At 38.9% G+C, this 144,179-nt stretch overlaps 3 protein-coding genes and 1 pseudogene across 3 annotated transcripts in view; 3 read left to right on the plus strand and 1 right to left on the minus strand.

Annotated features, from left to right (window-relative positions):
- Positions 1–46,408: 46,408 nt before the first annotated feature.
- Positions 46,409–97,192, plus strand: LOC140240297 (proton channel OtopLc-like). The gene is made up of 9 exons (XM_072320080.1): positions 46,409–46,535; positions 84,607–84,775; positions 87,340–87,602; positions 90,556–90,760; positions 91,840–92,141; positions 93,897–94,128; positions 95,290–95,491; positions 96,009–96,191; positions 96,893–97,192. The coding sequence occupies exons 1-9, from the start codon at positions 46,409–46,411 to the stop codon at positions 97,190–97,192; spliced, it is 1,983 nt and encodes a 660-aa protein (XP_072176181.1).
- An 11,016-nt stretch (positions 97,193–108,208) lies between these two features.
- On the plus strand, positions 108,209–112,137 carry LOC140239814 (uncharacterized). The gene is made up of 4 exons (XM_072319636.1): positions 108,209–108,382; positions 110,212–110,436; positions 110,971–111,417; positions 112,051–112,137. The coding sequence occupies exons 1-4, from the start codon at positions 108,209–108,211 to the stop codon at positions 112,135–112,137; spliced, it is 933 nt and encodes a 310-aa protein (XP_072175737.1).
- Positions 112,138–132,770: 20,633 nt separating this feature from the next.
- Positions 132,771–133,879, plus strand: LOC140239815 (uncharacterized; annotated as a pseudogene).
- Positions 133,880–137,322: 3,443 nt separating this feature from the next.
- LOC140240002 (tubulin epsilon chain-like) overlaps positions 137,323–144,179 on the minus strand; it is a 22,532-nt gene continuing 15,675 nt past the window's right edge. Inside the window, exons 8-13 of the mRNA XM_072319810.1 lie at positions 143,883–144,003; positions 142,398–142,600; positions 141,337–141,477; positions 139,812–139,952; positions 138,935–139,109; positions 137,323–137,617 (exon numbers count right to left, since the gene is read on the minus strand). Coding sequence (XP_072175911.1) covers positions 137,468–137,617; positions 138,935–139,109; positions 139,812–139,952; positions 141,337–141,477; positions 142,398–142,600; positions 143,883–144,003 — 931 coding nt within the window. The 3' untranslated portion in view covers positions 137,323–137,467. The remainder of the gene's footprint in view (positions 137,618–138,934; positions 139,110–139,811; positions 139,953–141,336; positions 141,478–142,397; positions 142,601–143,882; positions 144,004–144,179) is intronic.

The raw sequence follows: 144,179 nt of genomic DNA on the forward strand, positions 1-144,179 counted from the left end.
ACTTCTATTTCTGGTGAACAGTTGAATGTCTAGTTAATATCCACCTCGCTATTCAAAATTGATTTTCGGCGGTGGAAACCGAGAATTCTAAGGGGGGTGAGCTCTCTGGTCAGATAATTGTATTGTCTACAAAGTACCTCAATGCTAACAGCGAAATATATAAATGCGCAAGATATTTGGTGTAATCTTTTTTTTTTCCCTTAGTCGCGCACAGGGCTCGGCCTTTTGTGTGACGACTTGCACTTCACCCCTCGGTCGGTAGCGATCACATGAATGATTCATATCGTAATGTACACCATCTCCACACCTACCCGACTGGAAGTCGTCCTTCGCTTGTCTTCATGCCTTAGATCGAGATCCACACTGCTATAGACAGTAGTACACTGAAGCAGCATAGATAATGTATTGAACAAGAACTTACACCTACATTTCTATGAAACTATAAGACTCTAGTAAATTGTAGCGCCTGTTTAAATCACAAGATAATAGAGGATGCAATATCAATGGCAAGTGGTATAGACAATGATAAAGTCATTGGCAGAGCAGCCTTACGTTTTGCTCAAGAAACAGCTGTTACTTTAATAAGAGCTGATTTTACAATGACCGATCGTTTTTCTATTAATTTGTCGGGTTTTTCTTTTTCTTTTAGTATGAGTTGCCCATTTATAGCCATGAAAGGTATGCACGTCGACGTAATCACATGCTGACGTTTGAGCAAAGTCATGACATTTCAATTTGATACGACTTGGCAAAGGGTATGATTTTGATAACCACTTATCTTTATAAAACAAATGTTCCCGCCTGATGATGCTGAATAAATGAACTTACCTACCGCCTATAAGCCTTTGGATTCGAAGCACACTGGTCTTCATCTCAACGCGTTTCACAACTGCCAAGTGGTTCACCAGTGTAATAAATAACAATATTCATCTTGCGTGAATTATTTTTTTAAATAAAAATTTACAAACTATAGCGTCATGATTATTGTCGTTTTCTTGTTACACGTGTATCGAATTCATAGGAATCCATATCCTCATGAAAATGGGTGAGAACGGTAATGTCCCAAATTGCTGTCATTGACAGATGGTTTTGTTACTTAAACAGACAATTCAAAGCTTTCCTACAAACACAAGCACGAAGATATCTCAATGTCATACTACATTTTCATGTATAGACATTTTCATATCATCTTTCTGCATTTTTTTTAGACTAAACTGTAAAATGATAGCTACGCGCGTCGACTGCATGCCCAGAACATTGCCGGCAATTTCACATCTAATTGGTATCATTTTGTAATCATTGGTATCATGTTATTATCAGAACAGAACGTTGTCTGCCCTTTATTAGAACAACGGCTTCAATTACAGAACGTCCAATCATCCCACCATGGCTGGATTTTTTTTTTTTTTTAAGGAAAGAAATATAAACCGTGGAGGAGCTACACCCAAAACGAGAAGTATTAAATGCTTGGCTTTATTTCAGGGAAATTGAATTTAATCGAAACCCGACAAAACGAAACGTGATACGAACATTCCATTGCATGCCAACTCGTCTTAAATTAAATGGATCACATTTTGTCCAAAATATGAAATCTGGCTGTATTTCAAAAATGTGCCAGTGCCGGCGAATTATTATTGAGATCTAGTGCATGAATTTGTGGTCAAATGGGTAAAGCAGTTGAATTATTATTTTTTTTTTTCGAATAGAACGATTTTTCCTATTTTAGAGAGATAGAGAGATAGTTGCATGTGATTTGGGATGCAGATACATTTTTGTATCATAATTGACATTTAAACAATGCAGTGAAGGATGTATGAAGATGTCAGAAGAAAGATACCAGTCATTCTTGAAATCATAACATTAGTACGTCCAATTCTGCAGTCGCGTAATCAGAGAGTGTTCGAAATAACGGTGCCAGGTGAAAATGTCAGAGGTAAAAATGTCAGAGGTAATAATGTCAGAGGTAAAAATGTCAGAGGTAAAAATGTCAAAAGTAAAAGTGTCAGAAGTAATTTATTCAATGTCAGAAGTATGTAGAAGTAATTTACTTCTGACATTTTTACCTCTGACGTTTTTACTTCTGATATTTTCACCTCTGACATTTTAACCTGTGACATTTTTACTTGTGACGTTTTTACCTCTGACATTTTTATTTCTAACATTTTTACCTCTGACATTTTTACCTCTGACATTTTCACCTGGCACCGAAATGATAGTGGCTGTCATGCAACGAAAACATGATACAACTTTTACCGACGATAATGATATAGAAAATGAATGATATCGTTAATTGAACGATCTCATAACAATGTTGTAAAAGCATCAGTGCTAGTGAATGCATACGTTATCTCAGACAATTAATTGCTGTAAGACACACAACATTTCATACAAGATATGCCGTTAATTGTCCCTTGTTGTGTGACTGTCCCTTGTTTATAAATGCCCCCAAAACAAATTATTTTAAGAACTCTTTTCATTACCAAGCTTCAAATATGTGGAATAATTTGCTAAATTTTATTCGAAATGCGCAGTCATTGTCTGTTTTCAAAAAAATTATGCAGGGTACTCAGCACGATTGATAGGTTATGAAAGCATCAATATGGAAAATGTATTAAAATCAACTGAGATTCGTGTGTTTATGTTATTTTGTGTTATATTATTATCACTAAGTTCATTAAGGGTTTTTTTTTGTATGAAGAAATGATAATGAAGTCCGAAATTTGAAGATATTGTATAATAACAATTGTAAGGGGGGGGGGTAGGTGAAGTGGCAATACTTTTCTGATTGCCCTATCAAGCTGTTATTAAGCTGTGATTGTAATAATGTTTGAGTTTGTTTGTACATCATTTATTTTGTTTTGGTGTAGTGGTTGATTTGTAGTATAAGTTATTTCATTGCTTGTACTTTGTTTTGATGTTCATGACATTTTTATCTGTACATAATGTGAGCAGGGCCCCTTGGTAGAATATTAACCAACTGAAAGGGCTACCCTGCTAAAAGAATACTGAAATAAATAAATAAATAAACAAATAAATAAATAAATAAATAAATAAATAAATAAATAAATAAATAAACAAATAAATAAATACTGGCAAGTGATTAAGTGGAAAATATGAACATTTCAGCGCTTACAATGATATGTTACATGCTACTAAGCTGTTATAGTTCTATATCAAAGCGATCTGAGCCATGTACAATATCACATCTACCTGGAATAGACACCAAACTCCTTTGCAGTGCACTAGTAATATTTCAGGCTTTTTTTCATTTTTTTTTCCTATTTGAGATTATGTAAATTATCGAGCTCATATTCCGCTCAAAGCATAATGTTCCACGAACAGGTTCGTCAGGTATTATGGGTGCATGCACAATTTTACGTCCTAACTAATGATGATGGGATTAAAACGATCCGTGTTTCGGTGCGTCTTGGAATATCAGGTTTGCTCTCGAAATAGCATGGCGTGGGCAGTGGGTTAATTCAGCTGTATTGAACAACAATAACAACAGCATTAATAAGAAGAAGAAGAAAGAGAGAGAGAGAGAGAAATGTTTGAAGTCATGCGGGGGTGACTCTGAGGTTTGACTCACGCGAGTGTCCTTTCCAACCCCTTTCTCCCGGAATTTTCCCCCTCCTCTTGACTTCCACTACCCGGGAAAATCAAAATAACCCAAAAGGGGGAAAACAAAACAAGGGTGGTGTATTTTTGGCCAATCCACAAAGGGCATGAAGTCGAGGTGACGATCATTTTCGTAAAACTCATGTCACTGACATTCGTCACTCATTAATGTCGCTCGACGGTTTTTTTTGTGTGTGTGTGTGTGTCAGATTTGAAGTTACCCTGAGGATGTTACCGTTTTAGGAATGGTAGTCCAATGGGTGGGGTGGAGATGGGGGAGAGGGGGCAATAATGCTCCTTCCTACCGTCACATAACGGGGTCAGCCATCCTCGTTGAGGAAGAGAAGGCTCAAGGATGAGTTTCGAGGGATGAGTGATTGATATTGTGTCAAATATTGTGTCAAATATTATGCTGCAAATGAATATACGCTGTGGCATAGTGGATAAGACTCCCGACTCCCGATCGGAGGACCCGAGTTCAAATCCTGCCCAGTGCTTACGTCTTTGGACAAGATGTTTTTACCCACTATGTCCCTCTCGACCCAGGTGTATAAATGGGTACCTGGCAATGCTAGGGTAATAATAATAGCAGGGCCCTCTGGTAGAACAGTGGCAACACTGAAGAGGCTACCCTGGGTAAATAAGACCTTATTATTATTATTATTATTATTATTATTATTATTATTATTATTATTATTATTATTATTATTATTATTATTATTATTATTATTATTATTATTATTATTATTATCATTATTATTATCATTATCATCATTATTATTTTATGATTAGTCATGATTCTGCCCGGCAATATGTTAATGCCATATGACCGCGAAGCAAGTATTTCATGGTTCAGTTGTTGTTGTTATTATTTCTTAATTTTTCGGCAGCTACTTCTAAGAAACCTTGGCTGTCCTGAACAACGGTGATTACCTTTTTTTCTTAATTTTTCTCGAACGCAAAATAACACGATATACAAATTATATGGGTATCGTTGGAAGGAACAGACAACTAGACATACAGACAATTATGACAGGACAACCCCCTTTCCCGGAACTTTATCACCATGATTCTATACAGACATACCTGCGTTTCCGGGTGACTGAAATGAAGTGACACCAGGGAAGATATATATGATATCGAAAATGAAGGCAGATTCTAAAAGATCTAACCAATTTACAAGAAACAATAGTGATTGCATAGAAAGACGCTATCTTGCTTTTTGACTATATCGAGACTAACGGTTAACTATAAATGAACGGTCAGAATGCACTCTGTTAGTCGTTGTTATTGACAAAATTGTTTTGTGATATTCTTCTTTTAAATTTTTTTTGTGTTCTTGTTCTTGTTGTCATGGTTGTAGATTTTATTTTAGTTTCTGTCCTTCTTGTAATTCTTGTTATCACTGTTTTGGGGAAAGTGCTGAGGAACTTGACATATACATGTATTAAGCTATTGGAGTAGACGAGAAGTATTTTAATTAATGAAGGTGAGGTGCCATCATGTATGGAAAGCAATAATATCATTCGGCTTTACAGGGCAAGGAAACATAAAAATGAAACAAATTAATGCTGCCTACTGATTTGCTAAAGATTTTGTGTTGCTGACAAAAAAAAAATGATTAAAGCATGGCACGAGTACGCAGATCAACAGTCACCGATGACAGTTGTGCGAATTGATGGTTACAGTTCGTTATTCCGACGAGTTCGTTAATAAAAAAAAATGAGGCTCGTATTTCCGAACATTCGTTAGAATGCATATTTTTGTTTGTTTGTTTGTTTGTTTGTTTGTTTGTTTGTTTGTTTGTTTGTTTGTTTGTTTGTTTTTTCAGACTAGTGAACCTTCGAAATAACGAACTTTATTTCATTTTCAGATTAACGAACCTTCGGAATGAGGAATCTTATTTCATTTTATTTTTCGAATTAACGAACTTGTGGAATAACAATCATCACTCGTATTGACCAATGATAAAAGGTTAGATAAAAGTTAATGCATGGATATTTAATGACGAGAAAAGTGCCCCTTAGTTTACGAGGCTCAACACAAATTAAGTGATACTCGCTGAAGTTCTCAAAAGGATAAAAACTTTAAAAAAGAATTCCACGAGGAAGAATCTTGGTTAGGCGAGAAGACGAAATATGGAGGAAGAATGCTGTCTTCAGTGAAGTCATTGATAGTTATCATTCTCCGATCATGTCGTGCTCTTGTGGTGAGGGCAGCGACCACTCAAGATGACTCGGAGTGGAAGAGGCGTGGTATTTATAGAGCGAGTTCAGATTATAAGGCCATGGGATTCACTCTTGGAAGGGTCGTATAAGTTCAAGGTAGACATCAGTTGTGTGCACGGGCCGGCACATTCCTTGCACACGATTCGATGACAGCCGAATGCTACTAACGACCGATACCTTTCGTCGTGACTTGATTTTTCATGGGTTTCTTAAAGAGTCCTATTCCTAAATATAGCCTTTTTCAATACGATACATGTAAGAGATAAAGTTCACTGGGTTAGATTGCTTGCTTGCATCTCGGCGAAAGCGAGGAACGACAGAAGCAATCAGCTAATTTCGTTTGACATAATAGTCACATAATGTTTTATGAGAGGTAGCATTCACCCAGGGCTGATTGGGAGCTGATCGCTATGAACGTGCCATCCATGACGCGGTAAATTGCTAAACTTTTTGAGTTTCAATTTAAGCTGTAATAACATTTAATTTCTTTAACACTAAATGACTCATCACATGTGGGTAAAGAGAATAGTCCAGTAATGACGATGGCATAATGATTCATTTTCTTGACACTCTGGCTCTAAATTACCACCACACAAATCTTACTTTGTCGTGATTATTTACAAATACTTTCAAGTAGTGAGCTACAGAGTTTGATGATCATCATCTCAGAGAGTACTTAAAAACTTCGAATGGGGCATCCGATCACCCCTTATTACCATTGTTGGTCTACGGGGGTGCCTTGCAAAAACAAAGAAGTAAGGGTTGGGTGCGGGAATTATTTGGAGACCTTTAACTTCATGAATCATTACAGAAATAACAATTAAAGAGTTTGATCTCAGAATGTGCTTATTGCCAAACTAAAAAAAAAAATGAAGTAAGTCCATCATTATATAGTCCAAAAAATACTTTTCAAGTAATTTACCTCACTTGTAACATAACAGGAAAGTTAAAACTCAATCATGTCAATATGTCAAACTACCGCCCACCACTCCTTTGCCCTATGTTACGTGAGCATCAACAACTGCATGAACCCGTCCACACTATGGCCTATAAACAGGAATTATAAAACTTGTAGCTGTATAGGCCCCTACGTGATAACACTTACAAATATGCCTTTTCCATAATGTGCTTCAACGCAGAAAAAGTTGAACAGAGACATGTGATACTTTTAGGGCAAGCCGTTGGTTGCAACATACAAGTGTGTATTTCCCGACACAGATGATGAGTTAATACACTCTTCCTTGCGAAATAAATTATCATGATGTAAACACACATTATTAATGGCGTAACTCATACGACATCTATATTGGTACACAAATGCTCACTTTAACATTTGTTTTCTGTTTGTTTGTTTGTTTGTTTGTTTATTCTTTTTTTTTCTCTGTCTTAGTAAATGATATTTCTAACCGTTGGGGAGTTTTCGCAGCCTTTCATTTATCGTTGTAGTCGAGTGAGGGCGGTATATATATTATCTCTTCTCGTCTGCATTACGACGCCACGCTCGTTTAGATTTCGTTACCTTGTAATTGTCAATGATAATTTCAGGCTTGGTTCAGTTAAGGAAAAAAAAAAGGAGGGAAAAAACGTTTTAAGTATCTAAACTTAGAGTGAGACAAAATTTCAAGTAATCACAGGCACGTTCTTTTTTCGCTTGCTTTCAACTTACGAAGCTAAGTATGTCATCGAAGTTTTTATTCGTTTTCTATTTATTTTTATTTTTGTTTCAGATTTATTTATTGCAGCAACAACCAAAGGAGATTTTGTGAATGACGCCCTGCGATGTACGCACGCAACAAGTGCCTTGCAGACAAGCAGATTACTTCTTCTGTCGATACCGTATGAGTGATCGACTGGAAACGATCAAATGCGACTCAATCGATCGTCTGACATCCGCGAACAAAGAGAGACGTTTCCGGGATCCACGCGCCGACGCTGGTGCTATCGTCAAACGTCAGTGCATGAGCGCCGAGTTCTTCCCGGTCCTTGCCTTCAACAGCGCTCGTCCGCTTCGAAGCCAATTAGCTAGAAAATAACTTGACTTGCGGATATTATTGGTCTTATATCTTCATGAAAAGAGAAAAAATTTTCGAGGCACGCCCTTCTTATCGCGATTAAGGAGGTCAATTCCTCGGAACAAAAAAGGAAAAAAAGTGCAGTTGACATTTAGTTGCCAAGGAAAGGAGTATCATACGCTGTTTCTGACTGATCCTGCTTTATACCAAGTACCTCCTCGCCGTCAATGGGCAGAGCAGGAGTCAGATGATGTATCGTTGCACTGTTTTGGCGCTCGCATAGCCTTAATTCCAGACTCACATCTACATCCTCTGCTGGACAATAACCATCACGACGTAGACTTGGATCAAGGAAGCAGCGGAAGTAAGACACGCGGGTGTCGTGATTTATTTCAAAATATTGAGTGTCTGTTCTTTTATCATCAAGCTTGTATGCAAGTTAGGGCCGGATGCAGCTTGTACCGGTGAGCCGAGTTAATTACGGGGACGGAGGCGGGAGGCCCTATTACGGAGGTCAGTACCCCAGGTACGGGGCCAACCGGGTCGACCACAACAGGCCACCGAGTTTGAACTTTGGCGCCTGGGCCAACAACATCGAGGGACTTTGGGGAAGGACCAAGAACAAGTTCAGCAAGGGTGAGTGGAAACTCGCTTGTTACGTAATAGTGCTTGTACCTGCTGACAGGATGGACAATAAGGTCATGCACAAAATACAATCTTATTTAGTCCCGTAATTTGAAACAGTGCTACATAGCACGAGTGTTTGACCTGTGCTTTAGTGTGTGCCGTTCAAATATTGTAAAACCCTTGTCTATGTATAATATTGTTGCTTTTAACGTGTTGTCTGTATAAATTACGAAAAGATATGGTGCGTTATATATTAGTGTGTACATGAAAATATTCCGACCTTACCGCATATATCTGTGACTCAATTACAGGAGACCACGTGTACTTATACATTTGTTCAAATAGGAAAAACTTGGTGGCATTCGATGACTCAAATGTTTTCGTGGCCTGTATCTGCTTTCGTATACACTCATACAATAACATGTGCATCCACCATCCCAACAGAATGTGCAACGTATACGATCTTAGAAAGTTTCACCCTAAATAGTTTTGGCCCGAGTTTATGGTTTAAGAGCTCAACAAGAGCCACACACCCCGTTCTTCATTTTGCTGTCTTTTTTTTCCCCTCCCATTTTGGTGTGTGAATTGTCAGCATCTTTAACAGGAAACAATTCTGTATGTGCGGTGACACCGTAATTGTTTCAGGGTGGAGACAGAGTTGTCACGATACACATCTATCTTCTCAGGGTTCTTTGTTTTTTCTGCGTGTTTTTGTTTGTTTCTGACTTCGATTTTCGTCGCGGCTTCGAAGCAGACGACGGAAATTGGCTGTCATAACAACTGCCCCCTATTCGTTAATGAGTCAGAGCATGCGCAGTGTCAGCTGAGCCATGGCTCGGCGTTGAACTCGGCGTCCAAAACACTGATTGAAAAGTTCCTCTCTCCGATCAAAGCTCTGGTTAAAGGTCTGTGGGAAGAAGACGCGTTAAACTGCAACAAATGGGATGTTGCTGGCAGGAAGAGGATTTAAAGCAGAATGCCTAAATTCTGTAGCAGTAGAATAGTGTACTGTGCAGGCCCTATACTGAGCTGAAGTGTGATTGTTGGCGCGATTGTGCTTGCCTAGGTGTATGTGTGTGTGCGTGCGCGCGTGGGTATATGTGTATGTGTGTACACATAATGATGTGATTCCTATAGGCGGAGCATAGGATGGTGTAAGTTAAATAGAATATTTGACACACTAATGAGTTAATATTGACACAGAATTTGCAGATCAGCACATTTCATGAGAAAAACAAAACAAAACAAAACGAAACAAAAACTTTCTCCAAGATCCAGATCAAGACACATAATCAAGGCATTCTTCATTCCTACACCCTTCAAAACGACCCCCCCCCCAAAAAAAAAAGACGAAAGCGCATGATTCCCTCGATTCCAACATAATTCATTAGTGGCAAAATCATAATATCAATCATGATTTGTGGGACAATCACATGATTCAAAGATATAACAAAATAGGAGACCTGATGTTGTATGCTCAATGAGACTCTGAACTTGTGAACATGGGATATCTTGACTTATCGTCCAGTTCGGCGGCGCGTACATACTCGGACAAACTAATTGCCTATCCCCATTATGGAAACCTTGTGGAGGAGACGGGAACAATTATGTCTTCGGAGATTTCCATGATCTTTGTTTTAAGGTAAAAGCTTATCAACAGCAGCAGGAGCAACAACAGCAACAAGAAAACTCAGGTTATAAGTTATAAAGGAATTATTTTAATAAAGTTCTAGATCAACTTATAGGTAGAAAACTTGCAAGGCGCTATTCACTTGAAACTGGTAATGTTATAGTTTTCACCTCAGGTCTTGCCTCATGTTTTGTGAGCAGCTGCAGAAGTTGGCTGATTTCAAAACAGGTGTAAAAAAAAAATGTATTATGTTGCAAACGAGTATTTCCTGTCACTCATCTAACTGTGGCCTAGTTTTCATTGTCTTCTACACCTGAATTTCATTCCGTTTTTCTTACACGGAGGGAAATAGAATCTGCTAAATATAGACGAACTTGTAACTAACAATGACAAAATTTTTGACAAAGAGAACCTTGTGAACGATGGATTCGTCTTTTATTAGTAAAATGGGGCTGCGATAAAAACTATATAAAAAATGATAAGCAACAATCATTAGTAACTGGGTTAATAAGGTGGTGCAGGTGTTTAAACCTCTATAGTATAATTATCTTTGTACATGATTTGGGCTAAATTCAGTTAAGATAAAGATACGCTGAAGATATTGTGATGGTATGGACATAATCATACATGGGCAAATGCAATTCTCTTATGATGCATGTGTACAGGAAGTGTATGTGTGTGTGTGCGTATGTATGTGTGTGTGTATGTGTGTGCGTTGTGTGTGGCAACTGACTATTCCTTGCTCTTTGAAAATTAATTAATATGAATTGACCTTAATTTGCTACTATTCTTGGCATTAAAAAAAAAAAAGATTTAATTTGGATTTTTATAGTTGCAGCAGAGCCCTGCCAGTATAGAGCAGAACTCCCGATTTAGACTTTCTGCAAATATATTCTGTCTGTCCATTTAGTATGTGTGTGTGTGTTTGTTTGTGTGTGTGTGTGTGTGTGTGTGTGTGTGTGTGTTTCATGTTTTACCACAAAAAGTGGTATGCGATGGGTATGAATATTATTATGTTATTGTGCTGTAATCGTATCCATCAAGGGAACAGTTATCCCACTTTACCTGTCCAACACTTTCAAATAGGCACCACAATCCTCATAAGCCATACGAAACTTTGATTCTTCTCCCAATTTACTATTCGAGAGATTTTTTTTTTAATCCGTTTATGTGACACAAACTTTCAAATGTTTTCTTCTGCAGTGATTTTGAAAAACCTGAAATATATATCGAGAGAGCATCTATATATGCAGCGACCATTAACATAATAGTAATGTCGGTGTACGTGACTGTGATATGTTTGTAGAAAATAATGATATACACATCGCACATGAAGAATTAATAATGATGGTGAGAATTAATAGCAGTTACAGATAGATACCAGTAAATAGAGATAGACAGTCATACACACAGACACAGACACAGACACACACAGACACAGACACACACACAGACACACACACACACACACACACACACACACACATATATATATATATATATATATATATACATATGTATATATGCACATTATATATATGTATATGTATTTATGTAGAGAGAGAGAAAAAAAGATATGGAGAAGGAGATGAATAGATATATGGATAGAAACATATAATCATATCAGCACAGATAAAACTACATCCAAAAATATCTCGTAATGGAGACAGAGCAATAGAAAGGAGAGAAAGAAGAAGAGATGGAGAGAGAGAGAGAGAGAGAGAGCGAGAGAGAAGGGATTATTCATGAGATACAAAGGAAAACAGACAGGAGGGGTAATCGAGAATGAGGAGACTCAAGCAAAATGACAACATAAATTTGGAAAGATGGAGAACGATCACGTGAATTCGCTAAGTGCAATGTTCAGAAATAATTGTAGTATTATTCACATGCCGATGCATGCCAGATGCAAGGGAAACGAATAAGAGAAGTGAAGAGGAGTGAATTAACATACAAATGTCCATTAGTCTGTAGAGCGCGACAGGAATGGGGAAAGATGAGAGAAAGATAGAAGAAAAACATAAATGGTCATTGGTTGAGAGAGAGAGAGAGATGAAAGTATGAATGCAACAGATAAAAAGATAAACAGATAAACGCAACCTATAAGAAACATAGGAAGACAGACGTGAAAAGCAGATTGATAGACAGGCGGTCAGACGGACAGACAGACAGACAGACAGATGCAAGAGATACGGGAGGAATTAAAAACCAGACTCGATTGGGATCCGCGAGATATTCATCGACCTGGCCTCGTGATTGAACCCTGGGACGTCCCAAGGGGGGTCCGCACCGCGGGACCGCACCGCTGCCAAAAATATACACGGCTGACAAATCACATCTCTACGGATCATGACCATTGTGACTATCCAGGCAGTACTTAGTAATCGTAGTGATCGATATCTACTCTAGATCGAGTGTTACCTTCCGAGATTCTGATTCTGTTTTACCTAGTCTGGTTTCCAGACCCTTTGTCAAGTGTATTCCCTTTCACAAATTGCGCCCTCCGCTTCGACGGATCGTCTTTGATAAGAATTTATAATCTAAATGCTTACTTTTTGTGAATCATCACTCGTAGAAAATTATTATCGTAGGCCTATGTAAGTGCTGAAGAGATCACGCTTGCAAGTAATCTTGCGATGTCTTTTCTTTATGTCTAGTACCATATTGGTGAGCCCCGTAGTTCACAAACACCTAGACTTGCATTACCGAACGTGATGTCATAGCGGTGTCTTTCGGTACAAATTCATGCTTGGGTGGGACTATGACTGCCTCACTCACGCGTACATCACATGAAAGTGAATGCGGTTTTATCATTCCTCATGCACTGTCTACGCCAGAGTCAGTTACACTGTAATGTGCCAGACAAGCCGAGGGCGGATTAAGATAATTTTGTGGGAGGGGGAAGGGGAACATGTTCAGAGAGGGAGCAGTGTAGAAAATAACGTTCATGGCTGCGAGAAAGGGGTTCCGGAAGTGACGTCATACCGGGCCTCTAATTCGGTGTTGACTACGTGCACAGTTCAGCGACAATCATGGCGGATTTGATAATATTGCGAACGCTTTGGAATCTGTCGCTTACTCTCCCTTTAAGTTCTGATGTCGAGCTATCCATAATCATATGATTAGCATTCATACGTTGTCTACCCAAGTCAACATATTGAACAATGGCTGTCTGTTCTTTTACTGTTATGTTAGTTTTGTCTCATTTTGTCTCGTCTCATAGTCAATTCTCCGTTGTACTGTTACTCCTATTTCAGTCCTGTTTCATGTTTATTTGTGTGTATATCTGCGGGTTTTTGTGTATCTCTCTTTCTAGTGGGCTTCCAGACTTTTTCTTTGCTCTCAACTGATGTTTTTCCTCTGAGGGGCCCACATCCTATCGCGATACAAGCTTTGCCTTTTTAGTAGGTCCCTCCATTTTTTCGAATTTTGCATACTGTTTACTTACTTCTAATCACTTGAGTTTTATGATCATGTATAATTATCGTAAGGTGCTACAATCATTGTACATTCTTTTCATCCTACATAATTTTACGCACCTTATTTTCTGTTACCCAAAAAGTGATGTCTATATGTTCTTGTTGAAAAATGAAATAAACATTGAATTGAATTGAATTGAATTGAATTGAATAGAATTGAATTGAATTGAAATGAATTGAATTGAATTGAATTGAATTGAATTGAATTGAATTGAATAGAATTGAATTGAATTGAATTGAATTGAATTGAATTGAACTGAATTGAATGATAAACTCGGGGAAACCAATGACAAGAAGCAGAAAGACACCCATTACACTGTAAAACATTTTGGTGGCTCAATATCAAAATGCCGAACGTACAATTAGGAAATAACTGCGATTGATTGATTGCAATGATTTCTTTATACAGTAATAACGTCATCACAGCCAAGGGCCGAATTGTGACAGTTTTACATCAAATGAATTTTTAAAAAATGGATTGAAATAGCTCCAAACGAAATTATCAAAATGCACATGTATCAGTCATCATGTATTTGAAATAAAATGTATGAATTGCTCTAAAATACGCATATCATACTGTGAGGGTGAATCCCCAAAAGAATATCTCACGTGGTATGTATTTTACATAAAAAGACTAACAAGGTCATATTGTCTCTCCTCATCCCCCTCCCCCCCCCCCTCTCTTTGAACATATTGGACTCTATGATGATGTCCAAATGGAAGAAGAAAAAACAAGCAAAACCAGGAGAGATGCATGCATTAACAAACACTCAAGCATAATAAAGCTCTGAAAATCATGTTTTTAATATCATAATAAGATAGGCCCTATCTATATGAACAAATACCATCATGCTTTTAACCAGTACCAAAAATGATTAATTCCAGCGTGACTGTCTGTGGAAAAAAAAATGTATGGTAAATCCAGTCACGCACATATACTCAAGTCTTTGCACGCAGTGGTTTCTAACAGTTTCATTCTCCCATAGACATACCGGTGTTGTGTGTTTGAACTCGGATCATTGTTAAGTGTTAACAATAGGGCTAAGACAAAAACAATGGTAGTTTGACTGAAAAAAAAAGAACAAACAAACAACGATTTCAGTCTGCATTAGGGAATTTTTCGCACCTTTTATAGAACATTTTTTATTTATCAAAACTTTTTTTTCCCTCTTCATCCAATTAATGATGACAACTATACCTCCTTTATTTTGACCTCATTATTTAATAACGATGAGTTGTTGCTTTGCATTATTGTGTGTTTATGCCTGTGTGTGTCATTCATGGGGGGGGGGGGGCAACCGTGCAAAGGAATTGAAATTCGTTTGCACAAGAATTAATCATTTGATATGAAATTTCAGTGGTAGACAAAAATTATTGTTTCAAAAGGAGGATTGTGTTATCACAAGTATGGAGCACGTGCTCATTACTATGACGCAGAAATAGAATGAAGACAAAAGAGAAGCAAGGGTTGAGCGCAAACGAGCATTAAATTTATTTCAGCGGGATGAACACACTAATCTCGTTTCCTATAACAAGGTGAAGAAAAAATATTTCAAAATAGCATCATTGAATAGATGTATACAGTGCGAGCAGTCAGAGTGATATCTACAAAACTGACCACCATCGTAAATCGCTACGATTCTTATTGATTGGTTTATCAAGTTTCGCCAAAAGTGAAAAAAAAAAATGCGTTTTTGTTTTTGTTTTACTTCCGGTCACTCATACCCCCAAATCTTTTGAGGACATTGTTGTTCATTTATTTCCAGCGCGATTTCACAGACAAGGCTATCATGGCTATAGTGCTCTCTGAAAATGTAGCATTCTATCAATTCGTATACGTCGTTTAGCAAGCTTTTTCTTTCTCTTCGTTAAAACTTTTTTTTTTTTTTTTGGATTAACCAAATTTTTACTCGAAGAAGGTAAAATTTTCATACCGATTGAACAGACGAAGTTCGTCTACTCACTTGACGAAGAAAAACAAAATAAAAACAAAACAAAAACACTATGTTGGGATATAGAAGATAGTGCGTAGATGTCAAGTTCATAGCGTCGCCTTGGTAAAGTGATATTTATTTTATTATGGACGGAAGCGGGATAGGTTTTGTGGAAATTGGACCATCTCTAAAATAGAAACCTGGGTTGGGTAATTTCGACCAGCCAATTGAACGCGCTGTGGCCAAGCCTATATCTTTGCGCACGGGACGGGAACACCTATATCCAAGTGCGAGAAGTGATATCAGTACCAAGACCCACATTGCGACTTTTGGACGTTAGAGGACGTCCTGCAAAATTGCAAGGGCGACAACTTTAACTGTGTCACACATTAGTCGCACATCACCATTTTCCGATGTGTTATTATTTCTGCGTGCACAGCATACGCATGGTGCTTTGAGGCCGAGAAGTCGTGCTGGTGGATTGGAGTGAAGCAAACATCCTCAAATAGCAATCAAGCAACAACAATAAACAAATACAGATACAAAAATAAAGGGTAAAGGTTGGTTGATTAATTTGCATCTAGGAAAAAAAAATCCACAAAAACTGGTGAAGAATTTAAACAGATTACCTTTGCAATATTGGTAGAATCAGGAAAGTTTGAAAGATAATTAAACAGCATTTTACACTTAATTAAAAGAGTGTCTGCAGGCTCCTATTTATTCATAAATGCGTCAATGCATTAATGGCATTCTTTTGACAATCACTGTTCAATCAACTTTGAATCATGGACGAAAATTCCAAATTGTAGGAGGCTAGTTACCTTAACTGGAAAACACGACTGACATGGTCTAGTCCGCCACCTCTACAATCCTTTATAATATCATATATTCTATTAATCACACGTGGACGATCAGACACAAACACTGACAAAAATGAATCAGCTGCTTTAACCCTAACCAAGCCTGGCTTTTTTTGGCTGTTCTTTGGCGGGATAGGGTTGAATCAACCTCTCCCCCCCCCCCCCCCCGAGATCTCGGCAGGCGACCGCGCAATCGCTATAAAAATTGGCACATACATTACCTGTAGTGTAATCTGCCAAACTATACAAAAGAATTTGGAAGCTTTCATTCTCTATATTTCATATTGATTAATAATGCTAATATATGCGTGAAACTTATCATACATTTCGCTCTACATCAGAAAATAAAGCTCCTAGAATCCTGTTTTTTGTGTAAATATTCTTTGCAGCATTCCTAACAACGTACTTGAAAAAGAAATGTGCTATCAAAATTGATTTCCTGTGTATTCTATTGTTTTGTGAATTTCTTATGTATTTCTTTGTTTTTCGACTTTTTTGTCCTTTTTCCGCAAAATTTATCACAGAACGTATTTCAAGCATGATTATGCTAAATTAATTGATTTCAGTCAATGAAAGTGAAAATAATATATCTTTTTGATTAGTGTGAGAAATTTCCATTTGCATAGAGTGTGTACACAAAATCACGTTTTTGAGCCATTTTTGGTCTGACAAGCATGTATAAATGAGGTCGTGCAGCGTCATAACGGTATGCCCGATTTTCACGAAAATGGTGTCATAGATGTGCGAGACTTGAAAGTAAAAAGACAGTGAGCGGCGCGGTCAAAAAATGTCGCGCGGCGGAATGGTCGTGGAAAATGTCGGGGGGGGGGGGGGATTCAACCCCTCGGCCGTTTAAGGGTTAAACAGCCATCAGAAAGTTGCCGACTGTGCCATGACGTTCTCGTCGGGTACGAATGAACAAGCCTAGCGTAAAAACTACCCATTGTAAGAACTGTAAATCGCGTAAAACAGGTTTCTGTAAAACAAAAACGACCACTAGCATGACTAATGGGTTTTCTGTGTCGTTGTTGTGGTTTTTAAACTAAGTTGTTCCCTTCAGTACATCCTCCTTTATGTTAATTAGTCACATTGGCCCGAATTGATGAAACCATGGTTTAAACCATGGACAAAAACCATGGAGCGCCAAGTGTCGCATGGAATATTTCGTTAAGAAATCAGTCATTTTGTCGATGAAATAATCATTTTGTACCGAAATGACAACATTTTGTAACTAAATGAGCATTTCGTCCACGAAATGATAATTCCGTTAACAAAACGGTCATTTTGTCGACGAAATAACCAATTTTGTAACGAAATATTCCGTGCGACACTTGGCGCTCCATGGTTTTTGTCCATGGTTTAAACCATGGTTTTATTATCTTTGTACAACCTTCGTGAATTCGGGCCATTAAGTTGTTTAAACCTGTATGTATTTGAAAGGTTTAGATGAAAATTTCATTTTCTCTCTATATATCTATATCAGAGCTCGACACTAACTTTTCTTCTTGTTTTTTTCTGGTGGCCCAAAAGAGAAATGTAGTCACCTTAAATAAAAGGAAATATAAAATTAATAGTTAATTTTAGCTGCCCGATCGGGCCACGAAGAAATAGACTTTTTGGAAATTCGGTGGCCCGAATTCAATTTTTAGTGGCTCCGGGCCGCCAGGCCACCGTTAATGTCGACCCCATTATATCGTATCATCTCCGTTTAATTCATTTCAATTCCAATTCAGTTTCTTTTTTTTTCCGTTCAACATAAGGGTGAAAGAAAATACAGAATGTAAATTACACAAATCATATTATTGTATCTATTTGTAAGAGATGCATAATGTAGCATGGATCATAAAGTATCATACTAACATAATGTATTAGCTATTACCCCATTTATTCTTGATCCTTATATATTATCATCCTTTATATTTGTATATGTCTAAAGCGATTCGCCTTCCCGTTTCAAATGATAAAACGTGATAACGACACGATAAACAAGATAAAGAAGGTAAAATTATGATTTTGTGACTAAAGCTTTTTATCCTGCCGGTAGCTGCTTCACCACCACTGCTTCTCTTTAGCAAGATAAAAACAAATAAACAAACATGCGCACTTCCTGATCCTCGTTTCTAAGAAGGAATGACATACGCAGGAGTGCCAGTAATAACGTAACCAAGAAGGACTTGTGTTTTTCTTTTCCTTCCAGTTTTCATGGAAGTAAAATGATGGCAGACAGGCATTTTCTCCATTACTTCGCGTCTTCACTTTAGGCGTATACTTCCATTGAACATGATTCCTATGGTAACATTAGTGTTTATTTATGGGGTTTCCCGAAGTTGGTCAGAAATTTATGAACGCGTCATATATTCATAGACATAATGTAGGTTCGACGACGGCATGATTGCGTAGAGTTATCCACGCAAAATGTTTCAGAAATCAGAAATATCATATCTATATTGATTATGTCGATGATTACTTTATACGAACATAAATCAGTGCTGCAATATGCTATCATAAGTTTGCTATAAGTCATTTCCACAGAACCAATAAATGACAGCCTGACCCTTTGGATGCAATGTTATCTAGTTTCTATTACATACGTTTTGTATTATGTTTATTGTTCTTTCTATTGCAAAAGAGTGTCATAGAATTCCTCGTACGTGAACAATATTGTCTTATACATTGCTAAATCATCTACGAGTGCATGTCGTAAACAAACGTCGAACAATATCTTTTGCTTCCCTGGTGGTCGTAATGTACAAGGCTGGCTGTAGCCATCCTCCGACTCCTCCTAGTATCATGGTCAGATCGATCAGGAATGCGTTTGTCGTGACGTCAGAAAAGAAATAAGGAATCCAACATCCGTAGAATGAGCACGTGATGAGAAGAACAGTAACGATTCCTTTCGAGGGTGGAAATCGATTTCCGCTGCCACTCGTGAATAGACGTCGCCTCCGTGGCGCGTCGACCTCCGTATTCAAAGCCGTCGATGGGGTTACATCTGGGACGTCTACGCGTCGAGCGTGACGATGGGCGACGTGCAGGAGGGCGATGTTTACGACGGTCACGACGAGAGCTGCTAGTCCCGCGGGTACGGCGATGCCGAGCCTCTGGAAAACGGTCAACCACACGGGAAAGTCCGTCAAGGCTTTTCGCCCAGAGCATCGATCCACGAAGAAGCGGTAAAATGGCAACCCCGGCCACGGCAGCTGGACGACGCAGAACGGCATCCAGACGACGAAGGCGACTACCAGGAGGGCTTTGACGCGAATCGTGGATCGCAGGAGGGCGTGGTACCGCAGCGGCCGAGTTACCAACAGGTATTTTTCTGTGCTCATCAGGCAGAGACAAAACATGGTGGTAATGAGGGATGTGTAGTTGGTAAACGGAAATATGGCGTTAGATATTTCGCAGACAACGTCCCGGCTCGACTCGTACCAACACACCAGCCAAAGGCACCAAGTGATGTGAAGACTCATGTTGGCCCAAGCAAAGACATGGTGCAGCGACCGTGTGGCGTCCCCAATAATCTGCTGTCTCTGTAAGACGACGAGAAAGAGAACTCCCGCCGGAAGAGTCAGTCCAGCGTTAATCAAACACGCGATCGACACCGGGTGCCAATTTTCATCATGAGGAGCGCTGGGAGGCAAGCTTGTGGTGGACATCTTGATTTTGAACCAGTACGTGGCTAACTCATACAATCATGTAACCGAGAGTCGCTGAGGGAGGCACAAATTGTTGTTGCCAAGGTAACGGTGGATTGTTTGTTGGTTGCGTTTCATTCTTACTTTTTCCTAAGAGATGCAGGTGCCAAATCGATAGATGACATCTCTTCTTGAAACAACACGTTTACACCTGTATACATACATAAGCAGATGGTGGACGCTAATATGTCGATGCATCAAGATGATTAAGCCACATACCACAGTACAGCCTGATTTTCAACAGCCCAACAGCGTTTCAGGGATAAACACAACTCCCTCGCATCAAGTACAGATGCAGATAGGAAAACAAAAGACTAACCATGTTGTCTTTCACTTTAATATTTCAGACATCATGCCACTCTCGATCATCAGTTATTGGCTGCGATAATGGTCCTCCTCGCCGTGATTACGCACGCTGTATGGATACCTATTATCCTGCAGAGCTATGTCGGCAAATCGACAGAAGCGTCACTATTTATCTAAAAGTGAGTGCGTAGCCCCATCTCCTCACTGAATATATAATATTGTTGAGAGAAAGGTAACAATCGTCTGATCATGGTGATGTAATGCAGACCAGGGAGACAAAAGAGGAGAGAGGTGGGGGGGGGGGGGAGGGGGTATAGAGGGAGACGGAGAGAGAGACATTGGTGTTAGAGCGCATATTATTATGATCTGGCTACGAGAGATGATCGCTCTCATAAATTCCGGGGCAAATAGGACCCCCCTCCCCTCCGAAAAAAAAAAATGAAGAAAAAAGACGCACGCGTACTGTGCGTGCACTATTTCTCGTAACGTGCAATATCTAAGGTGATCGATAACTTACCATCTCAGCATGACTTTAGATAATGATATATCTCTCTATTCATAATAGATACATTTCTATAATCATAATTATGTATGAGACGTCTTTGTTGCGTTTTCGCCAATCAGATTCCGCCGATACACGATGGTTGGGCGTTAGCGACAAACCATGTCGATCGTTTGCTCGATTACTATATAGTGTGATCGAAGTGGAAGCCTTGATGGTTCTTCTCTCATCATTATCTTGTCTCTTTGTTTAGACTGAAACCTTTGCCGTATTTTGCTATTATCTTAATACAGCGCGACACCCATTTGGGCCAATCCCCTTTTCCTCGTTGATACTTTGTTGTTTTCGCGTTTCTTTTGTCTTCATTATGCATTGGATTTACACCCCATTACACGGGTCGTTGTTTTTGTTGAGGTGGTGTAATTAAAGCAAGTGTAAAGTGTTCAGGAACCAAACTATAATTTCCAGACAAACTTTGAACACCGCGTAAAATAGAAAAAAAAAAGAATGCTGACCTATTATCACAGTTTCAATAGTATGATATAACATAGTGCTGTCCGCCTTTCAGGTTGACCCGAACAGTAAAACTAAGCAAAGAAAAGGGCATAAGTTTACAAGAATATCGGAAATGAAATGAAATGTCGTGTTTTCGCTGGTCATGAATATTTATCAAAACCACATTCTACAGAGAATGGGTGATGACGTTATTCCTTTGAACTCTCTCATAATGAGTTTGTACACAAACTATTACGAAACTGATGTTCTTTCCTGCGTGATAACAGTGAGGCGCAACGCAATTCTATCTGTTGCCTCTCCTCAGTTACTGGAACATATCAACGAATATTCAGTTCATACGTATAATTTCTATTTCAATTACTGAAAAAAACGTGTTAAAGAAAATACGAGACAATTTTCTGTGAGATGATCATTGAATAGAAATTCTATTAGTCTATTTGTTCGATGTTCACTCAATTTATTCAAGTCTTTTTCTTTTTTTACGTAATTAGTGGCATTGTACTCCAATTAGCCATAAATCACAACGAAATAACATGCATCTCCGCTCATAATTACAGCCTACAAACACATAGTTATATATTGTTCATCGATTGCCAGTTTTGTGATCCGATAGTGATTTTTACATTTGAAGCCCCCATAAATAATGTAATTTTGTCTAATGGACATAGGTGGTCATGTGACTGGACTCAGGTGAAAGGTATACAAATGCTTTTTAATCTCCACTAGAAAAGAGAAAACATTCTGGGGTATATAAAATGATTGAAACATACAAAGTAATGATGATATTTGTTAGCCAAACTTTAACGAATTCTTCTTTGAATTTTATTTCTCATCCATTGACATCCCGTCGCCCGATTTTTTGTCCACAAAATCTACATTTCATGAATTTAATCAAAGCAAAATCTCTCTTTTTTTTCATTAAATCTCCTTCCCCCCCCCCCCTCTCTCTCTCATTCAGCTTATACTTTTCAAGAGAACAAATTTTAGCCCATCCTTGCATGGAATTAGACTTACATTATTAACTGAAAAGCTCTATCAAATATTCATAAAATCTCGACCTAGATATCTGTGAATGCAGCGGAAATCTGAATACAGCTCATCATATTCCATTGATTAGCTGTCACTGGCTTCGAGCTGCCTTTATGTTTGGATGCCCGTAAAAATCTTCCTTTTTACTGCACTGCAGGATTGCAAAACGCAGACAGAAAAAATAATTCAAGGCTATTAAGATTCTGTGCAGACTTTTGAATGAACGTCGAAATAAGTTAATGTGCTTCATCTAACCTTTCATGCGATAGTTGAACTTTACTTGTCAGTGTTTTTTTTTTTTTTACTTTTTAAGCGGTATCTTACGTGCATGACCTCTTTAGTCACTTTCAATTTCATGAAATGGCACTGGTCCCTGCATGCCCATTGATTGAGTACGTTTGGTTCCACTTCGAATTTTAGGTGTTATTTTCCTCAAAGTATAAGATCTCGTATTGGCCTGTGGTATTTCTGGCTGAGGGAATTAGTCGCTACAGTTGGCATTATCATTTGGTATAGGGCACAAATACACATAGGCCTACACACACATATGTAAAGATATTATATATATATCACTTCATTGGTTACCAGTCAAAGATCGCATTATTTTTAAGATTTTACTTTTGACTTTTCATTGCATTCAGGGCGCTGCTCCTCAGTATAACATTGACTTACTCCATAATTACATCCCTGCTAGATCTTTACGCTCATCCAACTCCGGTTCTCTGATAATTCCAAGATTCACTACAATATGGGGCACACGTGCCTTTGGCCATGCTGCTCCCACCTTATGGAATAACTTACCTTCAGCCGTAAAAAATTGTTCTTCATCAGACTCCTTTAAAAGCAGTCTAAAAACTCACTTGTTTAAAGCCTCAATTTGACTACTCATTACATGTATTTGATATTTGTATGTCCTTTATCTCCTTCACTTTCTCTTCCTTCCGCGCCTAGTGCACTCTGCAGAGTGGATTTGGCGCTATATAAATAACATCAATTATCATTATTATTATTATTATATATATATATATATATATATATATATATATATACAGTATATATATACATATATATATATATATATATATATACATATATATATATAATTATGTATATATATATATATATATATATATATATATATATATATATATATATATATATATATATATCAGGGCTCGACACTAACGGTCGGGCCACCAAATTTCAAAAAAAGGCAAATTTGGTGGCCCAGTATGTCAATAAATTCGTAACTTTTTGCGCCCGAATTGCATAAATGCATGCAGTGAGTTAATGTTTTCTATTCTTTTTTTCTGGCCACCAAACTTTTCTCTCGGGCCACCAAAAATTAGAAATTGATGATTTTTGGTGGCCCCATCTGGCCACCAAAAGAAAAAGTTAGTGTTGAGCCCTGTATATATATATATATATATATATATATATATATATATATATATATATATATATATATATATACAGTATGTATATATTGGGGTGGTTATTTACTAACTACAACACATTTCCCCTAAAATTCGCCTTTGCTAACTAATGACTATACAAACAAATATGATGCGAAGGTGAATATGTGTTGATTTCACGTTAAAAAAATAATGAAGATCATTCTGTTTATAGGTCAAAGCTAGCCGTACAAGGCCATAGCACCGTACTATGATTAAAGTGCCATAATCGATTGTTTCTCACACAACTGTTTCAAGAAAACCTGTGCAACTTAATGTCATAAATCCCTCATTTTAGGTCCGATAGTGATGTAACCTCTACCAAGCTGCTTGTTTAATTTTACTCTATTCATTAAAGGTAATCTAGAAAACGATATGGAATAGCGTTTGTCATTCCCAGGGTCCCCTCCGCTGTACTAAAATGTGCTCAGCTGGTTATTACTGACTGCATTAACCACTAAAAAAATGATACCTAGCGCTCACATGGAAAAGAATCACGAACCCGATATGATTAACTGTTCTCGACTTTCATTACCGCGAACACAGCGGCGATTACTTTTGAGACCAATGGCTTTGAAGTCATGTCGAGGTTTTAACTAAACATGGGATAGACCTATATAAGATTCCAGACATGTCTCCCCCCCCCCCCCCGTCAGTTTTGTCTCGCTCTGGTTTGTTTGTGTGCAGTGTATCATTGATGTTGTTTTTGCTTGGCTTTATATCATGGCTTGGGAAGAAAAAGACGAGAAATTTCCTCGTGCAGTTTAGGGGCTTATAGGTAGACCTAGCAATGTTACACGGAAGAAATTTTTCACTTTTTTGCCTTGTTTTGTATATACTCAGTTGAAATGTAACTTTTGCTACGTACTATTTCCTCCCTTCCGCAATTGTTGCATTAAAGTAATTACACGAAGTTTTCATACCTGGCATATTTCCCTTTTTCAATCATCGGTGAAAAATGGTAACTCATGGACCTGAGAGAGCGCAATATACAGAATTCACAAAACATTCCCGTGACGTCATGGAAGTGACCGAAGCTAGGGCCAGACATTCCGACAGGTCGCTGGCAGTCAACGTCTGAGAGCTTTTTGGTCGCATTTATTCTTGTAATGTGTAATGCATGTCCCATCGAAGTAGGATATAATTAGCAAAGTGTAATGTACGTGTGCATGAAATAGCGCTACTCGTTTTTTAGTTCCTTAAGGTAAGTTAAAGATTAAGTGCTCAAAGTCTTCAAAATCTGCGCTTGCTGAGGACAGAAAAAGACGTTCTAAATACGGCGGATAGAGGATTACGCAAAATGGCGGATTAAACGTGCTCGCAGGGGACACTGAAAGGACAAGTTCACCTTCATAAACATAAGGATTGAGAAAATGTAGCAATATTAGCAGAACACCTCAGTGAAAGTTTGAGGAAAATTGGACAATCGATGCAAAAGTTATGAATTTTTAAAATTTTTGTGTTGGAACCGCTGGATGAGGAGACTACTAAGGCTCAAAATGTCATATGAGTACAACCGTATAAAGAAAATGTATATAAAGAAAATTCAACATGTTTTCACTTTTTTCACATAATAAAAGAGCACTTGACTTGCCTCTTTCTAAAAGCAATGGGAATAATATTACCCATAACGTATGTCAGTAACGAGTCAAGGGAATGTGTACTTTTTTCAAAAGATGAAATTTTGTGAAATTCTCTTTATGTGTTCCTTATATTGCTGTACGCATGTGACATCATACACTGCAGTAATCTCATCCAGCGGTGACTGCACAAAAACTTCAAAAATTCATAACTTTTCAACGGATTGTCCGATTTTCCTCAAACTTTCAATGATGTGTTCTACTAATATTGCTACTTTCTCTCAATCCGTATGTTAATGAAGGTGAACTTGTCCTTTAATGTTGTGTGTGTTTTGAGGACAGCATCACGAATTATGTGTCGTCGTAAACAGATGAATGCAACAAACACACTATTACAGTGCGTATAAAAAAAAGGTAATACAATTTTGGAGGGCTACTATTTTAAAATTGTCAGCTATGGAGAGCGCAATGTTAGTTGTGAGGAAAGGGGAACTCTTCCTCTTTCCATTGATACCTAATTATGTTGACAAACATCATGCATGACTGAGCACATGAACTTTAAAGACAACAATGACAAATTGCACTTTTTCCAAGTTTGCGTGTTATTGAGAGGGAACAATGCATGTCTCTACTGCATGGATGAGATCTGTCAATGAAAGTTGTCAAATCATCAGGCCAGCCTGCACGACTGCAGATTCGTGTTTTAGGGCTTCTTCTAACGTTTTATGGTTCATAACCTTCAACATGGCCACGTTGTCGATGACTTGGTCCTTCCCATCAAGGCGAAACCATTGTCCATTTTACTCTCTTCATATTCAAGACATGGTTTGCCACTGGGAGCTATGTGTTAAATATGAACAGAGAAAAATGGACTGTGTGGGTTGGCCTCTGTGGGAACGACATAGTCATCGGACAAAAGGCCATGTTAAAGGTTATGGACCATAAGATGTTAAGAGAAAACCTAAACACAAACCCTAAATTTATACGAACCCTAAACACAAACCTGTATTCGTACAGGCTGCCCTATTTGGCAACTTTCATTGACAGATCTCATCCACGCAGTAGAGACATGCATTGTTCCTTTACAATAACATGCAAACTTGGAAAAAGTGCAATTTGTCATTGTTGTCTTTAAAGTTCATGTGCTCTGTCATGCATGACGTTTGTCAACATAATTAGGTATCAATGAAAATAGGAAGAGTTCCCTTTTCCTCACAACTAACATTGTGCTCTTCATAGCTGACAATTAAGAAATGGTAGCCCTCCAAAGTTGAATTACCTTTTTTTTTTTGATACGCTCTGTATAGAGTGTGTATCCAGTCATATTAACACCATAGGAGTGGAAATTTTGCACGATTGATATTTAGCTCTCAGACGAGTAAGACAATATTTTCGCCTGACATTAATTTCACTGACTGTGCTCACATGACAAACAGTAGCATGTTTTTATATCTACAAAATGAGGTAAGCAAAACCTTTTCCCCGCAAATTTTGCGCTAGCGTCACATTGCACAAACAATGCAGAAACCTTTCCGCAAAGTTTTTTTAGGTACCACATGAACTGACTCCGCTGGATGAGATGAGGGTGTACTTATAGGACCCCTCAGTCTACTCAGGAGATGTGTCACTGCTTGCAGCTGATGACAGCTTCCAGTCAAGATAGTCTTTTGGCTCGTACAGCCAAAATATGAAATCGGAAGATAGGGATGACGAAAAAATATGAAGAAAACTCAACATAACTACCTTCACTTTTAAAGCTTAATGAAAGCGCACTTGACTTTATATACCTCTTTCAGAGAGCAGGGGAAATGATAATAAAACCCTAACATCTTATGCCATTAATAAGTCGAGGGAATGTGTACTTTTCATTGAAAAACTGAAATTTTGTTGATTTGTTTTATACAATGTATTTTTAACATCGTTCTTCATATGACGTCACAAACAGTAGCCTTCTCATCCAGCGATGGTTGCACAAAAACTTAGCAAAGTCATAACTTTCGAACGGTTTGTACGATTTCCTCATACTTTCACTAATGTGTTCCACTAATATTGCTGCATTAACCTTCTCCACGTGCATATTTGGGCTTCGTTCCCCGTTAAGGGGGGGGGGGACCGACTGCAGTGAGTGACGATTTTTTTAATCAATGATTACAAATATGTGAAATACCAGCCGAGGCATAAATTATCGAAAAAAAACGTGTTGGATGAAACAGAACTTACAGGAGAGGAAAGGGACCGCTTAGTAGGTGGAAAGGTTGACAAATATAATTACCAGTGAGTTCTAATTTCGACTCCGAAAGGAACTCACGTTCTGCTTTAATGCCCCTACTTAAGATTATCTTTCAAATTACATCACAGTTAAGTTACATTTGATGATCCTGACCTCAACAAGTGCAAATCCCTTGAAAAATGTTCAATTGTCCATATATAAAATCGTTACATTTCGGATCCATTTTCACGAGACGCCCAGCAGCTAGCTGTAAGGTGATAATCTGTGCTCACTAAAGGGATCTTAATCCCGACGTGGCCGTTTGCAGATGGGGCAGCTGGCGGAGCCAGTGGAACTTGTAGTGTGGCTCATAGTATTATCCAGAGTTCTTTTTTCAGTTCTTTAAGTAAAGTGCAGACGAGGTCTCGAGTTCGGTTGTGCGTATAACGCCGAGTATTTATTGCACGAGGAGTTCGTCAGAAGTTTCTCGAATCACCTGTTAAGTTCAAAAGGGGCCACTGATCAGTTGCAAGCGTGGGACAAAAATAGGACTTCTGATTTACCGAAGATTCTATGTATCTTCAGGGGTGAAAAGTTAGTGCAAATGACAGTCTCAGCTCAAGGAATAAAAGTTAATCAAGATAAGGACATCGGGCTTTACGTTTCAGGTGGCCCTGCAAGATCCATGATAATGATTAAAGGTCCAGTTTACCTTTGGGAGAAGTGATTTTGAAAATGTTCAAGATATCACATTTGATGCGTATGTGTAGGTCTGTTGCATCTCAAAACATCCTACCATATACAATTTTTGCAATAAAGCCTAAAATATATGGAGATATCAGCATTTTTCACAGTAAACCGTAACTGTAGACGGTTTAGTCTAGAAGCATTCTTATCATAACTATTGTTCACATTTTGTGTATTTAACAATACTTAACATCAATTATACGGATTCAAATTTTTACATTGGTTGTTTCTGTCCCCAACTCACATTTTAGAATTATTTTAAAGCACTAATGCTGGGTTTTTATTTCACCTGCAAATGGTAAATTATACCTTTAACACCTTGTCAGGGATTCGTTCTGGCCACGTCTGTGCATTTTATTATAGAAGGCACCAACTCTATTTTACATTAGTTCATTATTATAGCAGGGAAACATTTCTTCTTCTGGTTCAAAGTCTGCCTCCTTCAGTTCTCCTTTTTGTGAGTGAAATTGCTCAAGCAATTGACAATGATATAAAGGACAAATAAGTAAAGTACGAACAACATCAACAACAACAACAACAGCAACCTATTTAGAAGTGCAGATAAAACAGCTTTGATTGTAATTAGTTAATAACTATGTAGTGTACTGGTATCAAAGGAGGTCTCGAATTTGTAGCATCATAAATAATATCTGCGTTTTTCTTTGCACTCTTTGTTTTTACGCTTGCTTTCCCGGTATACTTTACCGCATTTCCGTGTGAGAGAATTAAGATAGAAGAGAATGAACAGCCAATCACCTTTTGCTTTATTAGAGGAATTTCGCTTCTCATATCAGGGTCCTTCTGTTGCCAGACCTGTCACTGTCTTAACAGAAAAACCATTGAAGTTGTACACATTATCCGATGTCCCTGACACAGAGAGGGTTAATGAATGCATCACTGTGTAATGACAGATGACGCCAGTTTCGTGTAACGATTGACCGGCTGAATCATTGAAACACGTTTATCCATGAGTAACAAGAAAGTGTATAAGAAGATTCAACGGTCAGTGACGGCACAAGCTGGGGGGGGGGGGGTTACCGTAAGAGGGGTTAAAAGAAAGAGTTTATTGGGAGTCGAGGGGAGCCATGGTAAGGGAACGAAGGAAGGGGAGGGGGAGAGAGAGGGGGGGGGGAGAGACACAACTTCTACCCCCTCTTCCCCTTTTCCTGCCTCGATGAACCCGTTGGCCATCCTTCCGGCATTTATCTTTCCTTTGGCACCTTGCGCTTCTCCAACGCCAATTATGCAAGTCGAGAAATGCGCGATTATCGAGTTATGCAGGCATCGTCCACCATTCTGCTTCTCTTCACCGCCGTTACGCAATCGTCTCCGACGGAAACGTCACTGCCATCTAAAAGCACGTGCATTTCGTTCTCCCAGAGCCATTCCAGATACTCCCTTTACCGCCGAACGCTAAATTGTAGTGCACTTGAAATACTGGCGCGTAGAAACAATTTACGAAGCGCCATTTGCGTACCCATTACTGCCGGAATGTAACAACCAGAGATAACACTCTGAGGGTATATTAACACTTGGATCTTATCATCATTATAATTATTATTAGTATTAGTGTGAGTGATATCTTTCATCGACAAAGTGATCGACAATAGAACGGTGCAGGGATGAGCAGCTTGTATGAGCCACCGCGGAAAGGTTTATCGGCAACGCTGCAGACTGCGCGCAAGAGCAGGAATGTGCGGCCGAGCGTCGTCGCGCATTTCGTGAAGCCCAAACTTCGCGAGAGGCGCTCGGATTCTTTCCTCTGCGTAGGCAACAGGAGGGCTCTGGAGAGATGCCTTAGCGAGCGACCGCTGCAACTCCTCCGCTACCAGGAAGCGAGCAGGGTCACCGACGAGGAATGCTTCCGGGTCGTGCGGCCTGAATCGATTATCTCGTTGAGCTTCCAGGAGTCACCTTGTAAGTACACACCAGTGCGGGGATCTCTCTACACCAACAATCCATCACAGTTAAATGTACACCTTCACAAAACTTAGTCAGTTGAAGTAAAACGCACATTCTGTTCACCGTCTATTCACATATGTGGCGTACATCTTCCACAAGACGACAGGTGGAAAATACAAAATACCGCGTCAAATTTTGTCCCATTCTTGTCCAGCTGTATTTCTCATAATTTTGATTTAGAAAAAAGATAATGCTTTTATTCATTCGAGGGTTATCTTGACATGCATTAAACATGGCCCGTTTGTGAAGATTGGTATTACTATTGATGAGCAGTCAGAAATGTGATTCGTCACATTGTCACTTTTTCGAAGCAACTATAGCGTCTATCTTTAAGTTCTTTTTTTTTTTAAACTATACCTTCATAATATTTACACATACCCAGAGACTCAGGTATCATAATACGGCCATTATATCTAATACATTTTTGCAAATTAAAAACATTACACTGTCCTTAATTCCATACAAAATCTGCAGTTCGAAAAACAGCTTCCTGTCTCTAACATTTCTAACTGCATTCGGTAAGTCTCTTTTATGTGAGTCGAACATCTATTCCCGTAGAGTATACATTATTTTCTAGTGGTTAATGTCTATTCCTTTACGTAATGATTACGTAACAACATTTTAGAAGAAGGGCATCGTAATTCGAGGTAAGAATTCCCACCAATCCTCGAAACCAGAACCAAACGGTTCCAGATCGAATGACTCATGAAATAATCGTTTTAGATTCATATTCATTATGAGCTTCAGGGGAAACTACAGTTTTACAATTCTAGATGTCCCTGGTCTGAAAATGTATATGCGTGTATTGCAATTATCAGAGACAAGCAGTACCATCTATTCTGTGAGTGTTCGTGTGTCTTTGTTTTTTTTTTAATCTTAACTTTAATTCCAGTGTTCATCCGTTATATACTCGACTTTATTGTCAACATAAATATAAAGAGTGACTGCGAGAAAACCATCTCTTCCAGTATTCTTTTTTTTTTTTCAATCACCAGAGTCGTCATGGTCGTGGTTTGATGCTTATTGTATTGGAGTTATCATTGACTTACGACCACTGTCGTGCCAACGCTTAGAAGTAACCAAAGCACAAGGGATATACAATAGGACTTAAAGCAAACATCTCATCACTACCATCAGTAGTCGTTTCACATATCAGAACGAAAAATGATCGCATCAATTACAGCAGTTGCTATAGAAACAGCTTCGGAGTACAATGTATATGCATTTCGTGTGGCAATCGTTCAGATCACAAGCTTTTAGCGTCTCATCTGTTTGAACGCGAGGTAAAAATAAATCATGATCTTCGACTGCAAGTATTTACACTATTCGATTACATACACTTGACCCTGGTTGCCAAATTTCAGTGATGCGCGTAAATGCTTTCAAATGCACGAGTGTAAATAGGTGCGCACGCATGCATAAACTAACATGAACGGCTTTTAAGTGTTCATTGTCCACTTTCTCCCCTCCCCCCCTTTTTTTTTGGGGGGGGGGGGGTGGGGTAGGGGACAGTGGAGGGCAGGGGAAAATGAAAATTCGTTGTATGTTCCGAACATACCCCATTCTCCCATGAGATTTCACCTGTCTATGTGCGCGCAGTGATTGCATTCGAAGCCTGAAGACAGTTGTCCTGCCCACCGTATTATGTTCTATTATATCCGCCACCTGCGTATCAAAACCGGATGTCTCGCAGATCTTTGCGATTTACCTGCTTTTGGTGAGGGAGGGCCTGTCAGGGTTGTTGAAAGCTCGTGGGCTCACATGCCTCAAAACGTGACCATAAGAGCACCTGTGTCTGGTACATAACCCTCGACATTATGATTGTATTTAAAGGACAAGTTCACCCTCATTAACATAAGGATTGAGAGAATGCAGCAATATTAGTAGAACACATCAGTGAAAGTTTAAGGAAAATTGGACAATGGATGCGAAAGTTATGAATTTTTACATTTTTGTTTTGGAACCGCTGGATGAGGAGACTACTAAGGCTCGTGATGTCATATGAGTACAACAGTATAAAGACAATATAAAAAAATTCAACATATTTTCGCTTTTTCGCATGATAAAAGAGCACTTGACTTGCCTCTTTCTAAAGGCAATGGGAATAATATTACCCATAACATATGTCAGTAACAAGTCAAGGGAATGTGTACTTTTTTCAAAAGATGAAATTTTATGAAATTCTCTTTTTATTTTCCTTATATTGTTGTACGCATGTGATGACATCATACACTGCAGTAGTCTTCTCATCCAGCGGTGACTGCGCAAAAACTTCAAAAATTCATAACTTTTGAACGGAGTGTCCGATTTTCCTCAAACTTTCAATGATGTGTTCTACTAATATTGCTCATTCTCTCAATCCTTATGTTAATGGAGGTGAACTTGTCCTTTAAAGCTTACACCTAATGATAATAGTAATAATAATAATAATAATAATAATAATAACAATAATGATAATAATAATAATAATAATCATTATTATTATTATTATTATTATCATTCTTCTTATTATTATTATTATATATAAACATAAATATATATATATATATATATATATATATATATATATATATATATTCACTTGTTCCTTGTTATAACGTTTTACGTACTGGAATTCAGTTTCCATGCATTGGTTGTTGCTCTATTGGGTAAACCGCATACGCAAGTTTGATACTCTAGTAATAGTTGTTGGGAAAGAATTTATTGATAAAGGCATGTATTATAAAATGTGTATATAAAGTTAAATTGTTTAAAGTGAAAACATAGTTCTCGTGTGAATGCAGAACAGTCAATTTTTGCTAAATGTGTGAAAGGACATTATGATGATAAGATTACCAATATGGGTAATGACGAAAATGCGAAAAACTAACCTAAACGTTCGGCGGAAGTACTCGGTTTCAGAGTTTACCCGATCATGGTTGCTACGGGATGTTTTATATTCGATTACATCGATTGCAATATATCGTGCCATAGCGATATCTATCGCACAAAGTGCATGCAGCTCATTCTGCATGCGATTCGATACTATACTGCTTGTACACGATTCGATCATCACTGCCCTTAGCAACGTTTTGTACATCCCGCTACTGAACGGGGAGGGCGCTTCCGGAATAAAAGTCAATACATGTATACCGACTTTTATTATTTCACAACTTTGAACTAAAAATACTACGAAAAATAGCTATTTTTTCCTTAAAATTGCGTCTCAGCCAGACAAGTTTCTTAGTAGAGCTTTCCGATATATTATACTGCAAGCAAATTCAAATTTGTGAAAGATGAATTTTGAACCCTTACGAGTTCTATGTTTTAGCTTTAATGTCGCATTAAACAGTTAAGTATAATAGATGTAGATAGATAGATTGATAGATTGATAGATAGATAGATAAATAAATGGATAGATAGAAAGACAGAAAGAGAAAGCAAATGAAAGAAAGAAGCGACCTATGAATTTCCATAGAGTACACTGGCATGAACTGAGGGGTGCTGTAAAGTTGCCGCGTCTCGGTGACATGGGAACGGGGTGGCCAAAGATGGTCACTGAGGAATGGGCAGGAAGCCGTGCCGGCCAGATAGCCCGCGTACAAACGCCAGAACTGATGGTGTGAAACCGCGTTAGTCTCTCTTCAAGCACTTTCACTCTTTAATATCCAATGATAGTTAAACTTGAGCCAAAGAAGAACCACGTATGCGCATCGCACACAGCGGTCAATAACTATTATCCAACACACACACGCACGCAAACACACAAACACACACAATATGAAGACACGGGGCGACGTATAGAAGCTCGTCTTGGGACGTTCCCATAACCTTCAGTCTGTGAGTCGTTTATGAAATATGAACGGCCCGTTCCCCCCTACTATTAATTGGCTAAAATCAACTCAGACCCTGTCCATGACATTTGATGCACCAGCGACTTTCACGCGCCATATCTTAGCGACGGATGCAGAACATTTGACAGCGAGCCAAAAGCCCTTTAGTAGAGGGATAAAAAAAAACCGCGGGGTTACCGATGCTCGCCATTGGCTATCAGTGACACGCAACAAAAGTACCCCGCACGATACGATATAGCACTGTCTAAACCAGCGAATGGATTAAAAGGAAACTCTGTGGCGATATTATATTGGAGGACTAGTATAGAGCCGAGAAGAGGGACCGTTTTGTGCCGGCATTAGGTTTTTCGTTTGACCCTGCATCTTTGTTGCTCCGAGTTCCGAAAGACCACAAGTTGGTAAATCCGTCACAATGGATATGTGGGAAAAGTACAAGAAGATGGGTAAGTCGTGATCTTTTATTATTACTATCATTATGATTACAGAGAGATTCTTAAATAGAAGACGCGTTTAAGACATCAACAAAAATTGACTACACGACAATATGACTGTGAGAAGAAGTCATGAAATATTCAATCAAATTTGATAAGTGAAGAATTGTAGCAAAGAACAGGGATTAAAAAAAGTGAGGAGAAACGCTCACGATATAGAATTTAATGATAATAAATAATGTCCTATGTGAGTATTATTTTGACGAGCGCCTAGCAACATGAAAATCCGTTGGAGGAATTTCCGCATCGACATGTCAAGCGTTGTTTCAATCAGGGAGGTGGGCCACATCCCTTTTCCGATCTGGCTTTACGGGGGTCACGCGGTCCTGACTGTACTCTAATTCATCTGCTACTGGAGAAAACTTTAATTTTTGTCTCCTATAGATTTCTTTGCCTTTTCCTCTTTTATTTTTACACTTTTTGTATTGTATAGTGCGCATTGTAAATATTCTAAAACAAGAATTGTGCGCTTCGATACCGGTGAAACGCTGACTTGTTTATGTTATAATTTACCTACGTCATTATATTCCCTGCATGTGGTGTGAACGGCAAAAAGCCGAGACTTATTGAGATCAAAGCTTATTGCATGCTGTGACTTGTGAAGTATTGAACGATCAAATGCAAAAAAAAAAAAGAAAAAAAAAAGAAGAACGACGGATGTAAACTACTTCGCAACACAGATTTAAGATGTCGGAAGTAACTGACATTATTGGCATTTAATTCGGTGTTAATGTTCGATACCGCCCCAACACTATGCCCTATATCTCTGAAAAGCAGAACATTAAACAACACCACCATCATTTTTTTTATCAACAACAACATTTTGGGGGAAATTACATTCGTATTTATTTGTAGTGGTCAAAATCATACACTATGTTGACACTTTTGATCACATGTGTATTCATGATGATATTTATGTGATAATTTTACAAACGTAAGTCTTCTTTTTATTGCGTATGAACACATTTCAACATGAGGGGCTGATTTCAAATTTGATGAATCACATTTCCATAAACATAAAGTTGATATTGTTACCAGATCGACATATGTCAATAAATGATCGTATCAAAAAGAATATATATGATAAAAGCAAATTAGTATCAGAAAAGGGAAGTAAAAAAGAACATAGCATCATCTAAATTCAAAATGCCAATGGGCATAGGTATGTAAAGAGGGAGGTGTTTTTAATTTCAGATTTACTTAGAGCAGATTCAGCGCCTTTTGGCATTTGGAATTAATATAAGCTTATTACATGTCTGTCTGTTTTTATGTATGTATATATATGTGCCTATTAATGTGTGTATGTTTGTATTATGTATGTATGTATGTATGCTTGTAGTTCAACAACAACAGAACTAGGAAACAAAGTGTACCATGCGGGGAGTGTACTTTATAGCTGGAGGCATAGCTGTGAAGCAAAAGGGGGCGAAGACTATATTTAGCTTTCACACTGCCGGTGAAAGATGGAGCAGGTTTTCGGCTACTAAAATCAGAAAGTCACTCACCTACACGTTTCTCACCTTCCCAGCACATGACATAAAATGTTAGGAACAGGGTAACCTTCTGTCTTCTTATCTTCACATTCGTACTTTCCTATAGTCACGTGTGTTGTCACTCGCTAAACTGAATGTCAGTTATATCTAGTATACAGTGTAGTGTGGCTGTCCTACTTCAGAAAGTCTAATCTCATTTCTTTACGTAAATAGACCTTTGAAACTTATAAAGTGTGCTGTCAAAAGTTTTAGACTTTTTTTTTTTAGTTATGTGTTTTTTTTTCTTTTTAATGTAAACTCTTTCCTACATCTGCTGCTTCATCTGCATGTGTGTGTGTGTGTGTATGTGTATGTGTGTGCATAGTGTGCGTGTCTTTGGTTATGTGTATGTCTGTTTGTCTAAATCTTCTGTTGTTTTCGATGTCCTGTTGGAGTTATTGCTGTAAGTCATTATTAGTCCATATCAACCCTGAACTGCGTCACTGCATGTCTGCTATACTAATAATGGCAAACTATACTAATAATGGCAAACTGACACACGATATAACTTAACTTAGATGTACGGTAATTCCGTCTCAGTATTAATGGATGCAAATATTGCATTCGAAAAAGAGCTGACTTTGTTTCTTTTAAAATGGAATGATTTTCCCTCCTTGCTGACGATTTGATGTCTACTGCCACTCGAAGATATAACTGTATAGATTTTTAAAAGTGCACGATAAACAACATGATCGCTTTATTCGCTTGAACCTTTCTGATCTGACTTTTCCTAGCTTTTTTATTTAGAAAAAAACAAACAAACACAGAACTTAACTCATAGTTAGAAAACTAAAGGAGGTAAAGAGGCGCAGTGTAACAATAACTTAATCACACACAAAGCATACACACACACACACGCCACAACCCCCCCCCCCCCCGCCGTTAACTTTCTTTTCATATAATGTGAATCACTGTGTGTATGGACAAATTGAACCAATTGTGTGGGTTTTTTTTTTTTATTTGAAATCGGCTAAAGATACAGTTGTATATATTTATGGAAATATTTGTGGAAATCATTTTGATACAAAATCATCTTGAAAGGTTATCAAATCAAACAAAGTGAACACATAGCTTTACAGAATCCATTATTTTAAAAAGCATACACTCACACAAACACATTTACTTCCATTGAATAACTTTCAAGATTACTTGAACTATTGCGTTGCTTGACTCTGATCTAAGATTTCGCTCTGGAAAATGTAATATGATGCTGCCATTGAATTACGGATTAAAGGGAGCTAATTTATGTGTACAGCATGCGTAATATGTGACAACGAAAGTTAATAGTAGAATTTAGTCTTGTAAAGAGGCTACAAAAAGATTTCATTTTTGGATACAGGAAGCCTAGCTGCCATTACTCATCTCTGGCTCCCCTTGACAAGTGTTCCCCCTCCCTAGTCCGAGATTTACCCCTCCCTCACCCACTTGGCTGCTGTAGTCTTGCACTTTCAAACTTTTTTAAAAAAAAAATCAGATTCTACAAAGAAACTACCGATTGTGTAACATGATGTGGCATTACCTTCGTTGACGGATGGAATATCCTATGGATGTCTGCGGAAGAACATAGTTTATATCTTTGCGTCTCTTAAGTCCTTATTTCATAGATGGCATTGAAGGTTGTGGTCGTCTGTAGCTCGACAATCCAGTTACAACAGAAGCCATTTCTGCAAACGTTGCCATAAACAGCATGATTTGGGTTAAAGTTCAAAGCTATAGACTCTTTTTTGTTGTCGTTTTCAGTTCGTGATCGACGAAAAATTAATACAGCTTATAAGAAAGTGTGGTAGGATTCGGATAAGGAAATGTGTTGTTCGTTAGGCTTACCGACCTCAAGAACAAATTTTCTTTCGCAATGTGGAAAAAATATGAAGACGAGAATTATTAACCACAAAGCAAGATGTAGACTTTTCTAGCTATGAGTAATGCGAGGCTTTATAGTGTATGCATCTTAAGAGAAAGTCTCAGACCCCCCCTTTTTTTTTTTTTTTTTTTTTTTTTTTTGCAGCTGCTCTCTCAACTCATAGACATGGCTGTGTCTTTTAAAGGGATCGCATAGTTTTGGTTGAGACCGAACTTTAGGTTTCTAACATCTTTGGGTGAGATAATGAGAAACCTCTTGTGAAAAATGAAAGAGCATGTAATTCCATAAGATCTTCCACGTTTATTTGATGAAAATTGGTTTTGAAATGGCTGAGATATCCAAAATAGAGCAACTCTGATAAAAGGTAGGACCCATCTTTTATCATAATGGCTTTGTTTTACTTTGTTTTCGGATATCTCAGTCACTTTAAACCCGATTTTCATGAAATAATATTTGAATTCCTCTAAGAATTACATGCTCTTTAACATTTCATAGAGTGGTTTCTAAGTATCGCGCAAAAAGTTAAAATCTGAATCCTCATCTTAACTAATATACTATACCACCCCTTTAACTCTTGCCCACTTGACGTTTCGGTAAAACTGCGTGGGAATCAGTCTGCACCGTGGGTCTTGGTGTAAGTCCATGGTTCTCTTGATGGAAATCATTATCGATTCCTTGAAGAGGAAGTTCCCCATTTCTTGATTGGAACAGAAATAAATGAAAAAGGAAAAAAAGAAGAGTGAAAGAGTCTAGTATATCGGTCGTCAGCAAGAAAGCAGAGTGTGAAAAAGAAGAAATAGTTTGCCAAAGAAAGTTGTATTGCTTTCAATGTTGAGGTCTTCTTGTGAAGTAGAAATTCTTTTTTTTTTCATTGAATATTATTTGTTCCTTGGATATATAGTATATAGTGGGGTGGGGTAAACAAAATAATTGGCGGTCTGCAGAGTTGGAAATAGCCACATCTTATTTTAGACGAAACTGTTATGAAACTCTTTGTTGTTGTTGTTTTTTGTAGCAATGACAATCCCTGCTTACGTAACCAGAAGAGAAAATTGTAGCCCGTCCGTGGTAGTGCTACAGTGATTATAAGTACGGATCATTGATGGATATGAGTATATATTAGTCATGAGTGCGCTGACTGAAGTACGCTCAGTATAAGTCAATGTATATTTCAATAATCTCACCAGTATTCGTTGGGCTGGTATTGAAGGGCGTTGTGGCGTGGTCAGCTTCAGGCTTTGACAAAAGGATAGAAGAAAGGTTTTCGGTTCGATTCATGGGAATGTTTGTCCTCTAGCAAGATATTATAATTATTATCATTATTATTATTATTATTATTATTATTATTATTATTATTATTATTATTATTGCTATTATTATTATTATTATTAGTATTAGTATTATTATTAGTATTATTATTATCATTATTATTATTATTATTATTATTATCATTATTATTACTATTATTGTTACTATTATTATTATTATCATTGTTATTATTATTATCATTATTGTCATTATGAGGTATATGATTTCATCACCCCTCCCCCATTGATTTGTGTAAAAATTACTAGACTTCGTTTTTGTCAGTATCCTAGCAACAGAATAACTCATTTGTCTTTATGAAGAAACATCAACTATATAAATGTTTATGTTAGTTAACATTCACTCCGAAAAGGAACTGGGAAAAGATTTGTAAGACATATATAGTGTAAGCGATATAAGTGTTTCATGAAAACATGTGGAACTGAAATTTGTCGTATAATATGTAATAGTTTTATCTCAACTCTAGAAGATCTTTGACTATTCGGTGTGTTTGCATCTATAAAAAGTAAGGACCACGTCGAAATTATCATGTACTTTAATGCATCAAACGCATTACTTTAACAAAATGTAATCATTAGGGGGCCATATGTTCCTTTCGATCCATTACGTGGCCATTACAGTTCCCCCAGCTGAATCAAAACCACCTGTTCTGATCTTACCCCCTCCCCCTCACTCCTCCACCACATGATTCTTGATTCGTCATGGACTGGGCATGCGCGTGCGAGGCAACGTGATTGGGATTTCGTCTAAGGTGTATAACTTCTCCCACAGTAAAGGCATTTATACCATTTGCAGATAACACAAAAACCGAGCTTCAGTACTTCAAAATAGTTTTTAAAAATGTTAGTTACGGATAGTAGCAACCGACGTAAAAACATTAATCAGTATAACCAATGTTAAGTATTGTTAAATATACAAAATGTGAACAATAAGAGTAAACCATCAAGACTAAAACGTCTACAGTTATTGTTTACTCATTAAAATAGTGATATCTCCTTAATTTTGGCTTAATTTTATATGGTAGAATGTTTTGTGATACGACTTATCTACACATATGCATCAAATGTGATTACTCAAACATTTTTTCTTTTTCAAATCACTGCTCCCAACGGTAAATGGTACTTTTAAGGTATATATAGTCTTGTCTGTAGGGTTTTTTCTTCTTTTTTTTTTATTTGGGTATGAAATGTGTAGGCGGATGTGATGGCGACTTGAAGAGCGTCCAGAAAGTCCCCGGGTATGGGCTTCCTAAGAGGGCCCCCAAACAGGTGGGGGTGGGTTATCTCACTCACTAATCTTACAGATTTCACTTTTCTCTTCTTTCTATATATTTAAACGATGGTAATCGCGGTTTGTCATGTTTGTGTAACCCGCGATGTCGCATTTGGTTCGCTATTGCTCAACTTGACAATTATCTTAGTTTAATTTGTTAGCCCTCCAAAAAAGTAACAAAACAAAAATCCGAAGAGTATTACACCGAAGTCTGTGTCTTTGTAAGTGCTATGTGGTACTTTGTGGTTTTGTCTAGATGCAGATGTTTTAGAATATACATGTAATTCTTAATACCTTTCTGGTTTTGTTGAAAGAGCAAAGCTGCCTGAAAGTGATTTTCTGGCACAACATAATAATATAAAATCATACATGGACTCATACATACACAGATAAAGACACACAGACACACAGACACACGCACATGTATATATATGCGGATACATAAATCGGCGCATCATTCTTTGTATTTTGCAATTGGAAAAAAAGCCCTTTCCCTTTCCCCTTGTTCTGTGTAATGTTCTGTGTTCTATCACAGATGTGTCACATTTTATGCTTTATATGATGAATGTATCAGGTCTATACGCAAGAACCCTCTAACCAGCCCCATAACATCTAAGGAAGATAATTGTCGTGAATCAATTGTGTGTGATGACCTTCGTATGTCAAATGTCTTATGTGGAACCAATTCCATTTTAAGAGTTAGTCATGGCAATGTTGGAAACCTTGTATGTATCTCCGTGTCATATTAGCACGCCTGGTGTTACATGCATGTAATCAGCTGCTGTGGGACAATGTTCAATTGCACGTAGCCAGCAGGAAAAAAAAAAAGGTTGGTTTTCTACAATGTTAAAGGGAAATTCCGGATTAGCTAAAAGTTAGTCTGAAAAAAAAAGAAGAAGTAAAAGTAGTAAAAGGAGTAAAAGGAGTTCAATTACATAAGCGCATGAGTGACAATTTGATCAGAATCAGATTAGAATAATTACGGAAGTTATGAAATTGCGATGTTTTGCTTATTTTCAATACTTAACAGTAGCCACTCGTGAAAAGGGAATATGAATAATGCGAATAGTGAGTTTATGATGTCATCTTCCCATAGCTTGCCATAGAGTTTATACTTTAATAACCTTGAAATTACCATTTTTAATGACCATGTCTCAAATCCTAATACATCTGACTGATCATTATTTTTAAATCATTCAGTTAGGAATAACAGCATGTATTACACTTTTAGAGCAGAAAATCTGAATTTTCGTCATTTCTTCTCTTTTTTTTTTGTCTACGATCAATCGAAAAATTTGAGGTGATGGTATCATCACCTTACTCATTTGTATATCCACTATTTGAGAATCGTTTCGCAAAAATTAGCGAATCTTTTAGCTGTCATCACCTCCTTGATCACAGTTTCATAGCTACGCTGATGAGAAGTTCGTCTTTCTTTTGGAACGTTTTTTTTTTCTGGTCCGCAATTACCCTTTAAAACACACATTGTGTGTGTGTGTGTGTGTGTGTGTGTGTGTGTGTGTGTGTGTGTGTGTGTGTGTGTGTGTGTTTTTTTATTATGTCAATATTTTATCATTTATCTATTCTTTTATAACACATTCATTTTTATGGGTCTCGCAATCTCTGTAATCTGATTGCCTAATGCCAAACAAGATCATCATAATTACTTTTTTTTTTTTAACCACGTGTCCACATTCATTTTTACCATCGACCCACGCGTCGGTATTTTTTCTTGACATCGTCATAATTCATTGGTAACTTTATTCATAATGATAATAATGAAATTCTTTTTAAAGTAATGGTGATTACCATTCATCAGTTGAACAGCTGGTATCCTGATAAGAAGTAGCCAACATGAACATGATAGAATTGCACCCTGACTGCTCATCAACTCAGTTTGTCAGCTGTGTGTGATTCCCGAGTTCTGATTTTCTGTTGAATGGTAGCTTTTAACACTTGAAGATGATGTGGAATTGTACCTTGAATCATCGAATCAGTGGCGTGTGATTCCCGTGTTGCAATTGGCTGTTGAATGGGAGCATTTGACATCTGAAGATTAATCGCAAGTACCCAACACTAAAAATGAAGGATAATGACCAATGATAATGATGATGATACCATGCAACAGATATACTAGTAGAGATACTAACAATTGCAATTCTAATGGAAGAAGTAGTAAGAAAAGTATAAGTATAAGTAGTAGTATACTACTACTACTACAGTGTATTACTACTACTGCTACTACTACTACTACTACTACTACTACTACTACTACTACTACTACTACTAGTAGTAGTAGTAGTAGTAGTAGTAGTACTGCTAGTAGTAGTCAATTCGTAGTAGTAGTAGTAGTAGTAGTAGTAGTAGTAGTAGTAGTAGTAGTAGTAGTAGTAGTAGTAGTAGTAGTAGTACTAGTAGTAGTAGTCAAGTCGTGTAGCCAGTAGTATAGTAGTAGTAGTCAGCAGTGGTACAGTCGACTTACCCGTTATAACGAAGTCCTCGGGACCGGCAGGTTTCTTTCGTTATATCAAAATTTCGTTATAACGGAACAAATAAACAATAATAAAATATAGAGCGTATAATTTTGGGGCCTGTGATTTTTTTTTTTACTTCGTTGTAACCGGAATTTCGTTAAAACCGTGTTCATCATAACGGGAGTGCACAAAATATGACGCATCTACCCGTAAGCCGTGGAAACAATATTGAACAATGCCCTGAGCAATTAAGGCGTATAATGTTTGGTGTTTTAATTCACCCACTCCCATCTACAAAGATAATTAACGAAGTGTTTTGTAATGACACTGTATGGATAGATTATCATGCCATGCCCATCGTCTAAATAATATGTGGGGTTCATATACGTGGGAAACGACAACATTCTTGATAGGCAAATCTCATATAATGCATTGTGCGCACTCCTGCAGTTGCAGTTGAAGAGGAAAAGGTAAAGATGATACGCACGACTTTTATGACAACACAGTACGTTAGAAGAAAGCAAAAGAGTTTTAATCAGAGGGGTGAAGATAATGAGGTATAACTTTTCTTCAACTTGTCTGCCTTCTGTACAAAGAAATTTGTCTGATCGCAACTGCTGCTGATGTACATTTTTAACAAACATGTCGGGGAAAAAAGGGAACTAGCACAATGAGCGGGAATCGAACCTGTCATCTACTGCTTCATCTACTTGTACTGTCATCTCTACCACTGATCATACCACATTATATAGATGATGACTGGCGGGGGAGGGAACATACCGAATGTTCCACCCGAAGGGTTTGAAATGCTATTGAGGGAGGTTATAAGTCCCGAGACGAAGTCGTGGGACTTATAGCCTCCCGAAATAGCATTTCAAACCCTTCGGGTGGAACGTTTGGTACATGTTCTCGACAACAAAAGTCATCATCTGTTATATTATGGATTAGTCAAATACGTCAACGTCAACTACCAGCACAACGCACTCGATCGCTCGCGCAGAGCCAATTTTAATGTGCGCGGGTTCTTCGTGTCATTCGCTCATTTTGTTACTGTCCCATGGGACAGTTCTCCCATGGGCGAACATAACGAATGTTCCTCCATCACGTGACTGTGTTTAGCCAATCACTAACCGGTATTTGACAAACCCATTTAATATAGCACGTTGTTCCCTCAGTGCATGCATATCCAACACAGGGGCGGATCCAGGAATTCCGTAAAGAGGGGCGCCTTTACAAAATAAGGGGGCGCACGCACCCCCTATTTTTTCTCCTTATTTCTTTTGCTTCAACGAAAAATAAAGGGGGGACGGTGCGCTCCCCCTGGATCCGCCACTGCAATATTTGCATTTGTCAGTGAGTGTAAATTCGTCTGGCAAAGCAGTAGTTGTCAACATGACATTAGTTTACGACAAAGTAGTCAGAGTCAGATAGATATCTACGGAGGGAAATCCCCATACAAAAATCAAACAAGTCACACTAAAATAACGCTTGCAAAATTCTGGAATCTGATTGTTCCGCTGATCATTGTAATAGATATAATAAATATGGTGTCACTGTTGGGAGCATCAGTGTTTAGCGTGAGAGCTTTCGGGAAGATGGAGATAATGATGGACAACTTTTGTTTGTCTGACATTCAATGTCGCGGGTAAAAGAAGAAGGAAAGTCGATGGAATTTAGATTAATGAATTGCCATGGCAACTGCCAGTGATTACGTGTCTAATTGCACACAGGAAAATCAAGTCCCTCGATTAAATTGTATAAACGTTAATCTTCAGCATTACTGTCCGACTGACCGATAATTACACAGTGGTTTCATACAGCATTGTGTGGGCGATGGCAAATGCATACAGTCGTTTTGTTGCTTATATGACTTTTCATACTTTCGGTTGTGAGTTTTTGATTTGTTTTGTTTTAGTTTTTTGTTGTTGTTTATTCACTGCACTGTTACCATCGGTGAGGATCTCCATGACAACGAGGCTATACTGTCGGGGTCACCCGAATTCGGTGCCAAGTTAACATCATGATCCAAATCGCTGGTCCATTGTGAATGGCGGGTTGCGCGCTTCGATACAATTAAATAACAGATACACATCGTGATGTGCGTCTTGCAGTTCAGAAAGCAAAAAGGTCGCACAGATTTGGTTTTCGGAGAGGCTCTTGGCTTAAAGAGATTAAAAAAGTTTGGCAAGCTCGTTCTGGATACCGATCTCAGCTTGCCTTTGCGATCTTCCTCCCTCTTTACTTTGTTCAATTCCCTTTTTTTCTGTTTCTCTCCGAATTTGTCATTGCGACAGATATGCGGTAATTCATTTGCAGCGAGGTCGGTCGCGGAGCACAACTCCCAGTCACGGAGAGATTTACTGTGTGTCCGCGTCAACTTTTTTTTTTAATGTTTCAAAAAGCCGGCATCCGTTAGAACACGAAGCAAGGGACTCACAAGAGCGATTTGAAGCTGCAGGGAAGACTGTTCAGTGACTATCTGGAATGGATGAGGAAGGCAAAATCACATAATTCTTCTTCTCTTCCGTTTAATGGCAGTCAAGAGCTGGTTTGGGACCAACGCGAGTTACATTTACGTCCGGACCGCTTTAACACTGTGCCTTGAGGAGAGAGAGGGGGAAAAAAACCAGAAATTGTCTGAAACTGGCCAGTACACTCCGGAGCGCGAGTCACATGTAAAACAGCCTCAGAGAGGGGCCACTTTTCGAGCTAACAGAATCCAATCAAACTATCAGCGAAGTTTGTGAGGTACACTGCCACCTCTTCCTTTTACGGGTGTCCCTCCGAACAGCCTGGTTGCCTGTCGTACCAAGGGAATCGTTCCCCCATTCCCTGAAGTTCCTTCTCGACATTGATTGATCCGTACATTTTCTCTCTTTTGCTTGCCCCGACTTCCCGATCCCGTCGACTCAACATATTCCCGCGCGCAAGTGGAGACCCGAGAATTTCAGAAAAAAAAAAAAAGTTTTTAGAAAAAAAAAAAAAGTTCTCCAGGAGCAGACAACCGGAAGTAGGCATGATTTGTACTACTGACAGATTGACTGGGAGTGAAAAGTGTCCTATCTCTAGCGTAGGGTCATGAGTAAACCAACGCCTTGCAAACAACCTTACAAAACAGGCGAAGAGGGGACTTGATTTGCTTTGTATATTTTCTTCCCTGCGCTGCAACAAAGCACATGCTGTAATAGCACTTTGCGTAATGTTCTGAAATGGACAGTGGCCTGTATCATCATGGCGGAACGATATGTGTACAACAAGCGAGCGCGGGAAGATCTGAAGGCGGCTAAGGCTATCGCCGATCGTCTGGCGAGTCGGGGTTGGTGTAACAGCATCTGTCAAGGAAGGGATTGCAGTGCTTGTAAGTTAACATCATTCTCACGTCGTTATTCTTCATATTTTCGCTGACCATCTGATACAAATTTACACTCATTCTACTAGCCTAGATTGCCGCTCACACAAAGGGCAGCGAAATCTTGCGTCCTGATCTGAAGTTAATTTCACGATTGTTTTCAAATTTTCTTTTGTTTATTTTTCCGTTTTGTTGCATATGAGTTTTCCATTACATTTGTTCGAAATCATTTTCCACGATGAATAAGTCTCGAGCTTTTGTGATAACGTATTTACTTTTTTTGCAGACCATGCAGCCTCGAATAAACAGAACTACGAAATATAGCATGGATACGGGTACATGGGACTATTATTATAATATCATGTTAGATACCGTACGATTCTGAAGTACACAAAACTCGCATTTCAGTTTGCTGGTTAGTGGATCCGAATTGCTCTTGTCATTTTATGTCCAAGCCCATTCTTTACGTGAATGTTGCGTATGGTATCCCCTAAATCCAACCTAAATACATTCATCACGCCTATAGGCGTGGGGGAGGGGGAGGGGCCACAGGGAGAGGGGTACGGTGTTTCCCGAAGGTGTACGATTCTTCTCTGAACTTTCTGCGTCTTCAGTGTTGTGAAATAAATTTGAATTGAAATCGAATTTAAGTTAAACTTTTTTTTTATGATTAGCTGTAGTGATATTTATGATCATCTTTATATCAGACTGAGGACTTGTGATAGGCCTTTTGATTTGAATACGATAGCAATGCTGTCAATTATCGGCAGTATCGGAATATGACTCAGCGACAGAGTGGAACATCTGTACAGAAATGAGCTAATAATGTTTGACATTACCAAGGCCACTAAACAATGCGTCTTTTGGAGACTCTCCAAATGTCACAGGGGTACCGGTATCATGCATTCTCCCACTCACTGGTATATACCTTAAATATCACATTTAAACACAAACACAGTGAATCACACGAATGCATGCCCATGCACACACACACACACACACACACACACACACACACACACACACGCACACACACACACACACACAAGCACACACACACACACACACACACACCACAACCACCACCACCACCACCACATAAACCCACATACACTTAGTTCAAAAAGTCCAATCAGAAAAAAAAAAACCACACAAAACATATTTTGAATATGCGTCGTAATATGGAACTGAGCATTCCATTGCCTTCACTACGTTTTTGTACACTATCATTATATAGTGCAGTTTTCTGATCAATTAAGTGGAAGTATTTGATTTAAGAGGACCCTGAAACTAATACATTTTCATTGTTTGGGGTTTTGGTACGCAATATTGTGTTCACCCCCGCCTATTGTGTTTAGTCCCATGTTGCCATTTAATCAGACTTCAGGCAGTTGTTTGTGCGATAATCTCAAATTATCAAAAAGCTGGCAAAGAAATTAGAATATGAAAGCTTGATGTCGAGTGAAAGTGACTTCAGTGCCAGTCGAAAAATGACTGAGTATGCCTTATTGCCTTCGCCCATTACGTCACTCACTGTATGCAATTCAAACGAAATGGATTATGCTCACGACATTAAAGGGGCTATTGCATCGCAAATGCATGTTGACTTGTATTGATTCATGATACCCCTCAACATGACTTTATGTGGTCAAATGAATAAATCTGAATATGTATTTTGCTATAATCATTAATTGCAATGATTAACAGTCACTGGCAGAATCTTGGTTTCGATTTTTTTTTTTTTTTAAATCCGAAGGAAAATAGTAGAAATGATATTATAAAGTACATGACACATATTCAGCTATTCTTTAAGCCACATGAGTGATAGCCAATGTATACGATAAATCAACACAAGTCACCATGCGTTTGCATTGCATGGTCCCTTTAATGTTTGACATTCAAGTGGGCGCGGTCATAAAGAATAACTTCAATCGGCCTTGAGCACCAGGATGCAAAACGATGAAATATCACGGCCAAAATTTGTCCCGAGTTTATCAAATTATGACTAGTACATTAACCGTATCTCATTATCTACAACTGATCTAATTTTTGTCAGGAATTCAGCCCCTACGCAGCCATACATTATTGAAATAGGGTGTGTTCCGGTATTATGTAACAACGTACCTGGGCACCTCGTCCTTTCATCACGTGGAAAGGACAAGGACGAATTTTATGACTAGTGTTGATTATCTTCATTTTTATCATTGTTAATGTAATAATGGATATGATAATATACCACTACTACTACTACTACTGATAATAATGATGATGATGATGATGATAGTAATAATAATAATAATAATAATAATAATAATAGTAATAATAGTAATAATAATAATAATAATAATAATAATAATAATAATAATAATAATAATAATAATAAGATTAAGAATAATAAAAACAATAATATTACTTGTTATTATCTTTTATTGTTATTATCATCATCATTATTTTCGGTATCTTTGATTACACTGCTCTCGTTATTCCATGATAAAAGTCAACATAAAAAAAACATGTCCTGTTGCTGCTGTAATTTAAATAGAATCTATATAAACTGATTTAAGTGTATCCTGTAACTTTCATTGTTTCATTTTGCATAAATGGAATTTCCGTTGCTACATCTGCACAATTGTTTGATCTGTAGATATATGTCGCAAATGTAACTTCTGGAAAACTTTATGCATAAATGAATGAACGAGTGAATGAATGAATGAATGAATGAATGCATGAATGAATGAATGAATGAATGAATGAATGAATGAATGAATGAATGAATGAACGAATGAATGGATGGGTGAACGAAATGATCAATTATATGTCTTCAGATACTGTAAACAAATTCTGCCGTTAACCCTGTCTATGCCGCTGACCACCCAATTTGCACACAATGCCAAAAGCAATTTGAGGCGCCAATCCTCACTGAGGGTCAGCTACACCATAACAGCAACAACAACAACATGTCAGCAAACTTTGACTTTAGAGCTTTAAAGGAATTCGAAGCGGTCTTTTGTTTCGCACTTGCACATGCATCTACGATATGATCAACTTCTGTTTCGTGTATAATGACTAGCCTTGCTATAGCACTGTCCCAAAGAGAATTCCGACTATAATAGCTGCCACGAACAGAGTGAGATCAAAGCTGCCAATTTCTCTTTCCAATTCAATTCAAGCCACGAAAATTGACAATTTTGACAAAAGTACATTTTGCAAAAACATGCCAAGAGTGTGCAGAGGAAGTACTGCTAAAGGAAGAGGAGGGAAAGAATTGGAAATTAGTGTGAACAAATAAAAAGATCACCCTATTACGTAACATGTGCAATGACCTTTGATATAAAATTGGGGTAACAAGTATAAATATATTATAAACTTTTGGAAACATTTTTTTTTTCATTAAAAAAGAAACCGCTTGCATTTTATAAAGTTCGCCCAGAACCGATAAAAGAAAGAAAATTCTGAACGAGCTTAGAGCGTCAAGCATTGTCGGTGTATATTCTTGGCGCTTGTTACATGCAGGCACTACGAGTTGACGTTATCTTGGCTTACAAGTGCGCGTGTTGGCCTTAGCACTTCCGATGTGTATTAACACCATTACATCGAGGTCAGGTTTCGTTTTTTTACCCTTTCCAGTAAGTTACGATGTACCCCTACTTTAAGAGGCATTACTTCATTTCCATCCAATTTTAATTGCTTGCGGAAGTCCCCTGGATTTCCTTCTTTTTGAAACTTCATATGCACTTGTATTAGCCTTAATATCCTCATTTGATATAACATATTGAATATTGAGTATCAATGAATCTAAGGCAGTGGCGAAATTTATAAAGAATCTATTTGTACAAGCGATGTACCCCTACTTTAAGAGGTATTACTTCATTTACATCCAACCTTAATTGCTCATGGAAGTCTTTTGGATTTCCTTGTTTCTAAAGTTTCATATAAATCTATATTTGCCTTAATATCCTCATTTGATATTGTATATTGGATATTGAATATCAATGAATCTTGAGGCATCGGAGAAATTTGTCGAGATTCTATTTGTACAAGCGACTTTATTTGTAAAAGCCTTGGCAGTTGTGATTGGAAATGCAATATCCGGCCCATTTCTACACGCTGCACGACAAAAAGAAACAAGAAATTATAGTACTGGTACCACACTACCGGTACATTATCTCCAACTAGTCATCAAGCCGTTCTCATTCTGTATTATGCACTTAAAATCGCCATGGCAAGTAGAAAGCACTCATTACAGTACTTACAATGACTTACATATAGCAGCCGAGATGTGTAGGCGTTTGTTACAAAAAATCAATAAAGCTAATTACGATGTTATAAACCTAGTGTTCCTTTGTAAGACAGTCGCAACCGTGTTGAGGCAACTGCGTATATGATAATTATACCGAACAATTTTGGCGCCATTTTTGTTGCCGCGGCTATACCGTCTGCACCGAAGCGGAGATGTTAGTTGACAAAAGCCGCGGCGAACAATGATGTTATGTCCCAGGGACTTCAAATGTTGACCTCTTATCCTTGGATGAGACGGATAAACAGACGAACAGACATATAAACAGACAACCCCCCCCCCCCCCAGATAAACAGACATATAAACGGACAGATACCATCTATACAGACAAACAAACACACCAACAAACACACTCTGTTGAGAAATGTGACAAAGACAGACTGGAGAATATTTTAAAAATGCGAAATTAACTTCTCAGTAAGCTTAAAAAAAAAAAAATGACTTCACATCATATCCAGATTTCCTATCACCATGTAAACATCTTATAACATGTAATTTTCCCTGATTGATTAGGGTTGGTGTGTTTCTCAAATTCTTTTGCTGTAAAAGACGAAACTTAAACGGATATTTCAAGATAGAAGGGGTAGAAGATGAAAACAACCAACGAAGAAGTTATATCAATGTATATCGGTACAGGACTTGCTCCGATCCATTTTGAGTCAAGCGAAAACTCAACACGTGTTCTCGTCATAGTTGACAGGGGCAATGTCATTGTTCCTCCTAACGATTGCATGTTTATATCCCTTATCTGCGCCCCTGTATTTTCCCAGGTCATGCAGGGCATGGAGGGGAAGAGGTTTTGGAGGGGTGTAAAGGGGTTGCCTTGTGTTTGGTCGAGGGAGGTATCTTGTTGCCCCCTCTTTGCGTGATGTCATCCGGCACATGTCGTCTGTGTGAGTCATCGCCATGACGACGAGCGCCAGGATGACATCATTCACGTCTGTCAAGGTCACTGCCTTTCGAGGTCATTTTTTTTTTCAGACATAAATTGTAAGCGCATCGCATCTTAAGTGAGCCTTAAGACATCCCTGGGTATAATGTTGTTTGAAAAGGGGGACATGAATATGATAAATAAACGTCTTTGAATAAACCACATGTTAGAGGAACCGTGACATAGGGGAGAAGACTGTTGACTTTTAAAAAAGAGGCTCCAAATTCGAATCTATTCAAGGGCCCATACGTCCTTGGGTAAGATGCGTTTATTCACTATTTTATATTCTTCTCGATCCAGGTGCGTACTAATTGGTATACCTAGGATGATACTGATAATGCAGGGCCCTCTAGTAGAACGGCAGAGCTGGGGTACACCGAAGAGATTGCTTGACAAAAAAAAAAAACCCATGGATAATACGCGTTATAATGATATACATACAATGTAATACAACTGTACTGTGTATTCATGGATGTAAACATGCGTATAAGCTTTTTCGTATGGATGTTGTACATAAACGCAGTTTACTGTAATACTGGCTATATGATTGAGTGATGAATACACCTGTTGCAAAATGTCCTTGTCTGTAAATACGTGTTCATCATTTTTTTTTTTCTAGCGAGAAGCGAAATAGAATGTTGTTAGATGTTTTGCTACTGTTGTGTAATAAGAGGTACTGATTAGATGTATTCGAAGTATATCGATGACTGGTTCAGTAATTAGCAAATGACCTTATGGGGGGATCAAAAAGACAGAACTGAAAAAAGGAGAAAATTACAGCTAGACTACGAACTCACTAAGAATTAATATGCAACAAAAAGTTTCACAGCTTTCATGATGATAATGACAATCACTGACAATACAAAATGTTACCATCTTACTCTACTTGTATAAATGCGTTTTGCTCAGGTGTCATGTTGTTCTACTCTACTATTTGTAACCTTCCAGTGTGCGTATAAGCGTGTTCCGAAAACGAAATTACAATCGGATTTTTGCATTGATAACTTCAAATATGATTAAACTATCTGAATGTTATTTCAGGGTTAAACTATCTGAATGTTATTTCAGCGTCTAAAAATATAACATCTTGCCTATATTTTGCAGAAAATCACATTCTATTGGTTAAGTGGTCACAGAGAAATGTGGATCATTGTAAAGCATGTGATGGGTCTGATTCTTCCAAGTTTAGCACTTGGATGCTCTTGGAACTGCATATCAATGTGTGAACACAATAGACAGAACTTAGAGGGAAGTATTCCTCTACAAAAATCCTCTACATGCTCTAAAAAAAATCTTCATTTCTCTTTGCCCACTGAAGCAAATCGGATAGGGCTTTCTGTAGGTTGTGGGTAATAAGTTATATATTTTCACACCCTGAAATTGTATTTGGATTGCTTTACGATTTTTAAAGTTATCGTTGCGGAGGGTCCCGTTGTATCTTTTTTCTTTTTTTTTTTGGGGGGGGGGGGGAAGACATACTAATATATCCACTAATATATCCGTGGAATTCCCACACTCTCTGTCACACTACACATAATACATCTTTCCTTCTTTTTTTTTCAGTTCACCCTTTGCTTTGCATAAGTCATCAGGGTGAGATCTTAACGAATAGGAAATTAACGTGTATTTAGTCAGATTGTGAAGTCATTTGCTACATTTGGGGGATGTTTCAAAGAGATATAATTTCGCCTAAAAATAGATTGCACTTTTCACTCGAAAAAGAGAAAAGAAAAAGCCGCGACGGATCGCATTCCCAGTCTGTGTCAACCACACAGCTCTTTGAGTATCATGTATTGAATGTGTCATGAGCGTGTTAGGTGTCAAGAACCATATAAAGTAAGGCAATGGCACGATGAAAAGAGAGAGGGCTTAAAAAAGAAAAGAAAAAAGAAGTGGAATGGGCTGGTAATAGGGTAACGTGACTGATATCAAAGCACGCGTCACCCCGGCTGCCGGCATATACGTCTACGGTATTGTAACGGTTGTTTCATATAGCTGTTCGTAAAGTTACGAATGCCTTTACGAAAGACTGGAATGTGAAATGACAATATGTGTGCCCATTTTTCTCTTACATTTTAGCAAAGTACGACTGTGTGTCAATATTTTCATCTACATTGGGGCAAAAATACACTTTAGAAACGTGTGTTAACATATAAGAATAATCATCATCATCTGCAAATTTCAACTTCAGCTATTGAACTTAGCAATGATTTACCCTGAAGAGACACTATGATAAAGGGGTGTCCATCCGTCTGTCCGACGTAATCGCGATTTCGATTAGGAAACCCACCTGGTTTCCCATATTTAAGTCGTTCGTAAAGTCGTGCGTAACTTCACGAACAGCTTTATGAAACAGGGCCCTGTTCTCTTAGTGATGCTTTATGACATTCATTGGCATGGAGACCGCTAATCGACAGAAAATACGCTGACATACGCAGTCATTATACAAAGGCATCAAAAAGAAAATTAGAATACGTTCTATTATACCCAGATATAACAGTAATTCCGGCAACTGTTTGCATTCAGTTTTCTGAGTAATGCAGTCCCCGTCGGATACATCGTATTGTGCAAAGAGTATATTATAAATGATAATGGCTCAATTAATGTTAATGGCTTGGTGTTTAAAGGCATAATTTACCAATTGCAGATGAAACAAAAACCCAGCTCTAGTTCTTCAAAATAGTTCTAAAATGTGAGTTAGGGATAGAAACAACCAATGTAAAATTTGAATCAGTTAATCAGTATAGTTAATATCAATTATTGTCAAATATACAAAATGTGAACAATAGTTGCAATAAAAATGTTTCTAGACTAAACCTTTTACAGTTACGGTTTATTGAGAGAAATAGTGATATAACCATATATCTTAGGCTTTATTGCAAAATTTTACATGGTAGTATGTTTTATGATACAACTGACCTAAACATACATGACATATGCATCAAATGTGATATCTCGAACATTTTTTAAATCACCGCTGCCAAATGTAAACTGATCTTTAAGATTAGGTTCGGTTTTATGGAAGAGAAATTATTGGCACCGATAGGTGCGAATAGCAAGGTCAAAACCCTTCGGCCCCTAAGTTCCACAATGAACTCACTGCGTCATTCTCACCTGTCATTCGTGACAACGCGTGGGACTAAGGGGAACAGTTTTGCATCTTGATATTACTGTAGCATTTTAACAAGTAGAGGGAAATAGGATTGCTACAACTCGTTTCCATCGTGATTTTGAAATTTCTACAGACTTACTGCATTAAACCTACCATCTTTCTGTAAGTAATGAGTTAAATTCTAATATAAATATTGTGTGCCGACGCGCACATTAAAGAATAAGTTATCAAATTTTCAGTATATCATTGTCAAACCTTTCAGTATAACAACACAGTTTGAAGAGCATTCAACAGCCCTTAATGTTAATATTTTTTGGGAGATAAATGATAAAGATGAAAAGGGTGCAGTGTGTTTCTTTTTCTTTGAAGTAATACTATTTGGTAGCTAAAACACGTCGTGTTACACAAGCTTTTGATGCGATAATTTATAATCTTTAAAGTTCCGTATATAATCTGGCAATCGCGTGCATGGTATATAGGCTGTACTGTTTAACACCACGTGAAAACCACGAAGTTGACCAGTTCTTTGTAAAAGGCGCAACTACAAATCCATGTGGTAAATGTACCTCACATGACATCCGCAAATGCAACATTCTGTTCAATTCGACGTTTTAGCTTCTACGGCCCATCTCCCTGCATGTGATAAAGAGAGAGTGGTTTAAGCTGTTACGGCATAATGCGCCGTTGCTGAAGTTAATATCAAATTATCAACGTAACGTAACACCGATTTACCAAAGATTGTCTGCTATTCTCTGCGGGAGATTATTACAGATTTCCTCTTTATTTTGTGGGATTAGAGAGATAAAAGTCAAAATATTGCTTAACTTCTCTCGAAGCTTTCCGTTCGTAAGATCAATATTATTTATCGTAAGGAAGCGGTGAATAATCATCAGCACGCAATGATTTCTCTTCTTCTTCTTTTATGGTGTTAGATATTCAAATAAAATGGAGGAACAGGATTAATTAAGACACATGAATTCAGCACGTATCGCAAATGACATGTCAAAATGTGTTAATTGTGCTCGATTCATAATGTGGTAGTGTACATTGAATTGATTGTGAAAGCTTATAGTCTTAACCGATAAACCCATATTCTGAACAATGATTAGTCTCGCCACCATGCCTTACCGCAATGGCGCTGTTGTGATCTGAAAATTAAAAAGAAAAACAACTTGGTTTTTAATCCTCATTCTCCACACGTCTGAAATTTCTGTCCAGGAAAACGTTCCCGTGGGATGGCAAACAAACGAATAAACAAAAATACATGAAAGTATCTGTTTCTTGGCGAGAATGTCATTATGAATTTTACTGATAAAACTTAATAAAATTTGAATCAGGTAACGTTAATTTGAGAGCTGTAACAGCGTTTTTATGGTACAACAGCAATTTTCCTCTGAAGAGAAAACTGTTTTTTTTTTTTGTTGCAATTTTCCTGTCTGCCTAAGACGCAAATAGCAATGCTCACGCAATAATGTCAGTATCAACTGCGTATGATTGTCCCCTATTGAATTAGGGGTATAGCGCCCCCTGTGATGCTCGCTGTCAACATGACTGCAACGCACGGTTGTCCGAACCGCGTTTACAACCGGACAAAGTTACGTTTCTTATTTTAAAGTTTTCGTAAGGTTCGTTTCTCCCAAGAACACATCTTCGTGTAGAAAAGTACAGGGTATATAAGTACCCATCTACAATGATATATATTTTTCTCTCCACTTGGTTGTCATTTTAACAAATGAAAGGTTGTCTTCAATCGCCAAATTGATTCGATGCCCCAGTATTGATTTTGGTTATCCGACTGATCTCGACACATGATCTTAATTTTTTATTTTTCGACACCTAATCCAGTGTTCCTTCTAGTCAATGGCATCAATATTAGTAGCAGCAACATTACTGCAACTACAAGAACTGGCACGACATTGAATATTATCAATATTTGAAGAGTTTGTTTGCAAAAATCGATAAGTCCATATTTGCCAAATGGAGATATTTGCGATTAAAGGTCAAGAAAAATAAGAAGAATAATAAGAAATGTTTTGATTCTTTTGACCACAACTTCAAAAATGTACCTTTATATGTAGTGACCAATATATCATTTAAAAGGTATTATTTTGTACTTTATGACAGAGACCGTACTTCAAAATCTTCAAAAATGGACTTATCGGTTTTTGCGAACAAACTCTTCATTTCTTCTCTTCCAGTCCTTTTTCATCTCCTTCCTCTGTCTTCTTTTTCTTCTTTTTCTTCTCCTCTTTCTTCTTCATCTTCTGGATCTTCCATAGAACTGACAGGAAAATCAATCAAGATAGTGTTGCTGATTCTATTCGTACATTATCTCTGATGTGACTTATCTTAAATCTAGTGGTGAAAATTCACGAACGTGTTAACTGCACTCAGTAACCACAAAAACCAGTTTTGCGGTCGTTTCGAATAAAATGGGAGACACTACTGTCATGTGTATACCTTGATGGTGACATATTTCTTGGAGATGGATCAAATCGTATGCATCATTGTAAGATATGAATCTCTGGCGGATCGCACCAAGGATGACGAAAAAAGAAGAAGACATGGTCAGAGTTATACTAGTTTTCTGTCGCCTCTCCCAGCCAACGCACAACAGACATCCCGAGGTGTGACGCGCCCGTGAGTCACGGGCCGAAAATACCACGGCGCCCCGAAGGACACAGCAGTCGCGAATAACACAGTGCAGATAATGGGAATAAGGTGAAAAAAGGGAACACTTTTAAAAAATGGTTATTGTCTTTTTCCCTTCTGCCCCCATCTCCACGCCCCCCCCCCCCCCATTCCATCCACCTCCTTAGGGCGTCGTCCCCGGAGAACAAGCTGGATCTAGTGTGTTATATTTTAACCTGGATGGCCAGGGGGAAACCTGGACGATTTTGAGCTCTGAAATTGCATGAGGTAGCATAGAAAACATTAATCATGATACCGTGCAGGCAATGATATATTGTATCTCTCGGTACAGCAGCATAGCGATTGCACTGGAATGACGAAGCTGTTTTATCAATTGTGATGATTTATAGGGCGCCTCCACGAGGTGGCACTCGTAAGAATGAGTCATTATCTGATAAGGACAATGTGTATTGTACCAGAAGAGCACGATCATTGTTTCATGCACTATTACCAGTGACTTTCATCCATATTACTGTATGTTGTTTGGGATTGCGGGAGATGACGAAGAATAAAAGTAGGAGAGGAGAAGGTGGAAGAAGAATAAGGGAGGAATGTGGGAAGAAAGAGGAGGAGGGCGAGGAGATGAGACAGGGGGCTGGACGAGGAGGAGGAGGAGGCGAGAAAGCTCTAAGTGGAGTCGTAGGGCAGAGCGTTATATAGGAGGGGTTGGATTAAACATTGGGGATGTACAAGAAGGAAGAGGAAGAGAAGGAGAGAAGAGAGATAAACGGAGTTAGGAAGAGCGAAAGGCAGGTTCAAGAAGACATATAGACCACCAGAATAGAGCTGAAACGATATCATCTGAAATTCTACTGTAATGTTTGCTATTCATTATATTGATCCGCCTCTTTGCTGAATACAGTGCTGTTGAATACGAAAGGGACTGTTAAGACTTTGAACCTCTAATACTTCGCAGATTGACAATGACACAATTCCTCCGACGCTGCGCTAAATATAACGTCTTGATTCAATCTGGGTTTTTGGAGTCTGCTGCCAATTTCTCTCTCAGGCTCTTTCAATTTGGATGGCACAAATTTAGCGCGTCCACCGATCCCGCGCCAAGTGTGTTGTCTGTTTTTAAATATCACCGAAATTCCGATTGCTTTAATCGTCGCTCAAGTATTACAGTATACCGCGGCCTCAAGACTTAACATTCGAAAGGCGAACGTGCACATCCATGTACATGTATATCTATAGAAGCTCATGAAAATGGGGGAAAAAAAAGGAGGGGGGGGGGATGAAGTAGTGTTTCCTTTGTTCTCACATGACGTTCAAGAGGGAGGCGTATGATATTGGAGTGATTCAATTCAATTCAATTCAATTCAATTCAATTCAAAGTTTATTTAATTTTTCGACAAAACATATAAGTTACACTTCTTTTGACAACAGAGAATAGGTTCTTCACTTCTTTTGACAACAGTGATAGGTTGAAAGAAAGGACTGTTTGGGAATTGCTGTAGATCTGAGAGTGGGTAGGGGGAAAAAATCAGGTGAATGCAACTTGAAAAGAGAGCCCGCTTCTCGACCCCGTTTGGAATCCTGGGATAGCGACCCCGTTCCGCGGAAACGCATGACGGGAAGTGCGCAGTTTGCGATCGCAGAGGGAACAGCCACTTTTAAAATAGAGAACGCTTAAAGGAGGTTATCCCCGTCTGGTAATCTGGCTATATTTGTTTAAAATATCCTTGTCTGCTGATTTTATTGTATATGTTCCACTGCACCCCTCTCTATGGCGCGTCATCATTCCGCTTCTCAAACAGCAACTACAACAACTGTAATAATGACTTATACGCAATGTTCTAAACCTTAAGTATATCCGCGGTTGCCAAGTTACGTGAGATTGATAGTGAGTTTAACAAGGATGCACGATGCTTTTGATCATCTGGGAATTGAAAGGAGGGTGATGAACGAAGAAAAGAGTCGATTGAAGATGATTGCGTTGATAATCATCATCATCATCATCATCATCATCATCCATAATAATAACAATAATATTAATAATGGTAATAATGTTAATTATACTGATAATTAAGATAAGGATAACAGTCCTTAACTAAGTTAATGCTGATCAGTCTTTTTATATACCAATAGATAATAATGGTTATAAAAGTGATAGCAATAATACCAGCTTTGTGAGTGCTTAGGGAGAACAAATGAATGCAACTCACGTGGCTATCGATACGAAACAAGTGTCACCTCACGACCATTACTGATTGACAACCATCTCCAACTTCTAGTTTTGAAAATCGATGAAAATGCTAGACGAACAGGTTCTATCGAATATTCTAATATTCTGTTGCTATCAATATATGTATAGATATATAGTATGATACAAACATTATGTGTCATTGTTATCATAACATATAATGATAAGATCAAGGACTACTAGTATATCAACCACGATGCCCCTTGACGTTTATACAGCAACCTTTAAGCACTAAAGTATAAAGCACTTAATAATTTATCCTGATTGCCTACTAGTTTGGAGGGGACTTAGAGAGCCGTTTAAATCCCGTGGTTACTTGCTTATGTGCATTCAGTACTCCCTATCTATAGGGGTCATGCAAAACAAATCAATTGAAATCTATTCAAAGTAATAGGATTGGATAAAGGAAGGGAAGCGCTTGATCGAACGACTGGCAGGCCAGTCTACATTCTGCTAGCCAATCCGCTCGCTCCGCTTTTCCGGGTATGTCCGTTTCGGTCCTTGTAGGCTTGACGTAAAGGAAGTATCTGTCAAGTTAAGTCCATAAGTACCTATAACATGTCCCTCCCTCACACGGCTTACATTATGCCTCAGCGCACTTACTACTTTCTAGCATTAACCCTGTTAGGAACTTGTGTAGAGATTGCCGTTGACCTCTTGTGCAGAAATGCCGCAAGTGGTGACGAAATAGTTAAGATGTAATTCCAAGCCTTGCTCAAGCTGGCATTCGTAGAATACATAGCAAAAACTAACAAAAACAAAAAGCGAACAAACAAACAAACAAACAATAGATAAGATAAGAAGCTTTATCTAAATCCCATATATTTTACAAGTTATTATTGATGGAGTAAAATTCCACATACGTTCAAGTTGTTTTAGACAAATACAACTGATATAAACAAAAAAGCAAACAAATAAAAAAAACGAATAAATAAATAAATAAAACTAGCAAACCTGAACAATCAATGTTTCCTCAAAAGAAAGATGTGGAACTTTAAAGCGTCGCATGTTTTAAAAAAAGCAATGAACTTTAAAGCGCCGTATGTTTTAAGAAAACAATGATATTAGTCACAACCATGTATGCAAATTATATGAAGTGATATTGTCATGGCCTCTTTTTTCTCCTACTTACGTGCACGTAAATCTGTATATTTTCTTTCTCTTTTTTTAAAATAAAATTTTGTATACCTCTTGTTCAGTTCAACTAAATTCAGTTATACTTTATTTCCATCCAACGAAAGGTAATACGCCATGTAAAATATACACTTTAATTGACAAATCATATCGTAAAACAGTATGTAGGAAGTACAATTCATAAAGTAAAATACAAAATATATGTACGAATGACTATAATAAATATTGATGCACACAGAGTGAAATGGATTGAAAAAAAAAATCGGATTTTATCAACGAAATTTACGAACTTAATTTACACACATTTCATGCTGAACACGCGAATCACTGAACAAGACACTCGAAAATACGCTTAAAGCAAACTAAAACGCGACACGCAAAAATGAAGCGCACAATAAGTTGAAACTGCTGCATTTTCTCGTTTAAAAACTACATGTAGTTCGCTATTCAGGTCTCTGAAAAACTTGATTGGGTATCTGCTACGGATCGCTGTTACCCTGTTCTGTTGTTACCCTGTCCGGAGTACCTCCTTGCTGTTCCTAAAGATAAAAGCTGTAGATTTTATCGGTTAGAGCGTGTGAGACTGCAGTCACACGTTTAACTGTGGGACAGATGAGCAGTTGATGAGTTCAAGGTTCTTGTGAAGACTTTATTGTTGAAAAACGAACACCCTCCCCCTACCCCACAAAGTCCTGGGTTTCTTTGGTTCATGAAAGTATGGCGCATATACACATAGACAGAGCATTGTGTAATGCTCTTTAACAGTTCTAATTTATGTAACAATTATTGAAATGATATTATTATTATTGTAATCACTGCATTCATTCTTGTTATTGCTGTCATAATCATTATCACTCCTCCCTTTCTTTCAAGTGTGTCTGCTTATTTAGGCCATAAATAATATTTCCATGCCATGGCAAAAACGATTCAAGCACGATTCAGAATTATGCATCATGTGAGCAGTGAAAAGAGATAATTACCTGAATTTTAATTTCTGTATTCGTGTCTTAAGATTCTAACATAAAAAAAATAAGAAGAAAATTTGAAAAACCATCCAGTAAAATTTGAAAAATACTTATATTTTTATGAAAAAGACGATAGTTTTCAACACTAAAATTTGCGTTTGACATCGAATAAGCCTATTATGCTGATGATCAACTCATATGAAAATCTTTATAAGGAAATTTTGTTTGTGAGAATATTTAATCTATTCTCTTCAAAATGGTATATGATATGACTTCAACAGTAGAAATTTGATTTTTTTTTTATGTCAAAAACATTGTGTGGCCCAAGAGCTAGAACTGCATAAAAAAAAACAAACGATATTGACGTATAAACAAAGAACAGAAAGAAACATTTGCATTTTGGCTTGTTGCGGGAAAGAGTTTGCAACGTATGCAGGCCATTCTCCTGTAAGTTTAATCATAGTCATGTTTATGCGAATAACAAAACCAAGTATTCGTGGATTGCTTTGGCATTGCAACATGCTACGCCAGCATACACTGTAATATACAGTAACAGTATAACCGCACTGGCTGTCATGATTATGGACCATAACGATCCCGCGTGAATTTTCTCAGATAATTTGTCGTCGCCATGGTTACCATGATAATTATCTTCTGTTTAAAGCTCGTAATAGTCAGATAGTTGGCAGCAACTCGGGTTCTCATGCCAGCAATATGAAAACAATACCTTGTTGTCGTACAAGATTATCTGGGAAGAGAATGACACCTGATTTTTTTTCTTCCTGTGTTTGTGTACGTGTGTGTATAAGTGTGCGTGTATATGGGTGGGTGTGTGCATAAACGTGTAAGTATGTGTGTGCTTAAAAAGGTGAGGACATTTACTCAATGTAACAAATGGTCTAGATTTTTTTCTATCCATACTTTGGAATATAAAATATTGTATACATTGTATCTCATTTTATATGATATCCCTTTTTATGTGATGGAAATGAAAATTCAATTTGAACTTTGAACATTGAATATACTAAATACTGTAAATCAACAAGCTGTGAATTGACGTAATATAGGTGGGGGGGGGGGGGAGAGCAGCAATAAATGGGCACTTGTGTTTGTTTGTTTGTTTGTGTGTTTTTTTTTTTAAGGAAATCTGCTGTTTTTAGGAAATCTGTAGCATTTTCGTTTTCTTTTGTTTCTCACACTAATATCACTTAAATATGGCGGATATGGAAGTTTTAACGGTGAGTGTGCAAACTCAGCGCTTGGCAGTTCATGGATTCTGCAAAGCTTCTGTCCATCAAAATGTCAACTTGAGGATAATCATGAGTCTGGGTTCATTTCTCATGCAAAAGTAAACATGACAAGTGAAATATCCTGACATTCACGTCCCTGTCTGTATGCTATTTTCGACCGTTCGCTGTTTGCTTCTGAAAACATTTTTAACTGAATACACAACCCTTGAATTAATTTATGATATAACTTAATCACTCTCTGCATTTGTATGGACCATCGATGATTCGATTCTTATTCAAAAACTTAAAGGTAGGGAATCCCATTTGCATGCCTTAAATCAAGAGTTGTATAAATGCAGTGGTATGTTGAAGAGAGTATCATTTTAGAAACTCCCATAAAATATTGAAAGTGGAAGGTAACATTTAGTACATTTTTATTGACCGTTAGATTTTGAATTGAATTTTTTTTCGGGGCTCACCGTAAATTCCAGTACATTACTAGGCTACCTTTGCAGACCCATGCACTGCATGTGTGTCCATCATGTATATTTTGTGAAGAAAGTTCATCAAAACTTACAAACATTTCTATATACATTCTTGCCACACACTCTATATGTTATTACATCAGCTCTTATACTTTTAGATTTGTGTTTATAGATAAAAAAAAATACAGCAACAAAAAGGCTTATGTGTGGCTGACACACAGAACTACTGAGTAGTTGAGTTTTGTGCATTATTCAAATTGTAGATAACTGTTGACTTCCAAATTTCTCAGCAGTGGCCTAAACAAGCCCCCTGAGGTTCATATTTAATGTTTTGCTGCATTTTGGGAGGTCTGTAGAAGGTATCCCCTACCTTTAAGGTATTATAGTATGGGGAAATTACTCTCCTTGTTTAAAAGTTATATGTATGATAGATCCCACTTTATTCAATAATGGCAGTAGTTCCCAAACATCCACCATGCAATCTGGCGTTCACCTAGGGTCCATCTTGGGTCCTATATTAACTATAACTATATTATCTCTACTGCGTCATTGTCATCATATTATATGCAAGATGTCACTTATGTATATTGTTCCCACAATAACTGAAATGAGCTCATAGAGAATCACTGATACACAATTAGTTACATCCCATTGTTTAAAGATACAGTTTACCTTTTGGAGCAGTGATTTAAAAAAATAAGTTCAAGACATCACATTTGATGCATATTATTGTGTAGGTCAGTTTTATCACAAAACATCTTACAAAGTAAAAATTTTGCAACAAAGCCTAAAATATAGGGAGAATATCACTATTTTTCTCAATAAACCATAACTGTAGATGGTTTAGTCTAAAAACATTTTTATTTTAACTGTTGTTTACATTCTGTATATTTAACAATACTTAAAGGGATGGTACAGTATTGGTGGAGATGAGAATTGGGCTTTTAACTTTTTGCGAGATACCAAGAAAACATTTATGATATAGTACAGAGCATACCATTTTAAGAAGAATTCAAATTTATTTGATGAAAATCGGGTTTTGAATGACTGAAACATCCAAAAACAAAGTGAAACAAAAACGAACCTAATAAAAGGTGGGTCCCACACTTTATTGGAATCGTTCTGTTTTGGATATCTCAGCCATTTCAAACCCAATTTTCATCAAATGAATGTTGGATTCCTTATGGAATTACATGCTCTTTCATATTTCATAAGAGGTTTCTCATTATCTCACCAAAAAATGTTAGAAACCTGAAATTAGGTCTCAACCAAAACTATACGATCCCTTTAACATTGATTATACTGATTCAAAATCAATGTTTACATTTGGTTGTTTCCATCCCTAACTCACATTTTAGAATTATTTTGAAGCTCTAAATCTGGGTTTTTGCTTCGTTTGCAAATGGTAAATTATGCCTTTAAAAGTAATAAGCTTTCATTAGATATAAGCAAAACTAATCTGATACATTGAAAGAGTGCCTGTTCACCCAATTTTGCTCATTATGATACTTTGTAAGAAGATAGCGTTACCCTCACTAGTAGAGAATCAACAAAATTCCTCGGCGTAGTAATAGATTCAAATTTGATGTGGAAGAATCATTGATAGTATATAACTTCCAATGATTCAAGAGTAAGCATATTAAACAAACTAAAACACATTTTGAATATATGAAATAAAAAGAGATGTAATATATATGTAATATATATATATATATATATGTATGTATATGTATATATATATATATATATATATATATATATATATGTATATATACATATATATATATATATATATATATGTATGTATATATACATATATATATATATATATATATATATATATATATATATATATATATTAGTTTAGTTTAGTTTATGTTAGTTTGTCTCTCTTCATGTTAGTGTAATTCAGTTTGGGGAAATTCTGGTAAAACAAGAAATAACTTCCCTTTTTATCAATAAAAGAATAGAGAAAATCAATAGAGAAAGTTCCTTTCAAGTTTTGTCATTTGTCATTTTGTCATTTTGTCATTTCAAGTTTTGTCATTACGGTACCTTCAATTTCCCCTTATTTTGAGTGATGACAGTTTATGTTATAAGTGGTGCCGCGATGGAAGGAACGAAACTTTTACAAGATATCGCACGCCGAACCTTGCCACTGTAAACTTTGCTTCTTCGCTTTGTAAAGGTTAGTAATTTTTTCTTCCTAGGTGAGCTTTTTAAAGGGATGGTGCAGTTTTGGTTGATATGGGGCTTCAGGTTACCAATGTGTTATGATCATAATCCTTTGAGAGACTGAGAAACCTATTATAAAATATGAAAGAGCATGAAATTCTAAAGAGGAATTTAAAGTTTGTTTGATGAAAATTTGTTTTTGAAATGGCTGAGATATCCAAAACAAAGCAATCCTAATCAAAGATCGGACCCACTTTTTATTAGGATTTCTTTGTTTTTCTTTGTTTTGTTTTTTTGATATCTCAGCCATTTCAAAACCGATTTTCATCGGTTAAACTTTGAATTCAGAATTTAAAGAGTAAAAAAAGTGTTGGTCATGATAATATTGATAATGTTCTTTTAAAACACATTATAAACTGCATTGTGGATCCTTTGGTTCATGTGTTTAATTTGTCTTTAAGTAATGGTGTTGTCCCCGAGGAAATGAAAGTATCTAAGGTTATTCCAATTTTTAAGAAAGGGGATAGGGAAGACATCAGTAATTATAGACCAATATCTTTGTTATCCATTATCTCTAAATTATTAGAAAAAGTTGTACATTTTAGACTCTTGGATTTTCTCAATAAGCATAAGATTATTTCAAATAATCAATTTGGTTTCCGGCAACAACACAACACATCCCATGTAGTTCTTACTTTCCTAGACAAAGTCTCCAAAGCCATTGATAATTATCATCATACTATAGGTGTGTTCCTGGACTTATCCAAGGCCTTCGATACCATTGACCACAAAATACTCCTTTACAAATTATCTCATTATGGTATTCGTGGCATGGCCTTGGAGTGGTTCAGGAGTTACCTTACCAATCGCAAACAATTTGTTTATATTAATGGTCACAAATCTGCTATGCATGATATCACTTGTGGTGTACCGCAAGGAAGTTTACTTGGCCCACTTTTATTTGTGGTTTACATCAATGATATCATAAATTCATCAAGTATTCTTTCCTTTTTATTATTTGCTGATGATACAAATGTGTTCCTTTCTAGCTCTGATCCAGTGTATTTGATCGATACTATGAACATCGAGATAAAAAAGTTATTTCATTGGACTAGAGCTAACAAATTGTCAATTAATCTTCAAAAAACTAAATGTATGCTTTTCAGTAATTCTTTAGAAAAGTTATCTCAGAATATTTATTTGGACAATATAGCCATAGAAGAAGTTTCTTCAATTAAATTTTTAGGTTTGACTCTTGATAATAAGCTCACCTGGAATTTGCATATCGATTCAATTTGCCGCACAATTTCTAGAAATGTGGGTGTTATCAATAAAGTTAAATTCTATTTTCCGAAAAATGTTTTGTTAATGTTATATTCATCTTTGATCTTACCCTATCTGAACTATGGCATTCTCGCCTGGGGCAACACTTACTCCTCATATTTAGAAAGAATATTATTATTGCAGAAAAAAGCTCTTCGTATCATTTGTAGAGAATCGTGGAGATGTCATACTAATGACTTGTTTCATCAAAATAATATTTTAAAAATTAAGGATTTATATTGTTTGAATTTAGGTCAGTTTATGTACAAACTAATAAATCACTCCCTTCCTTTGGTGTTTGACTCTATGTTTATCCAAAATAAAACTGTACATTCATACCCCACTAGACAAACCAATGAATTCCATTTACCACTGTTTAGGACAATTTTTGCAAAGTCTATATTCTCCTTCGCTGGACCTAAACTCTGGAATTCCCTTGACAGCAGTATAAAAGAATCTCTAAGTTTCAACACTTTTACTTTAAAATTAAAGAAAATGCTTGTTAATTCTTATATTACTGGGGATTTGCATTCTGAAAGCTCCTAACTGATTTCTCTTGCTGCTAACGCCTTTATTTTGTTTACTTTTATTTCATAACCATTATGTTATATCATTCATATTATGAAGACAACTTCCTGTGTCCTGCATCGACCCCCAATACTCTCCTCCTTCGCCCTTCCCTCTGTCTTCCTGTCCCTTTCTATCTCCTTTTTATCCTTTCCACGTGTATGTAAGAGAGCTGCTTTGTTACTGTGTTATATGTGTGTGCGTTTGAGTGCGTACTCGTCTTTGTGTTCTGGTTCCCGTGGATTATGTTAAAATGTCTCGTGTATTACTATTATAAAGCGACTCCGAGGTGACTGCATTCTACAAGCTTGGCTTTTTAGCAGTCCCCTCCATTTCCGACCTTTTCTTTGTTATGATTCAGTCACATTTTGTCCTTGTACTTCTTCTACCAAAATATGTTTTTTGTTTCATGTAAACAAAAGACGTGTATTTAAATTTCATTTGGACGTGTAAAAGTTACTTTGTACTGACTTTGTGTATATGCAATGTCATATTATATGCAATGGTTTGGCCGGAAATGAAATTAAAAAAAAAAAAATGAAATGAAATGAAATGAAATTCCTCTTTGAATTGTATGTTCTATATAACATATCATAAAGTGGCTTCTAAGTGTCTCGCAAAAAGTTGAAAGCTGAATCCTCACCTCAACCAATACTATATCATCCCTTTCAAATCAAAATATTGTAGATTATGTAACCTGCCGATTAGAAAATATTGTAAAGTCAAAGGTCTGTTTTTTTAGACTAACAAATCCCCAAAGAGGAAGCTCCCGTCACTAGTGGTAAACCCCTTCCCAAACTTCCCGTGGGGTAAGGGGAGAACTACATTTAGAGTCCTTTCTCTCTCTCCCTCTCTCTCTTCCCTTCTATCCTTAGCACATTGTGTGTGCGTGTGCGTGACAACTAGTAACGTTATCGTCATCGAAGAATATATTCCTCTCTCCCTCTCTCTCTTTCTTTCTCTTTCACTCTCTCTCACCCTATCTCACACAAAGGATGTGTGCACTAGCTGATTCGACGATCAGAAGAGGGGAGGTTTTATTTTAGATCGCTGAAGGTTGGATAATTTCCCCCCTTCTCGAAGAGTTGAGGTGGCTTGAGGCCTTCCTAAAAAGCTCCATGTTGCCCCCTTTTCCTTTGTAAAGGATCGTAATAGAAATAAACGAACAACAAAAGTTGGTGGGGGAATTGACTCGTTCGAGACGTTATCGGAGAAAACCAGGAGTTCGGGAGTCATCTATACGAGAAGGAAGGCTGACGTATCGCGGAATTCACGATCGCCAGTGTGGAACACTATCAGTGTACTAGCTGTGGATGGTTTGCCTCTTGGTGTCTCGCCAGAGAAAAATACGCACATGCATGAGGTAAAGTTGTCCCCTCCGAATAATATATCATTTGTTTTCCACGTCAGAATATATTATCCCCTCCGATAGACTACCACAAGGTGTGACCAATGCATGAACCTAGATTGTATGAGATAGTCTCTTTCGGGTGTGTCCGCGTTTTGATAGTACGAGAATGACTCGTGAGTATAGTCCTATATAGTGTTGAGAGCGGAGTGAACAGTGTGCCTTCCGGGTGGCTTATGCAATGTCACATAATGCATTCTAAAGCACGGAACTTATCCAATATTTCAACCGTGTTGAAATCAGTGACGCTTGAATTCAAAGTTTGTTAGAGATTCGGCAAGTTGTAATGTTGATTATTGGAAGACTTTAGACGTGATCTGCTGACACGTGTATAATCTTCCTTTTGGTGAAAGCGGGATACAGTTACGTCTCTTAGATAGTACATGTACGTGTTTTGTGCCCTTCCGTCAAACACTCGCGTATACTGGGTAGGCCCTGACGACTACTGCAGTATGTTACAAAGTATAGAAAAAATCAAAAGCGATTTTTATAGTGTGTACATGTATATTACTAACAGCAGAAAAGGGGACATATTTGTGCTTCCTTGCATTTTTTTCTTTTTACTTCACACGAAACTTACATGACACTACAGAGGTTAGCAAACCAGACAACATATAGGTGCATTGTCGCTGGTAACCTGTGCTGTCGTATACTTCATTAATTTAGTTCTATTTCATTTTGTTTTCATATTGTTTCCATGATTATATCAGGTGTAATCACGACAAAGAGTGACAAGAATAGACCCCATGGAATTTCCTCTTCTTCGTTATTTGCCCCCCCCCTTTCCTTATCATCCCCTTCGAGTGCCTCAGAGACCCAATCACATGCATTTTATTATTCTCATGTTCAATGACTCAAGGATTTACCCCCATGAAAATGTTTGGTCTGTGCACAATCCCAGAAAATCTATCTCGACGTCGTGTGTTTGGTTACGCTTCGGTCATATTATTTTGTTTGCGATTTCAGCAATGCTTCGCTTTGCGATATAGGGATGAATTTTGCCGAGACAGTACAAAACAGCGCCATGTCTGTAGCAAAGAAGATTACGAAACTATATCTAATTTTTACAAGAAAGCTTCATGGCACTTTCACGAGATGCTGTTTACAACGTTGTATACTGAGTAACACTACGTGATCACAGGTCTTTCTCTTTGTTCTAAGCCATGGCGTGAGTGTGCATGATAACATATAAGTGTAAAACAGTGTTCACATTATGATACAATATGTTTGAGGGTATCTATGTATGCGCGTATGCACATCAACGTTATGTATATATATATGAATACATGCATACAAGTCATAATGCCTGTTATTTGCTTGTATGTGTGTTGGTATGTTTATGTGTGTATGCACGTACGTACTGTATGTAATATGTGTATGATGATAATGTTAATGATATGAACACTAATCATAATGCGCTAGTATTCATCATAAAGATATTGTTATGGCATAGAGAAAGGCAGAGATAAAATATTTATGCATATATGCATACATTACGTTGTATAGCCCAGCATACTATAAACATTGTGTGTGTGTGTGTGTGTGTGTGTGTGTGTGATGAGAAATGGTAATATGATGATGATTGTGTGTGTCTGCGTGGGTGCTTATGTGGGTATTTATGTGACCTAGTTTTCGAGGCAAAGGCTGGATTAATGCTTTATAATCATCTCGTGCATAATTAAAGGCATAATTTACCATTTGCAGATGAAACAAAAACCCAGCATTAGTGCTTTCAAATAGTTCTAAAATGTGAGTTAGGGATAGAAACAACCACTGTCAAAATTTGAATCCGTATAATCGATGTTAAGTGTTGTTAAATACACAAAATGTGAACAATAGTTATAATAAAAATGTTTACAGACTAAACCGTATACAGTTACGGTTTATTGAGAAAAACCCTGATATCTCCTCATATTTTAGGTTTTATTGCAAATATTTCATATGGTAGGATGTTTCATGATACAACAGACCTACACATATGCATCAAATGTGATATCTTGAACATTTTTGAAATCACTGCTCCCAAAGGTAAACTGGACCTTTAAAGGGGAAAAAACGTGCAGAAAATACAATGTATGTTTCTTCTTTGTTTTGAAACACCAACTTTCCATCGTAGGATTCCTCTTTATAATCTGAAGTATATTTTGTGTCTGTATGTCTTCCCCTTTTGTTGTGTGATCTGTGTGGGTAATGGATGCCCATAACTGTTTTTTAGGATGTGTATGTGTGTTTGTGTGTGTGTGTGTTTTGTGTTGCCTGTCCTGATGCCGCCATGTTTTCTTTGACTTGCGGGGTTCCTAGGCTTTAATTGACGAGTGTCGGTGTGCGTCAGGTAAATCCCTCCCATATGATCGGATCATGACGTAGCGCCACGGGAAGGAAATCCCCCATTCGGTGCTAGGGAGTCCAATCAGGCTAACATTAGTTGTCACTCTCTTATTAGTCTTCTTCATTACACCTCTGTTCCGATTTGCCTCTGCTCAAAACCTCGGTCTGTATCTGGTTCAAATTCCGTTGCGAACATGAAACTCTCCGTCTCTGAGAATGTGGTAAATCTCTTCCGCTTCGCGCACACAAAGCCTGTCCCCCCCCCCCATCCTCCCCCAAAAAGCACCATTCGTGCGTGATTTTTGACGCCTGCAGCTTCTTTTTTCCTCGCGACATCGTGGCGCCTGAAGATAACATTTTCCATATATTGTAGAATCAGTTTCTATTTATGTATTTTTTTTCTGTCAAATTACCCCTCGATTTTGCACTAAGATGCAAACTTTTCGCAATGTCTATTATGGTATAATCTTTTAAATTCTTGGGGCTGTGTCCACGAAGAACAAGGTTACTATTCATAACGTACATTATTTATGAGGAACCGTGACGATTCAGTAGTTGGTTACTTACATTCTCCCTCACTTCCCCTACTCCATCTACCACTTTCTTCTTCTTCTTCTTCTTCTTCTTCTTCTCCTCCTCCTCCTCCTCCTCTCCGCGATCGGTACGTCGTCACTAGGGGCTACAAAGTTCGGCATGATCACCCTATACATTGCGTATGAATTAAGCCTGAACCACCATGCATCAATTCCTTTCGTAATTTTATGCCATCTTTTTCAGACTGATGTATGTTGACTTGGAAACATTGCACACCAGACAGTAATATCCTGAAGTCAGTGACTGTATTATCCTGATCAATTAAGACAAAGCATTGTACATTTTAGCTTTGTCCAATAAATATGGCTTTATCAAATGCCCTATACAGACACGTTCATAGCAAACATGTAAATATTAAGCTAAAAAACACAATGACATTGCCATAGTCACCTTATCAATAAGAATGAAAGGTTGGGCAAATGTCCTTCGTCATGTTATGGGATGCTGGTGGAATAATCCAATATATCGTTAAGACTTTGCCAATATCTTTATATATTCAAGATAAGATTGAGGTCTTATTAGTAGCACAACATCAAGCACCCCCACTCTAAGAAATTAAAAGGGCAAATCCAATATTTCGAATGTTATAATTAACATTTAGCTAAGGTTGGAGGAGTTAGTCTTTTAAATGTTGATTTAACATTTTAGAAAATGTTACACATCATATATGTTAATTTACCACTTACTATAAATGTCATTTATAACACTTTAATAAGTGTTGAATTCAACATTTGAAAAATGCTGAAATACCATTCGTGATAAGTTAAAATACCAATCCAAGTGTAATTTACGATTATCCAAAGGTTGCAAGAGTGACGAGTTTTTACATATTAATTGAACATTATAGAAAATGTCACATCGAAAGTTGAATTTAACACTTTAAAAGGGTTAGATTTAACATTTTGAAAATGTTGAAATACTATTTGTAGTATGTTGAAATGTCATTTGTTATTATATTGAAATACCATTGCAAGTGTTATCTATAATTATCCAAAAGTTTGAGGAGTGACAACCTTTTACGTCTTAATTTACAATTTCAGAAAATGTTGCAGTCAAATGATAAATTCAACACCTTATAAGGTATTTAATTTAACAAGTCAAAAATTTCGAAATATCATTTGTAATATCCTAAAGCCCAATTCCGAAAGTGTGGTCTATTAATTAACCAAATGTTGAGCGAGTGACAAGATTTTGCATGTCGGATTAACATTTAGAAGATATTACAATAATAACTGTTGATTTAACACTTTAAAAGTGTCAGTTTTTGTATGTGGCAAAATGTCGGAATATCATCTGCAATATGTTGAAATGACATTCCGAAATAGTAATCTACAATTAGCCAAGTGTTGCTTTGGGGCATTCTTTATTGAATGAAGAAGTGTTAAACTCTATTGAAGTATATCAAACAATAAAAACAAGAGAGGAATACGTTAAAAGACGTAACAACACAATAGAAGTGACAATAGCATTAGAGCAATACACTGCCCAGGAGAGGACGCATAATTTACAATTTCGGAAAATGTTACAAGTCTAACATTTTGAATGTGTTAAACATTGTTATATGTAACAGTTGGAATATGTTGAAATGCTATTTGTAACTGTATGTTGAATTAGCATGTCTTCAATGTATCTATTTTCTTGGTTGCTTTGGTGTCTTTTTTATTTAATATGTTTTATGCCATGCCTTGAAATGTTGCGTACAACTGAAATTTAAGGTTAGATTCAATAATATTGCAGAATGGTAATTTGATTTGTTAAATTTTATTAAATAACGTATTGGAAGGATGATTTGTTATTTGCCTGGAGTTGATGGGTTGCATGGCAACTCTTTATGTTGGCTTTTAGGGAATAGAAGAAAAAGATACAACACAGGCACTTTCAAAACGCTGACTTGACAATGCATGTGGCAAAATAGATAAACCGTTACCTACAATTAAATAATTACACTTACGATTTTATTTCAAACATGCACAATCTGTTCATACAATGTAGTCCTTCTTCAAGTCAGGCTGCTGTTATCCCCGTTTCGTTTCCTCTTCCCTTTGTCATATTCCTTTGCAGCAATCATTCTCTCTTGATCCTCTTTCTTTGCCATTAAACCTTCGTCAGCAAAATTTGCGGCTACTCCATTAATTAAAGTAGATTTCTTCCGTAAGGCCCGAAGCCCTGTATAATCATGCCTAATAATATGATATGAGTTTGTCGGAGAGAGATAACTAAAATCAGCCTCCGGTCAATGCGTTTATTAATCTCCAATAATAATGTTTATCTTTCTGTTTGTACTACACATTGATTTCCTTGATTACCTGATTTCCATTATACCCAGAATTAAAAGTATCAGAATTTCAACCACGGCTACAGCTTTGCAGGTTGATTGAATCGCCGTCATCATGTTTACCGCCAGTCTTTATGACGTTGACACACCATGTGGTTGACAGGAGTATAAATCAGACACTGGGGGTATGTCTGTGTTTTTATATGCCATGATGTGCTCAAAACAATGAAATGGTAGATTCAGCATTTTAAATGTTGTTACTCCTTGAACCTCTTATAGATATCAAATTTAACACTCAGAATACTAGATTAAACACTCAAAATGCTGGATTTATACCATTTCATATTTTAGCTAAAATGAAATGGTAAATCCAACATTTTGAGTGTTGAATTTAACATTTACCATAGGTTCGAGGAGTGACAACATTTACTATTTGTATTTACCATTTCATTTTCATTTAGATTATGACAGTTCTTGGGATTCAGAGTGTAAAGCGGGTTGTTCAGTAGCACCTAATCACTTGATAATGACACTATGGAGACTCGCGATGAAACCTGAAGTAGAAAACAGATAGGAAAAGACGACCTTCAGATCTTTTCTCATAGATGACAGATGACAAGTTATGTGATTGATGCTTGTATGTTAAAGATACATTTGAACAGCCAGGGGGCCGTAAAACAGGTAAAAAACGTAGGCATGGTATAGGCGCCTCACAGCATGCACATATGCCATGCCTAAATATGGGTTAATGTTATATGATGAGATTGGTTAATGTATGACACTGCAGGATTGTCATATGACTATGAGATAACAAAACGAAATGATTGTGACGTGACAAGGGAAAGAAAGGGAGTTAGATAGATAGATAGATAGATAGACAGACAAATAGATCGATAGAGATAGATAGAGCGAGCCAGATATAGAGAGGGGAAGACTGGGAAACATTATATCTGCCGGTTCACCGGGAGTTTAATCCACAGGTGTTGGGCTGATATCCGGTGCAGTGTTCCCTGAAAATAGTCCTCGGCGCTGCGATATCGATCCCCTATACTCCTCAAAATAAGGATCGCGTTCCACCCGCACGAGTCTAAAAACAGAAAATTTTGGCGCCGAGATTTGCTTTGGTGTGCATAAGTTCGGAATAATTGTCAGTGTCCTACTACTACAGACATGGCATTATTTTGCGTGTATGTATGTGTTTTTGTGTGAGTTTGTGTCATGTTGTGTGTGTGTGTGTTGGATTATATAGATCTAGGCCCTATGTTATAAGTTTACAAATTGAAAGGCCCTGCAATCTCAGTCGTAATGAATTCCTTAAAGATTTTCAAAAACAATGATTTCTTGGAAAAGTTTATTGCAATTTGAGTTTCACAGTTATTATGGATGTACACAAACAGACAGGCCCACGTAACAAAAGCAAAAAGATCACACACACACAAGCAAAAAAAACACACAAGAATCCCACTACAGCAGAGAGAATTAAGCAAAATCAGTGGTATTAGAGTAGTACACCACATTGACTGCTGTCTTGCCAACAGAGACAAGAAGCTATGACGTCATCCAGTCTGGAAGCCACGGGGGGGGGGGGGGGGTAGCGAAAGAGTAATTATACTAATCACGCCATAATGCTGAAATAAAAAAAACATTGAAGGGGTGATTACATCTATGTGTATTGTATGCTTGAACTCCTCACTTGCTACAGTGGTGCATTATAAGCAAATATCAGCGTCGATAGTAGGTCAGAAAAAATCGCCATCATTGTATACGCGCTTATTGGGCGGACAGGACAGGAAAGTTGGCGGTTCTGGAAGAGGGCTTGCTAATCTCATATCCGGTTTGATTAGTCCGACCCTTTTCATGAGGTCAACGCCAGCCAGAAATAGGCACTACCCTTCACCTCCCCCCTCCCCTTGCTTTCTTCTCTCGTCTACATTTGAAAGGTCTAACCGCCCCCTCCCCCTTCCCGTCTCACGGCTTCTTGACCGCAACTGCCCCGAGGTCGCCTAAGGAGGCATCATTGCTTTCTCCTTTCACCTTACCGTTCTACCCCCTGGGGTATTAGGAAGAGAATAGGCTCCTTTAACAATAATTCCAAGCACAATTTATGTGAAAAGCCACCTCACGCAACCCCTGGATGGGGAAGCGCCCTGTTCATTTCACCTGTTACTGTTGAATGCGTTCCAACATCTGAATTCTAGTTTCCGTGCATCTGTGCTAAATATAGCAAGCCTTGCGCAAAATTTTCTCCCTTCAATCCGTTGTTAAGATTATCATTATTATTATTATTATTATTATTATTATTATTATTATTATTATTATTATTATTATTATTATTATTATTATTATCATTATTATTATTATCATCATCATTGTTATTATTATTATGATCATTATTATTATTATTATTATTATTATCATCATCATTGTTATTATTATTATTATCATTATTATTATCATCATCATCATCATCATCATGCCAATTGATTGAGAATAATTGAGAATAATTCTTCCCATTCTAGAAAACATGAGCATGTTACCCCCCCCCCCCCCCGCCTTCCCCATTTTTTGTATGACTATGATTCGCCTGATGACAAGCTACCGAGAACAAACCGCTGACTTGAGAAATGACGCTGACTTGCTGTCTACCCTAGACAAGGATTTAGCTTTTAGAAAAAAAAAAAAGAGAAGCTGTGATGACAAGACTTGACAAAGTGACATAGAGCAATATCAAAATGATGCACACATTGTATTTAACTGAAAAAAAAAAATCATGAATCATGCCACGAGACTCCCTTTGTGGTTGTTTTATTGCTTTTTTTTTCTTTCACTAAATCGTGGCACCTTGCTTTGATGTGTTTGCTTCCAAAATCACACGCTCTGATAACACAAAAGTAATTATACGATTATAAAAAGGATTATTCTACCTTTATCCACTTTTCAGTGATATTATTATTCTTTTTCCTCGTGTCATACTCAAATGTAATAAACGCTGATTATACGTCTAGCAGATATATGATGATGAAAGACTCGATATCAGAAATAAAGAAATTGAATCGAATTGAATCTATATATTTCTCATATTTCACAAAGAATACAATGCCTATTACTGAACTAAACAATAGATTTTCAAAAGAGAATTCGAAGCATAGAAACATTTGCAAAAGTAGATATTACCCGAAGATATATTGTGATGAATGAGGGAACCAAAGCTTTAATTCTATAAATTATGTAAAATAAGAGTGTAAAGTTATAGGACGGAATCACTTAATGAACGAAGAGCGTTTTCAGTGTATGCAAGATCATCAAAGATGTACGACGTAAATGACTACGTGCGTATACACCTGATGATAGTCCTGTCTCTTCATTGCTATCCGAACTCCGTTGTATGATACCATGTCCCTGAATGACGAACTGTCACTCAGTGTTGGTCACAAAGTCTCGACTTTTCGTCACCGTCAATCAGCAGAAATTAACCCTAACAGGCAGGCAGGTTTAGTCATCCACACCTCCAGACGTTGAGGAGCTTCCCCGGGGGCAGGGGCAGTCGTCGCTGACTTCTTAACCCTCACAAGACTACAGCTCTGAAATACCATTGACATAACATGCAGTGTAATCATGCGTAGATAAAGAGTTTCTTTCCAACAGGTGCAAAATCTACGTTTAATGGTAATGGGAAAACCCTAGATTTTTAGTTCACACCCTTCTAAGTGTTTTCATTTAATGACTTCTTGTCCCATAATAGTACCCCATAATAGGATTAAGAAAGTATGCCTCTGAAAAATCTACGTGTCTACACTGGCTTTTAAGAATTTATGTTAAATTTGATTTTGTGGATTTAGCACCTTTTGGAACAAAACTTTAAGCACGGCGATAGGTAAATATTGTTTCAGCGACTAACCAGTTTATGTGAGTTTTCCGTGGATCATCTGGAAAGCTACACAGGCAGGAAAGCTAGGCAGCCTGGCCTTACTCTGGGGTCAAAGTGCTGTCAAGCGTCCACACGGGTTCTGATTGGATCCTTCTGGATTTAACACCTTTTGGAACAAAAAAAAAAAAGGAAGAAATGGATTTAGCACTCTTTTGGAAAAAAAGAACAACTGAATTTTCATTGACTGATTTCTCCATTTCTTCACAAGAATCTCAATACTTTGACGAGTTTCACTATATTACGACACTACTAAACAGTATTGCATTTCTGTCAAAAAGTCAAATTTGATGGGAAATGGATTTAACATCTTCTGGGAAGGAACGCCATAAGAAGAGTTTGTTTGCAAAACGAGTTTCCTGCATGCGTGTTGATTTGAGATATTTGCGATTACAAATAAGAAAATACCGGATGTTCTTAATATCATTATGTTTCGAGTGATATATCACTTGAAATATTTCATTTTACTCTATCTTGTGATGGACTTTAAATACTTTAAGATATCTAAAAATGGCGCTTAACCCATTTTGCTACCAAGGTCTTCATAATAACACTGTATACAAATTTGTCTCTGAAAATTCAACAATGACGAAGGATTTAGCACACTTTGATAAAACGCCTGATAACGAAAGCAATAACCATATTTTACATAATAATGATTGTAACTATTATTGTTGCTTTCGATTCCAACTATTGTCAAGAGTATTTCGTTTAAGTGTTTTAACATCACAATGAACATTTCGGTACAATGGTTGCTACCTGGCACTGTCCTTTTTCAATCGTCACCACAACCTTTTGATCACCCTCGATAGCCTTTCATTCCTTGCCTTTCTTTCTATGCCGTCTTTTCGTCTAGAAACAACCAAATGAAAACTAGAAAGAAAGAAAAAGAGAGAAATAGAAAGCACTATTCGAGAAAGGAGTGCCATGGCTATCATTATTGCCAAGGGGCATGCAAAGAGTTCAAACAACTGTTCATAGTATATCGCCCTTGTTCTTGTGAAAGTCGGATACTGCTGGCGCTTTCGGCTCGCCGAGACGTTTATTTATTCATGACGGGATATTTTTCCAGTTTGTTTTGCTGTATTTTCCGTTGACTGCCATCTTTACAACTCAGCCCGTCTCATATTTACCAGGGCAATTCATGGGGGATAGAAATCTAGCTCTTGCCGCTCAATTTCGACAGCGCACTCGTGACGCTTTTCCCCAAATACTGTGACGTTAGCGGCGCTATTCTCGTCCCCCGTGACTATCTCTGCGCCTTCTCGCTCGCTCCAGCTTCTGTTACAGAAAGATGAAAGAAAGTGAAATAACAAAAATCGACTGGACACGCACAAATTGTAATTCCATCAAGATTTATTGCAGCAGCTTCCACCTCCCTGATTGCAGGAATGCTGGCTGAGTCTTGTTCTGAGTAGCGCTGGGGTAGGACGCACACCCTGTTTGCCCCCAAGACTGTATGCCGCAACGCGAATGGTTATTTAGGATTTATCTGCCGAATTTTCATGGAATGTGTGTCACGGGACCAATATTTTTGAAGAATCATGGATAGCTTAGCGCTGGCATTTCCGAAAAAGAAAGGTGATTTGTTTTCTTATTTTTCCATTTTCTACGTTATATCGGAAACGACGTCGGAATTTTATCTCGAGTAGTAATATTTTTAAAGACAAAAGCAACGGCACGCAAATCGACTGTACTAGGTCTTGTATATCATCATTATTATTGTTTGGTGTCTCTGCGTGCGAATTTTACTGTTTAAAGTGATGTTGAAGTATAAAATTATCATCTTGTTTGGTCCCCTCCCTCTTTCATCACAAAATAGACAACGCATTCGATGTGGTTTAGTGTGCTGAAGGGTCATAATCATGCATGAAATGGGAACTATTCTACACTTTTGACATGTTCATGATGTTTGAGGCATTCCTGTTTCGTCACTGAATACGACGTGTAATCATTTAAGCTGAACGACATTCGTTTCAGCTCATCGAGTGAATATTTTTTGTAAAAACCCAATTATCAACAGCAGCGGTTGTGTTATTGTTATCGTAATCATTTTATAAATCACCGTTGTCATCAATATGTCTACTGCATGTTAATACACAGAATTACTGATGGTTGAAGTAATAGCGGTAACAGCAGTAGTAATGGTAGTAGCCCAATGTCAACAATTATTTTTCACTAAAATTGTATATGACTTTTTATGTCCTTATCGTCGCACTATCTAGATACTCTATTCCTCCTAACACTGCCTAAAATAATGTTCTTCGCCGAACTACAGTCTTTGATTTGATACAAGTGCTTGTACTAATCGAGTCCTTGCTGGGCCCCCGTTGCTTCCTGAGTGGAAGGTCTGTGTTGTAGATTTATGCCCCGCAATAAATGCAGAGAAAGAGACGGACAGAAAGAAGAGAAAACCCGCAGAGATAGAAAACGTTCAGGGTTCTCTGAACCCCCAATACATCGGCGATGAGCTTGGGTTATGGACGTTATTTCGAAGGGTCGCTAATCCGAATATGATATAAGGTGTGTCAATCCGAAAATATAAAAAAAGAAGGTGCTTAATAACGATCAAACCTTCGAAATCATGAACCGTAATTAGTAAAACCTTTGGATTAACGAAACTTTCTTTTCATTTTCTGATTGACGAACCTTCGGAATAACGAACCTTATTTCATTTTCAAATCAACGAACCTTTGGAATAACAAACTGCAACCATAAACCTATCATAGGGGGAAGCTTCTAAAGTTATGAAGGACGAAATTGAATAGTTAGGACAGTGCTATTCACGCCCGTAGAGTCAAATCAGTGCTTAGATATAAATATGTGTAAAGATGCGTTGTTGAGTGGCGGGACACATAAAGGATTTTCTGTGCTTATCACCGGACAAATCTAGTATAAACTAATTCAAAACTAGGAGGCCATTGATCATCAATTGTTTTATTAAAGCTGATCTGCCCTCTACAACGAATTCTATTGGAATGAGGGAATTATATAGTATAAACACCATGGCAACCGCTAAATGATTACTAATTGAAACCATGTAGTCCGTTTAATGCGCTCTGTTGCTTTTACTTGCACATATTGTGACAAATCCAGAGATGACTGGCCTTCTGTTGTTTTTTTTTTCTAAAAAAGTATAAATTTGGCGTATGATAGGCTATAGCTAGGGTAGTGCTGTATTATAATAGGGGCCGTGCGTTTGGCTGCGGTACAAGAATCAGCTTCCGCTCTCTTGCCAAACTGCATGATATCACACTTAGTCACTAGGGGCCAGCAAAAAATCCCGGAGCAGCGGTTCGCGCGCTGTGTCCTGTCGTCTGGCTTCCGAGGGTTGATTTTCCCCCGCCTCGAAGAGACGGAGCTCGGGCAAGCCGCGTCGAGGTCGCTTCCGAGACAGCAGCTCACTGCAGACAGGTTTTTTTCAATTCTTGTATCTAGCTGGAATTAAATTATACTTTTGCGCTTCGAGGGACTGTTGTCACACAATTCGTTGGATACCACGCCTTTAATATTTGCCCAGGTAAATCATCCTTGATAGTGTTTCATTTCCGTCTTTCTCCCTCTCGGTATTACACTTTATTGTATGTTAATAAAATGTCACCTAGCTCTTATTTTTTATTCTTATGATTTTTTTTTTCGCTCTGACAGTGTGGTGTTCAAAGTAGGAAATGCGCTACGTGTGCCCGCTATGCACATCTTTTTTTTTTTAATCGAATAATAAAAATATGTTGTTTCATATCGGACGCAGGGCATTACTAAAGACTTGGGGGATAACTTTTTTTTTTGTTACGATTGTCTCAGTGCATAAACATAAACAAATATTGAGCCGTCGTTCCTTGCAAGTTGTAAAGTTCATTCTATAAGCATGATAAGTCGGTATGCTGCACCAGTGATTTCCTAAAGAGAGGGAAAATGGACATGAATGACAGAACGCAAAATTGTTGTTGTTATTGTTGTTGTTGTTGTTGTTGTTGTTGTTGTTGTTGTTGTTGTTGTTGTTGTTGTTGTTGTTGTTGTTGTTGTGGCTGTTGCTGCTGTTTTGTTTTGATTTGATATCGGGGGTTCGGGGCAAGACCGTTGGAGAAGTGTCTCGGAAGTGTACAGACATGACTGAAGTTGTTCTCGATTTTCGAAAATTGTCATCGCGAGTCGAAACCATGGCACATGACCGATAATGCCTGAAACATTAAATCGCTATATTCGCTTTGTGCATCGCTTCTCTTGATATAGGAACCTTCATTGCAGCTTGCTGACTGATATTATTATCGACAACATTAATCGTCATCTGAATACAATCCAACATTTTTGCATACAAGACCGCGGATCTGACAGACTACCATCCCAACTGTCATATAAATTTCGGAATATTGTGGTTAGATATTAAGCTTTCATACTTGTCATTTAGGCCAGTGTGGTTTAGAATATGCGGGGTCATTAAACGATGTCGAATACAGAAAAAGAAAGGACGAAGTTTGCCAAGAGAGCTGTGTTGGTATGATAACTGTTCAAGAGGACACGCGCGCGCGCACGTACACACACAGATGGACACACATTTATATCTGGATGACGCATTTCCGCCGGGGCTGCGCCAAGGCGTGTCGCGTTCGTTCGGAGAACGCACGTCCAGCAATAGACGGATCATCCTTTTGCCAATGCACACAGCCGAACATTGCAGTAACCAGCTGGCGAGGTTCCTGTTTGAATTTTACCCCCCCCCCCCCCCCCGGCCTACCTCCTTACCTCTGCATATTTGGGGATTTGCTCTAAACTATGCATTTGTTTCGTGAAAAGTTTTCGGCAAGTGAGCGAGAGATTATGTCTTGACTTTCTACAGGATCACAATACAATGGTAATAACAAAATGCTGAAAATGATATATGGTTACAATACTACTCTACTATCACTACTACTACTACTACTACTACTACTACTACTACTACTACTACTGCTACGACTACTCAGCCTGATAATAATAATAGCGGTGATGGTGGTGGCGGTAGTAGTAGTAGCAGTAGTAGTAGTAGTAGTAGTAGTAGTAGTAGTAGTAATGATAATGATAGCATTGATAGGCATAATGACAATCACTGAACTCGTCATCATTATCATAGTTGTAATCACATTCTGTGCATCCGCGATAGCGTCTTTAATATAAGCAGTATTCTCCCAAAGGGCGTTGCCTTACCTTCTCATTCTATGATTTATACAGCGAAATACTTTGAAACCATCTATCTTTCATTTCATACGTGCATCTGATCGTAAGAATTGGAACAAAGTATCAACGTGGCTCGTCTCAACTAAAAAGGAAAGAGTTCCATCCTTATGAGTGAATAATGGCATTAGCTTATACGCATACTTTTTTTTTTTCTCTCTCTCTCTTCAAGAGAGATCGGTCCAATTTTGTCAGTTGCTTCCTCGGCCGAGATTGACAGCCGTCTGTCTTCATTGCCCATTCTCTGAAATGGACTCTAACCATCTTGAATAACTCTTGCTTTGGCACTTGACAGCAGCAATGGCTTCACTTGGGACAGATGGGGCATGCGAGAAGAATAACCATCTTCATGGTTGCCGTTTTTCCAAGCCAAATGAAATCAAGAATGGATTCAATGAATACAAATGTAATTTAATGGGACAGGGGAGAGAAGCAGACAGCACACACACCACAAATTGAATTAAAAAGAAAGAGTTCGTCCCTCAAGTCAGAAAAACAAACGTTTCTCTCTTAAAGCATTTTCATCAGGTGAAGCAGAGCGCGATAGCCTTTAAACTTAATAATTGTAAGGCCATCCAACACTTGTCGCAAAATGTCAAGAAGAATTCGATCCTGTCTTGCGTAACTGTGCCGAAATCTGAAATGAAATTTAGGCTGAGCTATGGAACGTGGAAAATGGTGTTCGCTGAATTTCCCATTATTCAATGTGCGGAACTATAACGTTATTTCATCATACAGTAAACTCTGAGAACATTTTAGATACGAATGTATTAAAGACTAAATTGCTATGAAGAATGTTGTTGAGTAAGTATCAATCAATCAATCAATCAATCAATCAATCAATCAATCAATCAATCAATCAATCAATCAATCAATCAATCAATCAATCAATAAAGTACTGTCCTTAAAAAAAAAAGTTCGTGCCTTCATCTAATGTTGTCAAATAGAATGTTGCGGAGTGTCCCTGAAACAGAGTTTGTTGACATGATATAGAATGCCAAAAAATTGCCATTAGTCAAGCGTTGGTCACGTGACATATTGCAAGAAACCAATGTTTATGACTTATTCTTATTTTATATTTTGGTTTTTGCGTCACCTTACTGAACTTCCAGAATGCCCTCGAATAGAGAGTGCATGATGTATAACATTTTACGAAAGCAATGCACAGTTTTCTCTAGTTTCTCATTCTCATCCTCCTTCTTCTCCTCTCCTTTCTTCGTTCCACAGCGTATAACTTCGTAAACACACCCAACCGTCCAACCTCGACGCTATCCGACCAGCAAAACATGGGGACCCTCGAGCTCAGCCTACGATACCCGACCGGCGTCCACGTCGGTATGGAGCCGGAGTGCAACGGCTTCCATTCGCTGGACGATCACGACGAACACGAACCAGAGTGAGTAGAAGTAACGTGGTATCTGTTTCTTGCTTCTTTCATATCATTGTCTGTACCGCCTCTTACTTTGAAAGTCATGATTTGTTTTGCTTTGAATCTACTCACACTAAAGCTCTTTCCGTTTGATAAGCAGTCATATAGTTCAAACACCGCCATAATACATGATTTAGATGTCTAAATCTTCCCCTAACTTTTATGGGGAACTCGAAAACATTACGAAGAGATCTTCTAAATGACTTTACCAAAATAAAAGCAAAATACTGATATTTTCCTGTGAAATTAGACGAAACCCCGTGTCAGTAACTGGACAGTGATTTACTCAGTAGAGACTGACATGTGCTTTTCTATTGCTCCATATTACTGCCTGTGTAGATGGGCGTGTCCTCGAAAGAACTCTTTAAAGTGAAGCTGATCCGATTCAGCGGTCACCAATCCATTTGCCACCGACAGTAGGTATCTTCCGACCATGATGATGAGAAAAATGGCAGTTTTGAAGAAAACACTCTGAAGGATATATGCATATTACAAATATACAGATATTTAACTATAAGTGGCATGGTGAAACAGCGTTCTGTCCTATAAAGGTATTGACAAATAGCAAACTCCAAATGCAATGCTACATTAGCTGAGTTACCAAAAACGCGTTCAAAGATTTTGGTGACGACCTACAGATGTTGGCATGGTAACCGTTCAGCTTGTTGCGAGGAAACGCTGCTAAATCACAAAGTATTCTTTAAAGTTTCTAAACATATCCGAACAACTAACTGTCGCATGATGATAACTGCAAAGGGAGTAACAGGTTCCTTTACCTAACTGTTGATGTCTGATTAAATGTGACTTATTAGTAACATCCTCGTCTGGCTGAAGCGTAGGTAAAAAGAATATGAAACAGGTGTGCTGGGGAGGGATGTGATTACCGCCGCGGCTAAGGCATGTCGTAATAAATTATGTCACAGATCTTTCCATAAATATCTGGGCGTGCACAGTGCAGGGTTCTCTGCGAGGTTCCAGGAAAATCATCTTCCTCGATTGACATGACGGGCAAGCTACCGACGACCTCCGAGTAACCCTGTCGAAATATATACCACGACGTCCCTGAACAGACGTCTAATGCCAATGTGGCAGGAATATGGCGCTGATCTTAGACGATGCGGTTAACGGGAATAGAACTTACCCATCATCAAACATCCTCACAATGCAGTATAGCGACGTTGCTATCTTAGATGCGGGGAGCGAACGAGCGCGCGCGTGGTGCTTAGTTTAGAAGTGTCTCGTTTGGTTGCATGCCGCACGCATTAGCCATTCCCGACAAGATTCTCATTTTCCCGCATAAGACGGTGCACGTTGGCCAATCAATGTGCTCTTCGAAGGTTATGAGTTAGTGATGCGAAGGAACTTTTTCCCCATCTGCTTGCCGTGGGTTTGCTCTTCTCCTACAGGCATGAAATAACTCTCGGAACACACCTATACAGAAACCCCTTAGTCCTGTCTAACGAGCTGGATAAATGTTAACCGCCATATCCAGACTAGCAATTCCACAATTCTCTTGACAGACGTTTAACGTTCTGCAAAATAACAGAAGGGATGATTGTTTGAGTAATAAATCTCGTACAATTTATGCGTCTTTGAAAACTTGATTCTATTCACTTACTAAAAATGTAAGATGAAGTCATATGCCTATCAAACCATCTGAATATGTTGATAATATCATTCTAACAATAATGACAATAATGACAATACATGGCAGAATTCTGTGTCCTTTCATCAATTCGCAATTGAATTGCTCAAGTAAATCGTCCCCAACAAATCAAATCAATTTGGAATACCTACATTTACATTGATCATATCTATAGAGGAAGTGTTATGCTATTTTTGCAAAGTTCGGCCACAACAAACTTTCTTAGATAGTCACTATGAGAACAATGTGTTCACCCTTAACAGTAACCCTGCAATTTTCTTCCCCAAATTGACGTTTTACCGGCTGTTGCTCTTTTGACAAAGTTTTATAAATTTTGGATGCCTGGCAATGCTATAGGATTATGATGACAATGGATGGGCCCTCTGGGAGCGTTGTGCTGATGCAGTTGTAGTTGCTCTACGTGATCGGTTACATCCTTTCACAGAACCGTAATCATAGGAATCATTAATAGTGTTATCATAATTGTTATATTATTGTGAATACTATCATCACCTCCGCTAATGAAGTAATGTTCTTGTCGGCGTTCATTTGTGGGTTTTTTGCGATATCACTCGAAAATTTATGCACAAGATTTTGATAAAATCTCCAGGACATCAAAACAAACTGGTGAATCGTTTTTGGCGATGAGCCTGATCAGGATTGTATTTGAAAGTATGCGTGCATAGCTCTGTTGCCTTAGAGATCCCAGGACCAACTCAGGGATTTGTCTCCGAATGCTTCTAGTTGTTACCATCATGACTTTTATCATTGTAGTTGTTATCGTTATCCTTGCATTCTCATAATCATCATCATCATCAGCAGCAGCAGCATCATTGTTATTGACCCTATAATCGAAAGTCACTGTATCTATCTTATCATTTTGCAGGGAAGACGTGTGGACGCTAATGAGCATGATGCACGCCATGATCGTCGTCACGATGGTCCTCGTCCTCGACACCGCCCAAATCTTTCTCCGGGACGCCACCGGCGTCCGGCCAATACTGCTGAGCCATGTCGAAGGCTTCTTCATATTCCTCTATCTCGTCTCCATTGCATGGATGATCGTCGTCATAGTACTAAAGAGACCACTGCCCTCTAGCGACGACGAGGAGAGAGTGGACACGCAGGCAGGCAGTCGGTACTTAAATGGTAAGAATGTACATATTAAACGTGAAATATTTTATAGATTAAACAAAATACTATTTAATGTGAATTGGACGGCAAAGAATAGAGATGATACATTTTGAACAAAGCAACATAACACCTTGAAATACGTACACAGTTCACTTTAGATTCGCCAAATACCGAATCACATTTGATCAAAACAAGAACATGCATTTCCTGTCTATGATATTCACAGTAATAACAGTAGTACTTATGATAAAGATGATACTGATAATAATGATAATGATAATTATCTTTTTTTTTCAGCATCATCGAAACATACCAATAGCTGCACTTTACACATTCTATTGCTGAATATACCATAAATATGATGTCACAACATGCACATTCTCCTCTGTCAGCATATTATGTCTTCAGCGTATAGCAATGTTATGTTTCGTCACATGATGCTATTTAGACCAATCAGCGAACAGGACTCATTTATTGAAGGATATGGTAGCAATTACGTATGAAGTACATATACGTATGTCCTAGCACTGAACATTCATTACTTTACGTACAACGGCAGATGTAGTTCTTGTATTCCCTTCTCATCGTGAGAAACCCGATTGAATAGTGAAGGCATGAGGTCAAAGGTGACAACAAGTATTCATGATGTGACATGTTGGACTTCTCTTGTCGTGTTGCCATGGAAACAAAAGGGAATGCATTATCTGGATCAGATGACTCATTGAAAGTTGAATTAGTCTTACACTGGGAATTTCTATTTCTATGAAATAAACACAAGTTTTCTTCGAACGTGCAATGCTGTCAAGGATATTAGAACATAAAATACAAAAGTATACCCTATTGCTTCATAACTTTGCAAGTGTCACAGGCTCATTAGTATTACCTATTTGCGAAAAAGACTACACGATTAAGTCCGTGTTACTGTGCCGTCTGTGTTTGATAGTTGTCGTCTTGTATCCAGGACGATATAGTATTGCTAATTTTTTAAATGACGTAGCAGAAATGAGAGTGTTCCTCTGTACATTATCGTGGAGAGCAGAAGACATTACAGCTATACGTTAATCAAGCTTAGTCAGAGTAGTTTTGTTAAAGGGAGGTTATTGCTATGGAGCGGTCATGGTCAATACGTCAAATGATATGTATTGGGCAGAGTATAATGTCGGGTTTAAAAAAAAACAAAAAACTTATCGACTGCAATTTGAGAACACGTGCTACTTATGTCATCTAAACACAATCAGGAAACTATGGAAACTGACCCAGGCTTTGGTTAGCGTGGATGATTTTGTTAAGCCTGAAACCTGGTCATATGGAATGACACACGCCCATATCTGTCGAAATGTCATCTCGACGTATCAGTGGATTGCTCCCGAACACGTCGCTACCTCGTAATAATAGCTGCGGTCGAACCAGTCATGCGGCCGAGGAACAGGGGCCTAAATATAGCGCACGGCGGTCTTATCCCAAACATCAGCTTACACAAGACCTCACGCGTGGGACTGAGATATACGGTGTTCTAATAATAGCTGCCCACTTCGCCGCGCACCTTCGACGGAAGCACATGACAAGGGAGAATTACCAGGGAACAATTCGGATAGGGAGCTCTTCCCCCTTTCTATGACCGCTGATGATGCATCGAGAAATCAAATTAACAGTTCCGGCTTCTGTCTAATATCATTTCGAGCAGTAGTCGAGTTAGCCTTTTGCACCCGTCACAAATATAATTACAGCGTTTTTGCTGAAAAGGGGTGGTGCTCTAGCTGCTGTTTGAAATCACCACGCCCTCACCCCACAGTATACAAAGCGCAGGTTACCTGCGATTGCGATTCTTTATGTTACTCTTCTTAATCCTATGATTGGGATAAATAATTACAATGATTAATGAAACAGCGATCATACAATTTCAAATATCAAATCAAAGACCGGTGATTTACTGTCATCATAATAAGGTGTTTGTTTGGATAACAACATGAGTAATGTTACGTAACCATCCTCACAGCTGAAGGGAGAAAATCTAGGGGATCATTAACAGTAAAAGTCCTCGAAAAAAAGAGGAAAACATTGAACATGGTATGCTACGCTTACTGTAAAAACAAGTAAAACTAAAGGTTTAGAAGTTCATTTCACTGTACATTTGAGTCACATGCAATGTACACGTACACACGTGGGCCAACGTGTGTTTGAGCACGTGTGTGCGTGTGTGTTGTGTGTGTGATAGGGAAAGAAAGGAAAAGAAAGATGGAGATAGGAAGAGAGACAGGGAGAGGAAAGGAGAGAGGGAGAGGGGGAGTGAGACTCTGACAGACATGTCCTATACGTCAAACTCCTGTTAGACAGACTAGAGGACAGACCAACTCTGTGAAAATCATTGATAGACTTACGGACCAGTCGTTTAAATTTGATACCCTGTATGTCGGCTTATCATTCCATCGCATAGATTACGAAGACGTTCAAGGAGAAAATCTAACAAAATGATGATAGACTGTTATATGATTACATATGGATACATTTCTCTGTTTTTTTTTTATATTTTTTTCTTTTGTCCCTGACATAAGTAGTTCTTTTATTTTGTTCGTGTTTCGCCACCGGGTTGTAATTATCATTCAGTCAACGTAGAATTAGTTGGATCCCAAAGGACTGTAGAAAATTCTTCAGCTTGCATGAATATCACCCTAGACAATAGTAATATATGTTAATATCCATCCGCGGTTGAATTTTTCTTCGTCTTAGCCACTTTTGCGACTTGTGAGTAGTCGACGTAGGGGGGGGGGGGGGGAGGGTTCATCATATATTTAATAGGCTCACACATACAAGCGCGCATGCGCACACACATACACATACACGCCCCCATGCAAATTGACACAAAAGATGATGAAAAAGAGATGAAAGAACGTTCAAGTAATACTTTGTGGTCGTAACACCGAGATTTATCTTCACCATCTCTTCCTCCTCTTTCCTTCCCCTATTACAGTCGGTCTGCTGTTCTTCGGGACGGGCAGCTGTCTGTGGGCCATCATGCGGACCGCGTCGCACATCGAGAAGAACGGCGGCCCCTGCGGGCCCCGGGGGATCTTCGCCTTCGGCTCGATTCTCAGCGTCGCCTTCACCATGCTCCAGATCTACTACTTCTGGCGCTTCTCGAGATACTGCATCGTACGATGGCAGGCGCTCGCAAAGTGAGTCCCTGGTCGATGACGTTGACGAGCGTTCTCATTCGTAGGAAAATCGTCGTCAGGTCACGAGATAGCTAACTCCCACCTATAACCATTGTTAACTAATTTCCCTTGTTCACTATGTCAATTCATAGAACATTTCTGGTAATATTAGTGACATGAATTGTAAAAAGAAGTAGTGAGAACATCATATGAAAATAAAAAAAAAATTACAATCACAATGATACTGATAAAAATGGCGATAAATGGTGATAACACTAAAAATTAATATGTAAATAGACTTTCCGCCAATGTTCTTTTTAGCAGTGTGTTTAGTGTGTTTTGAGAATATCAATGGCATAATCTCAGTCATCACTATCAGTAATTAAACAATAAGTATTTATTATCATTCTATTTGTCACGCCCTATGCCGTCAGAACATAACAAGTCGTCATAATCATAGAATGTATAATTGTGATGGATCGGCACGTCAGTTTCTACTCGCTAAGTTCCATTGGACATGTTGGAGATGCACTGTATTGTGACTCGGTGGTATACGAGCACGGAATATAATTCACGAATTCATGGTTTGAGTTCCTGGGCTGCAGGGGGGTTTTCCCCAAAGCAATTAAAGGCTCTTCGAGTTCGCTTCAGGTTCGCTGCAAGTTCTTCAGGCTTTTTATCCTTATTACTTAATCCTTTGAAGATAGGGGACTTTCCCGCGGTTGATGGTTTCAAGTTCTTCATGCCTCTTTAATATTGGCCGCATCGAATATATTCACATTCTACTTCTAATTCAAAAGCAATTCAAGCCTTAAAATCGTCCTTTGTCAATGTAATATATTCCGCACACGTGTTGACCTCGTTTTTACTACATTTTTATCAACTTCTTTCGAGGAACAAGAAAAACTAAAGGTATCTACAGGATTTGACTTACTGGGCGTCATCATAGGTAATTCAGGCAATTCAGGTGATGATTATTACGTAAGAAGCGAAGAACCGTATGTATACAAAACTTATAACCTCAGGTTTATAAGTAGGGGCTAAAACGTTTGTTGTCAGAGCAAATGCATTACTATTGATTTGTCTCAACCCAAACGCAGGATGGCGCTGATGCATCTGTGTGCTAACAACGTCGCCGTGTGGGCTCGGACCATGATTGAAGAGACATGGGAGGACTTTCTGCTCAAGTACATGAAGGGCACCGGCTATGGCGGCAAAGGCGGTGGTGGGAAAGGGTACGACAAGGGCGCCGGCGGCGGAGGCGGCTACGACAAAGGCGCGAAACTTCTGCAGGAGCTCGTCGGCTACACCACGCCCACGTGGATCTACGGGATCTATGGAGACCCAGTGTACGGCTACGGCCCGTACGGAGGTGCTGAGCAAGAACCGCATGAAGTCATCTGTGCGTAATCACCCCCTTTCTATTAACACTCTAATTCTACTTCGAGCGTGCTACCTTGAAAATAATGACAACAGCCAAGGCAAATTGCTTACCGAAATACACTCAAGAAATTAGGCCAAAACACCTGTTTATTAAACTGAAAAGCACATTGACTCAAAATCATGGGAAACATTTTCCGAAACTGGTTGGAAAATTGGTTTGATAAGTAATCCGTGCGTTTTGTCATACGCATGTTCATGGCTGTAATCGTCATTAATTTTCGTACTTTGGTTCACTCAGAACAAATGAAAATGACATAAAAGTGTGATTTCAATACGCTAAGTTTGAATGATGTATTTGATGAGGGCATCGGTTTAAAACATGACGTCATAAGGCGGATAAGTGTTCTTGTGGGTGGTTTCTTTCCTTGCCTGGTGCAGATTTGGTTGTTGAAAATGTCAGAAAATAACACAAGCACAAAAATATAACACGCCATTTCTGAAGTTACTCATACAGAGCACAGTCAAAGACGTGCGAACAGTTTGTAACCCTATTGATATAGAATAAAAATTTGTATAATGTAGGGTTGAGTATAAAAGACTCCCAGACTTTTGTAAACACACCACAGTCTTACCATTGCAAGAATTATTTTTAAGACATCAAATCTTGCAAAATAAATTGTGGCTCGAGAAACGCATGTAACCATTTCTTAACATCTTCTATGTGATGACAGTACGCATGATATACCGCTTGTATCTAAATAAACAAATCCCTGTCCTAAACCACTCATGACTAAATAAATAACACCTTTAATAATTCTACCCATCTCCTCATGGCTTGTGAATTTATGATCAAAACCTCATTTTCCCTTCCAGAGTTACCCAATATGATTGCCACTAAAATGTCTGTTGATAAACCTTCCCTTTAAAATACCATCACACTCCACCTACCCCCTCCCCAGCCTAACTCATTAAAAACCCCATAAACATTCTCACTGTATGATTTTACGAATAATATAAATATGTAATTTGATTCATCTTCGGAAAACAACATCTGGACGAAATCACATTGTCGTAAAAACACTTATTCGTGCTGATGAATAAATGGTAAAGATTCTGTAAACACTGGGGTGATTTTCCCCTTTAACTGAGAATATAATACACTTTAATGATTGGTTTGATTAGATACGATGGTAGCTTGGGAATACTATAGTAGTGTATGTTTCAGAGAATTGTCCTCGCTTAATAGAAATTTGTATTTAAGTCCCAGCCACAAACTGTTAGTCTCGAAACAATTACATAATTATGAAGAAAAAGTGTTACTATGTTATCAGACTAGTGACAACTTGTGATTTTTAATGTAACGTAATCGCGCATCAGAACAGTAAAAATTCACTCCACGAAATTTAGAGTCAGCTTGCTTGGATACATTTTCAAATGTATTTTCGTCAGAGTGACAAGTTTATGCCTAAGAACACAAAACTTGGGACGGAAATTCAACACTCGTATCAGTGACATTCCTTGCCTTGGAGGATATTCCGTGTTGAAAGCATCAGTACTAGAAAAAAAACAAACAAACAAACCAGGGAAGAATAATTTTCAAAACAGCCTGGTATTGTATGTGCTACACGCGAGTCCAAATCGGTAACGTGTTTCAGCCGAGACATCGTCCTTAATCTACACAGATCTGTATAAGTTGATCAATTTATTTGAATTTGATTGGATATAGCATGATAAAAACAAACAAAAAACGGTTCTATTCCCCCACCCCCTTTAGACAATGGAACGTACGGCGTCAATGCAACCACGCCCCCTATCGAGGAATGTCTGGATGGGAAATACGACAAGGGTCTTGGTCTTGCTACGTACAAGGCCTCCGTTTTCCTCTACTCCTTCACGGTCGAGTACAGTATCATAGGGGGCGCTATGGCTTACGTCATGTGGAGAAACATCGGGCGGAAGGTGCATACCAGCTTCAAGCCACACGAGAGCACTGATATGAGCTTTAGGTGAGGATGCGGGGATAAAGTGTGACGTGGATGCACACACCTATGTGTTTCACAAAGACTAGGTGTCTTAAGTTTGACTTGGTTTCCGGATGGCCGTCCATAGCCCTTTTATTAAGCATGTGCCATTTGTATTTCAAAGATGTTCTAATTCAATATTGACAGTGATGGCCATCCATAGATTAAGTGTGATTAAAGTTGTTGAACTTAAAGTGGAATGACAAGCTGGTGAACTAAATGCAAATAATGACTGCGTTGAATGGTACCAATTACATTCAGGGACTTCAAATTAAATATGGGCAGTGATGGCCATTCATAGATAAAGTGTAATTAAAGTCAAACTTTTTAGAGGTCTCTATAGATAGTAATGTCAGAAAACAAAAATTGAATACTAAATGAATTTATAACAAATACATAGGAAAATTTAAGAACAACTTTAAAATTACTAACTGCTATCAGCAGTAGATATGAAACTACTGATGCATAATGACGATTAGTCTGGAACCCCTGAAGTCATTCCAATCTGAAATCACTACACAAACGTCCATAACTATGACTCTCAAACTATGACCCACAAACTCACTTTTTTTAGAGTCTTTTGACGGCTTGCTGCGTCACTAAGATACGACGATGTTTTTGGAAAAGCACAAAGAACTTTGGAGTTTATAAGTAGTACGCGTAAACATCGGAATCTGTAGATTACAAAACTACATCAAATTTGTTTTTGATATTACAGTATGCTACTAGGTTTAAACATCATTTTTGGACGCTACATTATGTGGCATAGTGGATATGACTCCCAACTCCCAATCGGAGGACCCGAATTCGATTCCCGCCTAGTGCTTACGTCTTTGGACAAGGTGTTTTTACCCACCACGTTCCTCTCGACCCATATCAGGTGTATCAATGGGTACTTGACAGTGCTAGGGTAATGATGGCAGGGTCCTCTGGTAGAGCAGTGGCAACATGGAAGAGGATAACCTGGATAAAGAAGACCTTATCATGATTATTAATGTATTATTATAATTATTATTATTATTATTATTATTATTATTATTATTATTATTATTATTATTATTATTATTATTATTATTATTATTATCATTATTGTTAGTATTATCATTATTATTATCATAAGCTTTTTCCACCTTTCACTTCGCGTAGCTTCGAATGCGGTCTGCTGCTAGGCGTGCTCTGTACGATGTGCGGTGTCATCATCCTCATTCTGAACATCATCTACCTCGGCGATCCGGAGAAGTCGGAGGAGAGCTTCGTTAGTATCCATGGTTACCGGATATTCCTCAATTTCGTGTCGATATTGGGATGCGTGTTAGCCTTCATTGGTATACACAGAGGCGGATGGCAGGTGAGTTTATGGTGTGACAGTGTACCGCTTTGTTTGTTGTACAAGTCTTTAAAACTCAAGTTTTGCTGAATAATATTATTCGAAATGGGCGTGCTCAAAAATACTTACAGTTGAAAAGGCATGTTACTGATTGTTTGGCTACTTGGCTACTTCTCAGTTGGATGTCATTGTTCTGTTTAATAGTTTGAGATGTAATGTCATGCGAAAATTATTGAGGTTCGACAAAAATGTGACCTCTTATTTACACAATCTTGGTCTTAAACTAAGCCATTATTGCCTCATGCTATTATGTGTGTCTCAGTCATTAAACCAATATCAAAATTGTTATAAAACAAATCGGTCGGGTCAATAAGAGATTAGAAATGAGAAAATCTTGATACGGTATCCTTTCATCATGATATTAATTTGCTGACAAAATACTCAATACGTTGTAACAAAACGAATGCAAGAATAATAGTTGCATCGTACTATGCATCACTCAACGTTCTGAACACTCTTTTTCGCCCTCTCTCGTCAGACCGACCACAACGCGGGCCCTGCCCATAGAGTGGACGCCGCCCTACTCTGGATCTGTGTGACGGGTGTGTTCCTCCAAGGGATATACACCTTCGTCGCCTCCGCAGCATCCCTGGGCGTGTCCAAGCACGCGGGTCTCATCTGGGTCGACGAGTCGACGCATTTAATTCAGACGATCATGCAGGTACGCACGCCATGCGTCGCAAATTGGCAACTTGTCCAGTACCACCAAATAGCTAAATAGTTACAAGAAATTTACTGAATTACTAGTACTAAGAGGGAAAGTCTGAAATATACCGGTCACTATTTTTCTAGTTGGAAATGAAACCTTGCGCACTTGCTGATGATCAAGAAAAGCAAGGGTTTGCCAGTGATTTCCCACTCTATTTCTCATGTTACGGTGATATCGTACAGTGGCAGCATACTCTGTAAATGTCTTGTCCTCAGAATATTCATGTGTCATTCCACTGCGATTGGCTATCATAAGTAACATTCAGACGGTGAATCCTTAGCCTCGATGATTAGCCAACTTCGATAAGCTCTCTGGGGCGACAGATGTCGCACGATCGTTTTCGTTACGAAATGGATTATGACGTCCACGAAATGGATTATGACGTCCACGAAATGACTTATTTCGTAACGAAATCGACTGTGCGACACTTAGCGCCCCATAGAGTTTATCCTTGAAGATAAGATTAAGGATCACCGTCTGAACGTAATTAATATAATAGCGTTTTAGCCAATCAATGAAATCAACACAGTCAACAAAAAAAAAAATCTAGTGCTACAATTTTAGTGTTAGGTCAACGAGTTTGTCCAAGTATTTTAATGACATCCGTTCCACTCACGTTGGTACACCTTCTTGGCCTCCCTCCCTTGGTACAGGTGATCCTCATCCTAGACGCCATGCACCGCAAGCCCCCTGAAGACTTCAAGCAGACGCGCACCAAGCAGATCATCATGTTCATGCTTGTCTGCAACATCACGTGGTGGCTGGTCAACACCTACGAACTGAAGGGAGGCTACGACCTCTTCGCGCTCGAGAACAACTACTACGGCGCCACGGCCTGGTACGTCATCGTCCACATCGCGGCGCCGCTCAAGATCCTCTTCCGTTTCCACTCCACAGCCTGCTTCTTCGAGGTGTGGAGCACCAAGGGCGTCGACCCCAACGCCGGTCACTAAAGAATTTGATATCAACATTAACACAAGAACAAAACACAGACACACACACGAAGAGTAAGGTAGCAAATCCTCGCAGTACAGGCGGGGTGGGGCGTTGATGTCTCTTGCAGTGTACACGCAGGAAAATATCCTCACAGTTTTCGGTGTGCCGACGTCTTTCACTATATTATGCTCACCTGCGGTCGCCTTAAAACAAGGGCAGCGTCTTGCAATGCATGTGTCGGAAACGGATACATTTACACACTGATTAGAATGCCAGAGAAACCAGTTCCGACGTTTGGTAAGCGTCATGCAAAGTAACGCGGGATTTCGGCCTACTTTTGACAATCCGCAGGTAGATTCTCACACGTTTTGCGGGACTATCATTACGCCGGATAGTACCGTATTCAGAGGAATTTGATGTTTAAAAGAATATTCATGTGAGTGAGCGAGGAAGATACTGATGAGAGCGATGCTGCATTACTAAAATTGCCCCATGAGTCAATCTATGAATTCGTCAGATGTGATTTACATGAAGAAGACAACGTATGAAGAGTCTACGTAATGAATCAAATGCAGCAAGGAAAAAAAAATATCGGATAAGCATGGCGAAGTGATGTATACAACAATCAATTTATTGATAGCCATTAGATTTATGATGGAAATTCCTTTGACAAAAAAGATTTATCTTTTATTTCAGTCAAGCCAAGTGATGACTTGTAAATAAGTGGATATATTCTTTATCAGAGCCACTTTATTTCCATCACAAGTATCAAAGGTCTTAAGGTGGTTTGTTTCCAGAACTTTTAAACTTTATATAATTTTTATATTTGTCCTATTGATTTTTTCACTTTTACGTGAGTCCTTTCACGGAGAGAAAGACATTGAATTGAATGCCATCATTTCCACTTTAAACAACCTGAATGATATATATATATTTACGCTTGATATGTAAACATGCTTGACGGGAATGCTCGTTGTTTTGTTACGTGATTTCCCTGGCCAATGAAAGCTGCGCGTATCTTCTGGCTCTGGTGTGATGTTCAATGTACATAAGCATTATCTCTTCCTTTCTTTCCTTAGACATGTGACGTTGTGCTAGAAAATGATATGAATGACGTTGAAAGTTGAACAAGACTGCGCAGGGGGCATTTCTTGATGGACTATAGTGACAAATTATGGTTGATTTGGACGTGCCTTTATGCGATAAACTTCCATCTTTAACAATAATAAACACCCTTTCAGACGGGGGAAAATCTCTCTTGTAATCGTGATTATACTAGTAATCTCATTTCGAAGAATCGTGATTGTAATCGAAAAATATCTAGCGTCCGAAAAGTTCATAAATAAAAACGCGATTGCAAACTCGATTCTTAAAGATGATGAAAGAGACTTGTCTATTGTCTGAAAGAGCTCATAATGTATACCTAACAAATACCGAACAGCCCTTATTCACAGTGCAACTTCTTCTAAAGAGGTATTATGTATAAAGTGCCTTATTTTTACAGCCTCCTTGAACACAAGTGGGGTCTCTACGTTATCGCCCGGATGTAACTTTCGATTGTGATAGCGCTTCCAAAAGAACACATTTCCTATACCGACAAGAACAAACATTATCGATTTGAGGACTGTGCATGTTGATATCAATATGTCTAGAGCATTGCAAACTCTTTGAGTGTGGTTGTCATGATGCCTCTACATATGCTATCTTAATGACGTCACAAATTGTTTCAGGAAATGAATGTCATGAGCATGATTATCTATAGACAAATAGTCCTCGAAAAAAAAAATGAAGAGTGTTCGTATTGTTTATTTCTTTTTTAATACGGCGGAAAATTGGCATTGCTGCATTCGTTTCAAAGCACATGATAGGACACTTACATACTTGCTGGAATACAAGGATTTTTTTTTTTTTTTTTTTAATCAGCAAGAGAGAGGTTTCCAGCTTAGAATGTTTCACCTAAATATTCCACCCTAAAACTACATTTTAGGGGCTGCATCATACACGAGTGTCTTCATCAGCCTGGATTTCGAAAGAAACATGACATGGTATATTTGTTTTGACGGAAGGTTTCGGGTTCACATCCCAACCATTGCCTGTCTTTGTAACTCTTTACAACATCGCCGTTTAAGACTGATGCAGTGAAAATGGACATGGGGCAAGACAGGACGGTTATCATTCTAAGAAATGTTCTGTGTGCAGCTCAGTGCTGTATAACACTATATACGGCAAGGGCAGCCAGGCAAATACTGCCCCCAACGGGCAGTAAGTTGTTCATTTAACAGAAGGTGGCATTTATCTTGTATCTCATGACCGCGGTAATGATATTATATTGGACACATTGTACAATGGAATCTCGGTACAAAGAGATCAGATATAATGTGGTTCCTGATAAAACACACTTTCGATTGATTTCGTTTCCAGGAAAGCAGAATCCTTATTCTCTATCTTAGGTTTTATTTACTTATTGTCATCGACATCTTCTATTCAAGCATTTTGGTATAATGATAAATATTCCTGAAAGGATCTGCTTCGTTGTTAACTTTGCAGTGGGCGCAAACGCTGTAACAAAAGCAAATATGCGTTTAAATGAATAATTTGTATTGTACAATTTGTTTGCGTCTTAGTTACCACGAGATGGGACAAGATAGAACGATTTAATTGCTCAACTGTGCTTGTGAGATCTTGTTCTTATTTCACGTTACCGTACGATTATATTATTGTTTTGTAAAGATGTGACGATGTACATAAAATACTATACTTTCATTTGATTGACAAAAAAAAAAAAGTCGCATAAAAGCAAATACGAAGGAATGGATGGGTGTGTAAATTAGTTTTGAACTGTCCCCACTAGTAAAGAAGTAAGAACGTGTAAAGTGCAATTTGAATATATTGAAGAATGTTTGAAATTTACTGGAGAATTGTATTGATTTCTATCTTGTGCAATCAAGTTATTTTTATGTCTTTCATGCCTGTTTGATATATGCAAGTTGTAGCATCTGTACCTTAAAAGTTTTTGCTCTAAATAAATTTATGCTTATAAAACAGAACACCATTTGTGACCTTTGCTCTTTGCATCACTACATAATAAATTAATAAGCATTATTTGACATTTTTTGTCAAATACTACCACGCCTCACAAAACTGAAATTCCGTAGACAAGTCCTCAATGAAATAAACATGCACTCAATATCAAATACTCTGTATGACAAACGGACAAACACATACATACACACACGCACACACACACACACGCATATATATATATATATATATATATATATATATATATATATAATGCATACCAGATGTAGTGGAGTAATCAAATACTCATAAGCTTTTCAAACGGTTTACACATAATTCTTTGTCTTTTTATGACTGATACACAGGAAAATAAACACAAACTCTGGTATCTTTATACGTAATCAAACATTTATTATCTCATATTGCAGCACTTTGAGTCTTGAAATTTACAATGTACACATACAACTTGAACATATGTGAACAAACGAAAATTATACATCAATCTGTTTGATAAACTGATACTCTTACACGAGGAAACAAAAATAAATAATCAGGGTATTTTCTATTGCAGTGTACTAATGTTGAGTCTTAGACCCATGAAACTGACAATCTCACATTGTAACTTAAACATCAGTGAAGACAGTAAAATTACACATTTTTTTCTGAAATGTATTAATGTACTTATAGTTCAGTATTGCTATTAAATGCTTGTTGCATACCACATTCAAAATATTTCAAGGAAGTTCCTCAAATGATACAAATTTGCTTAAACTCTGTTTTTGGTCTGTAGGAATTAGTGTCAAACTGCATGGTAGCCATTGCAGTACGCCTCGCTTGACAATTAAAGGATGAAATATATTAGAGATTTGGCAAAATTTTACATCTATTCAGAAAGTTTTTTACCCTTAATTGTACACATTCACTGCTTGGTAAACAAACTGTTCAAATCATTTGAACTATCCCACCACATCAATATACTTTAAGACATGTATCCATGCATATTTTTAATGTTAATTACCTAACAACACTCGAGAACACTTAAGAAAGCTTTCAACACATCTACATGTATTAAAGCTCAGACAACTTACTGGATTTTACGGCATCATCAACACAAATTCTGGACTCCTACATTGTAATCACATTTGAGTGCTATCACATAAAAACAAGCAAACAAACAAACAAACAAAAAACCTTCAGCAATGTTACAAAGTTACAGAAACACACAAACACAGTATTTTTTATCACTTTTTATCTGAACAAATCAGTATACTTCAAGAAAAGCAGGACAACGTTTGTTCGAGTGACACATTGCAGCACCTTTTCAGGTGCAATTTGTGCCTCTCAAGACCAGAAACAGGCAAAGTTGAACCATATAAGGTGCGCACTCCATATGAAAAGTGCAAAGTTTTACCCATAAAGGTGCAATTGTCTCACACAAAAGGCGCAAAGTTGAAAATATTTTTTTAGTGTGTATATAAATAGAGGTAATATGTTTGAATAGATAATTCTTTTTTTTTCTTTTTTTAGAATTCCTGACACCCTGATTCTGTCAGATACCTGTATCATCATTGTAAATTCTGTCATAACTCTCATTGTAAATGTGGGTCTCGCTTCTTAACAGTGCGGTTCTGCAAACACACAAACATGGTCTCATACCTTTGCACACACCGTGTGATAGCACTATTGATGTTTTTTATCCTATCACTGAGTGTTGAATATGTGTGTTAAGCTCTTTGATAATAACACAGCTCCTAGAGCTGATAATAAGTCTTCCAGGCGATGGGAGTAAGTGATAAATCACATATAGGTACACATATAGGTACACTGTTAACCCTGTTTTCATACTTTCTACGAGTCATTGTACGCAAAAGTATTCCAAAGTAAATTCAAATTGCATGTGCCACTCCAATACATAAGAATGGCAAAAAAAAAAACAAAAACAAAGACAAAAAAAAAACGTCTGTTGACCATTATAAATCAATCTACAAGCTTTCTTGTTATTTTTATTTTTTATTTTTTTTTTTTTTGCAAAGATACTACAAGTTACAATGTACAGTCAGAACTTTTGGACAATAATCACAAATGTTACTAATCATCACTACAGATTCTCAAACTTTATCATCTTGCATGTAATTAGCTCATATAAATATTTCAAACAAATTGTTGATGCCAATGAAGAGAACTTGTATTCATGTCGAGAGATTGCCACCTAGAATGACCTTGCATACTTGACTAGCCCATCCGATAGGCGTCGGGCTGTATCTATACTAGACTGATCGCTATGTGGAGACGGACATGTGAGGGCTTCAGCCCGAGCGCCTATCATCACTCGTTTTCGAATCATTAGTTTTCGTAGATGTTATACGAAAAACTGGTACGTATGTATGTTGAATATGCATAACGTGTTGACGTCACGTCATACGTCCGGGAAAATGGCGTTCGCGAGAGTGTACGAACCTGAACAAATTGAGGAAAGCTTGAGATATGCGGCACAGAAGCTGAAAATAGACGAATTTAAGGAATTGCAGGCTTCAGCCATTTCCTACTTACTGAAAGGCGAGGATGTTTTCGTCAGTTTGCCAACAGTCTTATGAATCATGCATAAAAATATGCGTCGTGCATACGATAAGCATATCATGAATAATGATTCGAAAACGAGTGATGATAGGCGCTCGGGCTGAAGCCCTCGCATGTCCGTCTCCATATAGCGATCAGTCTAGTATCGATACGGCCCAATGCCTATCGGATAGGCTAGTACCTGACAAGTACGCCACGTCTTCATGATGCTCTATCTCCTATATAGAGTTGTAGATTGAAGTCTTGACTTTAGCTAGATCTACTATAGATGAACTTATTGTATTAAGCGGCAATATTATGGTACTCTTAATTATTGTGTATTAAACCTGTGGTTGTGGATAGGAATCCACAACAAACAATCACTGGTAATGAAAATATGTGCTGGACAGATGCAGTGCTTTGCATGAAGCTGGTTGGACTACAGGGCTAACCCAAATGCGACAATCGAGTAGTCCAGATCTATCTATAGTATAAAGCAGGAGTAGCTTATCCGCCAATGAAGACAGACAGTAATGTCTTTAGCATACAAGGTGCTAAACTGAATAAGATTTTTTTTTTCTCCAAAGTAGCAGGACTTTTTTTTTTTCCTTTGCAGCAGTATAAGTGAGTTCCATATCCAGCTACATTTTGATCAACCACAAAAATTAACAATTGTTTTTTAAAGCAAGGTTGTGGCATTGCCCCCCCCCCACCTATCTTTATTTTGAATGACATTTGACCACTACCTATAGTCATGATGAAACCCCCTGTAAGTGGATTTGGACCTGTGGAGGGAACAGCAGGTGACAGGAGATATGCAAAACATTATTTGTGTCAGGAGGAGGCACAATGGACAAAGAATCAAATGAACATATAGGATGATGACTCAAACGATTAAGGTAGTTGCAAAACAAACAAAGGAAGTTTCGTCATAAGATCAAAGGTCCGTGCAAAACGAAGAAAAGATGATCAGCAAAATGATCAAATGTTGCTGCAAAACAGAGGACTACAAGTCAATTTTCAGGGACCTCATTGACATCCCTGTCATCATCTATAGACAGATCCGTGAGAGTAAGAAAGCTACGTCCATGTTGCAAGTAGAAGAATTCCGGCAGGCTTTGTGTATTTTGCGGCAAGATGGAATCACAGCTGCACAGACACATTCAAAGAAGACGAAAGAGCAGTAGATGTAGCTCTAAAGAAGTCAAAATAATAAAAAGGCAGGTGTTGAAGCGTTTCAAGAGTTTTCCAAGGAGAAAATTATGGCACTATAGAAGTTAAATAGGAAAATCCAATCTATCATAGGGAGAGGTAAAAAAAAAGCTTAAAATTGAAAATGGAGGGAATTCCACAAGAGACCACTACAGAAAATGGACCCTCATCGTCTATAGGCAGATCTGTGACAGTAAGGAATCTACACCAAACCTGTGAGTACAATTTGGCAGGTTTCTTGTATTTTGTAGCAAAATGGAATCACAGCTGCGGAAACACATTCTGAGAAGACACAAGAACAATGTCTGAGTAGAGGAAGGTCTGAAGAAGTGAAAAAAAAAAAAACAGAGGCAGGAGTTGAAGCATTGTATGAGTTTTGTGATAGAATAATGGCATTTCATAAAGAAGAGGCACACTAAGAAAATGCCATCTATCACAGGGGAAGTCACAAAGTGTGCCCACTGTGCCAGGGGTTCTGCAGCACGAGGTGGCATACGAACAAATGCGACATGGAAGAAACATAACAGGCGTTGCTGTACCAGTAGATCTCCTCTCAAGAAAAGAAAAGGTTCCATGGAGGAAAATGTACTGCACATTTATATTTTATGCTTGTTTGTTTCCACAAGAGGACAGGTGTGGAGTTTTACTGTTTAAGTGAGGTCAACACGGAACATCAACAGTCACAGTCCTTCGCCCTTATTGGAGGAAACAGATAGAACTCGCTTCAGGCATATGCAGTCGTAGAGCACAGGGCACTGTCTTGTCCTGGCATTGTGGCTACAGCTGATCTTGTCTTCAAGTTGATCTTCGTTCTAGATCTGGACTAGCAATCACATTGCATGGTCGAGAGGTAATATTTAGAAGGACTCTATACTCTATATATGTCGACTGTAGAATAAGTGAGCATATCTGTTACATATTTGTCCCCTAAAATTCAATTTTACTCTATTGATCAAGGATGTTTTACTATTTGATAAAGAATATTTTGTGTACACAAAAAGAAAATGGCAGATCCCTTGCAAAATATTAGCAGATGATACGGTGTGCAATCAAGTCCAGTATTTTATAATAACCAGAGAAATAAATTTCATAAAATTAATTCCAAATTGATCAGAAAAGTATACCCACCACGATATACAAGGAAAAAGCTAGGGATCACTTTCTCTTTATGCATCAGAGTATCAGAGATTAATTTTTCTTTTGCTGATATTGCTTGTCCAATTACTGCAGGAAAATATCTTGTCCACATCTGTGAATGCAGATGAGATAGAAGAATTTCTTGGCAGTGTAGATGCCACCTGGAGAACAGCAAAACAGCAGTCGGACAAAACATCGGCAAGAATGGTTGCAAAAACTGAGAAGAAATCCGCCATCAGCATACTCACGGGGAGACAAGGTTTTTGTGAGGGTAAATAAGGCATGAGTTACTCGTGGAAGCAATCCTCTCCTCAAGCCTCTCGTGAATTTGGCAGAAATAATTGAAGTCAATTAATAGTAAGACCTTCATCTACAAGGTAAGATATCTGAACACGTCAGTGAACAGAGAAACGGGATATGTGTCCGTTAATGATACAACATCGACCACGAGGCCGGAAGAGGAGAAGCGGCAACAGAGGGCGAGAACGGAGGCAAACAAAAGGGAAAAGAAATGTATGTGCCCAGACGCTAAGTGCAGGCGCCGTCCTGCAGATGGCTGCACACACAACTTCAATGTGATTTGTTGTGAAAAGCAGGGGAGGCGCTGTCATCTGCACAAGGTTCAACCCAGCACTTGCAATCTTAAATTCCAAAAGTATTCTATTTCAACCCCAAGTGCTATTGACAAAGTGATACATGACATCGCAAAAGCTATAAGACAAGCGATGAGATTCCCAAAATCCAGAAACGAACAAAATCTAGATGACAACATTGCAAGTGCTGCGTTGATGTACCGAGAACCCCGCACTCCGGGTGACGGGAATTGTCTATTTCATGCCATTTCACACCAGCTATCAATGAGAGATATTCAGACCACACATGCTGAGGTTAGAGAGAGGTTGGTGGCATATCTGATGGTAAGCCAGTACACCAGAGATGGGACACACATGGGGGGAAAGGCTTGTAAATAGGGATTGGGAGTCCTACCTCTCCGAGATGAGTCGGGATGGTGTTGAGAGAGATGAACTTATGTTGATAGCCGCAGCGAATGTTGATGAAAATGACATTACTATCATAAGGAAGATCGAAAATGGCTTCGCCTTCGGATCATATCATCAATGAAATCCAGTCCACTCTTACCGCCTTGAGCGCTGCAGTTAGAAATTTAGGTAATAGATCCTACCAGTGTGTCCAGACGGGTTGTGTGTGCGGACAAGATGGCAATTTCAAGAATTTTGGAAGCAATATTTCATAAACTGTTTGAATGTAATGTCAGACAATACAAATGCTCACAATTATTTTTGGTATTTGATGCATATTTTTTGTGGAATTCAAAGGCAAAAGAGGCAATTTTATTTGTGTTAACCCTAACTTACCTGGGCTATTTAGCAAGCTTGAATTCCTGGGGGGGGGGGGGGGGCCATTATGGCCCCCCCTTCAGATCTCGGCCGTTGATCGCGCGATCGCCGCAAAATTTTGCATGAACATAAAGCCGGATGTAATCTACAAGACTGTTAAGTTCAATTTTCAAAAAATTTGCAGTTTTTATTTTAAATTAATTAATTATGCAAATATATGCAAAAAAACTCATTTTCGTCTATAATTGGCTTATAAAAGCTTATGGAATGCTGATTTTTGTTTTAAATTTTCCTAGTGACATTCCGAACATTTGTACGTAAAAAGAAAATCAGTATCAAAATTAATTTCCTATGTTTTCTATTGTTTTATCATTTTTTAATGTATTTCTTTGTTTTTTCGAACTTTTGTTTTTGTTGTTTTTTTCAGCAGAATTTGTCATACACATCTTTAGAAGCATAGCTATACTAAAATACATTTATTTCAGCCATTAAAATTAAAAATATGAATCTTTATATGAATTAATTGAAAAAACACAATTTGTATTGACTTTGTACACAAAATCACGTTTTTGAGCAATTTTGGGGTGGACGAACATTTTTTGAAGGGGCGTGGCTTCGGAACGGTATGCCCGGTCGCGACAAATTTGGTCTCAAAAGTTGCGCGAGACTTGAAAGTAAAAAGTCAGTGAGCGGCGCGGTCAAAAAATTTTGCGCGGCGGAATGGTCGCGGAATTTGTCGAGGGGGGGGGCCATTATGGCCCCCCCCCAGGTAAGTTAGGGTTAAGTCATGTAGTCTAAGAAGTGTTCGGACACCTAACTGTTTGTCTCGGAGACTCCAGGGGAGCGTTTCATGAAAGTTGTTATGTCAGCTCTGACAAGTTGTCAGACTCGGCATTATCGTGAAATAGGAAATCACTGTTCACTCTGTACAGCGGCGCTTAATTCAGTCACAAGCATTGGTTTCCTATTTCCACCGCCATTCACTTGTACACAAGTGTGCGCGTACAAACGAACGAGTGGTTTCCTAAACCACGATATGGCCTCAGACTTTTGACAATTTCAATAAAATCCTTGGTTTTGATTGGCTGAGAAGCACTGCCTGGTCACTGACTGGTCACTGACTGTTAATATGGTAACTGTCAAGAGTCTGACAACTTTCATGAAACGGTGCCCAGTTAAAAAAAAATGCTATTTTTTGGAGTCTCCAAGACCACGGACACCCAACCCCCATCCTTAAATTATTAAAGTTTAGGGTTGATCTAACAGTTAGGCCTTACCATTGGCTTAGCCTCAAAAATGAATATAAAAGTTAAAACTTAATAAGAGTCTAATTTAAAACTGAAGTTCAGTGTCTCGGTTGTTAATTCCACTAACTGACTAAGTTCAGACTTCATCTGGCTCCACTGACCTCCGTACTAGGAAAATCAAAGAATGCAAGAATTATCCCAAAAATGTAAAAACTATTAAATTTTCTCCCAGAAACAGATGGTTATTTCTGTCTACCTAAGTTAGCGTTAGGCTTACGGTTGTTAGGAACTTCAGTTAAGCTCAAAGATGTGAACTTCTTCAGTAATGTCAAAATTTGACCCAAATTTCAAACTTGTCAAACCTAATTAGCACATCATCGACCACCACCAGTCGCTGCATCAAGTAACAGTAGAACAGAACCAGCTAGTACATCTACACAGCAGACATTAACACTGACACCGCAACGAAGTGGCACGCCGTCAACACCAAACGTAAGGCACCATGATGTTCATGCAGAGTTGCGGGCAGTCTTCGGTCTGGGCCGTGGCCGGGGCCGTGGCCGGGGCCGTGGTGGCCAGGTCCATCCTGGTATTGATCGAACCTCATCATGAGGAGCTCGTGGACGTAGATCGTATAGCACTGGAAGTGGAAGACTGCCTGGCTCTGCCCCTGGATGTACCAGGACTAGTACTAGTTTAAACAGTTACATATGAGCAAGAAGGGTTTGAAGGTCATAAAATATAAAGAAATTCACAGGAAAATATTTTATTACCATTTTCTAACTGAATGTGGTCCATTCTTGTTAAGACAAGACCTTTTATAACCAAATATGGTTCACTGAAATGTCCACTGATGATGTGACAAGATCATTGGCTGAGTACAAGATGAAATATTCTAGAGGTACTCTTTTAAACATATTGTATACAAGTGAAGAATGTAGGGCCCATGTTTTCACAGGTAACACTTGGGCAGGCATGCATTTCAACCAAGCTTTGGATAAAGTTTCATTATTTGAAAGTGATTTAAATTTTGAGCACTTTTTATGTGTGATATTTTAACCTTCAGACTAAACAAGCCTTCGGAATAACGAACCAGCAAAAACATCTTCGATCCATCAGGCTACAAACACCAGGACTTTCCGTAGCCCACAATTTCAATTTGCCAGGACACACCACGAATTAATAATTACAAGGTCATCGAAGATGGTCATGAGGAGATCATCGTCATTTACAGACCAAACTATGATGCTAACCCACGTGATTATCTGCCCTGCAAGGATTGTTTAGGCTGGTATTCCATATCGGAGCTATGGAAGCACTGTTGTGTAAAAAGACAAGGCACATCAGCTGATGACAAAAAGAAACCAGGAATGTAACTTTTCCAGAAATTGCCGGATTTCCGGTATTGTCATGAAATCTCACTTTTTTCAGGTTTTCTGTCCTTTCAAAACTTCCCAGAAAACCCGGAAAATCCCGGCTCCCTTTCACAATCGGCACGCCACCACATGCTAAAAAAAATACACGATCGCGCCAATTCCATGCATGTACTATAGTGTGTGACTTGCCATGAGACTCACGACATCTCGGCTACTCATAAATTCGCTCAGACGTACGTTCGCAGAGCATGCTTCGCGACGCTCTACCATGCATCTTTGTACATGATACAGTATCGAATGCACAGAACGCTCACTGTCTGAGTGTGTGGTGTGGTCGAGTTGTCATGAGTGAGCCCGAGACGTGACGGCATGTTGTGATTGCGAAAGTGAACCCTGGATAGATCGACACGTGTACATACACTGCACTGCAGCGCTGCCACATTATTTCAGTACATGTCACAGCCCAGTCGCTGTACAATCAGTAGTAGCGGCTGTATTCGCACAGCGTATATTACAATTAACAGCATGTGTGTGGACGGGCTATTCATTATCATGCGTGTCTACAAAGTACTCGTTTGGATTTATTTTGGATTCAACTTGCTTGTGGATTACACTTGGATCTTGGATTAAACTTCAGCTTGTGTAGGAACTCGCGAAGGAAATCTCATGGTCAAATTACTCGCGAAATAGACTTTTTTTGGAATTATTGTCTTCACACTTTGTGTCGTGATTGAAAATGGAGGTTGATCGTAATGCCAACGTTAACAACATTGACGCGGGTGTCAAAAACCAATTCAGATGGCAGTGGCTTGAATCGAAGGACGATACCGGACACTTTTTATCGGATTATATCAGGAAGTTGGATTCACCTGGAGTTGTGAAATGCACCATTTGTGACGATAAAATCAAGTACGCATCCAGTGGAAAGAAGGCTTTGTTGCAATATGGAAATTCGAAAATGCATAAAAAGAGAAGACAGGTAAGAGATTCCAATCAGACATTACCATGTATGTGCAAAAATGTCACGGCAACTGAGAGCGGTGAAACTGAAAGGCCATCAACATAATCATGTACTCTGCCGTATGGTGCCCCACCAAATGTTCATAACATTGACCAATGTTCTGGAAAGACATCAAAAGACTTAGAATGGCAACGAAATGTTAGCTTTCGGGACAGGAAAGTGAATGCTGAAGCTATGGTCACATCATTTGCAGTGGAGAATGGCCTTACTTTTACTGTTGTGCCAAAGATAATAGACTTAGCCAAAGCACTCGCAAAGGACAAAAAGGTGCTTGATGATCTACACATGGAGCGTACAACTTGTGCTTATAAACTTAATGAAGGACTTGCTTCAGTTACTCGGAAGCGAATAATACAGGATATGCAGAATACTGCTATTGTATAAGGCAACATATAAACATATGTTAATATGTTCGCCCGTGCGGCATAATATGCCTGGCTCGAAACCGGCAATTATGCTGCACGGGACAATGACTCAGGCGCGGACGCATGACATACACCCGGTACACACACCCTCACACACACACCCAAGGGATACGGCCACCTTAACCTTAACCCCCAAGCCCAGCATGGGCAACCCATCCTCCTACTGAAGAGTATGAAAAGGGGCTGTAGACACAGCAGAAAAAAGACAGACGAGAGACCAGAACCCAGAGTCACCAGAATACACCGAGAAACCAGGACAGACAACGCACCGCACAGCTAGCGACCGGTATCGGCGCGGCGACTTCGTATCTGTCTTGCAAGCGGTGTACCGCAGTATTAATGAGGTAATAGTGCTGCCAGTACTCAAGTATATTCAAGTATCATGTTATGCGAGGCGTCACAAGGGTAATACCATGAAGCTATGGTAATAGCAAAATCACAGCAGCGTTGTAGCGCCCCGCGCAACACTGCACTTTCTATAAATCTGGATGAGTGCACCTCAAATGCCAATGAAAAGGTTCTAAGCATATTAGTATCATACTTCTCTGATACACTGAACATGTGTGTTGTTCAACATTACACAGTGGTGACCCTAACTGTTGTGAGTGCTGAAACAGTGTTTCAGACTGTGCTTGACATATTAAAGAATGACAACATACCATTGGACAATATTGTGAGAGGGAAAAAATCAGGCTTTGAAACCAGGTTGCGAGATGTTGCCCCTCATCTTCTGAACATAGATGGTGACATTTGTCACCACACTCACAATGCAGTGAAAAATTTTGGGGGCTTCTTCAACAATCATGTAGAATATCTGGCAGATGATTTGTATGACTTGAAGTGGAGCCCCCTCAACCCCCACCGGGGCATTGCCCCTGGACCCCCAGCCGTAAGACGTGAGAGCAATGCTCGCTTCGTTCGCTCAGCTTTGCATTTTCAGGGTTTTTAACAAAACACCAGTTACATCCCGGTTGACGGGACTCTGTGGATAAAAAATCGCTCAGGTCATTTTTGGGAGCGTATCGTGAATGGAAAATTTACAGCCCAGGACTTTCGAGACAACTTTCGAGTGAATAAAACATTTGACTTGCATTGACTTGCATTTGATTTGCATTTGATTTGCATTTGATTTGCATTTGATTTGCATTTGATTTGCACTGCACTGACAGATGCTATAAAGCGTAAGGACACACGATGGCGGACATACGTTTCTGTAAAGAAACGTGTCGGAATTACCATGTGGGGCTTATCGACTAACAGTGAATACAGAACAGTGGGACATTTATTTGGAGTAGCTAGATGCACTGCTTTCAAATCATGAATGAAACTTGTCGTGCTATCGTTGACTTATTAATGCCTAGATATAATGTGTCCTGTGCATGGCTCTGAAGATCGCTTTGGTTTTCCCCAAAATGCAGGTGCCGTGGATGGCACCCACATCCCAATCATTACACTCTCAAAAATATCTGATCACTTTTTTAACCAGATCATCTGATCACTTTTTCGTGTCACTTTTACGTAGATTTCTACTTACTTTGATCCAAATCTTGTAGAGGGATGTGATGCTTTTGACGAGTACTCCTCTAGTAAAAGCTTCTTTGAATTCTGATTGGTTAATCAACATGTTTCCAAGCGCTTGTGCGTTAATTGACCAGTCTCTGTGGCTACTGAATTGCTATGTATGAGCGAGCGACCGCGAGCGCACGTATTGTAATATATGCACATAATACACCAACTACTAGTAGTAATGTGTTCGTACACTTAGGCATCATGGAGCAAGTGCATCAGAAGCTAATGGAGTTGGGGCTGGAGAAATTTGTGGACCAGTTTAGCAGTGAGTATCTGACGTGAATTATAGGCCACCTACAGGTTGAATTATAATTATTGAAGATTAGTCTAGTAGAGTCAAGTGTCTCGCACATTTAATTCAAGCCTTATTTCGAGCCATCAATGATGATGGTTGCACGTAGGGTGACACTGCACTTTTGCAGTGTAGTAGTAAATTGGGTTTCCCTTTGGGCATACCATGTGAAGAACACCCCTCACCACCAGAATGTAGCAGTCGGATGGGGCTATGCAAATTGGGGGCCCGATGCTCCGGACAGCGATTGGCTGATTAAGTGAGACTGCTACTGGACCGGAGATTGCTGTACACATATATGGTTGCACATCTGGTCGAAAATCAGTGAAGGCCAAGTTTCTACAAACCACACGTGATACTGCAAAAGTGGAAATTTTTGCGGTGCTGAAATTTTCGCGCATTTCGCGCAACCAGAACTAGCGCGAAAATAAAAACACGCGAATATTTTTGCATGCCATACGTTCCTGTGCATGATGTCTTGATTCCACGGAATTAAAAACACGCGAAACTCTTCTGACCCGGCCTAGCGTGAAAATATCCACTTTTACAGTAGATGGAAATACGCGACGCAACAAACTCAGAGCGAATCTCTTCAGTGGAACTCAAACCTACGAAGCTCACGCGAAGCCAAGGAAACACTTAACAACCTACCAAGATTGACCCAGCGAATTATCAACACTATCAGGATCAAAGCCAAGACAGCCAACCAGATCGTCAGGAAATCAACTACATGCGCCTACTGCAACCACGACATCACGTGCCAACACATCTAAGACTTAACAGAATGCCCCCGAACCGCCAGCCTTCGACAACGACTTCTCGATCATCCTCAGGAACACGTCGCCGACAACAAAGAACTCGCCATCAACATAATGCAGTCACAAAGCGCCAGGTTCTACAAGGAACTCCAGGATTACAAACCATACGTACCCCCACGAACTTAATCAGCAGCCTTCACAGCAACCCAGGGGACACATTACGTCCCATTTCCTCAGTAATGGGGAGCAAACCTAAGTTCAGTTCAAAAATCAGTCTCCATCAGTGATTATGTGAGTGGCAAGATTTTTGAGTTGTGGACGGAGGAGGAGGATGTGCAAGGGGTGCTCTCGGCTCAGCTCAGCTCTGCTCTGCTCTGCTCGACTCTACTCTACTGTGCTCTGTTCAGATCTATCCTGCTCTGCTTTATGTTTCTGCTCTGATTTTCCACCAACCAGACTGAAAGTTCATAAAACCAAAAACAGACACGTAAGCCCACGTAGATATAGCGGGTTTCTTCTTAGAAGCACCTCGTAGGGCAGCACCCCAACAGCACCCTGAGCATATAAGAGCACTATTGTCTCTCTCTCTCTTTTCTGGGCAGTATCTATATTTGGTTTTCCTTTTTTAAAGCGGGCCAGCAGGCCTGAAAAACGCCCATTTAAGGCATGTAACCCCCCTCACCGGAACTTGAAAAAGAGTGGATGTCCACTGGCGTTGAACGGAGCGATGCCATCAAGATGCTATGGGACCCAGAGGAGAAGTTCCTCTGGATAAATTGGGACCTTTCCAGCCTGATCGACGTCCTGAACCACTGGAAGGTGGGTGATCAGAAGGTTCTAATAGTCCCTATGTCACTGAGGGAGGCGCTCATCAGCATGATCCATGACTTGCCGTCAGCTGGACATGTAGGACGTGAGCGGCCCATTGCCAAGATCCAAAATAGGTTATTTTGGTATGGCATGAAGCGGGATATCAAAGAGTATATCTGCACTTGCTCCGTGTGTAATTGAAACAAAGACCGCTCCGTACGGGAAAAGCCCCATGATCAATTATCACGTGGGAGCACCTATGGAACGAGTCCATTTGGACTTTATGGGCCTACTACCAAAAACCCCCATGGTAATGTCCACATCTTAATGATGGTGGACCAATTCATGAAGTGGGTGGAATGCGTACCCTTTCTCCAACAGACAGCTGAGGAGACAGCCCATGCAGCAGTGGGGGAGTTTTTCAGTAGATTTGGGTACCCGTACCAAGTGTTCACCAACCAAGGGCGGAACTTTGAAAGTCGCTTGTTCAACGGCTTATGCAAGCTGTTGGAGATCCATAAGGCTAAGACTAACGCCTTATAGGCTATCAGCAAACGGTCAGGTGGAGCGCTTTAATCAAACCCTCATGGATGCAGTATGTTGCTTCATTGGGAAACACCAGAATGAGTGGGACCTATACCTGCTGCAGATAGCAGGTGCTCTGCGGTCCATGGTCAACCGCAGAGCATGCCTAATCGATTGATGCAAGGGCGTGAGGTCAATTGACCAGCTGATTTGTTGTACCCTCTCCCCACTTCGACTCAGGCAGTGGACGAAGAGAAGTACTGCTCCAATTTGCGGAAGACTCTTGAGCAAGCTCACAAGAAGAAGAAGTCTACTGCCTATGCCATAAACCTGATGATGGGAGTCTCATGATCCAGTGCGACAAATGTGATGAGTGGTACCACAGCCGCTGCGTAGACATGACCGTGGCGGAGAGCACCGCCATGGATAAATATTATTGCCCTCGCTCACTGATTTTGTCTTCTCTCTGTTTACTCCAGGTCGTAAAATGCGGGAAGGGGCCGAGACACTGACAAACAATTTCACTTGACGGACATGACCGACCCGGACGTTCTGAGAGAGTTTATCAGGGGGGCAATTCGGGATAGACAATTGTGTTTTCCCGGCTTACTTTGCCAGGGGTACGAGGTCCTCCTGTGTAGGGAATTTACAGCCCTTGCGAGGGAGCAGCATGCCTTCGCGATAAGGAGAGGGGATGGAGAGTGGATCCGCTGCCTCCACAGCTACCTCCGGTTCCACACCGACTTGTCTCGGGAGTGGTTGCATTTATATGTGCCACGGGTCGGATTCCCTTTATTGGGACCCCTCAATGGGGGTGCGGACTCCTTTTCCTTTTTGAAGGGGAATTTTCGGGCCGACTACAGCCTCCGGACAGAGAGGGTCTCCTCCGGTAGAACCAGGTAATTGTGCCACTCCAGTGGGCACCACACAAGAGAGACATGAGCGGGCGAGGACCTTGGGAAGTCCAGCAGTTCAGGGTGTGCTGGTTGTTCAGCCACTAGGCCCAGTTGGAACGGGCAAGCAATTGCTCAAGGCTTTTGACAGCCACTTCCATCTGGACAAATTGGAACTGCAATCTAGTCGCAAGAGCATTGGAGCAATCTGTGCAATAATGGGTAGGCCTACCCGGGTACCAGTGGAAGTTGTAGGGGGCGTCCTTAATAATTGTGATCCCCAACAGTTCAATAAGATCATCTTCCCATTGGGCTCCAGCTGGAAGGTGGCGGTGGGTATACACCCCAAGCAGGCCCCTAATGCTTCGGCATCGATTCTTGATTGCCTCCAGGCATTCATCTGTGACCCTCGGGTGAGTGCAATTTCGGGGGTGGGGTTGGACTTTTCATGTCCGCCCAAGACCTTCAAGAGTCAGGAAGGACTCCTGGATAGGATCCTTCATATGGGGGTGTCTGGCCGTGTCTTGGTGGTACACATGCGGGGTGAGAAGGATGTGGACCCGGCAGGAACTCAACCATGGTTCAACCCTCACAGCCGACGGGAGTCCACCCGGGAATAATTCCCATTTGGCTGGTTACTTTAGCTGTGGCGAGTCACACAGGATGGATCCCCGTTCTGCACCTCTAAGGGATGTCGCAGACTTTCTGATTTCCCTTTTTGATAAGGGTTTGATTGTCTCGACCATCCGTGATTAGTCATCAATGTACTATCTAATAGTATTAACTTAGCTCTATCCCTTCTGGTTCTAGAGAAGAAGATTTTTATAGATTCCTTAATTTTGGAGGGTTTGGGCCCCCCTGGGGGCCCCCTGGGTGGGGCATGGTGCCCATTTTAACAAATTGAGTTCCTAACCCCCTAGGGATGCTACCTGCCAAGTTTGATGAAAATCGGTCCTGGGGTTTTCAGGAAGAAGATGAAAATATAAAAAGTTTACGCACGACACACGACGGACGAAGGGCGATCGCAATAGCTCACTTGAGCCTTTGGCTCAGGTGAGCTAAAAATGGGTCTTTCAGTTGTTAGGGAAACCTTTTGTCTCAGGAAGCCTGTGCCAACCCTACTTGAGTTCAAGTACTCATTGAAGCTCATAAGCAATGCACAATTTATTACTTTTCCACGATCCAGTAGCTACCAGCAAGATGATGGGGAGTTCCTGACAGACTTTCGAGAACAGCATGTGAACGTGCCTGCTGAGCCACCGATTGTTATTCACCTCTCAGAGCAGCAATCAACGTCAAGACATGATTTACCACAAGCTGAAACAGACAGCCTGTACAGTCTGGCAGGATATTGTTTGCACAGCATCAAACGCAACGAAAAAAACTTGTGACATATGTATGAATGCTGTGACTAGAGGATCAGATGCGGAGCTTCATCAAGCATCAGAGCTCTGTCGGCTGAAAGAATATAAGACGGGCTGCCTCATGCTCATCGCGGCTAAAGCTTATGACATGCTCCTAAATGTTGAGTTAATGTTTGGCCGTGTACAGAGCACATTGACAAAAAACACAAATGTCAAGACGCGCCTAGTGGCAAAAGCAGAGTTCTGCAACAGAAATGTCAACCTGCCTACCTGTCATGACATCAAATCAAAACTATTGAGCAAGTTCATCAATGCCTGCTTGCACTTCTACTGCACGAAGAAGAATGTTGAACTGAAGGCGGAGTTAGCAAAAACCAAAATAGGCAGGGAATTAGTAAGCAAAAGCATGGTCATGCAAAAGCCAGCTAAAAATGTCAAATGACCAATCTTTGTGCCCGTCATGCACTTTACACATCGTCACTGATTTCACGAACAGACACATTGGAGAAAATCATGTCTGAAGTTAGGGACTTTCGTCGATGTTCATAAATTCTATTTACCTACGAAACCAGAGTACAGTGTATTTTTTTAATATCAATATAAAACGTACCTTCTATAGATTAATAATATGCATAAATTTGTTCATAATTTCAAGTCGTCACTGTAAAAACCACAATGAAGAGAATTGTAGCATTCCAAGAACTGGCCATTTTTACCCAATAGGCATTTACACAAGTTTGGGGCCCTTTGTGAATTCACAATTCACCTGCACGCAATTTACAGACAATTAGGAAACTTTGTGTGCATCAAAAGGTCCATTGTGGAAGCTTCATGCAAGTGTGAGATGTGTGTGTGCATGCGCATTAGCTTTTTTAAGGGGGTTTAAGAAATTCGTAAAATCACAGAAGGCATGATTTCAGAAACTTTAAATCATTTATAATTCTTCAAGTAAAAGGAATTGTGATCTAAAATTTAGGGATCCGATAGAATTCAGGGCACTTTTTTCAAAATACACTGGAAAGTGAAATCAGAATTTTGAAATTTTGACAGAAAATTGAGGTTAAGGCCAGTTCCTAAAGGCATTGATGATGTAAATTGTATGACCAAGTGTATGTTCATATTTGAGAATTTCAGGAAATTAATCATTTGTTGTAAAAGTGACTGCTGTAACTTACAGTACCAATTTTCACTCTGTTTCTCACCAAAAGAGTTGGTCAACAATGAAGCTTTGTTAATCAGCACTGATGCAGTATCATAAAACTTGCAAGGCTTAATAATGATATGAAAACTGACATCCATTGTTGCTGATTTTTTTTTTTGGTGTTTGTGTGTGTTCATTTGTCATTCTTTTAGAGATGAAAAGAATGACAGAGAGGGAGCTAAGATGTGAGTTGATGAGATGGAGGTGAAGAGAGAGAGGGGGGTGATGAGTGAGAGGGGTAGTGAAGAGTGAGGGGTAGTGAAGAGAGTGAGAGGGGGTAGTGAAGAGAGAGAGGTAACTTGAGAGAGGTGACATGACACGAAGAGAGATAAGAAAAAAAAATGAGGGATGAGAAAGATGAAAAGAGGGAAGGTGAACTAAAGATGAGATGAAATCTGTCCTCTTGTAAAAAAAACAAAACCATTATTATTGACAAGCAATCATCTTTTTTTAAAACTTTTCAACAATGACTAGAAAGCTTAAAATGTAAAAATAAAAATAAAACACATAACGGTTATTACAAAATGGGTTCAAGAATGTAGCCAATTGGAAGCGCTGAAATGAGTCACATGTGCTTGTATTAATTTCTCACTAACATGCACGGCCGACGTCACAATGTTTGCACTAGCAGTGCGCACTCAATCAGTTGTTACAAGTGCGTCGCACGCTACTATACGCGCTGTTAATCCTGTAAACAACTTCTAGTTCAGGCTGCCGGCCGGCCTTTCTTGTGTGCATAACATGTGTGGCGTACGTATACTCTTATACGTACAGTACTTATATGTGTGCGGGATTTCCGAGTGCGACGTGCGAAAATGTTTGGGACGAACATCTTCGGACATCTTGATCCACAAAGGTACGTGAAAAATGCTGTTAGTTTTCGACCCATTTTATAAAACAAATGATGCACAGGATTATTTCGTGGTGTTAGTGGAGATGCAGCTCACTCTCGGGTATTTACAATGTAGTGCATGTTTCACAATTGTAAATACCCTCGAGTGCGCTACATCTCCACTAACGCACTCTATCCTGTGCATCATTTGTATATTAACGCATGCTATAAAGCGAGTACACACACAGTCACGGGTGCAATAGTGCGTGGCAACTCTTCAATACAGGGACACTACTCCAATGGCAGTGCTGCTGCCAGTGGTGTTGTAATAGTTCCAGCTGCAGCTGGAAGTAGCAGTACTTATGAGGATGATAGAGACAGTGCTGCTGCTACCGAAGCTGAATTTTGTTTGAAATGTAACGAGGTATCTGATGATGATAAAAGCTGTCTATGCCAGAGTTGTGATAGATGGATTTATCAGAGTTGTGCAAATATTTCGGCCCAAGAGTATCGTATGTTGAAGCGCAGTTCATCCAATTTGATCGGTTTTGTAACAGTTGTCAAGAGAAGGTCAGCGCATCAGTGCGCCAGTCTCAGACAACTCAGAATGTGAAGAAGGGAAGCGTTGGGGACAATGTACCCTATGCAGACGAGGCTATGCAAAAGACTATACAGGAGTTCACAAGATTGATGCACTCACTGCTCATGTTATGTTGCTGGAAAAGGCCTCCCGCAAGGTTGATGATGATATTGATGCTCTTGTTGAAGAGAAGGTCAAAAAATTCATGGAGGAAAGTAAAGATCAGACTCACAGAGAGCGTTATGTGATTCTCCGTAATGTTCCCCGAGTCTGCTTCGGATGAAGTTAAGGATCGTGTAGCCCATGATTTCGAGCAAACGAAATCTATCCTTCAACAATTGAATGTCCCTGTAGTAAGACAGGTTGAACTCCGTGCTCGGCGCTCGGTTTGGTTGTATGGATGGCGATTATATATGCCACCTGAAGTATATAATATATAAGGTTGGCGATAATATATCTGCCACCAGGAGTATATATCATATACGGTCGGCGATAACATATCTCCCACCGGGAATATACAAGCCAATGATACAAAATATTAGGCCAAGAAGGCCTAATGTGTGTCATTTGAATATATAAAATAATGATCCGAATGTCACATTAACACGTCATCTTCAAGAAAGATCAAAAGAAATCTGATCAAACTGTCAAGCTACTATGGTTTCTGTCAGCAGGTGAATCAATCAACCCATAGTAGAGGTGGTGTTCTGGATCTTCTGTTCACTAATAGATGTGTCCAAGACAGTGTGCTGAATGTCATGCCAACATTCTACAGTGACCATATGATAGTGTCATTTGTTGTTCCCTTTCTTTCTCTGACACACCAGATGTAAAGTGAAGCATCACCATGCGTAATTCCATGTCACACAGAGTTGTGGATTTTGATATTGACAATGAAGACAATGGATTTACAAAGTTCTGTAAAATTAACTTTGGTGGATATTTCAAACTCTGTCTGGTGAAAAGGGAAACCATGATTCCATTTTTGTATTTTAACACTGACAAGGTAGTCAAAGAATGTGCAGCTTTTTCTAAAATTGTGCCATTTAACTTTGCTGGATATGACAGACTGCCTGGTGTCAAAGAAAGCATTTTTCCTTCGGTGGATTTTAAAATTGACAATGAAGATTTCTATTGATCACATCACATTCACAGTTGTGGTCATGCCCTATTCTGCTCTGCAAATGTGCGCTATTTTGTCCATGTTACTACTGGAGCTGGTCCATCATACTGCCATATTTGGATGGTTATAGCATCAGGAACCTTCTGGACATGTTTTATCATTCTTGGATCCACGCAACTTGAGCTTTTTGTGATCATCATTTTTGGGATTGTCCTGCAGTATTTGATAGCTACCAGTGCTCTGCATTGCATACAGTATGGGTCGTCCAAAACAAGGGAAGAATCCAGGCAAATTCCTCACTCCACAGCGTGCTTGCACTCCGTCACATATCAACGTGGCCAAGGAGAATGTTATCGCCCATGGGGGAACAGACACTGCAGTCAAAAAAATGAGGGGCATGGAGGATAAAGCAGGGCTCAAACCAGAGGGAAATGGGGTGTTCATTAACTTGGACGGTATACTAGACCAGCTGGAGGGTGTCAGCCAGATGAGGGTGTCAGCCAGATGGGGGCGAGAGCTGCCCAGGGTGACATGTCCACAATTGTTACTACTGCTGTCCAAGCAGCGGTTAAAGCTGCAGTACCTGCTATTGTGCAGGCTGTAAAAGATGTCTGCATGGCGAGTGTGACAGAGATCGTAAACCCATACCTCCTTCGTACGCAATTCAAACAAGACGAGATCCAGCAGGAGATGAGGAGGGAAACCTGCGGGTGAACGGCCTCCCTGAGAATGAGGAGGAGACAGGTGAGGCTCTCATCCAAAAAGTATGCAACATAGCCAAAAAAGTTGGTGTCGACATCAAACCCGATGACATCTCCATGTGCAATCGGGTTGGAAAACAGAGAACCGACGGCAAACCTCGACAGGCCATCGTCAGGTTTGTGGCTAGGAGGAGAAGGGATGAGCTGTATGATGCACGGTTCAAGTTAAAGGGGAGAGACCAGTACAAAGGTCTGTTCATCAACGAGGACCTCACCCCGATGCGGTTAGCTGTGCTTGCCAGGGCCAAGGATTCACAGAGTGTGATGAAAACAAAAACCAAATCAAGGAACATCATCTGCAAACTGCATAGTGGTGAACAAAAGATCTTACGCAACCCTGATGACTTGTTTGACATTGGAATCGACGATGTTGATTATGGTGATTTCAAACTTCATGTTCTTGCCTAAGAAAGCACATTAACACTGTATTATACTAAGAGTACACATAATATGTTAACATGGCCGATAACCCTCCCATTGACCATGAAAGTAATCTGAATGTTAAATCATACCGTCTAACTCCTAGTAATTTCGATAATGTTTTACAGGGACATATGGCAAAATCTTTTTCAGTAACACATGTTAATATTCGTTCTTTAAATAAAAATGTTGATGAGCTAAAAAACTTGTATGAATGTAGTTTAAGCTCAAATTTTGATATCATTGGTTTATCGGAAGTGTGGAATGTGAGTAACACATCTTTACTGGAAATAAAGGGCGATAATCTTGAGACTGAATGCCACCACGGAAATGTTAGGGGTGGAGGTGTAGGGGCTTACATTCACTCATCATTAAAATATACTCGTAAACGGCTTGATTTCACTGCAATAGCACATGCAGAATCCCTGTGGCTTGAGCTTTTATGTGATAAAAAGAAGGTCATTGTTGGTGTTGTTTATCGTAAACTCAATACCAACATTACAGAATTCCAAGAATCTTTCTTGAATGTATTGCATTCTTTAAAATTGGATAGGCATGATTGTTTGATTATGGGTGATTTTAACATCAATCTTATTGATATTGGAAAAGATTCAGAAAACTTTCTAACTGTCATGCATTGTATTGGATTGTCTCAAGTGATCTCTTTTCCATATAGATTAACCCGAAATTCTGCTTCCTTGATTGATCATTTGTATACAAATATGGACATGTTTGATATACATGCAGGTGTTATCGAGGCTGATGTTTCAGACCATCTTCCAATCTTTACTGTCTTTGAAAGTATGTTTTATTTTAAAAGTATCGTCCCAACTTTTGGGAAAGTTGTACGATCGTATAAACATTATGATGTTGATTTATATTGCTTAGACTTAGCAAATGCAAGGTGGGATTATGTGTATAAGTGTAAAGATGTGACTGATGCATATTCTGTATTTTATGGTATATTTCGGAAAATATGTGATAAATATGCTCCATTAAGAAAGAACAATAGTACTAGTCATTCAAAATGTTACCCTAAAAATCCATGGGTAACAAAGGCGATTTTAAAATCAATTAAAAAGAAATACAAATTGTATAAAAAGTATAGGCCATCAAATTTTGATCTAAAATATGAAAGGGAGTACAAGGTATATCGAAATATTTTAACCACTGTTTTGAAAAATGCCAAACGGGTTTATTATAGTAGTATGTTTAATGATAATAAGCAAGATTCGGGTAAAACATGGAAGATAGTCAATGAGTTGTTAAATCCTGGTAAAGAACATACTGCAAGTTTAGACATTGAAGAGTTGGTGGTTAGTAAAGTTGATGAAGTTAAATCTGTTTTTTCTGCAAAAGAAATAGCAGAAGAGCTTAATGACTATTTTGTTACTGTAGGACCAAAGTTGGCCACTAAGATTCCTGAAACACAAATTAATCTAAAGGAATTCTTGGGGGAAAAGAATAATAAATCGTTATTTTGGAGGCCAGTTACACAGAAAGAAGTGTTCGATATTTTATTCGCATTAGACTCTAAGAAATCACATGGATATGATAATTTACCAGTAATATTATTAAAGGATGCAGCAAGTTTTGTTTGTAAGCCATTGCTTTACATTTTTAATTTGTCCTTAGAAACTGGAATTTATCCTCAACCCTTAAAGATGGCCAAAGTAACACCAATATATAAAAAAGGACCAAAATCGGACCCTGGAAATTACCGACCTATCTCCGTTCTGCCAATAATTGGAAAGGTTTTAGAGAAAATTGTACATGATAGACAGGTTGATTTTTTTGAGTCCAATGATATTTTTTATAAACACCAGTATGGCTTTCGTAAAAGATACAGTACGAAATTGTCTTTAATTGATCTTGTAAATACACTAATGACATCACTTGATGAAGGAAAAGTAACACTTGGTATCTTTATAGATTTTAAAAAGGCTTTTGATACAATAAATCATGATATTCTTCTATGTAAACTGGCTCATTATGGTATTCGTGGAATTCCACTTCAATGGTTTGCTGATTATCTGTCCAACAGATCTCAGCTGCTATCTTATAGAGGAATGGTCTCGACACCGAAGACTATAACTTGTGGTGTCCCGCAAGGGTCAGTTTTGGGGCCTACACTCTTTTTGATATCTATAAATGATTTGCCACGCTCTTGCTCTTTCTTTGAATTCAGATTGTTTGCTGACGATTCAAATATTTTTCATACTTATGCTGCTCGCCAAAAAGAAATAGATGTGAATGAAGTAAATGAAAACCTGCACAGAGTTCAAACATGGTGTAATGCCAATAAAATTACAATCAATTTAAAGAAAACAAATTATATGGTAATCAGAAGAAGACGCCAGTTAGTTGCGATGAGGGGTGCAATAAAACTATCTGACACAGACATTGATGAAGTGAGTGTTGCATCCTTTATCGGAACTCAGATTGATTGTCATCTCACTTGGAAACCTCACATTCAATTGGTAAATAAATGTGTTCGAAGGAAAGTAGGTGTATTGTATAAATTAAGACAGTATGTTCCGCAGCGCATTCTTGTGCTTTTGTATAAATCTTTTATACAACCACACATATCACAGTGAAACCCCATTATAACGAGGAACCACTTATAACGAGGTGATCGCGTCGGTCCCGTTTTCCTTTGCGTGTAAACCTATGGCAGAACGAATCGGTTATAACGAGTTCGGTTATAACGAGATTCCGGTTATAACGAGGACAATTTCGGTGCATCATGATAAAGAAAAACATAAGCAATTTGATCGGATATAACGAGGTTCCATTTCTTGACTAAATTGCCGCTTTCAAACACGCGACAAACGAAACACTGAAAACCGAATTCACGCTATCCACGTCTTTTTCCGTTTTGCAGAGAACCGTTCCTTCCATGTTTTCTTCTAAATCACGCGATAAGACACAGGAATGCCTTCCGATGTTCCTACTAAATCATTAAACATAATCATTCGATTTTCTTTTCCGCGAGATACGCGTGCGTGATATTAGGGCAGACCACACCGCAACGAGAAAAAAAAAGAAAAGAAAAGATAACGCATTCAAAAACTTTTCATGTAGCGACACTTGTGGCCAAAAATGGACAATTGGAATGCGTGTGCAACTCATTATTATATCCTTTCCATTTTTAGTTCCGACTTCCAGTTCTTTTGCTGCTTAGCAAATATGAGTGTGGATGATTAAAGCCGAAATAATTAATGAAATCATCGCGATCCCGTCGGGTGACAATAACGTAAAAATAGTTGAATAACCCATGTTAACCTCCTTAATCGGTGTTCAGAAAAAGAAACAAACGCATTTGTTAATTTGAATAGATCTGGATTTGTTCATTATCATTTAACAAATGATGATTTAAATATGAGTGTGTATGATTAAAGCCGAAATAATTAATGAAATCATCGCGATCTCGTCGGGTGACAGTAACGTAAAAATAGTTGAATAACGCATGTTAACCTACTTAATCGGTGTTCAGAAAAAGAAACAAGCGCATTTATTAATTTGAATAGATCTGGATTTGTTCATTATAATTAAACAAATGATAATTGAAATATGAGTGTGTATGATTAAAGCCGAAATGATTAATGAAATCATCGCGATCTCGCCGGGTGACAGTAGCGTGAGTCATGTTGAATAACGCATGTTAACCTACTTAATCGGTGTTCAGAAAAAGAAACAAACGCATTTAACAGTTCAAGGATGTACAAAACGCGAAGAGATTTTCGAAAGAAAATAAAGAACGCATTTTTAATCCCGTCGGACGCAACGATCATACATTGTATAAAATTACAGCCGAAATGATTCATGAAATTATCGAATTCCCGCTGGGCTCCAACAGCGTAAAATACCTCGCAAGTTAGCGGTAAACAACGCATGTATGTTACTCTGAAATTATCGCGATCTCGCCAGGTGACAGTAGCGTAAAAAATAGTTGAATAAGCATGTTAACCTAAATCAGAAAAAGAAACAAACGTATTTATTAGTTTGAATAGATCTGGGTTTGTTCATTATCACAATTTTAACACTGCATTTCACAATGAAGATTTTTCTTTCTTTCAGAATGGTCTATGAGGTACAGATTTGCGTAAAAAGGATCACAACGTAACCTTCCACATTCAATCCTGTCGCGTATTTTTCAAGAACGGATGTACAAAACACGAAGAGATTTTCGGAACAAAATAAAGAACGCATTTTTAATCCCTTCGAGCGCAACGATCATATAATGTACAAGATTACAGCCGAAATGATTCATGAAATCATCGCATTCCCGCTGGGCACCAACAGCGTAAAAATACCTTGCAAGTTATGGTAAACAACGCCTGTATTTTACTCTATTTGCGCTCGTGTTAGGAAAAATTAACAAACAAGAATTACAATAAAGAATTATCTCATTTCAACCCCTACTTTTTCGTCTAATTCACAAATAATTTCCCTTTATTATCTCAATAATAATGATCCATAATTGTGTAATAACAACGCAAAGGATGTTCTTAAGTTTCTTTCATTGATGGGTATATTCCGATGTCATGCTTATGTTTTTCTTTGTTTTTGATGCGTACGGTTATAACGAGGTACCGGTTATAACGAGGTAATATCGCCGGTCCCACGGACCTCGTTATAACGGGGTTTCACTGTATATGGTATTGAGGTATGGGACAGTACTTATAAATCTCACTTAAATTGTATACATATTTCTCAAAAAATGGCTCTGAGAGCTATAACATTTTTGACTTTACGAACACATTCAGAACCATTGTTCCAACGATTCAAACTTCTAGATGTTGTTAGGTTACATAAGTTCTCAGTTTTAACATTTATGTACGATCTCTGCAATGGAACTATTCCGCACCCTTTGTATGACTATTGCCAAATTGTGCATCATACTTACAGGACAAGAACAAATGAAAAAAGAATGTTGTACTTACCAAAATTTAGAACCACACAGGGACAATTTTCGATTTCTTACTTAGGTCCCAAACTTTGGAACACATTGCCACGAGAAATGCGTGAACAAAGCAAAAGATCCACATTTCGTAAATGCCTTGCAGATTTCCTTCTCTAATAGATATTATATACTGTATCAAGTATAATTAGTTTTCTATGTTATAAAATATATGATGTACATTGTATTTAAATATTAACTGCCATTTCAACCAACCATGTAATAATTTCTCGTTTGCGTTTAGCTTTTAGTATGAAGATCAAGGTGACCAATCTCGACTAGCACGTGTGCTAACTTTTGGTTTCCTTGTTAACAACAACAACTTTGTAGAATTACACTACATGTATCACATTTAAATCTCAAATGTCTTCATTTAATCATGTTATTGTAAAGGAGTAATAGATAAGTATTTTTTTCCCATACATGTATGTAAATACAATTGTATAATAATTGAAATGTACATGTTCAAATGTTGTTGCTAATAAAACTTCAAACTTCAAACTTCATAGGATTGCACCATCGACATAACTTTGGTGAATATGACAAACTCTGCCTGGTGCAAAGGAATAGCATGATTTCATCGGTGAATTTTAACACTGATAATAGAGTCCTCTCAAAGAATACACATATTTTGATGTGTAATGGAGAATAACATTTATAGATATCACAGACTGTACCCAGTGCCTAGAGAAAGTGTGTTTTCCATTTGTGCATTTGAACATTGACAATGAAGAGACAGAATGTACATACTTTGATATCACCTAACAACAAATAGTGTTGAACTTACACCGTTATTGGTGTTAAAGGGTGTCAAAAGAACACCAACTGGTGTCAACTTATCAATAATCTAAGCAACACCAAAAGCTGTTGTTGGTATATTTTAACACCATGGGTATTGAACTTACACCATCACTGGTGTTGGGGTGTCAAATGAACACCACATGGTGTCAACTTCTTAACACTCTCTCAAGTGTTGAAAAAACATCGAGGCTGGTGTTGGTATATTTTAACACCCACAGGTGTTGGGTATCTTAACACCAGTGACGGTGTAACTTCAACACCAGATGGTGTGGTCCTTTATTGAAGCTGGGCCGGTGTTAGATTTAACACCCATGGTGCTGAATCAAACACCACTGTTTTTGCAGTGTGCTGCAGGAATCCCAGTTCATGATGAACAATATCAAAAGCTCATGAAAGATATGGAAGCTGTTTCTCATCCATTCAAGAACCTCCAAACTGACTACAAGCAAAAGAAATACTTTCAGCATAGCGAAGCATTTGTGCAGCCAGAAGAGCTTCCATTGGGAGTTGGGTATTAAATAAAAAAGCAATAGGTCTACTGGCAATGTACAACAAGTGATGAGAATGATAACATTTCAGCACATCCCCATTAAGTCTGTGATGAAAGTTCTTCTGGAAAAGACTGATCTACTGAAGATGGCTTCCTTATATACAATGTATTCCCAGCACCGATGGTCTCTTGAGAGATTTGCATGATGGGGCATATTGTAGGCAAGATGCCTTTCTTTCAACCCCATCAGTGATCGAGCTGATTGTCTACATTGATGATTTTGAAGTCACAAACCCAATTGGCCCAAAAGCCGGAACGCACAAGTTAGGGGCTGTGTATTTCACTGTTGCTAATGTTCCACCAAAACACAGATCTGCCAAGAAGAATATATTTCTTCTGATGCTCTTCAGTGCATCTGATGCAAAGATGTATGGATATGAACCATTATTCAGGCAATTTGTACAGGATATCAAATTGAATGCTCTAAGTTCAGATAGTGCTTGGCCAATTTGTAGGAGATAAACTGGGCATCCACTCCTTATACGGGTTTGCAGAAGGGTTTACAGCAAATTTCCCTTGTCGCAGGTGTAAAATGGCAAGAAATGATAGGCCTAAGTGTAAGCTGGTGTAATAATATTTCATGATAATTGATTCATTTTGAAGTTCAAGATGGGGAAACACAAAAATCAGAATAAAGAAAAACAAAAGAAAATCCATGATAAATTTCTGCTTACTATTATTGTAAATGTATGTGGAATAATGGCAAATAAAACTTCACGTGTGTTGTTCTGAGATCAGAAGCCGTCTCAATAAGAATTTAATGAAGATTTGCAATGACTTTCAAATGAGATCATGTACCTTTAAGTATGAGTAGTGGTTGTCTTTAATCATTATGACGAAGACGATAGTGATAACGGGTTATGATAATGACAACATTCTATTTTCCACCTTTCCCAATTAAAGAAATGCATTAACGTAACTTATCTCATTTACAGAAAAGGACATACAAAAAAATTGCAGTAGACTATGTCCGCGATAGCAAATACGGTCCCGCATGTAGGATCCTCCCGAAACACAGCTCTGCATTCCAAAGGGAAATTAAGCAAATCGTTGAGAAGGCCACTAGAGCAGACATAAGGAATCTCTGTTCGCCATCCAGGCAGTCTGTATGGAGAAGCATTGGCAATTATATAAACAAGGTGGAAGGTTATAAGAATTTCTCCCGGAAAGCTGCCTTGAAAGAGGCTACAGTTGTACGTACGGTCGGCGATAATATATCTGCCACCGGGAATATACAAGCCAATACCGGTGCCGCGGTACATAATAGATTCACCAGTGTATAGCACTATCCGTCGCCACGCATACACTGTAGTATTGGGCTTGGCCATACAGCCGTGTACCCTCCGGTAAAAGGCGTATGTGCCAGCACAGGCTGACGGACAGCACAACCCCCAACAAACGTGCGTGCACGCACCGATCGCACGCACGGAAAGTTCACGTGGAGGGTAACTTTGAGACAGACAGACGGACACAGGACAGACACCAGACAGGAACTTCCTGATACCTCGACTGTCCCAATCCATCAGTGTCTAAACTTGACTACGAGTAGACTTTTAATACAATGAGAGCAGCTGCTCATAAACCATGAGTAGGCACCATGTATACTTTGTCGTACTTGTTGTAGTTGTAAATAGGGTATGTAATCTGATAGCATTTACTTTCATATAATTCTTGGCACCTTAATTAAGCTAGGGAAATAAGCGCTACAATGGCAACGAGGATGTCTTTTTTGGACTTTTAGATAGACTATTTAAGGAATTTCAAATTTGCTGCCATTCTACATTACTTTTGTTTTTCAAACAGTTTAGGGATAGTTTTCTTTCAAACAAGTCATTCAGACTATTTTTTCTGGTTTAAAAAGATCAATTTGTAAATTTTTGTGGTATATTCTGGTCTTGCCAACCCATTACGTATGGGTGTGGCAGACCAGAAAGACACAACAGAAAGAGGAAAAAAATCTTTTGTTTTTTGGGTTTACGGAGAAAGAAAATTGCTAAATTCATGTGAATTAAGTTGAGTTTGATGTTAGTTAAGTAGTGATTTTGTATATCTGTAACATTGGAGTTCCATGTGCGGATGCCGCTATTGTTTTGAAGCGCGCCGTTTAGACCCGGTGACAAAAGATTTGCACCTTTTTCGATCCCATGGTCAAGTTCTTTTGTTTGGCTCCTCTTAAGCATCCACCTGTTGGTTTGGGGAGCTAAACAAAAACCCAATTCCGCATATTTTTTCTTGCCATTTCCTTTCTCTCTTCACGGATGTGGCATACTGTAAGAAATCTGATACATTTTGTTAGCCCGATTTGTATAAACATTCACATTTACAATCATTTTCTCTTTGTTTTTCTCACTGCACCTTAAGCGCAGGCTTATGATACACTAACTATACGATTGATATTTCTTTCTTTCTTTCTTTTTGCTTATTGAAGCAACGTACGTATATATTCATGCGTTTTAGAATAGTTTGATGAGCCGACATGCATTCGTCGTCGCACCGTTGAAACGGATAGTCGTGTGGATTCAAACATTTGTTTTTTCTTTTCTTTTTTCGCCGTTGAAGCGGAGTAGCACAGTCGTACCATTTGTACGTATAGTTAATGTAGTATCGAGCGTTCGCTCTTGTATTTCTTTGTTTTCTTTTTTTTCTCACTCAGTAATGCACTCGGGTAGAAAATACAAACATTTTGACATTAGTGCTGATTGTGCGTGATTATTCAATTCGTTGCTCTACATTGTACGCCGTATACTTTCGAGGCCGACCAACCAGAGCCTGCCGGCTCTGCCAGCAGATCCACTCTTCTGCCAGAGCCAGAAGAGGTTTGTCGGCCCAAGGAAGGGGAACAAATATAAGAACTGGAAGCGCTGGCAGCAGCGGCGGCAGCAGCGGGCCCGGGCCTGGGTTGCTGTGGGCCTCAGGGCTCGCAGTATGCCTGGGAAACCCCGCCAGGGTGGGTTAGTGGCAGAGGAGGGCAGGGGACGTGGAAGGGTAAGACAAGCCCAGGCCACACCCCTAGCCCCCCCCCCCCCCCCCCTCCCAAACACAACCACGCCGCGGGTGGGGGCGTAAGTGTCCGGTGGTGGGGTGCAAACATGTCTCACAAAAGTTGCGAGGACATGTGTATTACCATCTGCCGGACTACTTCCGCCCCCATAAAGACCATCTAAGCCCAAGGTGGTCAGAGGCGGTGTCTCGGCAGGTGGAGGGGCTTGGGCTGATAGCCAGGCATCTGATTGGCGAAGGAGCCAGTCTAGATGACCTGGTGGCCCACGTCAATGGTGTCTGGCAGGCCGCCACATCCACCATCCCAGCGGATGTGTTTATGGAAATGGAGGGTATGATTGCCCAGGAACGCTGGGCAAGAGTTGTGCCCTCCATCTCCCCCATAAACACGCCGGCTGCCTTGATCCATTGGCGTATAATGGCCTTTCTTCTTGGCCGGCTTCCCAAAACGTTGCACCAACAGCTGGGGGTGCCGGCTGAGGAGACAGCCCAGTTCCCCACCCGAGGCCCGGCGAATGTAACGGGCACAATGGGTGCTGGGGTTGCTGAGGTGGCAGGGCCAAGGAGGGCTCAGGCACCCCAAAGAGTAACAACTCCTCCGGCAGTCTGGGCATGCGATGCCCACTTCCATCTGGACCGGCTCCGAATGGATTCCCTTGAAAACCATGAGGACAGAACACTGACCCCAGGGAGGATGCCAAAGATGCAAGTCTGACTTGTCGGGGGAGTGGTGAACTTCTGCGACCCGGAGAAGTTTACCAAGGCCAGATTTGAGGGCCACTTCCATCAGGCCCTCAAATACCATGTGGTGGTGGGGATTGCTGCTGGAGACAGACTCGCCCCACCTGAAACCCCATCCCAACATGTGGTATAACACCCCACTCTTTGTCGTTGATGTGGGCCAGGTGGTGGCGGACATCCGTGGGGTGGCCCTGCCGACCCTGCTGGCGGAGACCCTCGCCAACGGCACCGCCTCTGTGGCCATCAATGCCATCTATCTGGCCACTGTAAATAATATATGTATATATCCGTAGAGTAAGTACACATATGTTCATATATGTTATTATTAATTTCTGTAAGAGAAGTTTACCACCGGACAGTGGGACTCCTTTGTTCGCCACTTGCAACACCCTCGGGTTATTGCAGTGAGCGAACTGGGCTTTGATTTCTCAGTGCCCAGGAACCAGCTGGGGCACCAGGAGGACCTTTTTAAGAGGATCCTGCTTGACTTGTCGAATTTGAAAATGTGTGGTTATTTTTCCCCATTAACATGGTGGCAATTTGTTGATCCTTGTTTATACAATAAAACCTGTCTATAAAGACCACCCAAGGGAGACAGAATATGTGGTCTTTAACAGCAGGTGGTCTCTATAGATATATCATGCTAACATTTGGTAATCCTACATTTCTTCTTTAGGCTCAAGCAAGAAAAGAGTCTTCCCGAGGCAGAAAACTATGCTGGCCACCTCTACACCAGAACTTGATCGCCGTGCTCAGGAATATCACAAGAGAGAGCAAAAGCGACGTGAAAAGCTGGCTCGGGAAAATAAGAAAACTGTGAGAAGAAAGCTGTTAATGTCGTATTATGTTTCCATACGTGTTCGTTGTGTTTTCTATTTGTATATATGTTACTCTATATTATTTGTCATCCGTATTTGATTTTGTAAACTTTGTATTTGATGCAGGGCTCCCTTGCAAAGCAAGCCATTGGGGCTCTGAACAGGACAACCCTGCTTTTAAAGAAAACATGAATAAATAAATAAATAATAAATAAACAGCAAGGGAAAGTCCAGTTCATCAATGAATGAAGAATATACATCGGACACTGGTGATGTGATGTCACTTGACAGCGATGATTCTGGAGGAGAAAACCGCTTGTCGGTAGGGGAATTATTCGACAACCCAGAGGAGATATCAGTGGAAAAGTTCGTCCTCGTCCAGTTTGAGGGGAATAGCAATAAGCAGCCCATCTACTACATTGGGAAAGTCCTGTCAAACATGGATGAAGATGGTGACTACGAAGTTGAGTTTCTGAGGCGTGGCAGGAAGAACCGCACTATGTTTGTCCGACCAGCAACTGAAGACATTGCATCAGTGGTGAAACAAAATATCAGGGCCTGCGTTGCCTAACCCGCTGACAGGAACAACCCAATGCACAAAGGGGTTTTCTCATTCCCAGTTGACATTGGAAAGCTTGATTTGTGCTAAAGAGTGAAATGACTTTAAAACTTACTTCATGAAAAGTATGGCAGTATTACATCTTTTTTATATGACATAGTTTATAAACTTAACACATTTTTATTGTCAAATTTCTATTTGCCAAAAATATGATTACCCAAAAATTTCACCATTAAACAACTGCTGGGGGTTTGTGGACGGGACCGTACGCCCAATTTGCAGACCTGGAGAACACCAACAAGTTGTATACAATGGTCACAAGCGTGTCCACTCCCTCAAATATCAGGCTGTCACTACACCAAATGGACTGATAGCTAACATGTATGGACCTGTGGAAGGACGGCGCCATGACGCATTTCTTCTGCGCGAACTTGAACGCAGCTCCTATGATGCAGATGGCAACGTGCTCTGCATATATGGGGACCCAGCATATCTCTTCAGACCACAGCTGCAGACCCCATTTCCAACTGCACACATCACTCCAGATCAGGCCACCTTCAATGCAGCCATGTTGAAGGTCCGGATAACGGTGGAGTGGACTTTTAGTGATGTGATTAACTTCTTCAAATTCACAGATTTTAAGAAGACACAAAGCATTCTTCTTAGTCCTTGTGGGAGAATCTACATGGTGTCGGGCATTCTCACAAATGCCCACACATGCATTTATAGGAACAATACTTCCTTTTACTTTGTAACTTGTGCCACCATCACTGGAGGAATACTTTCAGTGACTTTGATTCCAGGAATATGTGGTACAGTGCATCAATCCATTCAAACGTTTTAATCCGATTGTTTTGGGTTGTTGTTTTTTTTTGGGTTTTTTTTTTTTTTTTTTTTTTGGGGGGGGGGGGGTTGCCCTAAGGTAAGAGCAAATGTTTGGTTACAATACTACACTATTAGTATTTTTGTTTTGTTCATATGAAGTGCTGTAGAAGTACATTTATAAGTTCTTACTCCTAATTTGACCAGATTGTTTATTGTTTGAACATGTGCATTTACTCTGACCTCTCAGTACCAGGTTTAGTATTTTATCATTAAGTTGTATTTTCTGCAGGATCCTTAAGGTTTCCTGTCGACGTCATTTTGGAGTCGGGAGAATGTCTCAGTATTTCTGAAGAAGTTCATTAGATTTAACAGAATGTTGATTGTTTGCTATTGCACACAGGCAAAAATGTAATTATATATTTTTTTTTTTTTTTTGGGGGGGGGGGGAGGGCATGAATGGGCAATCAATGTAGGAGCAGTAGGACATCACATTTTATGATTAAAACCTACAATAAAGCACAGTTTATGAAATTTGCCAGGTACCATTGAGGGCATACCTAAAGAAGTAATGACAAGAATCGCTGAATGCAAAAAGGGAAAGGGATCGACTGCTTATCCTGAGGAGCTGAAATCCTTTGCACTTACATTGCAATTCTATTCTGCGAAGGCGTATGAATATGTCAGAAAGAGTTTTGACTTATGCCTACCCCATCCGCGCCAACTTCGGAGATGGTACAGCAGAATCGACGGGGACCCTGGTTTCACAAAACAGGCATTTTCCTCACTCACCGGAAAAGCAACACGAAACAGAGAGACTGGAAAAGAGACTGTCGTCGCCTTGATGCTAGATAAGATGGCTATCCATAAACATGTAGAGTTTGCAGAAGGAAAATATCATGGCTACGTAGATGTTGGGAATGGGTTAACGGATGATGCCACCCCATTAGCTAAAGATGCTCTCGTTCTCATGGCAGTTTCTGTTAATGAATCTTGGAAGATACCATTAGGATATTTCCTCGTAGATGGCACGAGCGGTGCGGAAAGAGCGAATTTGGTTCGGGAATGCCTATTCCAACTGGAGAACACTGGTGTTCGCACTGTTCCATTGACATGCGATGGGCCATCCTGCCACATTTCAATGATGAAGGAGCTGGGCGCGAACCTGAACATCGTTGGAATGGACCCATCCTTTCCTCACCCGGCAAATCCATCGGCCCGAGTATATGTGATATTGGACGTCTGCCATATGCTGAAACTATTGCAGAATTCATTTGCAGATGGTGGGGTTTTCACTACTGATGATGGCCGAAGTGTGAAATGGACATACATTGAGGAACTGCACAAACTTCAAGCATCTGAAGGATTGCGTCTTGGCAACAAGCTGAAAAATGCCCACATTCAGTGGAGATCGCAAAAGATGAAGGTGAACCTGGCGGCTCAAGTGTTCAGTGCTAGTGTTGCTGATGCCCTTCAATACTGTGAAGAAAATCTTCGACTCCCGCAATTTTAGGGCTGTAGTGCAAGTGCAGAGTTTCTGCGGCATGTAGATTCAGCATTTGATGCGTTGAACAGTCGCAATCCGTTCGGAAGGGGGCTGAAACTATTGCGGAATTCATTTGCAGATGAATTTTGGGGCAAAAATAAGTACTAAATGCTGAAAAAAAAAAGTTACAGTTGACATCTCTGTAGTAGAGACTCTAAATCGATCTAGAGTTGGAGACTCCATATCTTACAACGTACGTGGCCTTCTCTTACTTTGCATACGTTTCTATTAGATCTACACTTATGGTGGCAGTCTTTGGGTTTTAGTCTCAATTTTACTCCTAAATTAGATCTATATTCTCTCAACAGACGTTGGAATTCTGGATTACAAGTCTTCACCAAAAATTAAATAAGATCTTTTTAACAGGGGAGATATGTATGAGATGAGATCTATGTCCTTTTTATGCTGCATTTTAGGTGTCCAGTAATTTTGAATAAGTACACTGTACATTTCTTTTTCCACAAAATAGAATTCACACGCACACACACAGAAGGGCCTCTAAATGTAAGGCACACACTAATTTTGCTCTTGACACTATTGTAATAGAGTGAACACAAGACTGGAATGACTTGGTTTGATCAAGGCACGTCACAAAAGGGCTGCACAGCACTGACATTTTGGCGATGCATAGAGTGAAAGTTGCATAAAACCTGTCATCTGTCAAGGTGTACCTAAACATACAAGGTGAAATGGAGACAGGCCTAGGATAATACAAGCTTTATTATCATATACTTTTTCTTTCTCTTTGAAAACAAACCAATCAAGGCACTAGGGGCCTAAGCGGAAACACGCTCAGAGTACTCGGTCAAGAAAGTAGAGAACCTGCTATAAACTAACAAGGGGTTTGATGAATTTTGGTGCATTTGAAACAGATGCCGAGTGCACGTTAACGCAAACATCTTTGCACTATGACCCACAGGATACAAACAAAAGATTGAACCGCATGAACCCCAATGTATGTCCCTTTGACGTAATGTTAACCCTATTCTAACTGGGCTATTTGAGACCAAGTTTTTACTGGGGGGGGGGGGGTCAATTTGACCCCCCCTTCAGATCTCGGCCGCCGATCACGCGATCGCCGCAAAATTTTGCCTGAACATAGAGCCGGATGTCAACTACAAGATTACATGGTCATACAATAGAAAAATTTTGATTTCATATCTTTTAATAAATTGATTATGCAAATTAACGCATGAAATCATATTTTCACCTATAACTCCATCAAAAAGACTGAAGGATTATTAAATTTTTGTGTCAGAGTTCCTCAAGACACATCAAACAATTTTCTAGTAAAAAAATAGCGCAATCAAAATCATTTTCTTTTGTTTTTTATTGTTTTGTTAATTTCTTATGTATTTTATTGTTTTTTCGATCTTTTGTTTTCTATTGTTTTTTCGATCTTTTGTTTTCTATTGTTTTTTGGCCAAAATTTGTTGGAGGCACTTTTTCAAGCTTATCTACATTAGAATTGATTTATTTCAATGGTTAAAAGTTGAAATAATCTAATTTATATCAATTAAACAAAAAAACACAGTTTGCATTGGATTTGCACACGAAATCATGAATTTGAGCGTTTTTCGGGTTGACATGCATATGCAAAACATTGCATAACTTCAGAACGGTGTACCCGGACGTCGCAAATTTGGTCTCAAAATATGCGGGAGACTCGAATGAAAAATGTCATGAAACGACGCGGCAAAATCTTTGCGCGTTGCGGAATCATGGCGCGAAACGTCAAGGGGGGGGGGTCAATTTGACCCCCCCCCCAGTTAGGATAGGGTTAAGCATATATTCATCAAACGGCTTTTTTATTCCGAGGTCCAGATAGACGAGTATGAACCAAGCGCCCACAGCACAGAGCAAGGCACATCCTTAGCCAGTACACTGCTGCTTCTAAACATGTACATCGAGTGACCAAACCTGTCTACATGCTAGCCTGCAGACGTCCACACGGCAAAAGAAATGAGCTGACTAACGATGATTCCAACGGGAAGTTTAGTCTTGTTGAACCTCACGTTGCGACGCTCAGTCTCGGCACGGGGTCGGCCTTGGTCGTCTCCAGCTTGCGGTACTCCTCAATGAGCGACGACAGCGATTCCAGGCTCTCGGCAAACTCGCTGCTATCCATCCCTTCCACGGTGGTGTAATGGTGTATGTGGGCCTGGAGTGGGCAGAGGATGAGCAAAGAGGTAAAACATTTCCCCTGTCTGTGGACATCAGGGTTATGCTTCAGTGCTGGGGGAGCAAATGTAGCTTGGAATAGAGGATGAGGTTCCAACTCTTAAAACTGAAGGTTCCTTGTTCAAATCACTAGAAGTGCATCCATAACAAAAGCTAGGAATATGCAGGGGTAACATTACCTGGTAATAATGGTTGAAATTAATGAAAAATTAGTTGCTAGCCAGAGGTGAACAGTCAGGGTCAAGGGCAAAGGTCTTCAAAATTTAATAAGGCATAATTTTCTGTGACTAAATTGAGCAAAGTTTTAGTGTAATAATAGTGCTATTTAATGCTATGGATAGAAACGCACTGTAAATATATCATTGGTAAAGAGAGGGTCAAAGGTCGGTCTTTGGGCAGTTGTCAAGATAAAAACCTCCATTAAATTGTTATTGAACATCCTGCACCAACAGCAGACAGTGACTATATGTGACCCTGCACCTCAAAACAAACAAAAAGTCGCCAGACATGAATTTTTAGTTAAGACCATATTCTGAAAGAGCAGACTTTAAGCTTTAAAATGATGATGTATAACTCAAATCAAATGGACTCTCCTAACCTATCTAAATATTGGAAAGAAAGCACAAACTCGGGAAAAGTGTGAACTGAGAAAAGAGGCTCTGAAGTACAGTGTCTATTCAAGCGCTTAATCTTTACCAAACAGTGCTGGCTGTGCGATGAATGGGACAAAAAACAGGAGGTAAACCACCAGAGTAACAACAATGAAGGGAGTATCAAATTAAACTGAAATTAAATACACATTCTGTCTATAATCAATGCCAACTTTCAAAGCAGTAGCACTATCCTTTCAAAAGTTATTAGAGTTGAAAGTGAAGAGTGTGGAAAAGGTTTTTCAGAAATGAAAAAGGGATTCTAAAGACACACCTAATCACACTATTCTACCAAAAATGTTCGAGATAAACTGCTAAAAAAACACACTTTCCTGCCCGTTTTATGATACCAAATTTTAGCAAAATGTAAAAGAAGACCCGCTCTTTCAGAAAATATGAAAAAGTCAAGTTCGGCTAGGTTGACCCATTTCACTTATTTTCAGTCCTCACGCAAAATCAGTGTGTGCGACTTTATGTTCGTTTTGAGGTGCACGGTCACATATGAGAAGCAGAAACATCTCAATATACTGGATGCAGAAGCTGAATATAAGTTCCTTCTACCTTGGGCTAAATAAGATGGCATAGATCCAGTTATGTAACAAGAGGGCCGTCATCTATCCAAGATGTGACCCCTGCAACCTACTGACCTTCCTCTTGTACAGGCGTGTGAACCGGTCCCGCAGGTCAGAGAAGTTCGTCCTAAGACATGTGTTGTTGGCCATGGTGAGGAGGGAGTAGGGGTGGCCAACAGGGGGGACCGAACACAGCCCCGTCTTCCAGCCGTCAGTGTTCCAGTGGATGAACTGCAGAGATGGGCGTAGCCTAAGATGGAATAGAGAAACGTTTCGCAGAGAAAAAGCGTGATGAAGAGTCAGTGATCTGGGGTCCCTCTCATGAAGTCATCACATAAAAGTCTTTGCACAGATCTCAAAATGGCCAAAGTTGCTCATATGTAGCTGTGAGAGACTTTCAAAGAGAAGTAAATCCATTTCATGGTGTCTCTCATAGGTGTGTCTTACGAGCAACAATTCTCTCATAAGACTTTCATGAAATAGACCCCTTGTGTGAGAGATGAATCCATACAGTTGGTAGGAAAGGTGGAGAGTCTTTGGCATATGTTTTTGCCATTTGCTTACAAAAAGAGTGAAAATTGCAAAATTCATAAACATCACTTCATTAAAAAGGTGAGATCAATGAATCTTTGAGGTGTATCAAAGACTTTTGGCTACAGTCTTTGTCACTGTCAGACAATCCCTTGAATATTGTGCACTAGAAGTGACAGATTACAAACAGTTTGCTGCAAATTGACTATGTGTAGAGTCACTAAAACTACCCTAAATACCCTCAGTGACACTACCGGATACTCTCTTTATACACATCTAAATTTCCAAAAGAAAAACAAAATGTTTGGGCGTATCTTGATGTATCTTACAAACCACAAACTTGACAGAAGAAATAAAGATATTTTTACAAGTTTATGCACTCTAAGATGGTTGTGCACTATGAAGAAGCCAAACACCATACCTGTCTATGTTCCTCCTAATGTCAGACACTTGGACGTCTCCCCTGCACATGAGGGCGCAGGCCAGGTACAGACTGTTCTTGGGGTCGGCTTTCAGAAGTTGGTTCTCCCGCGAGAATGCGTCCGTGAACATTTGATCCAATCTAGACAAAGGATTATGATATGATATCAAGAAAGGTTTTGAAGAAGTTTTTCAGTGTTTTTTTTTTTTCTAGACAAGTTCACAGGAGTAAAGCCCTACTGTAAAAGTGGAAATTTTATGTGAAAAGTTGTGCATATTTTGCAAGACCAGAAACCACTGTGAAAATAAAAACATGCAAATATTTTCGCAAATCATACGCTCCACTAATAACTGTCTTGATTCCCCGCGATTAAAAAAGACACAAAATTTGCCTTACCTAGCCAAGCACAAAAAATTACTCACTCAAAAATAACCACTTTTACAGTAGCAGATACTGTCTTGACCTCACTAATAATTTCTGGAAATGAAATGACTACCATGAGGTTGCAATGAAGTGCACAGCGAATAACAGGTAAAAATACTCTCATTAACAAAAGTTAAATTCAAGCAAGTCTTAATCTTCTGTCTGAAGGGAACATGATAAGAGGTACAGAAATGTTTGAAGATAAAGGAGATGTTTACCATTTTCACTTTTAAGCTTAAAGGAACTGTACAGTTCTGGTTGAGGTGAGGATTTAGCTTTAACGTTTTGCGAGATATTCAGAAACCACCCTATGAGATGTCAAAGTGTATGCAATTCTAAGGGGTATCAAAAGTTAATTTGATGAAAATCGGTTTTGAAATGACTGAGATATCCAAAAGCAAGGGCCCAAATTCTCAAAGGCGGAATAACTTTATTACACCGCTTATTCCGCCAATTTATTACGCCTCTTATGCAAATCAGGCCCTCCTGACGTAAAATGACGCGATTTATTCCCCGGAATCTATTCTCAAAGGTGGAATACCTTATTCCCCGGAAGAACTATTCCGCGGAATAGTTATTCCAGCTTTGAGAATTCGGACCAAGGTGAACAAAGAGATCATAATAAAATGCATGGCCTGTCGCCTTTTATTATTATCACTTTTTTTTTTTGGAGGGGGGGATATCTCAGCCATTTGAAAACCAATTTTCATCAAATAAATGTTGAATCCTTCTCAAAATTACATGCTCTTTCATATTTCATAAGAGGTTTCTCATTATCTCACTTAGGAATGTTATAAACCTGAATCCCCACCTCAACCGGTAGAGTCCCTTCAAACACACTAAATCAAAACTAAAAGTTACCTGCTCTTACAGTTTGTTTAAAGGTTAAATGAGCTTGCTAATGAGAACCATATAACCTTATTAAATAATCTTGCATCGAATAACTGTCCACCATGATAAAATAATGAAAAAGTAAATACTGATGCTTCAACAGAGAGCATCAACTGCAGCTTCTGGGAGGTTTGAACTGAGGACCTTCAAGAGTCTCAAGCAAGCACCCTACCACTGGACCACCTTGCCTCTGCATGGCTCTGCTCTTTACCTTCTTGCTGGTATTCTGAGACTGCTGGAGGTGTAGAGCGGGGTCTGGCTGGTGACGAGGTAGTGGAGGCGGGGGAAAGGGACCAAGTTGGTGCTGATCTCGTTGAGGTCAACGTTGAGGGAACCTTCAAAGCGCGATGAACTGCGGGAAGTGGGGGGGATATATCAGAGAATGTGGTATATTAAACCTCAATGCACTGTGGTACAATGGCAAACATCTGCAGAGTATAAAACTCTTGATAAGTCGACACTTCCTTACTCCCCTAATCCCTACTGTGTCATCGTGGCATTCCCATCAGATTGAGGCACATTGCTACACCTGAGTGGGCTTGAGATCTGCATGATGTCCAGTTTGGACAAATCACCTCATGCCAGTGAAAAAGTCTGGCACATTAAAGGTAGGGGATACCTTTTACAGAACTCCCAAAATGCAGCAAAACATTAAATATGAACCTCAGGGGACTTGTTTAGGCCACTGCTTAGAAATTTGGAAGTCAACAGTTATCTACAATTTGAATAATGCACAAAACTCAACTACTCAGTAGTTCTGTGTGTCAGCCACACTTAAGCCTTTTTGTTCCAGTCTTCTGTATTTTTTATCTATAAACACAAATCTAAAAGTATAAGAGCTGATGTAATAACATGTAGAGTGTGTGGCAAGAATGTATTTAGAAATGTTTGTAAGTTTTGATGAACTTTTTTCACAAAATATACATGATGGACACACATGCAGTGCATGGGTCTGCAAAGGTAGCCTAGTAATGTACTGGAATTTACGGTGAGCCCCGAAAAAAATTCAATTCAAAATCTAACGGTCAATAAAAATGTACTAAATGTTACCTTCCACTTTCAATACTTTATGGGAGTTTCTAAAATGATACTCTCTTCAACATACCACTGTGTTTACACAACTCTTCATTTAAGGCATGCAAATGGGATTCCCTACCTTTAAGCCAAATGCATGGGTACATTTAGGGTTAAACAGTTCAAATGTGCATGGGACTACAGGACTGGAATGAAGTAGACTCCAGGATGATTGTGAACCCGACAGTGAGTGTGTACCTTGTCAAATTGAGAAGAAGGTTGGCCACGACGTTGTTCATGTGGTCAAACGGCTTCTCCTGGCCTGGCTTGGTGGTGCCCCCTGCTCCCGTGACCACACTGCCCTGACCTTTGACCTGGCCGGATGAAGCAGGGTAGACTCGTTTCCCAGGATGTTCCTGAGGCTGGGCCTGGTAGACCTTCTGGCAAATGTCATAAAGGGCCTGGTACGGAACATCCAAAGATGATTATTTACAACAACATTGAACAATAATGATAAAAATGAAAAGGATGACAGGCTGGTATGCAAAAGGCCATAGCACATGCTAAATTATCCTTTCATTTTGGGTTTATGCTCTTTCATGAACATAAAGAGCATTCATTCCAAAATGATCATGCCATGAGCGCCTGACTTGGCGGATACCAGCGCTATACAAGACTTCATCATCATCATTTTGGAATAAATCATGATCAAGTGAGGGTTAAAAAGACATATTAAAGCATTTTATAATAAAATAGATATTTGCATTTTCTCAGCTCCTACACAACATATTCTGCTGACTACACAGGCAGTGGAACATTACATGATGACTTGCTAATTGAATTGCTTCTGTATTTGGCAGAGGCAGAAAAATACAAGTGCAAATCTTATTCAATCATTCATGAAGGCATGAAGCTCCAGCATAAATGTCATAACAGACTGAGAAATGCAGCTACCTTCTCCTGTGTGAGACTGAATGACAGAAGTTGGTCAAATTTAGGTACATAAAACCACACATCTGTGGTTTGGCACTGTATTTGTGTTATCATAATGCTATTTTCTCTCGTCAGTGTTTCATAGAGTGATCGTAAAGTAAAACAAAACAATTCTTCCATCTAAGCTTTTTGCTGTCTAGAAATTTGACTTGGGTGCAGACTTTTCAAAACCCCCTTGACTCCATAACTTATTCTATGTGCTGGTTTTCTGCTGTTGTGCAATCCGCTACGCATGCGACAATTGGTCATTACTAGCCAATCATGAAATGTTTTGTTTGTGCCAAGTTTGAAGTTGTGGTCTTAAACACGGAGTAATTGTGATCTTATCAGATCTTGACGTCAGTCGTGTTAGTCACATTGATCGCAGAAAAGTTTTGAATGGTTTGAAAAGACAAGACCGTGTACAAAAAAACAGAAGAATGGACACACACACACACCCACACACTTGGAAACCAAGGACCTGTGTGTCAGTAGGACTCTTGTCAACTGAAGACTCATTCGTATATTACCATCCAACCGAGGACTTATTACAATAATGCCAATCGAGGACCTACAAACATGTACTCCTACATTCAAAAGCATGCAAAAGCAGACTGTTTCGAATGGTCTGCGTACCAAGGACGTCCTTGGTTCTCTGTGTGTCCTCAGTTTAAGTGTAAAGTTTGTATGTGTGTCCTCGTTTTATACCATGGGTAAGTGTGCGCACACACACACACACACACACACACACACACACAAACAGAGCCATACCTGATTCTCTATGGGCATGACACAGTCTGCACATTCCGTCAGCTGCCTCATCGCCAGGACACTGTTGTACGGCGAGGTAATGACGTCATCGTCACTGCTTGGGTACACGGCCGTCACAAACCTGTCATCATAGAAAAAAAAACAGCGAAAGTCTGAGTCTTTCATAAGCCTGCCTCAAGACTGACGCACCTAATAATGGAAAAACAGAAGCAAATCATCGTACTAAATAATTCCCATGTCACTAGGTTGATGCGTGAGGCTTCAAGTACTTCAACTCTGCCCCCCCCCCCCCCCCCC

Source organism: Diadema setosum, chromosome 16 (assembly GCF_964275005.1).
Source record: "Diadema setosum chromosome 16, eeDiaSeto1, whole genome shotgun sequence".
In the NCBI taxonomy this organism is placed as follows: Eukaryota; Metazoa; Echinodermata; class Echinoidea; order Diadematoida; family Diadematidae; genus Diadema; species Diadema setosum.

What these genes read in the sequence shown, in the direction of transcription:
- LOC140240297 (XM_072320080.1), top strand. Translation starts at nt 46,409, where the DNA reads ATGGCGGAACGATATGTGTACAACAAGCGAGCGCGGGAAGATCTGAAG. An exon ending in AGGAAGGGATTGCAGTGCTT is followed by an intron (nt 46,536 to 84,606) that starts GTAAGTTAACAT and finishes TTCGTTCCACAG; the next exon opens with CGTATAACTTCGTAAACACA. An exon ending in TACACAGAGGCGGATGGCAG is followed by an intron (nt 95,492 to 96,008) that starts GTGAGTTTATGG and finishes CTCTCTCGTCAG; the next exon opens with ACCGACCACAACGCGGGCCC.
- LOC140239814 (XM_072319636.1), top strand. Translation starts at nt 108,209, where the DNA reads ATGATGTTCATGCAGAGTTGCGGGCAGTCTTCGGTCTGGGCCGTGGCC. An exon ending in TTAATGAAGGACTTGCTTCA is followed by an intron (nt 110,437 to 110,970) that starts GTTACTCGGAAG and finishes GCAAAATCACAG; the next exon opens with CAGCGTTGTAGCGCCCCGCG. An exon ending in TTGCCCCTGGACCCCCAGCC is followed by an intron (nt 111,418 to 112,050) that starts GTAAGACGTGAG and finishes ACTTTTACGTAG; the next exon opens with ATTTCTACTTACTTTGATCC.